The 144,179-nt window shown below is 42.6% G+C and overlaps 1 protein-coding gene across 1 annotated transcript; it reads right to left on the reverse strand.

Moving 5' to 3' along the window:
• Positions 1 to 9,645: 9,645 nt before the first annotated feature.
• Positions 9,646 to 81,581, reverse strand: LOC116357693 (contactin-associated protein-like 5). Its single transcript, XM_031805557.1, has 24 exons — positions 81,536 to 81,581; positions 72,060 to 72,170; positions 70,099 to 70,292; positions 45,293 to 45,440; positions 40,993 to 41,196; positions 40,487 to 40,671; positions 39,803 to 39,946; positions 38,511 to 38,778; positions 37,497 to 37,640; positions 37,206 to 37,374; positions 35,272 to 35,378; positions 32,642 to 32,761; positions 31,245 to 31,445; positions 28,927 to 29,083; positions 28,295 to 28,422; positions 27,986 to 28,156; positions 26,146 to 26,364; positions 23,488 to 23,727; positions 22,398 to 22,622; positions 22,182 to 22,315; positions 19,163 to 19,250; positions 16,479 to 16,679; positions 16,147 to 16,221; positions 9,646 to 11,050 (listed from the first exon to the last, which is right to left on the reverse strand). The coding sequence occupies exons 1-24, from the start codon at positions 81,579 to 81,581 to the stop codon at positions 10,809 to 10,811; spliced, it is 3,921 nt and encodes a 1,306-aa protein (XP_031661417.1). The 3' UTR covers positions 9,646 to 10,808.
• Positions 81,582 to 144,179: the final 62,598 nt, after the last annotated feature.

The following is a 144,179-nucleotide window of genomic DNA, read 5'->3' on the forward strand; positions in this document are numbered from 1 at the left end:
AGTGGATATGCCCTTCCCAGTTCACGCCCTAGACAGTCGACCATTAGGGTCCGGGTTGATTAGGGAGGTCACCGCCCCCTGGGCATGGTGACGTAAGAGAGTCATAAGGAGAGAATCAGTCTCTTCCTTATTGATTCTCCTGTGTTTCCCGTGATGCTAGGCCTACCCTGGTTAGTCTGTCATGATCCCACTGTTTTGAGGCAACGGAACGCACTTCCCAGGAGTCACGTGTATCCCCTGTCACAGGCGGAGACAGTGGCTATGGAAACATATGTCTCTGAATCCCTGCGTCAGGGGTACATTCAGTCATCCACTTCACCCGCCTCCTCGAGTTTCTTTTTTGTGAAGAAAGAGGGAGGTCTGCGCCCATGTATTGACTATACAGGTACAGTTACCCGCTACCGCTCATCGCCACGGTGATTGAGTCAATGCATGGGGCGTGTTTCTTCACGAAACTAGATCTCAGGAGCACGTACATCCTGGTGGAAGACGGCGTTCAGTACCAACTCAGTGCATTATGAGTACCTCGTCATGCCGTATGGGTTGATGAATGCTCCATCAGTTTTCCAAGCCTTTGTAGATGAGATTTTCAGGGACCTGCACGGGCAGGGTGTAGTGGTATATATTGATGACATTCTGATATACTCCACTACACGCGCCGAGCATGTTCCCTGGTGCGCAGGGTGCTTGGACGATTGTTGGAGCATGACCTGTACGTCAAGGCTGAGAAATGCTTTTTCTTCCAGCAGGTCGTCTCTTTCCTAGGGTACCGCATTTCCACATCAGGGTTGGAGTTGGAGATGGAGAGTGACTGCATTTCAGCCATGCGTAATTGGCCGACTCCCACCACGGTAAAGGAGGGGCAGCGTTTTTTAGGGTTTGCCAATTACTACCGGAGGTTTATCTGGGATTTTGGCCAGGTGGCAGCTTCCAATACCTCACTGCTGAAGGGGGGTCATGTACGTTTGCAGTGGTCAGCTGAGGCGGACAGGGCTTTTGGTCACCTAAGGGCTCTGTTGACCTCGGCTCCCGTGCTGAACCATCTGGATCCTTCTTTGGCGTTCATAGTGGAGGTGGACGCGTCCGAGGCTGGGATAGGAGCCGTGCTCTCTCAGCGCTCGGGCACGCCACCGAAGCTCCGCCCCTGTGCTTTCTTCTCAAAGAAGCTCATCCCGGCGGAGCAGAACTTTAATGTGGGGGACCGGGAGTTGTTGGCTGTTGTGAAAGCCTTGAAGGCGTGGAGACATTGGCTTGAGGGGGCTAAACACCCTTTTCTCATCTGGACTGACCACCACAACCTGGAGTACATCCGGGCAGTGAGGAGACTGAAACCTCGTCAGGCAAGGTGGGCCATGTTTTTTGAAACCCATTTTGTGTTTACCCTGTCCTACAGACCAAGTTCCCAAACTGTGAAGGCAGACACACTGTCCCGGCTGTATGACACAGAGGAGTGGCTCATGCGTCATACTCCCATACTCCCGGCCTCCTGCCTGGTAGCGCCGGTCGTAAGGGAGCTGGACATTGAGCAGGCATTACGTACAGAGCCCACTCCCTCCAGTGTCCAGCTGGGCGTCTGTACGTTCCGTCTGCTGTCCGCGACCGGCTGATCTATTGGGCCCACACATCACCCTCCTCTGGTCATCCTGGTATCGGTTGGACTGTGCGCTGTCTTAGTGGGAAGTACTGGTGGCCCACTTTGGCTAAGGACGTGAGGGTTTATGTTTCCTCCTGCTCGGTGTGCGCCCAGTGCAAAGCTCCAGGGCACCTGCCCAGAGGTAAGTTACAACCCTTACCCGTTCCACAACGGCCGTGGTCGCACCTGTCAGTAGATTTCCTGACCGATCTTCCTCCCTCATAGGGTAACACCATGATCCTGGTCGTTGTGGATCGTTTTTCTAAGTCCTGTTGTCACCTCCCTTTGCCCGGTCTCCCTACGGCCTTACAGACTGCGAAGGCCTTGTTTACACACGTCTTTAGGCACTACGGAGTGCCTGAGGATATAGTGTCTGATCGGGGTCCCCAGTTCACGTTGAGCGTCTGGAGGGCATTCATGGAATGTCTGGGGGTCTTGGTCAGCCTTACCTCGGGTTTTCACCCGGAGAGTAACGGGCAGGTGAAGAGAGTGAACCAGGATGTGGGTAGGTTTCTGAGGTTCTATTGCCAGGACCGACCGGGGGAGTGGGCAGCGTTCGTGCCTTGGAGAGAGATGGCTCAGAACTCGCTCCGCCACTCCTCCACTAACCTCTCCCCCTTCTAGTGTATATTGGGGTATCAGACGGTTCTGGCTCCTTCCATTTGTGTTGTCTTGTTTTCCCTTGTCTTGTTTTGTCTTGTTTTGATACACCTGTACTGACCTCGCCTTCTGGATGGAAGCGGGGTGAACAGGCAGTGGTTCGGGTGGTTGTTGTCGTTGATTATCTTTTTGGCCTTCCTGTGACATCGGGTGCTGTAGGTGTCCTGGAGGGCTGGTAGTTTCCCCCTGGTGATGCATTATGCAGACCTCACCACCCTCTGGAGAGCCTTGGGGTTTATGGCAGTGTAGTTGCCGTACCAGGCGGTGATACAGCCAGACAGGATGCTCTAAATTGTGCGTATGTAAAAGCTTGTCAAGTTTTTAGGTGACAAACCACATTTCTTTAGCCTCCTGAGATTGAAGAGGCTCTGTTGTGCCTTCGTCACCACACTGTCTGCGTGGTTGGACCATTTCAGTTTATCTGTGATGTGTACACCGAGGAACTTAAAACATCACACCTTCTCCACTACTGTCCATTGAATATGGATAGGGGGGTGTTACCTCTGCTGTTTCCTGAAGTCCACAATCATCTCCTTTGTTTTGTTGACGTTGAGCGAAAGGTTGTTTTCCTGACACCATGCGCCGGGTGCCCTCACCTCCTTCCTGTAGGCTGTCTCATCGTTGTTGGTAATCAAGCTGACTACTGTTGTGTCGTCTGCAAACTTGATGATTGAGTTGGAGGCATGCATGGCCATGCAGTCATGGGTGAACAGGGAGTACAGGAGGGGGCTGAGCACACAATGTGATGTTGTTTCCTACCTTCACCACCTTGGGGCGGCCCGTCAGAAAGTCCAGGACCCAATTGCACAGGGTGGGGTTGAGACCCAGGGCCTCCAGCTTATAGATGAGCTTGTATGATACTATGGTGTTGAATGCTGAGCTGTAGTCAATGAACAGCATTCCTACATAGGTATTCCTCTTGTCCAGATGGGATAGGACAGTGTGCAGTGTGATGGAGATTGCATCGTCTGTGGACCTGTTGGGGCGGTATGCAAACTGAAGTGGATCTAGGGTGACAGGTAAGGTGGAGGTGATATGATCCTTGACTAGTCTCTCAAAGCACTTCATGATGACAGAAGTGAGTGCTACGAGGCGATAGTCATTTAGTTCAGTTACCTTTGCCTTCTTGGGTACAGGAACAATGGTGGCCATCTTGAATCATGTGGGGACAGCAGACTGGGAAAGGAGTGACTGAATATGTCGGTAAACATACCAGCCAGCTGGTCTGAGCATGCGCTGAGGACGCCGCTAGGGATCCCGTCTGGGCCAGCAGCCTTGCAAGGGTTAACATGTTTAAATGTCTTACTCACGTTGGCCACGGAGAAGGAGGGGGTACAGTCCTTGTTAGCGGCACTGTATTATCCTCAAAGCGGGCAAAAATGTGTTTAGTTTGTCTGGAAGCAATACGTTGTGTCCGTGACGTTACTGGTTTTCTTTTTGTAGTCCGTAATTGCCTGCAGACCCTGCCACATACGTCTTGTGTCTGAGCCGTTGAATTGCGACTCCACTAACTTTTCGCTTGTTTGATTGCCTTGCGGAAGGAATAATTACACTGTTTAAATTCTGCAAAATTCCCAGTCCTCTTTCCATGGTTAAATGCGATGGTTCACAATTTCAATTTCTGTTTTTCAGTGTGAATAACGCCATCCATCCATGGTTTGTGGGTAGAGTATGTTTTAATAGTCACAGTGAGTACAACTCACTCACCAAGTCAGCATATAGATCAACGCTATTCTCTGAGGCTGCCCGGAACATTTCCCAAACTGCTTGATCAAAACAATCTTGAAGCATGGATTCCAATTGGTCAGACCAGTGTTGAATGGTTTTAGTCACAGGTACATCCTGTTTGAGTTTCTGCCTGTAGGACGGTAGGAGCAAGATGGAGTCGTGGTCCATTTTGCAGAAAGAAGGTTGAGGAAGGGCCTTGTATTCATTGCGGAAGTTAGAGTAGCAGTGGTCCTGTGTATTGCACGCGTGAGTGCTGCAATCAATATGCTTATAGAATTTAAGTATACTTGTTCTCAAATTTGCTTTGTTACAATCCCCAGCTACAATAAATGCAACCTCAGGACATAAGGTTTCCAGTTAACATAGAGTCCAGTGAAGTTCCTTGAGGGGGTATATACACAGTTGTGTATACACAATTCACTGACGAGAATTCTCTTGGGAGATAATATGGTCGGAATTTGATTGTAAGGAATTCTAGGTCAGGTGAACAGAAGGACTTGAGTTTCCTGTATGTTGTAATCATGAAGCATACACCCCCACCCTTCTTGTTCCCAGAGAGATGTTTATTTCTGTCAGCGCGATGCATGAAGAAACCAGGTGGCTGTACCGACTTTGACAACATGTGCCGAGAGAGCCATGTTTCCGTGAAACAGAGAATGTTACAATCTCTGATGTCTCTCTGGAAGGCAACCCTTGCCCTAATTTCGTGTTATCGCCTTTGAATCCTGACCAGGAGGCCGCTCCGTCTACCTCTTCTGCGGAGACTTTGTTTTGGGTCGACCTCTGGGATTAGATCCGTTGTCCTGGGTGGAGGTCCGAACAAAAGATCCGCTTCGGAAAAGTCGTATTCCTGGTCATAATGTTGGTAAGTTGATTCTTATATCCAATAGTTCTTCCCAGATGTATGTAACAACACTTAAGATTTTTTTGGGCTAACAATGTAAGAAATAATACATAAAAAACGGAATACTGCATAGTTTCCTAAGGACTCGAAGCAAGGCGACCGTCTCTTTCGGCGCCATCTTGCCATTATCAGGAATGGCATGTGTTTTTGTTTGTTAAGATATTTTGACGAAATTGGACCGATTGTTAGTTGTTCATAAGTACACATCACTGTGCATAATGCCTGGCTATTGAGAAAGTTGTCAGGCCTATGCCCATACTCATTGAGGGCTTGATGATTAGTTGACAAGTTGAATCATGTGTGCTTGTTCAAGGTTACAATACAAATGTGTACTGTTGGGGGTGTTTCGAGGACTAGGGTAGTGAAACACTGGGCTATGCTGTACAATTCTATTTCAGACTGTCCATTGCATTTACCTTATAATATTAACTTACAGTATGTGAAACAAGATTATTGTTATATTGGGCTCGTTTTACTGTATCCATGTGGAAGAGGAGTTGACGTAAAAGGGCAGCATAGCATTGTTTTTAATGGAATGAATTTCCATTATCAGAAAACTTAACCTCATTAGACCTGATCCTCTGGTCATCTGTTCGCTGATCAAAACACAAAGCATAGGCAATCTACGCCAGTCACATGAAGATGACAAGGTGGTGCCGGCAGCTCTGCTTCTCGCTCCTAAGCAACTTTGCCATATTTTTTATTTGGTGTGTTATTTCTTACATTATTAGCCCAGGATTTGTTTTGTGTTATTACATACAGCCGTAAATAAGTTATATATTTCTTAATTCCATTATTTTACTTTTAGATTTGTGTGTATTGTTACATATTACTAGACTTTGGAGCTCGAAACACAAGCATTTCGCTACAATAACATCTGATAAACGTGTGTCTGTAACCAATAAAATTGTTACCTGTTAGGTTTTTACAGGTAATTAGAACCTGTTAGGTATTTACAGGTAATTGGTGCATCATTACTGATTGGGTATAGTGGGTATCCTCACCTGTCCGTCACTGGTTCCCGTATTTCTGAATGCTTCTACGCTGCCCTAAAATTTGACATCCATACTTTTATTAGCTCTATGTCTCTTACATGCCAATGTTAAGAAGTCATCTTTTTGGGGGGTGTATACACTCCCCCCAAGAGGAACTATACACACACCAGCACGTTATTTATACTTGGTTTGTCCATTCTGGGAGACATTAAAGTTGCTGCTTTGCGTGCAAATGTTAATTAGATCAAGCATAACCGGGGATAGCAGACAGCCGCATAGCAGATTTTTTGGGGGGGTCAGTGTCGGAGGTGTAACTGCATTGGAGCCGTTAAAAATCGTTGAGCAGCTGTTCTTGCGATCACTTGTCAAGAAACTACACCAGTTCCACTTGCGTTAGAAGTCCAGAATGAGAAAGTGTGTTATATAGAAATAATTACGCTCAAATTGAGCCGCTTGTGGACTTGACATCTCTAATTTAGTTTCACCTCCAACACTGCCAAAACAACTGCCAAAACAACTGCCAAAACGACTGCTATGTGGACGTCGGCTAAAAAGGATCTGATTGAATAAATCCCTAAAGGACCATGTTCAGCACTAACGCATCTTGAGATCTCTCTTGAACAAATCAATCATTGAATGAATGACAGATCTCTCAATTTATTATCCCAACACAGCCCAACTTTCATCTTGATTAACTTATGCGCAGTTCTCACACAATTTATGGAGTGTCGAACTGAATAGAAATTAAGAGCGGGCTGACATGGTTGAGAGCTTTGGCTTGACATAAAGGGGGAATTCAGAAAGAGTGGGACATCTTATAAACTGGAACAGCGTAATCCTGACGCATTTATTTCTTGGTCTGACCTTGGTCTGACGAGAGAAAATCTAAACTATTGTTACTAATCCCTTGCAGAGAAACCACGTGATCAAAATCACAACACTTCATTAGCATAATGTCATAGGGGAGCTTTTTTTCATTTTGATGTTAAATAATGCACTGTGCCAAATTGTGATGTAAATGTGCATACTATGTACTGGTCCCAGTTTATCTAACCTGCTGTCCCAGTCTAACAAATGTGAACTGAAAGTATGGTTTTGCCTATGAGTACACAAATGGGTGTCATGCCTACTACAAGTTATTCTTCAGATTCATGCAGAGCGGGACGGCAGGGTAGCCTAGTGGTTTGAGCGTTGGGCTAATAACCGGAAGGTTGCAAGTTCAAATCCCCGAGCTGACAAGGTACAAATCTGTCGTTCTGCCCCTGAACAGGCAGTTAACCCACTGTTCCTAGGCCATCATTGAAAATAAGAATTTGTTCTTAACTGACTTGCCTGGTTAAATAAAGGTAAAATAAAAGAATAAAAAAATAAAATAAAGAGCATCCTCTGACCTCTTGTGTTAAAGAAATGTTAATGAAACCACAATGTTAAAGAAACCACAATGTTAAAGAAACCTTAACGTTAAAAAACCCCACAACATTAAAGAAACCTCAATATCAAAGAAACCACAATGTTTATTTCACAAAAAAGACAAAAGACGATTCAAGCACCTGTGCAGTGCTAAAGTTAATGTTTGAAACAGTGACTATTATTGGTTTAATGTGTCTTGGTTAAACGTAACATGTCTTCTGATTTCAGAACTCCCTTTTACTAAGGAATCACAAAAAGTCTAACTAAAGCCTTTCTGCAATATCTGAAATAATTGGATAGCCTATTCTGTGATGAATACTGGGTAGCCCATGCAAACCTCACCGGAAAGCATTGCGTTCTTTAAAAAAACAAACCCACACTGCTCGCATGTGAATGAGTATCTGTGTAGCTAGGAGCTAAAATATAACTGGGTTCTGTTTGAGCCGTTCTGCAAGTCCTCTATTGGATATCAGGAAGATACAGACCCACGTGGATACTTGAAAGACCAAGAAGGTGAGAATAATTAAAGATAACTAACTAGGTTTCCCTTTTTATCTGTGAATTAATCGTTGGAGTAGAGAAACATATATACCTGGAACCAGATACAAAGAGGACCATACTGTACGCGTGTCAGGTAAAATGACTACCCATCTCCCAGGACAAACTAACTAGCAATAGCTAGCGAGCTAAATGTCCATGAATGTTTCATGCCTGTTTCGACCTGCTCCCGAATTAATATAGTTTGTTCACAGTTGGTTTTGATATTAAAACCTGAGTGTCATAATTCCATCTGGTGAGGATGGACAAAAATCAGGTGGACGCAAGCGCGTGGCTGGTGTAGTCAGCATTTGGAAACTGTGTTTCAGATATCTCCTTAAAGTAGTAGAGCTGCTCCTCTCCTCACAGAAGTCCTCCACCTGCAAATCCAAGGCCCAAATTGTGCTTCTGTTGCAGGTGTGGTTGTGAATCAACCTTTATTTGCATGCAATTAACATATACTGAACAAACATATAAACGCAACAATTTCAAATATCTTCCTGAGTTACAGTTCAAATAAGGAAATCAGTCAATTGAAATCAACTCATTAGGCCCTAATCTATGAACTTCACATGACTGGGAATACAGATATGCATCTGTTGGTCACAATTACCTTTAAAAACACTTCTAGCACTGAGATGCAGTCCCTTAGACAGCTGTGCCACTGAATTTGCCTAGTTAAATAAAGGTACAATAAAAAAAAATAAAAAAAATGCTTACACCTGCCCAAACCATAACTCCACCACGACCATGGGTCACTCTATTCACAACGTTGATATCAACAAGCCACTCACCCACACGACGCCATACACGTGGGACTGCGGTTGTGAGGCCGGTTGGGCGTACTGCCAAATTCTCTAAAACGACATTGGAGGCAGATTATGGTAGAGAAATTAACATTAAATTCTCTGATAACAGCTCTGGTGGACATTTTTGCAATCAGCATGTCAAATAAATACTCCCTGAAAACTTGAGACATCTGTGGCACAGTACAACTGTGGTGCAACTGTGGCACAAGGTGCAACTGTGTAATGTTCAAGCTGTTTAATCATCTTCTTGATATGCCACACCTGTCAGGTGGATGGATGATATTGGCAAAGGAGCAATGCTTGCAATCAGGGATGTAAACAAATTTGTGGACAAAAGTTGAGAAATAAGCTTATTGTGCGTCCCACGTTCATGAAATTTGGGACCAACACTGTACAGGTTGCTTTTATATTCAGCATTACAATTTCTCCCTAAAGTGGAATAACTGCTCTGGTTCTCTGCATGAAACAGAGGCGTGCTTCCCCCGTGCTGAAAGAGTGGCAGACGCTGCCGAACTAGTAGTCAGAAGTCAGATGATTATTCTATGGTTTCAGACGGCACTCTATCCCCGCTCTTCGAAAGAGAAAGTGATGTATTTTTAAGGTTGGTGCATCAATAGAGTGGTGTTTGAACTAGGGGATTCTTTTACATCCACAGTGACATTTAAGATGACTCATTGTATTGTTCTATTTCCAACTGACTGTATCATACCTCTATTGAGCATGTCAATTTGCCTGATGGATCACGAGAGTTTAGATGAGGACACAGGGCATTTTAAATCATGCATTGGACATTGATTTTTTACAATCGACACATTTTAAATGTAAGTTACTATATTTCGGGAAGATCAGATTGACTTGCAAAGCTCAGAATTTTAATTGACATCACAGTCAACTGAACTATTACAAGGAATGGGAATAAGCCACGTTACAACATATAATTAATAAAGTCTTCCATTTATTAATAAATATACATCTATACAATATATATGTACAACTGCAACTATACACAACATAAATAAGTTAAAGGTAAATAAATGTCAAATATTGTTATAATCAGAAAAACCTGATTAGAGATCCTCTCTTCATACATACACACCTTTGTGACTTGAACTTTATCACAACCATACATTGATTAAAATGGCAGATGTGTTAAGGTAAATTCCAGTCACAGGCATTTCTCTAAAGGATAGGATCTGGTCCTATCAGGCTGTTATGTTTAGTCTTGTTGTTGTTGTTGTGTGAAACATATACATCAGTGACTTTACCTGGCGGAACAAACTCATCTTTCTACTTTACAGGAAAATGTTTCACCTTTGAGCATTATCCATCTTTGAAACATTACTTAGATAAATTACAGCATTGTGTAATACACCAAATTACACCATCCATTTGTTATAGACTTGAACAGATGATGATTACAGTACAGGTGGTTCATGTTCAGATCTATGATTCCCTTAGCACATAAAGGAAACCCAAATGAACACTACTTAATTTAAACAAAGATCTAAAGGGTTTAGAAAAAAGGAGGTTAAAACAACATGAAGAGGCACTCTAACAGAAGGCAGTAAAGTCCTTCATTCTTCCATTCTCTCATTTCAATGTTTGGTCATTGCCACACGGCAGAGTTCACGGTTCACTTACATGCTTGACCTACATCTTTCAGATGTCATTTAGGACGTTCCACAGAACGATGTGGAAAATCTTGAAGAATATTGGGGGTCACAAGAAGAATGATGTCCTCAGGAGTTTGTACGACACATTCAGACGGTGTGACAGGTGACATTCAATGTTCTCATGGTTCCTTTCCTTCTTTGTCTCGGTCCTTTCCTCTGCTGGTTGAGAGATTGTTCCGAAAACACACCTGCATATTCGCTCCATATAGTCTGACAGTTTTACTGACCACATGATACACCTACAGCCCTAAACACCTGCTAAACGTGTAGTCCACTACATACATGTTTTGTAATAATCAGACAGTGGGCAAATTCCCAAGCAGAATCCCTGGAGAAGGGTTCTGGGCTCGGACTCCTGGCCATTTTCTTGTCCGGAATTCTGCAGTGACATCTCCACCTCCCAATCCACTTTCAGAGGAGAGGCCTTCCCTGATGACCAGGGGACTGGGACACAGGTGTTCAGATGTAGTACTCCCTGTTGTCATTGAGGGTGGAGCTATGACTGTCATGGAGGTGGAACTCTGTCCGGTAGGCTGGTTCTGCCTGGTAGGCTGCTTCTCTCCGGTAGGCTGTTTCCAGGTTAGTCCGGTGCTCCTTCTCCTTGATGCTGGCGTCTCTCTGGGCCTGCCGGTGCTGGTACAGGAAACGGGTCATCACCACCACTACACACAGAGTGATGAAGACTACTGCTGACACCACACCTGCGGGGGAGCAAGGGCAGCCATCTTTATTGGACTACAGAGGAAGTTCTTTAGTGAACTACAGAGGAAGTTCTTTAGTGGACTACAGAATAAGTTCTTTAGTGGACTACAGAATAAGTTCTTTAGTGGACTATATAAGTTCTTTAGTGGACTATATAATACGTTCTTTAGTGGACTACAGAGGAAGTTCTTTAGTGGACTACAGAGGAAGTTCTTTCAGTTGTGAGGATTTGACAGATTTCTATATTATATATTAAGTATTTATTAATTTAGCTGTTTAGACTCAGAAAAAGTACATTTCATATTAATTTAACTGGCACTGAGATAATTGTGAGCTAAAACTTAAAATCCCTTGCCAAATATGATTCTTACACTTCAAGAATTTACGGTAACACTTTATTTGGCACCTAGTGTCAGAACACGTTGACACGGTCATAACCATGTCATAATATTTCATAAGAGCTGACAATCTGTCATAACGCTGTCATGATATGGTCATGACACACATTTAGACATGTTGTGACATATTGCAATATTTTATGGCTGCTTATGACACCTACATAAGAGTGTCAAAGCCCACAAATCCTACCACACGAGGAAAACCATTCCATTCTACTTATAAATAATATGTTATGTAACATTTCTCAAAACGGGCCATTTTATTGTGCACACACTGATGTCAAACATGTGCCTAGCCCAGTGCTGTGTTGACGGGGATGAATATCGGAGCAGGACAAAACAAAACATTTTTTTACCTTGATAATAAAGCAATGTATGCATCATCGCATTTGCAGACTTATGTAAGATAGTCTACTATTCGTAATGTGATGAGTAGATTGCATAGTCATAATTTAGGCTAATAATCTAAATCAATCACTGTTCGCAAAAAAAGCATGGAGGAGGCATTGTAGCGTAGAGTAGGCCTAGGCTATGTATCAGATTGTCACGCCCTGACCATAGAGAGCTTTTATTCTCTATGTTGGTTAGGTTGAGGTGTGACGAGGGTGGGTCATCTAGGTCATTATATTTCTATGTTGGCCTGGTATGGTTCCCAATCAGAGGCAGCTTTAGGCAGCCATTTCCCCATTGTGGGATCTTGACATTGTATAGTTGCCTGTGAGCACTATAGCAGCTTCACGTTTCGTTTTGTTATTTATTGTTTTGTTTTGCTGTAAGTTTCACCTAGTAATAAAAAGATGTGGAACCCAGATCACGCTGAGCTTTGGTCCAGTTATTCTAACGATCGTGACACAGATATGTTTCTTCTTTATTTGCATTTCATGGAGTACCACAACATTTATATGACTGGAGACATTAGCAGAATCGTTTTTAATATGACACATTACAGGGAAGCCTACTCTGCTGACACTGACAAGCAGATCAATAAAAAGAGCCCTGTCCATATAATAGGCCTACGAGAAGGGGAGACACAAATATAATATGACGTCCATCTAAACTGGAGGAGGAAATTATTGTCAAACAACAAACTTTTAAGTAGCACTGACCCAATAATGATAAGTAGTGAATATGCACAGTGGCACACTCAGCGGAGATATTGCCAATGCTCTCTGCTGGTGCAAATAAGATTTTGATAACAGAAAGATTAGGTTTTCATTTTCCTCTCTTTACAGCAATAACCATTTGATTTCCAAACTAGGTTTCCCTGAGATTGTATTTTGAAATATTTCAATATGCCTGGCTTGTCTTTTCACAGACAGTCGCAACACAGTAATCTCCCCAGATTGCGTGCACCGTCTTTCCTTCTGACTGTAGGCAATACGATTTAATAAAACAAAGAAGAATCTAATGATCCTCCGTGGCCAAATCATGCTTTAGTAGCCAATTTTTTAACAATTGTATTTATTTCTGTATAGACAGGAGAAAGCTAATTAGGCTATATAATTTTGGCAATTTAACTGAATTTACATTAGCAAAAGTTCAGCTTCCCCTAGCATTATGGACACACTGCCTATGCTTACATATTAAAGAGGTAACCACACGTAACATCCCTATTCGATTGCAGGCTACGGATTATGTTTTTTTGTGGGCCATTATAAATACAAATGAATCTTGATGGGTGGGAATATTATCAAGTGCATGTCAAATTGTTTATGTTGACGTTAATTAATTGTCAATTACCACAGTTATTTGCACGACCACCACAGCCCTAGGTGAGCATACATTTACGCGCTGATGGAGCCTTTATCTGATGGTCAGTCTCAGTGGAGGAAGAAGCCAGCAGGGTCCGCCTCTCAACACCCTTTGCTCTCCCTTTCCTCAATGACCAAATAGGGACACCATCTTCCAGCTGTTAACAAAACTAGAGTTGTACTGTATTATTACTGTACTATTACTGTACTATTACTGTACTATTACTGTACTATTACTGTACTATTACTGTACTATTACTGTATTATTACTGTATTATTACTGTACTATTACTGTACTATTACTGTACTATTACTGTACTATTACTGTATTATTACTGTATTATTACTGTATTATTACTGTATTATTACTGTACTATTACTGTATTATTACTGTATTATTACTGTACTATTACTGTACTATTACTGTACTATTACTGTACTATTACTGTATTATTACTGTATTATTACTGTATTATTACTGTATTATTACTGTACTATTACTGTACTATTACTGTACTATTACTGTATTATTACTGTATTATTACTGTATTATTACTGTACTATTACTGTACTATTACTGTATTATTACTGTATTATTACTGTATTATTACTGTACTATTACTGTATTATTACTGTATTATTACTGTATTATTACTGTACTATTACTGTATTATTACTGTATTATTACTGTATTATTTCTGCTTCATGCACAAATTCATGTTGTTTCTCCTATGATCAGAGAAAATGAAATATTCCTCAATTAAAAAAAAAATACCAAAGCTGCTAAAAATAACACAAGCTCATCGATACACTTTCCAACTAATTCATTGCAGCTGCAATGCTTGTTGTAGTGCAAGTGGAAGTAGTGTGAAGGTAGATTTGTATGGAGTATAAAAGTGTTGAATAGAAAGTGTTGACAGTGCTGAATAAAAACGTAAACATGAACTCACTCATAAAAACAGCAGCTCTTTGTTGTAATTGTTGACAGTCTCTCTCTAATCTCACAATCTCTGTAGCTTTCTTTTTAAGCCTGCTACGTTACTGCAGACACAATAATCTGAGCCATCCAATTGGCCAGTGGAAGGCCTATAGTCCACTTGAATTGCTCCCCAACGGGAAGGCTGAGTTTGTGCCTTGAGACATATGAGATGGTTCAAAACGGGAACACGTTTTATACCCGGCACGACACAAATTAAAGAAATAGGAACGCACGGCTTATCTTTGGGTTTTCACAGAAATGTTTGGCAATCGACAAGGAATTGCCTTGGAGCTCAACCAGTCAATCGTGATCAACCCATTGGTGACCACTTAACTAGATGGTAGCTAACTGCTAGCTAGCTAGCTACATGAATAGTTGACAGCTAGCTTTAGCTATGTTATGAAAACATTGAGGAAACTGGATTGTAATGTATTTGATAATGTGTGAAAGTGTTTGCTATTGCCATAATATATTTGGTATAACGTTTTAGTTTGCAGCTTTCTTTAGTGGTGTCACTGCATTGTAGCATACTCTATTCTGATTTCTGTCTTTACTTATATTTTTCAGAGAAAGTATTGCATCTACTGCATCCAGGAGTGGAGGTGAAGACCTTGAGGGAGGCTGCAGAAACAAACTTTCAAATGAAAGGAAACTTCTTCACAGGAAACAAAACAGATTTGAATAAAAAATACAATTTAGGAGTTAAATCCTTGATGTTGTAATTCATTCTTTACAGTCATGTTTTTTTTCATTGTATTTTGAAAAACTTGTAGAAAACACACTTTATGACACTATCATGAAGCACTATGACCATCATAATCATATAAGCCAGATGGACCCATCATGTACACACTCTAATGTCAGTCATCAGTCACAAAGAGGGTGTCTTGTCCTGCTCCTGAAATCTGCTCCTGCATTCATCCCAGTCATCAGCAACAGAGCATTGGGGTATGTGCATGTCTGACATCAATGTGTGCGCAATTACAATGATAACTTAATATGGTCAATAACAGAAAAAGTTCTATAAGATAAACATACTGTTTACATGTAGACGATGGTGTAATGGATTGTTTTGCCTTGTGTGGTAGGTTTTGACACTCTTATGTAGGTGGCATAACCAGCCATAAAATAATGCAGTATATGTCACAACAGGTCTAAATATGTGTCATGACCATATTACGACAGGTTATGACATATTATGACACTAGGTGTCAAATAAAGCGTTCCCAAATTTAATTAGGAATTGTATTAGGTCTTCATTTTCCCCTTTTTTTTATCCATTAGCTTCATTATCTACAAACATATCTGACTTAAAGTAAATTCATAAGACCTTTTAAATCAAATCAAATTGTATTTGTCACATGCGCCGAATACAACAGGTGTAGTAGACTTTACCCGTGAAAAGATTACTTACAAGCCCATAACCAACAATGCAGTTCAAGAAAGAGTTAAGAAAATATTTACAAAATAAACTAAAGTAAAAAATTAATAAATAAAGTAAGATATATACATACCAATAACGAGGATATATAAAGGGGGTACCGGTACTGAGTTAATGTGCAGGGGTACAGGGTAGTCAAGGTCATTTGTAAAGTGACTATGCATAGATAAGGAACAGAGAGTAGCAGCAGTGTAAAAACAAAGGGGTGTCAATGTAAATAGTCTGAGTAGCCATTTGATTAACTGTTCAGCAGTCTTATGGCTTGGGGGTAGACGCTGTTAATGACCCTTTTGGACCTAGACTTACTTTACAGTGCAAATAACAGCCCTTCTGGGTAATTACTTTGGAAGTCTCTCCAGTGCTGGAAATGTCTAAATTGTGGCATGTTATCCTGTCTTGACAGACACACATTATTCCAAGAAAACGTCTGAGGATAGAGCAAGAGGCAGAGATAGCCGGGGCTCATTTCACAGGACACTGACTTTGGCAATTGAGCACTTTAACAACTCTGAATTGGAAATCTCACCTCCAATTACCGCATAGTTGCTTTGTGAAGCGTTCCTTAATGGCCCCCTGCCTCTGCCGACTGTCTCTGAATGATCTACCGGGAGAGGGAAGAGAGTGCGGTGACATCATGAGGAATGTATTACATCATTGATCTGTCATTTGTTTGAGGACAGGGGACCGACATAAAACAATGAGCAACGTTCCCTTGGGAACCGTCATGGTGACAATGGAAGAATCTGTAGACTGAAAACTCTATCCCGGCTTCGGTGTTGACAGTGTACAATATTAAAATGTTAGACGACATCGTCCACAGAAATACAGTATAATCTGAATACATTCTACATTCCTCACCTGATTGAGAGTGAAATATTGTTGAGTCAGCCAGCGCACCACAGTTAGACTCCACCAAGTGACCCCGTACCCTGACCAATGAGCTGGCACGTTTCAGTAGCGCTGCCTTCAGTGGAGCCATGTGATTGAACTGGACTGAGGACAGGCAGCCAATGAAGCCCTTAGATCCTGCCTGCATCACTTCCTCATCCATAGTGTCAACTATGTAAACAACAAGGGAAGGTACTAATCAAACTCACAGATTTACCTGATTAATCAGAATGGTAATAAAGCAATCCAACGTCCACCGACAACCACAACGACATCAGTATCTCACCTTGACTAATGCACATGTTGGATAGCATCCCTCAAAGCAATCTCTCTCTTTGTCAATGTGAGATAGCATGAACCACTGAACAGCCCCTCTTGAGACTGTATGTCAATTGTCCCTGCTTGTTGTGTTCAATGAGACAGTCTGTAAATACATATGAACTCTCTACAAATCCAATTAGAGCTCCACTAAAATCAAATCCAAAGTTTATTTGTTCACATGTGCTGAATACAACATGTATTCCAACAGTACAGTTTTAATAAAAATAAGTTAAGAAAATATTTACTAAATAAACTAAAGTAAAAAAAACAATAACGAGTCAATGTGCTGGGGGTACCGAGTCAATGTGCTGGGGGTACCGAGTCAATGTGCTGGGGGTACCGAGTCAATGTGCTGGGGGTACCGAGTCAATGTGCTGGGGGTACCGAGTCAATGTGCTGGGGGTACCGAGTCAATGTGCTGGGGGTACCGAGTCAGGTACCGAGTCAATGTGCTGGGGGTACCGAGTCAATGTGCTGGGGGTACCGAGTCAATGTGCTGGGGGTACCGAGTCAATGGGCAGGGGGTACCGAGTCAATGTGCTGGGGGTACCGAGTCAATGTGCTGGGGGTACCGAGTCAATGTGCTGGGGGTACCGAGTCAATGTGCAGGGGGTACCGAGTCAATGTGCAGGGGGTACCGAGTCAATGTACAGGGGGTACCGAGTCAATGTGCTGGGGGTACCGAGTCAATGTGCTGGGGGTACCGAGTCAATGTGCTGGGGGTACCGAGTCAATGTGCTGGGGGTACCGAGTCAATGTGCTGGGGGTACCGAGTCAATGTGCTGGGGGTACCGAGTCAATGTGCTGGGGGTACCGAGTCAATGTGCTGGGGGTACCGAGTCAATGTGCTGGGGGTACCGAGTCAATGTGCTGGGGGTACAGGTTAGTCGAGGACAATAAATTAATTTAAAGATTTCTCAGCATTTGCAGTAAATTAATCATAACAACTGCCAAATATGTAGATAGGATGCTGGCTGCTTAGAGCACTTGAATATCATTAAATCAGAGATATGAGCTCTGAAAGCAATTTGCTATTTTGATTTGTGTTAAGGACAAGAGTAGATGGGCATAAGATACAAGAGAGATCAGTGTGTGCTTGTAATTTGTCTAAAGATATTAGATATTTAAATATAATGGAGCCAATCAGACCACGAGGGTCAACATTCAACAGCTTCTTCCCTTTAAAGTAATATTGTATCTAATTGGTTTGAAATCTATAATTACCATACTTCCCATAGGGGGCAATTTACTGTACAGGAAGTAGTGTAATTGACCCCAAAAAAGTTTAACGATGATCATCGCCACCATGTTCATCATTGGTCTTTGTTTGTGGTGCTGCAGCATTCCTTTTGACTTAATAGATCCCTAGGAGACATAACCCAGCCAAGAATGTGTTTCCTTTCATCCTGCAGAAAACACGTTGTAAGTAGTGGATGCTGTTGTGCTGTGCTGGAGTCATATGAATACAGTATGTGTGAAAGATAGAACAGGCATACTCTAGAGGGAATGGATGTTTTGTCCTGTATACAATAACCCAGATTTACATAATGTGGTTTAGATTGTATGTGTTTAACTTTACTTTCATGACTTCATGAGTTTGATGAAAAATTGGAAATAATTTAAAATGATTGATGCTTAGGCCTGCCTATGTTTAGTATTTTTGATTCAATCCTTCTAAATATCTAATACATCGTCAACGATCAATGTCTTAAAACAGTGTTCTTCTCAAAATAATGTACAGGTATAGACAGCATCTATTCGTACATATATGCATCCTCATCCCATAGGAGATCCCCAGTATCTTAATGATAAAATGAATACATTTGTTTTGAAATGCAAATGATGTTGTCAATTAGCATAGATTTACTCGTTCCCTAAACTATTGTGAATCTCTGTGTTAGACAAATTACGCTTGGTTTACTTAACAGTTCCATTTATCTCCTGACTAATGTTTGAAGTGATAAGCTTGAGTACAATACTCCCAAGATTTGTGATGCGTGCAATATGTGAAACAGATTATTAGACAGATACAATGTCCTGGTGGGGTGGCTGACAACCCCCCGAATCAACCTGTCAAATCTATATCAGATGCGAGAAGTGATTATTTGACCAAATCTAGTGCTTAGATTGTCTATATCAAGTTATATCACAGACATGACTCGTCTAGCTCTTCCAGCTTACAAGCTTTGCCTTAATTGCAAAGACTGATTCTTCTAAGCCCTGCACTGTGGTAGGCTGTTCATTTACAGTAAAAACCATGACTGTAGCCTCCAGTCATTTAATTATTTCAAACTACCTCAACAAACACGTCCTAATTTCTCTGGTGGGCTCACCTGTGACCTTCCCCAAGGTCAGTGATTTGATGGAGATGAACTCTGTGTCTGATGACAGGCTGTACTTTAGGTTCATGTCCTTGTCAATCTAGTGGATAGGGAAAAAAGGACATGGAGGTGTGAAGAACACACACAACCCTCCTGCTCCTCAACCTCCTGCTCCTCAACCTCCTGCTCCTCAACCCTCCTGCTCCTCACCCTCTTCACCCCCTGCTCCTCACCCTCCTGCTCCTCACCCTTTTCACCGCCCTGCTCCTCACCCTCTTCACTGCCCTACTCCTCACCCTCTTCACCCCCTACTCCTCACCCTCTTCACCCCCTACTCCTCACCCTCTTCACCCCCTGCTCCTCACCCTCCTGCTCCTCACCCTTTTCACTGCCCTGCTCCTCACCCTCTTCACTGCCCTGCTGCTCACCCTCTTCACCCCCTACTCCTCACCCTCTTCAATCCCTACTCCTCACCATCCTGCTCCTCACCCTCCTGCTCCTCACCCTTTTCACCGCCCTGCTCCTCACCCTCTTCACCCCCTACTCCTCACCCTCTTCACCCCCTACTCCTCACCCTCCTGGTCCTCACCCTCTTCACCCCCCACTCCTCACCCACTTCACCCCCCCCTCCTCACCCTCTTCACCGCCCTACTCCTCACCCTCTTCACCCCCTACTCCTCACCCTCTTCACCCCCTAATCCTCACCCTCCTCACCCCCTACTCCGCACCCTCCTGCTCTTCACCCTCTTCACCGCCCTACTCCTCACCCTCTTCTCTCTCCCCTGCTCCTCACCCTCCTCAATCTCTACTGTTCCTCACCCTATTCTCTCTCCCCTGCTCCTCACTCTCTGCTCCTCACCCTATTCTCTCTCCCCTGCTCCTCACAATCTTCACTCTCCCCTGCTTCTCACCCTATTCTCTCTCCCCTGCTCCACCCTATTCTCTCTCCCCTGCTCCTCACCCTATTCTGTCTCCCCTGCTCCTCACCCTATTCTCTCTCCCCTGCTCCTCACCCTATTCTCTCTCCCCTGCTCCTCACCCTATTCTGTCTCCCCTGCTCCTCACCCTCTTCTCTCTCCCCTGCTCCTCACCCTATTCACTCTCCCCTGCTCCTCACCCTATTCTCTCTCCCCTGCTCCTCACCCTCTTCTCTCTCCCCTGCTCCTCACCCTATTCTGTCTCCCCTGCTCCTCACCCTCTTCTCTCTCCCCTGCTCCTCACCCTATTCTGTCTCCCCTGCTCCTCACCCTATTCTCTCTCCCCTGCTCCTCACTCTCTGCTCCTCACCCTATTCTCTCTCCCCTGCTCCTCACAATCTTCACTCTCCCCTGCTTCTCACCCTATTCTCTCTCCCCTGCTCCACCCTATTCTCTCTCCCCTGCTCCTCACCCTATTCTGTCTCCCCTGCTCCTCACCCTATTCTCTCTCACCTGCTCCTCACCCTATTCTCTCTCCCCTGCTCCTCACCCTATTCTGTCTCCCCTGCTCCTCACCCTCTTCTCTCTCCCCTGCTCCTCACCCTATTCTGTCTCCCCTGCTCCTCACCCTCTTCTGTCTCCCCTACTCCTCACCCTCTTCACCCCCTACTCCTCACCCTCTTCACCCCCTACTCCTCACCCTCTTCACCCCCTGCTCCTCACCCTCCTGCTCCTCACCCTTTTCACTGCCCTGCTCCTCACCCTCTTCACTGCCCTGCTGCTCACCCTCTTCACCCCCTACTCCTCACCCTCTTCAATCCCTACTCCTCACCATCCTGCTCCTCACCCTCCTGCTCCTCACCCTTTTCACCGCCCTGCTCCTCACCCTCTTCACCCCCTACTCCTCACCCTCTTCACCCCCTACTCCTCACCCTCCTGGTCCTCACCCTCTTCACCCCCCACTCCTCACCCACTTCACCCCCCCCTCCTCACCCTCTTCACCGCCCTACTCCTCACCCTCTTCACCCCCTACTCCTCACCCTCTTCACCCCCTAATCCTCACCCTCCTCACCCCCTACTCCGCACCCTCCTGCTCTTCACCCTCTTCACCGCCCTACTCCTCACCCTCTTCTCTCTCCCCTGCTCCTCACCCTCCTCAATCTCTACTGTTCCTCACCCTATTCTCTCTCCCCTGCTCCTCACTCTCTGCTCCTCACCCTATTCTCTCTCCCCTGCTCCTCACAATCTTCACTCTCCCCTGCTTCTCACCCTATTCTCTCTCCCCTGCTCCACCCTATTCTCTCTCCCCTGCTCCTCACCCTATTCTGTCTCCCCTGCTCCTCACCCTATTCTCTCTCCCCTGCTCCTCACCCTATTCTGTCTCCCCTGCTCCTCACCCTCTTCTCTCTCCCCTGCTCCTCACCCTATTCACTCTCCCCTGCTCCTCACCCTATTCTCTCTCCCCTGCTCCTCACCCTCTTCTCTCTCCCCTGCTCCTCACCCTATTCTGTCTCCCCTGCTCCTCACCCTATTCTGTCTCCCCTGCTCCTCACCCTATTCTCTCTCCCCTGCTCCTCACCCTCTTCTCTCTCCCCTGCTCCTCACTCTATTCTGTCTCCCCTGCTCCTCACCCTATTCTCTCTCCCCTGCTCCTCACCCTCTTCTCTCTCCCCTGCTCCTCACCCTATTCTGTCTCCCCTGCTCCTCACCCTCTTCTCTCTCCCCTGCTCCTCACCCTATTCACTCTCCCCTGCTCCTCACCCTATTCTCTCTCCCCTGCTCCTCACCCTCTTCTCTCTCCCCTGCTCCTCACCCTATTCTGTCTCCCCTGCTCCTCACCCTATTCTGTCTCCCCTGCTCCTCACCCTATTCTCTCTCCCCTGCTCCTCACCCTCTTCTCTCTCCCCTGCTCCTCACTCTATTCTGTCTCCCCTGCTCCTCACCCTATTCTCTCTCCCCTGCTCCTCACCCTCTTCTCTCTCCCCTGCTCCTCACCCTATTCTCTCTCCCCTGCTCCTGCTCCTCACCCCTCTCCTGTTCCTACATTTCTATTTCATACATCAAATGTAGGAATCCCATTTGTTGTAAAAATCCCATATTTATCCATTGTTCACCTGTAGGTAGACGTCTTTTCCCTCACGGTGGATTCTGATACGGTGGAGGTGTCCGTCTGCCAGGCTGGAGGGTCTGGGAGTGAACACATCTGGCCTCCTGTCCACATGGAGATGGTACCAGATCTGGATACTCCCTGTAGACCACAACACAAGCTGGGTTAAACCGTGAATTCAAAGGGTTGAAGCCTACCTTGATAATCCTAGACGTGTCCCTACCGTTGCGTGCCAGGATGACTGCTATGTACTGCTGGCTGAAGGTGCTGACAGTGAGCAGCATGGCAGGGCTCTGTGTGGTCATGAAGATGAAAGCCATGTTCTCTCTGGCCCTGCTGTTCCCTCTGTAGACACTGGAGGCCTGGAAGCTCCTATTCTGTATCACAGAGAAAGGCTCCTGGAAGGTGTAGGTCACCGACGACTCTCTGTTAAACGACACAGACACCTCTGTAGGGACAGGCAGAGAGAGCATGGGTTAGGTAATGTATTTTATCATGGGTGACAGTCCAGCACAATATGGTCCTCTCTTACTTGTTGCTAGCCATCATGCTATAGTAACTACCCCAGAGGCAGCAACTTAAATAGCATCTGCCATTCTGCTAATATGTTTATGGCCATCTAAAAGTAAAAAGAAAAACCTTTTAAAAAATAACAATATTGTGTAAGTTCTGTGTTCCAGATGCTACGGTAGTGGGATTGGATCAAAGTGAGACTATTGTATTTCAGACCAGTGGAATATTTCAGGCTTGTCTGCTCCATGATAATGGAGGCCTAGATTAGTGTGAATGTGAGAGCAGAGACAGACCAAAGACAGCGGAGGAGGAAGGATCTGTCATCTCATCTCATCCCTCTTTGATCTCTTCTTCAGATGGACTCCAATCTGCACTCTGCCACTGATCTCAACACCTCTACTTCAATACTTCAAGAGCAAGTGAACATTAGGACTGAGGATAAGATCTTGATAAGATCTTTGGCCTAAGATTTTTGCTGGCATCGAATATTTCACTTGAAAACACTAAATATTCAAGGTTTTCATCACCTCTGAGCGATGTTAGATTTCTGTAAAAGGGCTGTCGTGACACAGCTCTATGTTAATCAACTTCTCCTGACTGCAGCAGATTGCACTTGGCGAGGGAACTTTTCACCCAGCTGTTAGAAATGATACTATACAAACTGCAAGTGCATGTTTTGTATGTAGACTTGAAGTTAAAGGTTAGAATCATAGATTCAGCATCAGAATGAATAGATGAAACAACATTACAGCTAAATCAACCCCTTAACCTCTGTGATGGAGTTACTATGCGTTTCACACCTTCCTTGCAGGAGGGCCCCCCATAGGCAGACTGAGAGCAGTCACAGACGTAGCCGCTGTTCTTCTCAATGCACCTCCCGCTGTTGTGGCAGAGACTGCTGGAGCCACTGCAGTGGCCGGGGCAGCCAGCGCTCACCCCCGGGGTCATCTTAGCCCGCTCCTCCAGGTTAAAGGTCACACCGTTTATAGTCAGAGTTCTGATGCAACCCAAGAAGCCCCTCTGCCTAGCCGCCGTTCCCCCTGGAGGAGGGACGACAGGTTATAAGTAGTTCATATGTTTATTAAAGTGTTATAACACAATTAGTATATAACGCATCACATTCTACTGAGTACTAGCTGCTGTTCCCCCAGGAGGAGGGACGACAGGTTATAACTAGTTCATAATGCTTGTTAAAATGTTACAACCAGATCTGGGTTCTGGAGACTGTGAGGCCAGCCCTACCAACACACAGCTGGCTACTGAGACTATGAGGCCAGCCCTACCAACACACAGCTGGCTGTTTAGACTGAGACTGTGAGGCCAGCCCTACCAACACACAGCTAGCTGATGAGACTGAGACTGTGAGGCCAGCCCTACCAACACACAGCTGGCTACTGAGACTGTGAGGCCAGCCCTACCAACACACAGCTGGCTGTTGAGGCTGTGAGGCCAGCCCTACCAACACACAGCTGGCTGTTGAGACTGAGATTATGAGGCCAGCCCTACCAACACACAGCTGGCTACTGAGACTGTGAGGCCAGCGCTACCAACACACAGGTGGCTACTGAGACTATAGGGCCAGCCCTACCAACACACAGCTGGCTGTTGAGACTGAGACTGTGAGGCCAGCCCTACCAACACACAGCTAGCTGATGAGACTGAGACTGTGAGGCCAGCCGTACCAACACACAGCTGGCTACTGAGACTGTGAGGCCAGCCATACCAACACACAGCTGGCTGTTGAGACTATGAGGCCAGCCCTACCAACACACAGCTGGCTACTGAGACTGAGACTATGAGGCCAGCCCTACTAACACACAGCTGGCTGATGGGACTGAGACTATGTGGCCAGCCCTACCAACACACAGCTGGCTGATGAGACTGAGGCTATGAGGCCAGCCCTACCAACACACAGCTGGCTGTTGAGCCTGAGACTGTGGCGCCAGCCCTACCAACACACAGCTGGCTACTGAGAATGTGAGGCCAGCCCTACCAACACACAGCTGGCTACTGAGACTGTGAGGCCGGCCCTACCAACACACAGCTGGCTACTGAGAGTGTGAGGCCAGCCCTACCAACACACAGCTGGCTGTTGAGACTGAGACTGTGAGACCAGCCCTACCAACACACAGCTGGCTACTGAGACTGTGAGGCCAGCCCTACCAACACACAGCTGGCTACTGAGACTATGAGGCTAGCCCTACCAACACACAGCTGGCTGTTGAGACTGAGACTGTGAGGCCAGCCCTACCAACACAATGCTAGCTGATGAGACTGAGACTGTGAGGCCAGCCGTACCAACACACAGCTGGCTACTGAGACTGTGAGGCCAGCCCTACCAACACACAGCTGGCTTCTGAGACTGTGAGGCTAGCCCTACCAACACACAGCTGGCTACTGAGACTATAGGGCCAGCCCTACCAACACACAGCTGGCTGTTGAGACTGTGAGGCCAGCCCTACCAACACACAGCTGGCTGTTGAGACTGAGACTATGAGGCCAGCCCTACCAACACACAGCTGGCTACTGAGACTGAGACTATGAGGCCAGCCCTACCAACACACAGCTGGCTGATGAGACTGAGACTATGAGGCCAGCCCTACCAACACACAGCTGGCTGATGAGACTGAGACTATGAGGCCAGCCCTACCAACACACAGCTTGCTGTTGAGACTGAGACTGTGAGGCCAGCCCTACCAACACACAGCTAGCTGATGAGACTGGGACTGTGAGGCCAGCCCTACCAACACACAGCTGGCTGTTGAGACTGAGACTGTGAGACCAGCCCTACCAACACACAGCTGGCTGATGAGACTGAGACTATGAGGCCAGCCCTACCAACACACAGCTGGCTGTTGAGACAGACTATGAGGACAGCCCTGCCAACACACAGCTGGCTGATGAGACTGAGACTATGAGGCCAGACCTACCAACACACAGCTGGCTGATGAGACTGAGACTATGAGGCCAGCCCTACCAACACACAGCTGGCTGATGAGACTGAGACTATGTGGCCAGCCCTACCAACACACAGCTAGCTGATGAGACTGAGACTATGAGGCCAGCCCTACTAACACACAGCTGGTTGATGAGACTGAGACTATGAGGCCAGCCCTACCAACACACAGCTGGCTGTTGAGACTGAAACTAAGGCTATGAGGCCAGGCTAGCCCTACCCACAAACAGCTGGCTGTTGAGACGGTGACTATGAGGACAGCCCTACCAACACACAGCTGGCTGATGAGACTGAGGCTATGAGGCCAGCTCTACCAACACACAGCTGGCTGTTTGAGCTGAGACTATGAGGCTAGCCCTACCAACACACAGCTGGCTGTTGAGACTGAGACTATGAGGCTAGTCCTACCCACAAACAGCTGGCTGTTGAGACTGAGACTATGAGGCCAGCCCTACCAACACACAGCTGGCTGTTGAGACTGAGACTATGAGGCTGGTCCTACCCACAAACAGCTGGCTGTTGAGCCGGAGGCGGAGGTGTCCCTCAGATGGAGCTTCCAGGAAGCGCAGGGGTAGCTGGTCCACCTGCAGGGAGGCCTCCTTTACGCTGCGCTCCGCCCTCACATAGTGCCACTGCCTGTCATTCAGGGGTACGTGGGACTTAATGGCCAGGACCACCGGCCCGTTTCCCACATCAAAGGAGAACGTCACTGCGACCGGAGCTGGGGGAACAGAACGGGGACACAAGCTGACAGTCATTCAGGTCAGTAGTGAATCTGAGACTCCTCTTTTCTATGGAACACCATTTCGTTCTATGTCGATGAGATACAAATGTGATGCATTGATCTTCAAAGGCTTTATTTGTGACCAAATCTTTACACAATTTGTTATTTTCTTGTTGGGGGAAGGCGGGGGCTATAGGTGCAATACACAAATTAATATAATTGAAAAGATAGCATCCACCTGTATGTAAATAACATTTTAAAAAATGAGTGAGCCTCCACCCCCAACCTCATCCTACGTCTCCATCCATCCAACCACCCACAGTACCTTACAGTCATATTATATATGCATATATATATATATATATATATATATATATATATATATATGCACTTATTTCAGAGCTCCAAATGGAATATTACGAAAGACTTCAAGAGAAGCTTTTACAGACTCATTTTGAACTCAAGACGGTGCTAGCCAGTACATTCACAATGTAGTTTGATCATTATTTTCTTCAACAGCCGCTGTTTACATGGCTGCCAAGGAAAATGTTATTAGAGGCTTGACAGCTTGATAACAGAGCACTGCGTGTGTCATTAGTATTACATTATGCAGCGCAGGTCAGGAGTGACATATTGATAACAGAGCACTGTGTGTGTCATTAGTATTACATTATGCAGCGCAGGTCAGGAGTGACATATTGATAACAGAGCACTGCGTGTGTCATTAGTATTACATTATGCAGCGCAGGTCAGGAGTGACATATTGATAACAGAGCACTGCGTGTGTCATTAGTATTACATTATGCAGCGCAGGTCAGGAGTGACATATTGATAACAGAGCACTGTGTGTGTCATTAGTATTACATTATGCAGCGCAGGTCAGGAGTGACATATTGATAACAGAGCACTGCGTGTGTCATTAGTATTACATTATGCAGCGCAGGTCAGGAGTGACATATTGATAACAGAGCACTGCGTGTGTCATTAGTATTACATTATGCAGCGCAGGTCAGGAGTGACATATTGATAACAGAGCACTGCGTGTGTCATTAGTATTACATTATGCAGCGCAGGTCAGGAGTGACATATTGATAACAGAGCACTGCGTGTGTCATTAGTATTACATTATGCAGCGCAGGTCAGGAGTGACATATTGATAACAGAGCACTGCGTGTGTCATTAGTATTACATTATGCAGCGCAGGTCAGGAGGTCTTTCTAACTGCATGTCAAATGTAGGCTACTGTAGCTGGGAAGTGTAGGCTACTGTAGCTGGGAAGTGTAGGCTACTGTAGCTGGGAAATGTAGGCTACTGTAGCTGGGAAATATAGGCTACTGTAGCTGGGAAATGTAGGCTACTGTAGCTGGGTGGTGTAGGCTACTGTAGCTGGGAAGTGTAGGCTACTGTAGCTGGGAAGTGTAGGCTACTGTAGCTGGGAAGTGTAGGCTACTGTAGCTGGGAAGTGCTTTCATCAGAAAACAGAAGATTTAGGATTTCAAACCACTGGCCTCCTCCAAATGGATCCTGGTGTGTGTGTGTGTGTGTGTGTGTGTGTGTGTGTGCGTGTGTGTGTGTGTGTGCGTGCGTGTGTGCGTGAGAGTATGGCTAACAAACTCACAGCTGAGCTCCACTCTGATGAAGTCCTTGAGGCCCACGTTCTCCAGGAAGACTCCTGAGGGAGCGCTGGTCTTGAAGTAGAAGGAGATGTCAGCGCTGAGCTCTGCCCGGAGGGTGGGGAAGTGCAGGTAGGATGACTCCTGGTAGAAGGACGCTGCATTCCACACAGACTCTAGAAAACAGGAAATACACGTATTTTTTAAGTTTGAACACAGTCAATAGTTACTCAGCATTTTGCCTGGAAAAACAAGGATGTTCAAAGGGACCATCTGTAAGATGAAAATGTTACAAAATAAAACAGTTCACCTACTGTCGCCATAACAACGCAGCGGGCCGATTCTGTAGAGCGCCTCAGAGCCAGTTCTGTTGGTGTCTCCAATCACGATCTCACTCACTGGTAAGTGCTCTTTGTAAGAAAGTACTCCTGTGTCATTAGCCCTGCAATAGACAGACAGGAGAGAAGCCTCTTAATTTCACTACAGATAAACTAATCCAATCCTCAGTCAGCATTGAAACTTCAGAGTAAACACTATAAAGATGTAGTGATCGATCAAGATCTGGACTGTATCTCAGGAGATATGCAAATTAGGTTCCCCAAATGCAAAATTACATGGGGGCACACAGGGTGAGAATAAATGTTTAAAAAAATTATGTACACAACAGAATTCTAGTTTAAAACAAATTATGTAATTAAGAATATTATCATAAGAACTGCAGTTGTATATGTTTTATAGTGATTTATACCTTCGTATAGTAAATGTTTTCCAGCAGTTGAGTTGTGATGAAGATTTCCCTGTATTTAAAGTTCTATGTGGAAAGTACGTAATGCGCCAAAAACATTTTCATTATGATCAAAAAGACAAACGCAAAGGTCTGTCCAGCCTTGATATTGATCAATGAACAGCCCAGCAGATACACAGAGAGACAAATTTGCCTAGCTACCATGAGTCGGTGTCGGCATCACAGTTGCAGAAGTAGTTCATGTCCATGCAGTTCTCCTCCAGGCTGCAGGAGCACTGCTGAACACCTGGCAGGAAGCCTCCCCAGTAGGTCCGTCTCTCTCCACCCTGGTCCACCCACCAGGACAGAGGGCTGCCATCTGGACCAGTCACAGGATTACAATTAGGTCCACATGTAGAGAAACAGAATCTGCACAGTGAATGTGATTAGAGCCCTGGGCATCTTTTGGTATCCCATGGCATTGTGTCAATGAGTCCTCAGTGATGTCAGTTAGACTTGCAGGGCTCATTTCCTGGAGCATCTGTAAGTGGCCCTGCTACAGTCTTCTGTCCCACAACATGACTCTGCCTGAGAGACACTACAGGCCGGCAGGAAGTATCCTCTCAGTTCTCTGCATAGATATAGGCTTCTATCAACACAACATGACTCTGCCTGAGAGACACTACAGGTCTGCAGGAAGTATCCTCTCAGTTCTCTGCATAGATATAGGCTTCTATCAACACAACTACATTCTGTTACATTTCAAACCCGCACACATTACAGATGCCCTCTCATGGAACTTACTTTGAGGTCTTGAAATAAACAGAGGTACAATATTGACAATTAAACAGTCTTCTTTGGCTCCAGTGTTGCTTGCCTATTTAAATCAGAGTACGTTCCAGTGTTGGGCAAACATTTGAAAGCTTAATACTAGACAAATTAGTTGTTGTTTATCGTTCTGTTTTTGTAGTCATGACAAATAATGTGCCAATGTGCATCCTCATTATTGAAACGGTACATTGATACAGCGCATTCGGAAAGTATTTAGACCCCTTGACTAGTCAGGATCCAGGCAAAGATGAACGGAACAAAGTACTGAGAGATCCTTGATGAAAACCTCCTCCAGAGCGCTCAGGCTGAGGCGAAGATTCACCTTCCAACAGGACAACGACCCTAAGCACACAGCTAAGACAACGCAGGAGTCGCTTCAGGACAAGTCTCTGAATGTCCTTGAGTGGCCCAGGCAGAGCCCGGACTTGAACCCGATCGAACATCTCTGAGAGACCTGAAAATAGCTGTGCAGCAACGCTCCCCATCCAACCTGACAGAGCTTGAGAGGATCTGCAGAGAAGAATGGGAGAAACTCCCCAAATACAGGTGTGCCAAGCTTGTAGCGTCATACCCAAGAAGACTCGAGGCTGTAATCACTGCCAAAGGTGATTCAACAAAGTACTGTGTAAAGGGCATGAATATTTATGTAAATGTAATATTTCAGTTTTTTATTTTTAAAACATTTGCTAATTTCTGGAAACATGTTTTGCATTTATCATTAAGGAGTATTGTGTGTAGATTTATGAGGAAAAATATGAATTGAATCCATTTTAGAATAAGGCTGTAACGTAACAAAATGTGGATAAAATCAAGGGGTCTGAATACTTTCCGAATGCCCTGTAGATTAAACGGTATAATGAATCGAGAAGATGAGTCAAAATTACAGTGTCATTGTGGATGCTAATTGGCCTTTTCTTGTCATATTACAAGCTGCAGCTGTTGCCTGTGGGCCGACACTACAGACACATAATTAAACAGATGAAAATGACAAACAAATGAATAACAATCAAACCTATTAAACGAATGTGAACCGTATTCCATTAATGCATGCAGGTTACACATTCATTACAGTGTGATGTATGAGTTCACAAAAATACACTTTTTAAATCATGCAAATTTACATAAATCCATTTGCCAAATTGGTCTAATAATTAACAATTATTGATTGCTATATTTATTCAACAGCTAAGTAACATGCTGTGTATGACAGAGGGGCTGAACATCATTGATCTCCTATAGAGAGAATATGTGTTGAAGCACAACAGCCAGCAGAAAACAACCTACAGTATTCATGTTCCATCTGACACGGTTCATATATAGCCCATGAAATGACTTGTTTCCTGTCTCTTATTGATCCACTGTGAAAATTAACTTGTTTGTTTTGCGCACACATGACAGCCAGGGAATCAGGGAATTCAGAACTTCATGAATGTTTCATGATTTAGGAGCAAATGTGGGATGCCTGGGAGACCGTTTGCTCTCAAAGCAATTGAAGATTGATGCTCAGAAACATGCTGGGCGGTAGCCTTTCAAGTTATTGCAAGATAATGGGATCAATGTTTAGAGGATTGAGCGTATATTCACACACTTAGGTCAGAGTCAGGTTCATTCTTAGAATACTAACCAGTCATATTATGGAACAGGTCCATCTGGGAACATGTCTAAGTTTGACTTTATAAGATGAACAGGATGCTATCAACCCAACTCACCTCTGGTGTTGAAGAGGCGGGACTTCCTACAGCTGTACATAACTTCCTGTTGACATTGCTCTGACCCGGACACGAGGGCCATCAGTTGTTCAGGTGAGGCGCTGTAGTTAAACTTCATAATGTAGGGCTTCTGTAGTGTAGAACCCTGGACCCTGACTGGATCTGTGCTGTTGTGGGTCACTACTGTCCACACCTTGTTCTCTACAACACAACATAGAACAAAACACAAACCTGAAGACATTTTGACCTGTAACATGCTGTACATGATGTGCAGAGCCGGTTGGTTGTGTCATTGTGAACCTTTTGATCATAAAACCTTGGATACATTCACAAGCTTTGACTTAATACAAGCCAATATCCAAATAAACATGTTGAATTAATGATTAGGTTGATTAAAAAGGGGCTTCCTGCATGTACAGTAATCCACAGTCAAACATACGACTTTCTGTAGGCTCTCTAACCAAGGGTGAATAGTTTGCATGATTCAATGAGGTGAGAACCTCTATTCATTACCATCCCCCCATTTGATGTACTATGGGGGAATTGGTGTTTACCTTGCCTGAGAGAAAATCCTCTTCCACTTTGTGATTATTCACATCCCAGGTTGTCAAGCTGAGAGTTATTTACATCTCTAATAGATTCTTTAATTGAGGTCAACCTGAGGCGACTCAATGCAAAATTATTAGGATTTGTGGGGGGCAAAAAAAAGAGGCAAACATTGTGATCTTGAGCCAGACTATCAACAGGCAGCCAGCCACACAGCCAGCCAGCCAACCACCCACCCAGCCAGCCAGCTAGCCAGCCAACCAACCACCCAGCCAGCCAGCCAGCCAGCCAGCCAGCCAACCAACCACCCAGCCACACAGCCAGCCAGCCAACCAACCACCCACCCAGCCAGCCAGCCAACCAACCAACAACCCAGCCAGCCAGCCAACCACCTCCGTAATTACTTAAATGTTGCATTTACCTCCGTAAAGGTCAGAGCTGTAAGCTCTTGACAGCAAGTAATGGATATTGTCTTGAGTGCCAGCGTTGAGGCATCAAGCTCTCATTCCTTTACTCTGTCTGTCAAAAGTCTAAAGCCCTGAAGACATGAGACACAGACTTGAATCAGAGCCTTGATCATTTTGTGTGTTCACTTTTTCTTCCACTTTTTTTGTTTTTGAGTAACTTTGCACACTTTTACACAAATACGTTCTTATTTACAGCAGATATTTACCCAAATATTTATTTGAAGCTCTCATTGTAACCAAAGGGCGGGTCCATATTGAGTAACCCTAATGATTTTCCACATGATAGCTTGGCTGTCAGTTGTGCTGTGGGTCAAAGCAATGTGATCTGTCAGTGACTGAATAGGATATTTCTTACCAAAACTGGGGGCCCCGGTGGCAGCTCACCTGTCATGTTGCAGTAGACCTGTGTGGGCCCCAGTGGACCACTGCCATCTGGATCAATGGAGAAGTAGCCTGAGGAGCTGCCAGTCAGACGGTAGGCCTCACATGATGCCTCATAGATGGCTACAGAGGAACACAGGGAAACATCATGCCTCATAGATGGCTACAGAGGAACACAGGGAAACATCATGCCTCATTGATGGCTACAGAGGAACACAGGGAAACATCATGACTCATAGATGGCTACAGAGGAACACAGGGAAACATCATGACTCATAGATGGCTACAGAGGAACACAGGGAAACATCATGACTCATAGATGGCTACAGAGGAACACAGGGAAGCATGACGTCTCATAGATGACTACACAGGGATCAATCATGCTCTCAAATGTCTGACAGAAATTTGATGAGAAAGTTTAAAAATTATTGTATTGGCTAGCATGTAACATAATTACAAAGTGGCTGGCAAATTTGCCATAGTTCTGAGTGGATATTAGTTGAGAAACTCTAAAACACAGACATCTACCTTTGAAAATAGGAATATAATATATGGTACATAAATATATATGCTTTATACATGCTTTATATGAAACTACACATCCAAGTATAACTGACCAAATTATGAAAAACAAGCATAGTCATTTTGAATTCCGTAAAGTGAGTGTGGAAGAGGTGAAAAAAAGTACTGTTGTCTATCAACAATGACAAGCCACCGGGGTCTGACAATCTGGATGGAAAATTATTGAGGATGATAGTGGACGATATTGAGGATGATAGTGGACTATATTGCCACTCCTATTTGCCATCTCTTCAATCTTAGCCTACAGGAAATAGTGTTCCCTCAGGCCTGGAGGGAAGGAAAAGTCATTCCGCTACCCAAGATTAGCAACGCACCCTTTACTGGCTCAAACAGCCGACCAATCAGCCTGTTACCAACACGAAGTAAATGGCCTTTTTTTTGCCTTCACCTCCCTTATCTTACCTCATTTGCTCACATTGTATATAGACTTATTTTTCTACTGTATTATTGACTGTATGTTTGTTTTACTCCATGTGTAACTCTGTGTTGTTGTATGTGTCGAACTGCTTTGCTTTATCTTGGCCAGGTCGCAATTGTAAATGAGAACTTGTTCTCAACTTGCCTACCTGGATAAATAAAGGTGAAATAAAATAAAAATGTAGAGAGTTACCTGTCTAACAGAACACAGAGAGTTCTTTAATGGAAGAACCAACATAATCCAGGTAGAGTCAGGCATTCCCCAGGGCGGCTGTCTAGGCCTCTTACTTTTTTTCAATCTTTACTAATGACCTGCTACTGGCTCTGAGTAAAGCCTGTGTGTCTATGTATGGTGATGACTCTATACATGTCAGCTACCACAGCAAGTGAAATTACTTAAATGGCTGCAGTCAGTATCAGAATTGGTGGCAAGAAATAAGTTAGTGCTAAATATTTCAAAACCTAAAAGCATTGTATTTGGGACAAGCCATTCACTAAATCCTAAACCTCAACTACATATTGTAATGAATAATGTGAAAATTGAATGAATAATGTGGAAATTGAGCAAGTTGAGGAGACTAAACTGCTTGGCGTAACACTGGATGGTAAACTGTTATGGTCAAAACATGTTGATGCAACAGTAGCTAAGAACTGTCCATAATAATGCACTACTCTGTCTTCTTAACAATGATATTAACAATGATATCAACAGGGCAGGTCCTAGGCCCTAGTTTTGTCACAACTGGAACACTGTCCAGTCATGTGGTCAGGTGCAACAAAGAATAGGGCAGAACAGGGAAGAACAAGAACAGAGATTTACACACACATACACATGGATTTTGTGTTGTAGATATGTGGTAGTAGAGTAGTGGCCTGAGGGCACACACTTAACGTGTTGTGAAATCTGTTGTGAATGTATTGTAATGTTTTGAAAATTGTATAACTGCCTTGATTTTTTTGGGACCCCAGGAAGAATAGCTACTGCCTACGTAGGAACTAATGGGGATTGATAATACATAGAAATACAATTGGACCTTGTCATACTAATGTTGTCATCTTCCCATATTGCATATGTCATATTGCACACATGTAACTAAGAAAAGTTAGCAAGCCAGACACTATTATACATTAAAAAGAGTATGTTCGAAGTAAGTGGGGGCATTTTCAATCATGTGGTGCACATTCATATCAAGGTACACTGCATCCACTGGTTGAATAAACAAGAAATCAGTATTCAGGAGCAGAGGGTTCTGAGAGCGCTCAGTGGTGAATATCGAAAAGGGTATCTGTCTGGAGACGACAGATGAGACGAGAAACTTCCATGTGTCAGACTGAGGATCTTGATGTACAACTAACAGGGATTACCTGAGACCCAGATAGTTAAGCCAGGGGACTGATCACTACAGGTTCACTCTGGCTTTAAACCATCTCATGTTGTTACCCCTTTGAGTTACACTTTATAAGGCACATGGATAACAGCTCTATGTGATTGTGAGATACATTTAGATATAGTGCATATCCCGTCATGGGGTGTATTGCGCAGTATTGTCAAGAACACATTTGAGAAAGGAGTGGTGAGTATTACTGTAAGGTACTGTATATAGTGTAGCTAAGAAGAGCAGGCGGGGACTCACAGTTGTGGCAGGTGGCTCCAGTGTATCCTGTCCCAGAGCAGTCGCAGTAGAAGCAGCTCCAAGACTGGGAACACTGCCCTCCATGTTCACAGAAGTTGGGCAGACATCTGGAGATAGGCAACAGCAGAAATATACATGACCTTGTCATGTATAAAGATATCTATACTATGCATGAGCAAATGCCAGTGTGTTCATAATAAAACATTTAAAAACATTCCAAAGGTAGAAAATCAACTGCAAATCTGTTTTTACAATGTCAGAGATTGATGATATACTGTACGTATACTTGTTATTTGTTTGAAAGATTCTAAACTTGTTTTCCCAGTAATAAACACAAACAATCACACAACGAAAAGTCTTAGAAGGATAAAGTGTTGGCAAACAAAGAAATGCAATCAAAGCCCAAACACATATCTGTAAGATCTCACAATCCTTTCTGTAAAGACGGGTCAACATGTGATTTGTCTTTGTGTCCAGGCCTACTATCCTGAACCTTGCATTATCTGCTAAGGAGACTCCCTCCCAATATATTTTTCATTGCCTTGTCATTATCAAGGCACGGTCTGACACCCGAGTACTCAAGAGGTGAGACGACACAGTTTGTGCATTTTTCTTTTGCCGTTGATTTACAAAACCGCTCGGTAAATCCCAAATTAATTGGTACCCCTCAAACTCAGACTGTTTGGGCAACTGGTAAACAAACACAGTACTGTGTTATTATGTTTGAAAAAAATAAACGGCAGCATAATCACATCAAACCCAGAACATGTGTTTATGGCTTTTTGAACACCCAGCGCTTCACAGAAATTCTTCTGCTAACCTCAATTTCCTGATTAATAGTATTCTCCTCAAGCCTCCTTCAGTTTTGCGTAATTGCCCGGCTTTCAAGCACGCAGCTATACAAAGCAGGCATCTACAATTTCATACACTGTCGTCTTTCTCCCATGAATTGCTATGGACCGGAGTGACCGCGGCGTGGATAAGGTAACAAGCCGTGGTTTCATTACTGTAGTACTGTTTCTAGTGTTGTGTTCAGGGCTGCCCTCACAGGTCATGAAATTAGAAGCCGCGGCACAGAAGTGAACACTTGCAAAAAACTGTCGTCATGAAATTTGATTGGACACAGAGAAAAGAAGATTAGCACTCGTAAAGGTTAATCTTCCAATCCTTTTAATTAAGCATAGTTCTGGTAGTTACATCAAGACACGCCACTCTGATGGACGATGACACATTTCCAACCATCTGCTTGCACTAGCCTCCCTAAATAATATTGCATGGCAGTGAAATCTACAACACATTCAGCGTACTCTTTGAGGAAGGCTCCATGAGAGGCAGCCAATACACACAGACAGCTGTTTTGTTGTCACCAAGCATCTCATTTCCTCTTTTTACAAATTCTATTGCTTTAACTAACATCAACTAACATTTAAACTGTAATTGTTCCACACACTCCAACAGAATCTCAATCTGCCGGTTCGCATTCCGAACAGAACAATCAGTTATAGCAGTGATCTGACATCAGAGGTAGGATTCCCCACAGGGTGAATACAAGGAGAAATGCCTGCTCTCTTGTTTGTCTCCTCCCTGTAAGTGTTTCCGTGTTTCCACAACCTTGCCATGACATCCATTCAGCGTGTACTAATTCCACCCATTGGTCCCACAACAGAGTGGGGCAATAAGGGAATGAGAGGACGCCATGCGCCACACAGGAAGCAGCTTGTTAGCAGGGCCCTCAACCAGGATGATGAGGCTACAGTACCATGCTCCATTGCATGGTCTAATTGGCCGAGCCTATCTGTAAGGCTATCTCTATTGGCTGTGGTGGAGAGAATAAATGCCGTTTTGTTTTAGTTTCTCATCCAAACACACCAACATTTGGGGATTGGAGCACCACCTTACTTGGTATAACGTCTGCAGAAACCCTAAAATCCAACCTGTCATGGATGCTACATGTGTCAAACTGCAGCTCCTTGTAGTCTCCTAGTCGTCCTTGGTGCACCAGGTTCAGGTCCATGGGCTGGCTGTTGATGGAGAAGAGACGCATGCACCCCTGGAACGCCAATGTGGGGTTCTCACAGCCTGAGACGTTCAGAGACGGACAACCTGTGACACAGATTGAAAAACTGTATACATCTTTAGATAATGTCTTCAGAAGCTGCACCAAAACCTGACCACCAAGACCTGGTCTCATGAGACAGTTATGCAGACAACAAGTGTGGCCTTACCTCCGAAGTAGAGGCTGTCTCCTGCCTCCATGTGGTCTCCCAGCTCCATAGTTGAGGACGGCTCATTGTCCAGAGTCATGGTGACCTGGAGACCTCGGGAGCTGAGACTCGCAGAGTGCCACAGTCCATCATTCACTCTGTAACCTGTGGACACAGCGAGGTGTTGTTTCTGTGCACGTTTCAATGAGACACCACCAATCTCTATTACAGGCTTATCTGACATCACTCGCAGGTTCTTTCAGGGACTGTTGGGATTGTGATCTCCAACATGGGTAATATTTCAGATTACGTTGTTCGTGCTAGGCCTACATATTACAAATCAGAGCCTGTCATTGGCTGTGTAATCTATGGTCACGTGCTACGACATACTACACTGTACTATGAAGAGAAGAGGACATGGAAATACAAATGAATGACTATGTGGTTGGTCAGATTGAAGCTAAATCATTGCCAGAGGACAGAACGTAATGCTGTGACTGTACTGGTGGTTATTGTTGGATGAAACATTGATTTGGCAGTCGGTGCCAACTCAAAATAGACCTACAGTAACAGTGGATTGTGGGATATTAATTTTGATTGTCCTTTATAGTGAAGGGCTTCCAAGCTGTGGCGGTCTTTCTGTGGGTCTATAATTCCCTCTGTGCCTGCCATCTGCTGAAAGTCTGGGCTCTGCAATCCAATGTAATTCTACATGTTATTTCTGTCTGACTGCAATCCTGCAGAACTGGCATCCAAAATACAAGATATAAAGGATGGGATTTTAACTCAAACCATTCAAAGAAGATGAAGCGTCCTCTGAGTTTATAGGGGGCAAAAGATAATAGAAATGATGTATATGAAATGTGCAAAACCAAACACAGATGGTCTCCGCCTGGATGATGGATGAGTTTTTCACTGTCTGCCTGTTTCACTGGAATGATGAGCCTTTTATACTCTGAGTCCCCATAGACAGAACCACTGATTCCAGCATAGAGTGGGTCTGGGTCAGCTAGACTAGAGGCTGTTGGCCCTCACCGGTGGAGACCTCTTCTTTCTGCTGAGCTGACATGTGGTGGGTCAGACGCAGCCGACAATTGCTGATCTGCAGCTCCAGTCGCTGGGGCTCCAGGGCCAGGCGGGTGGAGAGCAGTAGCCCATCTGGGTTCCATGTTCTGAACTGGAAACGCACAGCGAAGCCCCCCGAAGCAGACAGAGTGGCCGGGAGCGACAGGAAGCTGCTGCTGGAGCTCAGGAAAGTAGTGGACACCAGCTGGGGCTCAGAGCACGAGAAGGTCACGTTGCCCTGGTGACACACACAGAGCACACATATGACGGAATGATTTACTCACACCATCATCAACATGATGAATACATAATGAATCTCATGTTGGGTTTACTGTACGTTCATCTGAGCAGAATGACAAACAGTGGGCTGGTAAAGGAAGGTATCAACTGAATATGGTGCTTAGATAACTAAATTGCCTGTAAGAACCAAAACAATATTGAGAATGCCATATATAGCCAAATGACTATCTGAAATTTAAAAGGTGCATTACAAGACCACCACAAATGCAGAAATGTAATATAATATCAAACTATGACATTTCTGAGTTTCTCCGCTCCAATCTAGGTCAGCCATCAGGTGGGCAAAGAAAGAACACACTAATGCCAAGTGGTCCAGAGGCCTTGTGTGGTACATGGAGCTAAAGAGCAGCCATGTCAATTGAGGTCAGCGGCCCATCAATCCCAGAGCCTTAGAGGCAGGGAAGAGCAATCGGCAGCACTTGACTCTCAATGTGATCCCTCGCCACCAGACCACCACCTCAGGTGCTATTCCACATTGAAATTCCATTACGGATTCCATCATGGCAGTCAGTGAGCAAAATTGCTCACTTTCTCAATTGTAAGTAAAGGCCTTTTAACATAGCAATCAGAATTTCAAGGGAAAAAAAGGTGCCTGTGATACAATTATGTGGCACTTAGGCTTCTGTCTGATTTGATGGGGGGGGGGGGGTCTATTCATGTGTTTAGAATTAATGACATAGTAGTGAGGGTCAGATATAACTTAAACGGTAGAGAGAATATAGATTGGTTTTCTCACTCAATGTTTTCCTCTACGGACAGAAAGCTATGTGACTAACTCAAATACAAATGTGATTAAACATAGTCGAATCACATTGTAGGCAAACGTGAAATCTCACTGCAACAGTGCAATTAAAACAGTCTGAGTTCACAGAGGCTTTGGTTGATTAACTACTTTGTCCCCATACTATTTTAAGGATGTACTAATAATCTATGGTATGGTTGGTTGACAATGGTTGTCATACCACGCTGTAGATCTGAGGCTTGCGTCGCTTGGCTAGGTCGATGATGTTGATCCCATTGTAGTAGAGGTTCTCCATGCAGCCATGGAAGTTCTTCCTCAGGAAGGTACCAGGCTTACCTGGCAGTGGGATGCCCCCGAAGCTGAGCTTTGATGAGGAAAAAGGGTGAAACGTTGACATCACTATTAAACGTATACAGGATAAGATAACTTGGTTGAACTATTTACTTGGTTTGAAGTGTCTGACTATTCTACAGTAAGGTGTTTGGATAGGCACACCTCATAGTCCACCTCCAGGGAGTCTCCTTCCCCCTTGGTTTGAAGTGTCTGACTATTCTACAGTAAGGTGTTTGGATAGGCACACCTCATAGTCCACCTCCAGGGAGTCTCCTTCCCCCTTGGTTTGAAGTGTCTGACTATTCTACAGTAAGGTGTTTGGATAGGCACACCTCATAGTCCACCTCCAGGGAGTCTCCTTCCCCCTTGGTTTGAAGTGTCTGACTATTCTACAGTAAGGTGTTTGGATAGACACACCTCATATCTACTTCCCCCTTGGTTTGAAGTGTCTGACTATTCTACAGTAAGGTGTTTGGATAGACACACCTCATAGTCCACCTCCAGGGAGTCTCCTTCCCCCTTGGTTTGAAGTGTCTGACTATTCTACAGTAAGGTGTTTGGATAGACACACCTCATAGTCCACCTCCAGGGAGTCTCCTTCCCCCTTGGTCCTGAAGTGCTGTGTGTGGGTGTCCACGGTGAGGTTGACCTGCTTCTGGAAGCGCTCGATGAGGACAGAGTGCCAGTGCTGGTCGTCCAGAAGACTGCTGAGAGTGACCGCAACACGCCCACTGCTGAACCGCAGCCTTGTGTCATCTGAAGACAGAGAACAGACAGAGAGCAAGATAATATGGTTACTTTGATATAGATCATAAAACAGCCCAGTATATTGAGGAAAGAAGAGGTCTCCTTCTGTCCTGTTACACATGACCTTTGACTCCTTGACCTCTGCGAGATGACGTTTACCAGGTTGAGGTAGAGGGCCAGCCTGCCCCGGTGTGACTAACTCACCCAGGTTGAGGGCCAGCTTGCCCCGGTGTGACTAACTCACCCAGGTTGAGGTAGAGGGCCAGCCTGCCCCGGTGTGACTAACTCACCCAGGTTGAGGGCCAGCTTGCCCCGGTGTGACTAACTCACCCAGGTTGAGGTAGAGGGCCAGCCTGGCCCGGTGCAGCTCCAGTGTGATGTAGTTGCCCCTCTGACCCTCTCCATGGAGCAGCACCCCCTCAGCCTGGCGGCTCTTGAAGCGCAATGAGATCACATCCTTCACCGTGCTCATGGACTTCTGGTTAAACCGGTAGAGTAGGGAACTTCTGCCATCAAAGTCTGCCACGTCTGATTCTGAAGGCAATCAACAGACAGTTAAACGGTTTGGCATTGGATTACTTGCTTCCTGTCACAAAGAACCTATTATGAACAGACTGCTATAGCGCTCTGCACTTCATACCTATGAAGGAAATGCAAGTGTCTACATCAATGGTAGTATTTAAATGTACACTGAACTAAAATATAAAAGCAACATGTAAAGTGTTAGTCCCATGTTTCATGAGCTGAAATAAAAGATCTCCGAAATGTTCCATAAGCACAAAAATCTTATTTCTCTCAAATCTTGTGCACAGAATTGTTTACACCTGACAGGTGTGGCATATCAAGAAGCTGATTAAACAGCAAGATCATTACACAAGTGCGCCTTGTGCGGGGGAACAGAAAAGGACACTCTAAAATGTGCAGTTTCATCACACAACACAATGCCTCATAAGTCTCAAGTTTTGAGGGAGTGTGCAATGTGTCGTGTGGGGGAGCGGTTTGCTGGTGACAACGTTGTGAACAGAATGCCCCATGGTGGTGGTGGGGTTATGGTATTTGCAGGAATAAGCTACGGACAACAAAAACAATAGTTTTTTATCTATGGCAATTTGAATGCACAGCGATACCATGATGAGATCCTGAGGCCTTTGTTGTACCATTCATCCGCCGCCATCACCTCATGTTTCAGCATGATAATGCATGGCCCCATGTCGCACTTCCTGGAAGCGGCTTGCATACTCTCCAGACATGTCACGCATTGAGCATTTTTGGGACGCTCTGGATTGACGTGTACAACAGCGTGTTCCAGTTCCTGCCAATATACACCAACTTTGCACAGCCATTTAAGAGGAGTGGGACAACATTCCACAGGCCCCAATCAACAGCCAACTCTATGAGAAGTGTTCCGCTGCATGAGGCAAATAGTGGTCACAGCAGATACTGACTGGTTTTCTGATCCATGCCCCTACCCTTTGTTTTAAGGTACACTATACAGTATATACAAAATTATTGAGACACGCCTTCAAATTAGTATATTTGGCTATTTCAGCCACACCCGTTGTTGTATAAAATCGAGCACACAGCCATGCAATCTCCATAGACAAATGTTGGCAGTAGAATGGTCTTACTGAAGAGCTCATTGACTTTCAACATGGTACTGTCATAGAATGCCACCTTTCCAACAAGCCAGTTTGTCAAATTTCTGCCCAGCTAGAGCTGCCCCGGTCAACTGTAAGTGATGTTATTGTGAATTGGAAATGTCTAGGAGCAACAACGGTTCAACCACAAAGTGATAGGCCACACAAGCTCACAGATGTAATCGCAGAGTGCTGAAGCGCGTAGCGTGTAAAAATCATCTGTCCTCATTTGCAACACACATTTGCAACACACTTATGTCAGCATAATAACTGTTTGTCGGGAGCTTCATGAAGTGGGTTTCCATGGCCGAGCAGCCTCACACAAGCCTAAGATCACCATGAGCAATGCCAAGTGTCAGCTGGAATTGTGTAAAGCTTGCCCCCATTGGACTCTGGAGCAGTGTGAATGTGTTCTCTGGAGTGATGAATCACACTTCACCATCTGGCAATCGAAAGGAGGAATCTGGATTTGGTGGATGCCATGAGAATGCTACCTGCCCGAATGTACAGTACCATCTGTAAAGTTTGGTAGAGGAGGAATAATGGTTTGGGGCTGTTTTTCATCCCTTAGTTCCAGTGAAGGGAAATCTTAAAGCTACAGCATTCGATGACATTCTTGACGATTCTATGCTTCCAACTTTGTGGCAACAGTTTGAGGAAGGCCCTTTCCTGTTTCAGATGCCCCCGTGCACAAAGCGAGGTCCATACAGAAATGTTGTTGAGATCGATGTGGAAGAACTTGACTGGCCAGCACAGAGCCCTGACATTAAGTACATCGAACACCTTTGGGATGAATTGGAAAGCCGACTGCGAGCCAGCCAACCTCACTAAAGCTTGTGGCTGAATGGAAGCAAGTCCCCGCAGCAATGTCCCAACATCTAGTGGAAAGCCTTCCCAGAAGAGTGGAAGCTATTATAGCAACAAAGGGTGGACCAACTCCATATTAATGCCCATGATTTTGCAATGATATGTTCGACGAGCAGGTGAGCAGCACATACTTTTGGTCATGTAGTGTACTTGGTTTTTTACCTGCATTAAGTACTAATTTCAGTTCAACAAAGGCTTTCTGCAGGGCAATAAAGGCAGATTGAAACTCTGACAGAGCTTTATCAGCTGTGGGAGCAATAGCATACACCACAGTGTCATCTGTATACACTATAAAGTTACAATTTTGTACAGATAAATGAATATCGTACATTTAAATATTGAAAAGAACCGGACCAAGAATCGATCCCTGTGGGACACCTTTTGTTATGTCCATAAAACATGATTTAACACCATCAGTAAATACTCCTTCACATACATGTTTGTTTGAACTCATCCAAGATTGATTTAGACTGTATTTGTCTTACAGGCCACATACACTACAACAACAAAAGTATCTGTGACCAACAGATGCATATCTGTATTCCCAGTCATGTGAAATCCATAGATTAGGGCCAAATTAATGTTTAAATTGACTGATTTCCTTATATGAACGGTAACTCTTGTAAAATCTTTGAAATTGTGGCATTGTTGCGTTTATATATTTTTTCAGGATATATTATGCTGGAAGCCATTTCCATGTGTAACTGGATAGAGAAAATCTCTGACATAGACTTGTTATTTTTCTTAGATAATTACAGTATCTAGCTCTTGTGCTCGCTCACCCCTTTCTGTCATACACAATTGATTCCTGTAAGTGCTCAAAAAGGCAAGTTATTAGTTTGCCATAGGGAGAATTGTCAGCCTTACCCATTGAATTTATTCACTGAGAGACCTGGAGTACATTCATCTCTATTTGCATATCCATTAATGTAATGACATGAACATTGCAGAACAAAAAAATAAAACTATTTTTCATCTCTCTCCCTCACTCGCTCTTTTCTCTCTGTGTCATGAATTGATCGACCTATTTTACAGTTCAAAATGAAGATGTGTATTGCCCCTCCTTTTATTTACTGTACTTTGAGCTGCATTTATTAGCAGAGCATCCAACATGAATACAGGGATCATGCTGTGGAACCATTCGGCATGATGAAAGTGCTCACTCAGGGATAATTCTAACTGTCCAGTAATACACTAATGATATATATATATTAGTATGATGGTAATTCACTTGTTGATCAGAGTATTTTAATTTATTGTTGGAGCTAGTAACTTCAGCATTTTGCTGCACCTGTTGTAACACCTGCAAAATCTGTGTACACGGCCAATAAACATTAATTTGATTAGATTGATTAATTTAACATTACCCTGGATCTCAACTGGCATGCCTGCCTGGCTGTTACTGTCTGTCTCTATTGGTCGGCATTTTACTTTAATAATTTGTGATAAAAGAGAGAATTGCATCAATATCAAAATCCTATCTACTATATTTCTGCAGTTGTCCTCAAACATCCTGCTTTCATTCAAGTTATACACAGAAGTAGGGTGTTCTGGATGTAATGGGTGGAGGGGCAACTTACTGTAGGCATTATGATATTAGCTGAACGTGTTTGGTCTGAATGTAAGGGCTGGTGGTCACTTTAATGTAAGCACTGTCTATATGGTCTGAATGTAAGGGATGGTGGTCTGATCACACACTGTAGGCACAGCCTATATGGTCTGAATGTAAGGGATGGTGGTCTGATCACTCACTGTAGGCACAGCCTATATGGTCTGAATGTAAGGGATGGTGGTCTGATCACTCACCTTAGGCACTGTCTATATGGTCTGAATGTAAGGGATGGTGGTCTGATCACTCACTGTAGGCACAGCCTATATGGTCTGAATGTAAGGGATGGTGGTCTGATCACTCACTGTAGGCACAGCCTATATGGTCTGAATGTAAGGGATGGTGGTCTGATCACGCACTGTAGGCACTGCCTATATGGTCTGAATGTAAGGGATGGTGGTCTGATCACTCACTGTAGGCACAGCCTATATGGTCTGAATGTAAGGGCTGGTGGACACTTTAATGTAAGCACCGCCTATATGGTCTGAATGTAAGGGATGATGGTCTGATCACTCACTGTAGGCACAGCCGTAGACCTCCACTCTGAGTCCCACCCAGCCACTGGGGTTCCAGTCCAGGGGGACGAAGCGCAGGAAGCGGCTTCTGATAGAGTGGGACAACTTGTGGTGGACGACACCGTCAGCGTTCACGTTCCCCACAAACCTCTGCAGACAGATAGAGAGAGGAGGAAGAGAGTAGGGAGAGAGAGGAGTAAGAGGAGAGGGAGAGGAGAACAGGCAGCAGGGAAACGCCAACATAAATATATAAATACGTATTTAATATATACACTACGGTCAAAAGTTTAAGAACACCTACTCATTCAAGGGTTTTCATTTTCCTTAATTTTACTATTTTCTGCATTGTATAATAATACTGAATACGTCAAAACTATTAAATAACACATATGGAATCATGTTGTAACCAAAAAAGTGTTAAACAAATCAAAATATATATTATATGTGAGATTCTTCAAATAGCCACCCTTTGCCTCGATGACAGCTTTGCACACTCATGGCATTCTCTCCACCAGCTTCATGAGGTAGTCACCTGGAATGCATTTCAATTAAGACATGTGCCATCTTAAAAGTTAATTTGTGGAATTTCTTTCCTTTCAAAAATTACCCGCCTTCACTGAACCCCTATAATAAAGCAGCTTCATTTAATTTTAAAACCCAAATCTATTTTGCATGAAGAAACAACCTGTCATTCATCACAAACGTTGTCCCTCTTCACAATGCTGAAAGACTGCATTTAAATCAGTGGAAACCACTCATTTTTATTACAACACACCTGTCATGATTGTTTTCTTTACTAAAGTAGAGGTTTATTATTATTATTGCTAAGTTACTGCATAGGTGTAAACATACATTTTTTAGCAAGAGATAGCACTTGTAAAGCCTAAGAAAGTAGCCGAAATGTGCAGAAAGTAGTTTCGAATGCATTTTATTGAAGAGAAACAATAACAGTCTTGAACTTTATTTGGCAACATAGTGATATATTCTTATATACTGTACAATGAGGAATTCAACTACAAAATACTAGTCTTCTACCATTTTGTTGAGCCAATGCTCACAACCACAAGGTGTAAAAACAACAACAATAAATAAGAATAAAATAATAGAGATACAAAACAAAAACGTGAAGAACATGAATCAATCAACTCTAATTAGCACATGTAGGACAATATGCAAGTGTGTGTGCATGGACTTTGCAGATATATTTCTCACATGTGCAGCACATATTTGTTTTCCAGTCCTTCTTTGGGGGGCATAATTGGCATCTCCTCCTCTTGCCTGCCCCAGCTGCAGCCTCAGGTGGATCAGGACAAGATTCAGCCCCCTGAACAGCTTTCACAAGCACTGCAGAGGCTGATGTGCGGGGGAGGCGCTCCCTTCTTTGAATGTGTGAGGTTACAAGTGCCTTTCCCAGCTGCTCCAGGAACACCCTACCTCTTTTTCCACTTATCAGGCATCCAGGTAGGGTTGAACTTGTTCCATACTACAAAGTTATTGTATGAGGACACATCAATGATGTTATGGAAGATGACCAGGGGCCAGTCATCCTCCTGCAGCTGTAAATTCCAATGACCTTGTCCAGGTTGTCCAAGCCTCCTTTGTTGTGGTTGTAGTCCAGCATGATGGCGGGCTTCCTGTCGTCGCGATCACTGATCTCAGCCGTTTTGTGCAGTGTGCTCAGGAGGACCACATTCATGTTCCTCTTTGGGAGGTAAGAAACTAGAGTGATAGTGAAGGAAAACTTTGAAGAGAAGGCCTCTCTCCCCCTTGTTGTGAGGAGTGCAGGGGGGAGCTCAGACTTGTTCTTTCTAACTGTGCCAACCATGGTGATCCTTCTCTTCAGGAGCTGCTGGCTGAGTTCAATCAGTAGCACACAATCTCAATTTCTCATTGTGTGTGTGTGTGTGTGTGTGTGTGTGTGTGTGTGTGTGTGTGTGTGTGTGTGTGTGTGTGTGTGTGTGTGTGTGTGTGTGTGTGTGTGTGTGTGTGTGGTTTTTGTGGTGTGTAAATGATTTGATAACTGCTGGGTCAAAAATGACCCTAAGACAATCTTTGTACCCTGGTGGTGTACAGCTTTCATGGAAATATGAACTAAGGCGATGTTTCACTTTTTCTAATGTTGTGGGTCACCGTAGGAAAAAATATAATTTACGGGATTTTCTCTGCTGTTAAACATAGTGGCGGGTCATTTTTTACCCCTAAAACAGCACAAGGGTAATGTGTTTGAGCCAATCAGTTATGTTGTGAAAAGGTAGGAGTGTGTCATGACGTTGGCCTGGGGGATAGGTTTATGAGTCATAAATACCTCTTCCCCCCTTTTTCCCCTCTCTCTCTCTACCCTACTGATGTTATATTTGCAAAACCCTTGATTAACATAGAGAGTCTGGGAACATCAGAAGTGGGGGGAAATGAACAATATTCTGGTAATCCGACCAATTGAACATATGATGGTACTTATGAATATGATGTCAGTTTGGTTGTCATCTAAGACATTCTCAATGATAAGATGACAAATTCTAAAGTGGAAAGTCTACACATTAGAGTTATCGGATTCACATGGAATTGTTGTTCAATTTAAATGTTTGAATATGAAATTATTCGTGATGGGATGAAATGTGATTTTAGCTTCTAAAGTGTGAGATTTGGGTTTTCATAAGGTAGGGCTCTGCTCAATCAGTGGCCCGCCCATGTGAAGGGACATGGGCTAAAAAACTTGTCAAACACGCCCTCCTCTCCCTTCCTATATAAAGCCTTGACGACAATATAACCTCCTGTTCCGAGGATGTGGGGACGACGGTCCAATGTCAGAATGGTTCAGATAATAACTACAGAACGAAGCCAACATCAGCGTGAGCTTTGGTTGCGAATGGTATGAACTTTGAACTCTTATTCACTACAGAAGTGATACCTCCTATCCGTTGAGTTAGCAACAGCCACTGCAAACGAGGGTTAGGAAGGAACAGAAAGAGTATCCCGTCTATCACACAACGACGTTACTACAACGTATCCAATTGACAACCAGAGACATTCTTCAAAGGACTCGGCTGGACAACACGGCCTTCCACCTATCACCAACCTACCGAAGTGCAGCTCAGAGTAAATATTTATTGCATTTTCCTTTTCCAAATGGGCGGTAATTTAGAATGCATAAGATACTGTATTTACGATTGCACAGCTTCGCCCTTTGTTCCTCAGTCTTCCCGCTCTTTCACTCAAACCCAGCCCTGTTTTCATTGTGTAACAAGCTGTCATATCTGTTCCGCCCACTAGGGACGTTTTCCTTTATGACGTCATTTGTAATCAAGTTATGATTTAATTATGTGTATGTGTAATTCTGTGTGATTAGTTAGGTATTTAGTAAATAAATAATTTAACCCAATTTTTTATTGCTGATTTAACTTGTTAGCCAGGGTTCGTGAAGATAACCAAGAATTTACAACTTTCAGATGAGACTGAATTAAGATGACGATTAATATTGACTGTTATTGATGTAAAATATTACTAGTGTCACGTTCGTCGTAGTGAGGAGACCAAAGCGCAGCGTGGTGTGATTACATTATTTTAATGTTAGACGAATGAACACGAAGAACACTAAACAAACAAACAAAATATTAAGACGAACGTGACCGCTATCAATACTGTGTGCAAACATGCAACATCACATAGACAATAACCCACGAACCACATTACAAAACAGGCTATCTACATATGGTTCCCAATCAGAGACAACGACAAACACCTGCCACTGATTGAGAACCATATCAGGCCAAAACACATAGAAACAGACTAACTCTAGACATGCAACATAGAATGCCCACTCATATCACACCCTGACCAAACAAAACATAGAAACAAACAACACAAATAATGGTCAGAGTGTGACAACTAGGTCTTTAAGATTTTATTCGGAAGATAACAGCACTATAAATATTATTTTGTGGTGCCCAGACTCTCTAGTTAATTACATTTACATGATTAGCTCAATCAGGTAATATTAATTAATTACGGAGAAATTATTTTATAGAATAGCATGTCATATCACTTAATCCGGCATAGCCAAAGACACGACAGATGGTATACAGAAGACAGCTCTATTTGGTAAAAGACCATATTATAGCATGAACAGCTCAAATAAGTAAAGATAAATGACAGTCCATCATTAGTTTAAGACATGAAGGTCAGTCAATACGGAAAATGTCAAGAACTTTGAAAGTTTATTCAAATGCAGTCGCAAAAACCATCAAGCGCTATGATCAAACTGGCTCTCATGAGGACTGCCACAATAATGGAAGACCCAGAATTACCTCTGAATTACCTCTCAATTGCAGTCCAAATAAATGCTTCACGGAGTTCAAGAAACAGACACATCTCAACATCAACTGTTCAGAGGAGACTGTGTGAATCAGCCTTCATGATCGAATTGCTGTAAAGAACCCACTACCTAAGGACACCAATAAGAAGAAGAGACGTGCTTGGGCCAAGAAACACGAGCAATGGACATTAGACCAGTGGAAATATGTCCTTTGGTCTGGAGTCCAAATGGATGATTTTTGGTTCCAACCGCCATGTCTTTGTGAGAAGCAGTGTGGGTGAATGGATGGTCTCCGCATGTGTATTTCCCATAATAAAGCATGGAGGAGGTGTAATGGTGTGGGGGTGCTTTGCTGGTGACACTGTCTGTGATTTCTTTAGAATTTAGAATATCCCTCAAGATTTGCCCTGCATTTAACGTCATCCATCATTCCTTCAATTCTGGCCAGTTTCACAGTCCCTGTTGATGAAAAACCCGTGTTCCCGGGGTGATGGGAGGTGTTTTGGAGGTGTTTTGTTTGTGCCAGACATAGCATTTTCCTTGATGGCCAAAAAGCTCAATTTTGGTCTTCTCTGACCAGAGGACCTTCGTACATATGTTTGGGGAGTCTCCCAGATACCTTTGGGCAAACACCAAATGTGTTGTTTTATTTATTTATTTTAGCAATGTTTTTTTCTGGCCACTCTTCAGTAAAAACCAGCTCTGTGGAGTGTACGGCTTAAAGTGGTCCTATGGACAGGTACTCCAAGCTCCGTTGTGGAGCTTTGCAGCTCCTTCAGGGTTATCTTTGGTCTCTTTGTTGCCTCTCTGATTAATGCCCTCTTTGCCTGGTCCTTGAGTTTGTGGGCAGCCCTCTCTTGGCAGGTTTGTTGTGGTGCCATAGTCTTTACATTTTTAAGAATGGATTTAAATGGTGCTCCGTGGAATGTTCAGAGTTTATGATATTTTTTTATAACCCAACCCTGATCTGTACTTTCCACAACTTTGTCCCTGACCATTTTGGAGAGCTCCTTGGTCTTCATGGTGCTGCTTGCTTGGTGGTGTTCATTGCTTGGTGGTGTTGCACACACTGGGGCCTTTCAGGACAGGTGTATATATACACTGAGATCATGTGACAGATCATGTGACACTTAGACTGCACACAGGTGGACTTTATTTAACTAATTATGTGACTTCTGAAGGTAATTGGTTGCACCAGATCTTATTTAGGAGATTCGTAGTAAAAGGGGTGAATTTTTTTTTGAAACAAGTAATTTTTTTCATTTTCATTTCACTTCAATTTGGACTATTTTGTGTATGTCCATTACATGACAACCAAATAAAAATATATTTAAATACGCCAAGGGAGATGAATACTTTTGCAAGGCACTGTAAATGGAAGAAGTTTGTAACCACCAAGACTCTTCCTAGAGCTGGCAGCCCGGCCAAAATGAGCAATCGGGTGAGAAGGGCCTTGGTCGGGGAGGTGACCAAGAAACCAATGGTCACTCTGACAGAGCTCCAGAGTTCCTCTGTGGCCATGGGAGAACCTTCCAGAAGGACAACCATCTCTACAACACTCCACCAATCAGGCCTTAATGGTAGTGGAAGCCATTCCTCAGTAAAAGGCACATGACAGCCTGCTTGGACTTTGCCAAAGGCACATAAAGGACTCAGACCATGAGAAACAAGATTCATTGGTCTGATGAAACCAAGATTGAACTCTTTGGCCTGAATGCCAAATATCACGTCTGGAGGAAACCTGACACCGACCCTATGGTGAAGCATGGTGGTGGCAGCATCATGCTGTGGGGATGTTTTTCAGCAGCAGCAACTGGGAGGCTAGTCAAAATCAAGGGAAAGAGGAACGAAGCAAATTACAGAGAGATCCTTGATGATATCCTGCTCCCGAGTGCTCAGGACCTCAGACTGGGGCGTAGGTTTACCTTCCAACAGTACAATGACCCTGTGCACACAGCCAAGACAATGCAGGAGTTGCTTCGGGACACATCTCTGAATGTCCTTGAGTGGCCCAGCCAGAGCCCGGACTTGAACTCGATCAAACATCTCTGGAGAGACCTGAAAGTAGCAGTGCAGCAACACTCCTCATCCAACCTGACAGAGCTTGAATGGATCTGAAGAAAAGAATGGGAGAAACTCCCCAAATACAGGTGTGCCATGTTTGTAGCACCGTACCCAAGAAGACTCAAGGCTGTAATCGATGCCAAAGGTGCTTCGACAAAGTACTGAGTAAAGGGTCTGAATATTAATGTGATATTTCCATGTTTTATTTGTTCTCATGATCAATTAGCCTTTTAAAATTATAAACTTGGATTAGCTAACACAACGTGCCATTGGAACACCAGAGTGATGGTTGCTGATAATGGGCCTCTGTACGCCGATGTAGATTTTCCATTAAAAATCAGCCGTTTCCAACTACAATAGTTATTTACAACATTAACAATGTCTACACTGTATTGCTGATAATTTGATGTTATTTTAATGGACACATTTCTTTTGCTTTTCTTTAAAAAACAAGGATATTTTTAAGTGACTCCAAACTTTTGAACGGTAATGTATACTATACAGGAAAAACGAAAATCTTGAGGGAACTGTGTTCTTTAAACACAACCGGAGAGCAATTACAGCTCTGTTATCAAAGGAGTCGATGTTAACCACGTATGTCTGAAATGACCTTGTATCTTGTCTAGAAAAATGCCTTTCAGCAAAGAATTGAAAAGGGTTTTGTGTCTTCTAGGACAAATGTTTGGATCATAAATATAAATGGATGTAGTTCCCACGAAATGTGAAAGGTATGAAACATTACTATGTTGCGACGAAGCAAAACTCTCCAAATGACTCTGCTTTAAGATGAAAAAGATCACATGTGTTGCGTGGGTCGCGTTGCATGGGTCATGTTGCGTGGGTTGGAATGGTGAGAATTTCCACCAGTGCACGACCACACTACTCAGAGGGGAGGGGAGGGGAGGGGGGGGAGCAGTACTGTGTAAAAAAAAAAATGGTACCACATATCGTCTGCTCCCAGGGAGATAAAAATGACCTTTCTCTGAGAATGTGAGATGTCATTATTCTTCTTCATTTCCATCCCCCTATCCCTGTAACCTCCACTGCATCAACAATCTGTATTGGGAGGCTGAGGGTGATGAACGGAGTGAAAGAGAACGAGAGAGTAGAGAAAAAAAATAAAAGAAACTGGGATGACAGATCACAAGCGACCGTCATAACGGATTCAAGGCAGGTGACGAACTAAATGGATAATGATGTGTATCACAGAGTAAAGGAAAGAGGGATTGTTGACACCGGGGCTCCAGACTTTGTGAATAGTCCAACAGGGTCATTAATTCACTTCTCCCTGCAGTTGAAAACACAAAAGCACATGGGGAGGTAGTATAAGAGGCACAAATTACACACACATGGAATGCATGCAGTAGAATGGAGGTGAAGTGTCACCTTTCTGAAGGAGAGTACATAACGACTGGTCTCTTGGTAGACAAAGAGACAGTCCTGCAAGTCAACTATTTAGGCTGTTATTGTGATTTATGCACATGCTTTTCTGAGTCCATTTAAGTGGAGCCTGGTGACAGTATTTTAGAAGAGGTGCAAGCTAAGCACTTGCAAATGCATTGTAACTCATGTCTATGCAAGATAAGCATTTGGAAACTCGCTAGGGTTTACTCATCCATTCAGACCATGCAGGCTACTACAATGCATATCCTCCACAATGTAAAGTAACTTATTTAGCAAATTCAATTAGAAAATTGTTTGCTTCACCAAAATATGGCATATCTATATTCATTACTGAGAAAAATATATTTCTCAATATCCATGAGATGATTACAGCAATTTACCACAATAACCTCCAAACACAGGCCTACTATTATTAGAGAGAAAAATCAGCTAAACAAACCCTTATATCCTTCAGGCAGGCAGTAGAGTACAGTAGCTACTACAGTAGCTAAAACTATAATAGTTGAGGTTTTCTGCACAGAATATCAACCAGGATAAAGCCAGAGTTTAGAAGAAATAGTGAAATGGTATTTGATGACAAATAAATGTCTCCTCTTTATTGCAATTCCAGATAATTGCTTTCCAGGGAGCAACAGTGTGTAGACCTTTTGTTTTTCAGTATTTATATAATACCTGTGAGGAAGCAACAAACGGATGGACCCTGAAATAACAGCTGAAACTGAGCTCATCCAGTCAAAACAATTCAATCTCTTATTTCCCAAAGGTAGTTTGGGAAATACATTTTGACTGGACATTAAATGATTCCCTTGATTGCAATCAATAGTTGAGGTGTACTTCATAAGGTGTCAATATATCCATTTCCTATGTAGATGGACACAGCACTCCAACATGACATGTTCTTTTCCAGGTTAGAGGTTCTGTCCAATTATCTGGAACTCTTGAGAGGACAAAAGACCTCCCATTGGACCAGAGCTTCATGTTAGTCACTGTCCACATAAACAGCTCCTAACCCCACAGTGACTTCATTATTTCTATCCTGTATCCACCCTGAACCGATGGCCTCCCTCCCCGTTCATTACGACTCTACTCTTCCTATCTCATGACAAGGTCCCTAACGTCACGTACGTCAGCTAAGAGTACATACACTCCAATGTGAAACATCCCTATTGAAGGCTTGGATTCCAGGAAATCAACATTCATTGGGGATCAAGTACATGTACAGTATCAGTCAAAAGTTTGGACACACCTACTCATTCGAAACACAATATGTCCTTTTCTTTATTTTTACTATGTTCTACATTGTAGATATAACAGTGAAGACAATGAAATAACACATATGGAATCATGTAGTAATCAAAAAAAGTGTTAAATCAAAATATATTTTATATTCTTCAAAGTAGCCACCCTTTGCCTTGATGACAGCTTTGCACACTCTTGGCATTCTCTCAACCAGTTTCACCTGGAATGCTTTTCCAACAGTATTGAAGGAGTTACTACAAATGCTGAGAACTTGTTGGATGCTTTTCCTTGATTATGTGGTCCAACTCATCCTAAACCATCTCAATTGGGTTAAGGTTGGGTGATTGTGGAGGCCAGGTCATCTGATGCACCACTCCATCACTCTCCTTCTTGGACAAATAACCCTTACACAAACAGTGTGTTGGGTCATTGTCCTGTTGAAAAACAAACGATAGTCCCACTAAGCGCAAACCAAATGGGATGGCGTATTGCTGCAGAATCCTGTGGTAGCCATGCTGGTTAAATGTGCCTTGAATTTGAAATAAATCACAGACAGCATCACCAGCAAAGCACCCCCACACCATCACACCTCCTCCATGCTTCAGATACGGACATCATCCGTTCACCTACTCCTCGTCTCACGAAGACACGGCGGTTGGAACCAAAACTATAACATTTGGACTCATCAGACCAAAGGACAGATTTCCACCGGTGTAATGTCCATTGCTCGTGTTTCTAGGCCCAAGCAAGTATCTTCTTCTTAATGGTGTCCTTTAGTAGTGATTTATTTCCAGCAATTGGAACATGAAGGCCTGATTCACATAGTCTCCTCTGAACAGTTGATGTTGAGATGTGTATGTTGCTTGAACTCTTAGAAACATTTATTTGGGCTCAAATCTGAGGTTCAGTTAACTTTAACAAACTGTATCCTCTGCAGCAGAGGAATCTCTGGGTCTTTCTTTCCTGTGGCGTTCATCATGAGAGCCAGTTTCATCATAGCGCTTAACGGTTTTTACGACTGCTCTTGAAGAAACTTTCAAAGTTCTTGAAATTTTCCAAATTGACTGACCTTCATGTCTTAAAGTAATGACGGACTGTTGTTTCTCTTAGCTTATTTGACCTCTTGCCATAATATGGACTTGGTCTTTTACCAAATAGAGCCATCTATACCACCCCTACCTTGTCAGAACTGATTGGCTCAAACACATTGAGGAAAGAAATTCCACAAATTAACTTTCATCAAGGCACACCTGTTCATTTAAATGCATTCCAGGTGACTACCTCATGAAGTTGGTTGAGAGAATGCCAAGATTGTGCAAAGCTGTCATCAAGGAAAAGGGTAGCTACTTTAAAGAATCTCAAATATATTTTGATTTGCTTAAAACCTTTTCGGTTATGACATGATACCATATGTGTTATTTCATAGTGTTGATGTCTTCACTAGTATTCTACAATGTAGAAAATAGTAAAAATAAAGAAAAACCCTTGAATGAGTAGGTGTCCAAACTTTTGACTGGTACTGTATATATCACCCTGATAATCTTCCTAATGTCATGGGTTCTTGTATTATCGAATCAGCCTACATTTTAAAATCACACATTGCACGGAGTTACACCGATCAAATAACTACACAGTAGCTAATCAAGCATCTTGCAATTTACTCAACATTCTGTAGGATACACAGAAGACGTATCCCATTCTGTTCACCAAAGTATTTAGAGTATAGAGAAGATATGGCACAAGGGCAATTTACTCTAATGACCCAAATCTTACAGAATCCCTCTGCCGAGGGCGCTGTTCGGTTCATTTCCAGTGTGTGTTGTTGTTTATAGCAGGCTGTGTGTCAGTGGGTCACAAACCAGTAAAATACATAGAGCCGGGTGGCTCTTTTTCACCAAATTTTGACTTAATATTCATAGCTAACAGGCATGTCAATCAATGATTAAAAATATACTGAAACACAAAACATTAAGAACAGCTGCTCTTTCTATGACGTACTGTACGCTGACCAGGTGAATCCAGGTGAAAGCTGGATCTCTTATTGATCTCTTATTGATGTCACTTGTTAAATCCACTTCAATCGGTGTAGATTAAGAAGGATTTTCAAGCCGTGGGACAATTGAGACATGGATTGTGTATGTGTGCCATTCAGAGGGTGAATGGGCAAAACAAAATATTTAAGTGCCTTTGAACGAGATATGGTAGTAGGTGATGGGCGTACCGGTTTGTGTCAAGAATTGCAACTCTGCTGGGTTTTTCACGCTTAACAGTTACCCGTGTGCATCAAGAATAGTCCAACACCTAATGGACATCCAACCAACTTGACACAACCGTGGGAAGCATTGGAGTCAACATTGGCCAGTATCCCTGTGGAACACTTTCAACATCTTGTAGAGTCCATGCCCGACAAATTGAGGTCTGTTCTGAGGGCAAAAGGAAGGGGTGCAACTCAATATTAGGAAGGTGTTGTTAATGTTTTGTACACCGAGTGTATATACGGCAACAAGTAAAGAAGGAGACAAAAACAACAGCACCTCAACAGCCTCTTCCCCAAGGATCATAGAGATGATATCTGAATAAGGTTTATATCCCCTCATTACTGTAGAGCAGCTGTAACAGTGTGTTTTCAACAGCACAACACACCAAGCTCATTAGATTGTGTTCTACACACTGTTTCACTGCAGGGGTAGAACAATTGGCAAATTGATGGAACAATTCTACTTTCTTAACAAGCTCAGAGGGGTTTACGTGAACATACATTAACATTGGAACTGCACACAGAGCTTTATGATGTTATGCACATTTGGAGCAGATCGCATACATTTTCTCTGAAAACCAAAGACTGTACTGAGCTTACATTCTCAAATGAACTGATTGGAAACACAAAAACCAAAAGTGAACTAATTTCCAACACACCACAGGTACAAATAATATCATTAGACTTCATAGCACAAAATAATACAAGATTTCATCAGCTAATAGCTAGCTGGCCACTCACTCACTCACTCACTCACAATCAGTCATTTTCTTTTCTCCCTGACTTTTTCTAATTGGATCAATAGCAGCTGGTTCATGAGTGCCATCCTGTTGTTCCTAACTTTAAGAACTATATTCCGTGTTGTGCCACTGCAGTTCTGGCCTGGCTGTGTGACTCTAAAAGACAACGACAGCTGAGAGTTGCAAGAATAGATAATCATGTTGCCCTTGTGACCTGGTCTGGCACAGGGCAGAGATAAAAGGACTGAACCTCTGTCTCTGTCTTGTGGCTCTGGGTGTTGATGTGGTTGTGTGCGTGCATATGTGCGTATCTGCAGTGCATGCACGTTATTATGTGTGTGTCACAGAGAGCGAGAGAAAGGAGAGATTGAGAGTGTTGAGAAAGTGCCTATGTCAATGTGTGTATATCTTTAGTGCAACAAAACTGCTATTCATACGCAGCACATAATACCATGTAAAATTACAGGTGCAGAGTTGCTGCAACCTGGCAGACGCAGGCAGCTGGTGTTCTCATTAGCCCTCTCAGCCGGCACCGCCATCAGCAGGCTATTACCTTCCAACTTCCCTTCCCAGACAGATGTCAATTCTCTGTGTGGCGTACAGTGTCAAACTGTGGTCGCCCACCTCTGGTCCGCTTTATTAGGGTTGTCTCACTAATTAGCTGCCACTTCTGTTTCTGTAGGCAGGTTTCAAAACCAAATGACACCTTTTGTCTTCTTACATTAACAAAGAAGTGAATGGCATGACTATTCAGCAAATGTTGTCTCCTCTGTGTCTTGTTGATTGACACCAAGCAACTGGCATGTTCTTTGGTTTCAATGAACTAACTGAAAAATCATTAACTATTTGACTGATTTCAAAGCAGCACATTGCAATTACAACAAGAGTAGAGAGGTAGGGGTAGGTTTGATGGCAAAAAAGCTATAGCTTTCATAAAAGAAATGGAACAGTTATCATTATTTTGCTAGCACAGACTGGAATATGTTCCTTGATTCATCCAATGGTATTGAGGAGTATACCAGCTCAGTCACCAGCTTCATCAACAAGTGCATTGACGACGTCGTCCCCACAGTGACCGTACGTACATATCCCAACCAGAAGCCATTGATTACAGGCAACATCCTCACCGAGCTAAAGGCTAGAGCTGCCACTTTCAAGGACCCGGACACTTATCTGGACGCTTATAAGAAATCCCGCTATAGCCTCAGACAAACTATGAAACAGGCAAAGCGTCAATACAGGACTAATATTGAATCCTACTACACAGGCTCTGATGCTCGACAACTATGAAACAGCCTATAGGGAGGAGGTCAGAGAGCTGGCAGTGTAGTTCCAGGACAACAACCTCTCCTTCAATGTGAGCAAGAAAAAGGAGCTGATCGTGGACTACAGGAAAAGGAGGGCCAAACAGGCCCCCATTAACGTAGACGGGGCTGTAGTGGAGCTGGTTGAGAGTTTCAAGTTCCTTGGTGTCCAACATCACCAACAAACTATCATGGTCCAAACACACCAAGACAGTCGTGAAGAGGGCATGACAACACCTTTTCCCCCTCAGGAGACTGAAAAGATTTGGCATGGGTCCGCAGATCCTCAAAAAGTTCTACAGCTGCACCATCGAGAGCATCCTGATCGGTTGCATCACCGCCTGGTATGGCAACTGCTCAGCATCCGACCGACCGTAAGGTGCTACAGTGGGTGGTGCGTACGGTCCAGTACATCACTGGGGCCAAGCTTCCTGCCATCCAAGACCTATATACTAGGCGGTGTTAGAGGAAGGCCCCAAAAAAGGGTCAGAGACTCCAGTCACCCAAGTCATAGATTGTTCTCTCTGCTACCACACGGCAAGAGGTACCAGAGTGCCAAGGCAGATCCAAAAGGCTCCTTAACAGCTTCTACCCCCAAGCAATAAAAGACTGCTGAACAATTAATCAAATGGCCACCCGGACTATTTACATCCACTTCACCCCCCTTTGTTTTTACACTGCTGCTACTTACTGTTAATTATCTGTGCATAGTTACTTTACCCCTACCTACATGTACAAATTACCTCGACTACTCTGTACTCCCGCACATTGACTAGGTACCGGTAACCCCTGTATATAGCCTTGTTATTGTTATTTTATTATGTTACTTTTTATTACATTTTTTACTTTAGTCAATTTTGTTAATCTTTTCTTGACTCTATTTCTTGACCTGCAGTGTTGGTTAAGTGCTTGTAAAGTAAGCATTTCACGGTAAGGTCTACACCTGTTGTATTCCGCGCATTGATCATCATTTCTTATTTATGTAAACGTTTATTTAACTAGGCAAGTCAGTTAAGAACACATTCTTATTTACAATGACGGCCTACACCGGCCAAACCCGGACAACGCTGGGACAATTGTGCACTCCCAATCACGGTCGGTTGGGATACAGCCTGGAATCAGACCTGTCTGTAGTAACGCCTCTAGCACTGAGATGGATTGCCTTAGACCGCTGCGCCACTCAGGAGCCCCAGCATGTGACGGAACTCTCGTTCTAATTCTATTGGCTCCATATCCACTTCATGTAACTCCCTAGACAGTTACTTACTGTAACTCCCTCTACAGCCACTTACTGTAACTCCCTCTACAGCCACTTACTGTAACTCCCTCGACAGCCACTTACTGTAACTCCCTCGACAGCCACTTACTGTAACTCCCTCGACAGCCACTTACTGTAACTCCCTCGACAGCCACTTACTGTAACTCCCTCGACAGCCACTTACTGTAACTCCCTCGACAGCCACTTACTGTAACTCCCTCGACAGCCACTTACTGTAACTCCCTCGACAGCCACTTAATGTAACTCCCGACAGCCACTTAATGTAACTCCCTCGACAGCCACTTACTGTAAATCCCTCTACAGCCACTTACTGTAACTCCCTCGACAGTCACTTACTGTAACTCCCGACAGCCACTTACTGTAACTCCCTCGACAGCCACTTACTGTAACTCCCGACAGCCACTTACTGTAACTCCCTCGACAGCCACTTACTGTAACTCACTCTACAGTTACTTACTGTAACTCCCGACAGCCACTTACTGTAACTCCCTCGACAGCCACTTACTGTAACTCCCTCAACAGTTACTTACTGTAACTCCCTCGACAGCCACTTACTGTAACTCCCGACAGCCACTTACTGTAACTCCCTCTACAGCCACTTACTGTAACTCCCTCTACAGCCACTTACTGTAACTCCCTCTACAGCCACTTACTGTAACTCCCTCTACAGCCACTTACTGTAACTCCCTCGACAGCAACTTACTGTAACTTCCTCTACAGCCACTTACTGTAACTCCCTCTACAGCCACTTACTGTAACTCCCTCGACAGCCACTTACTGTAACGTACTGAAGAATCATTCCAATTAACACCACACACCCTTTGTAGCCCATTATGCTGGTAACGCCAGGGTAGTGGGAGCATGGTGCTGGTAACGCCAGGGTAGTGGGAGCATGGTGCTGTTCATGCCAGGGTAGTGGGAGCATGGTGCTGGTAACGCCAGGGTAGTGGGAGCATGGTGCTGGTAACGCCAGGGTAGTGGGAGCATGGTGCTGGTAACGCCAGGGTAGTGGGTAAAAATGTATGCACGAATGATTAAGTCGTTTTGGAGAAAAGCATCTGGTAAATGGCATATACAATGCATTCGGAAAGTATTCAGACCCCTTGACTTTTTCCAAAAGTGGTTGAAATTCACTGCTTGTCTGAGGGACCTTACATACAATTAATTATATGTGTGGGGTACAGAGATGAGGTAGTCATCACCATGCAAATTATTATGTGATTTGTTAAGCTAATTTTTATTTGTGAATGTATTTAGGCTTGCCATAACAAAGGGGTTGAATACTTATTGACTGGACACATTTCAGCTATCCATTTTTTATTAATGTGTAAACATTTCGAAAAACATAATTCCACTTTGACATTATGGGGTATTGTGTGTAGTCCAGTGACACACAATCTCATATAAAATGTGGAAAAAGTCAAGGGGTGTGAATACTTTCAGAATGCACTGTATAGCATATAAACTCTTCAAATGCACTCTGTCTGAATACAGACAAATTATGGGACTATTCCAAGGCCCAACCTAACAGTATGTTAGAGTACAACATTGAAATACCATTACTTAACACAAAAGACAGAGATGAAAAAACACAATGCACTTCACTACTGTATCCCAATTCAGTCACAATCAATCATTGAGAACAATTTCAAGGCATGTCAAGGATGGTTCATACACTACACCATTACGTCTACATTATCCCACATTTGAGTGTAAATAATGTATTTTTAAAGACATAGAAGATGATAAATAATTCAATAGATATTGCCATAGTGGACTGGACATGCTGTCTGCACTTGTAACTTCAACTACTGTAAATTATACACCATGTGATAGAAACTCTTGAGAATTGCTAATGTGCAAACACATTTGTCCCCGAGACATCTTTTAAGAAACATTCTGAATGGCAGAAAATGCAAGAATGTTGAGTTGTATTTGACATAAATGGAGTGAACACAACAGGTTTTAAATAATGTATGTCCACTAAAACATCATGAACAGTTTATTTTTTGTTGTTAACTCAATTATGTACACGTGCTAACCAAGCACTAGCGATACAATCATATTAGAGGGTGAATAGGATGAATGTGCAGTGAGTCAGTGAGTATAGTACAGCCACACTTCATCCCACACTACCGTCAAACCTAACAAAATGTCTCCTTCACAAGGATTTTAAGCAATGAGATAAAAAGCAAGTTACAGTCTGAATCCTCCTAATGGTTTTCCCCAAAAAGCGTGGCATCTCTGATGAGAGCAGAACAAAGACAGAGAGGTTTAACCTTCTGCTTGCTCTCAAACACCCCAGAGGCTAAGGACAAAAAGGGTGTTTTCATACCTCTTTCTGAGAGTTCAAATCAGAACTTGATTATCTGCCTTTTATTCATTTTGTCCTTTTGGTTTCACATTGCCAAATGTCAAGCGAACTAAAATGCCTGAACAAAACCATGTGGTCATGTGACTAATTTATTTTTTGGAGAAATATGAAGCCATCTATGATTATCAAAAAGCATGACTTGTCCCAAACATCATATTACTTTTGCTTTGGTCTTCAAATAAAATCAAAGTTTATTTGTCACGTGCGCCGAATACAACAGTGAAATGCTTACTTACAGGCTCTAACCAATAGTGCAAAAAAGGTGTCAGGTGAACAATAGGTAAGTAAAGAAATAAAACAACAGTAAAAAGACAGGCTATATACAGTAGTGAGGCTATATACAGTAGAGAGGCTATAAAAGTAGCGAGGCTACATACAGACACCAGTTAGTCAGGCTGATTGAGGTAGTATGTTCATGTAGATATGGTTAAAGTGACTATGCATATATGATAAACAGAGAGAAGCAACAGCGTAAAAATAGGGTTTTGGGGGGTGGGGGGGGCACACAATGCAAATAGTCCGGGTATCCATTTGATATCCTGTTCAGGAGTTATGGCTTGGGTGTAAAAAGTGTTGAGAAGCCTTTTTGTCCTAGACTTGGCACTCCGGTACCGCTTGCCATGCGGTAGTAGAGAGAACAGTCTATGACTGGGGTGGCTGGGGTCTTTGACAATTTTTAGGGCCTTCCTCTGACACCACCTGGTGTAGAGGTCCTGGATGGCAGGCAGCTTAGCTCCAGTGTTGTACTGGGCCGTACGCACTACCCTCTGTAGTGCCTTGCGGCCAGAGGCCGAGCAATTGCCGTACCAGGCAGTAATGCAACCATGCTCTCGATGTTGCAGCTGTAGAACCTTTTGAGGATCTCAGGACCCATGCCAAATCTTTTTAGTTTCCTGAGGGGGAATAGGCTTCGTCGTCTTCACGACTGTGTTGGTGTGTTTGGACCATTCTAGTTTGTTGTTGATGTGGTCACCGAGGAACTTCAAGCTCTCAACCTGCTCCACTACAGCCCCATCGAGTAGAATGGGGGCATGCTCAGTCCTCCTTTTCCTGTAGTCCGCAATCATCTCCTTAGTCTTGGCTACGTTGAGGGATAGGTTCTTATTCTGGCACCACACGGCCAGGTCTCTGACCTCCTCCCTATAGGCTGTCTCGTCGTTGTCTGTGATCAGGCCTACCAGTGTTGTGTCGTCTGCAAACTTAATGATGGTGTTGGAGTCGTGCCTGGCCATGCAGTAGTGAGTGAACAGGGAGTAAAATCAAATCAAATCAAATTTTATTTGTCACATACACATGGTTAGCAGATGTTAATGCGAGTGTAGCGAAATGCTTGTGCTTCTAGTTCCGACAATGCAGTAATAACGAACAAGTAATCTAACTAACAATTCCCCAAAAAACTACTGTCTTATACACAGTGTAAGGGGATAAAGAATATGTACATAAGGATATATGAATGAGTGATGGTACAGAGCAGCATAGGCAAGATACAGTAGATGATATCGAGTACAGTATATACATATGAGATGAGTATGTAAACCAAGTGGCATAGTTAAAGTGGCTAGTGATACATGTATTACATAAGGATGCAGTCGATGATATAGAGTACAGTATCTACGTATGCATATGAGATGAATAATGTAGGGTAAGTAACATTATATAAGGTAGCATTGTTTAAAGTGGCTAGTGATATATTTACATCATTTCCCATCAATTCCCATTATTAAAGTGGCTGGAGTAGAGTCAGTGTCATTGACAGTGTGTTGGCAGTAGCCACTCAATGTTAGTGGTGGCTGTTTAACAGTCTGATGGCCTTGAGATAGAAGCTGTTTTTCAGTCTCTCGGTCCCAGCTTTGATGCACCTGTACTGACCTCGCCTTCTGGATGACAGCGGGGTGAACAGGCAGTGGCTCGGGTGGTTGATGTCCTTGATGATCTTTATGGCCTTCCTGTAGCATCGGGTGGTGTAGGTGTCCTGGAGGGCAAGTAGTTTGCCCCCGGTGATGCGTTGTGCAGACCTCACTACCCTCAGCCTTACGGTTGAGGGCGGTGCAGTTGCCATACCAGGCGGTGATACAGCCCGCCAGGATGCTCTCGATTGTGCATCTGTAGAAGTTTGTGAGTGCTTTTGGTGACAAGCCGAATTTCTTCAGCCTCCTGAGGTTGCTGCTGCTGCGCCTTCCTCACGATGCTGTCTGTGTGAGTGGACCAATTCAGTTTGTCTGTGATGTGTATGCCGAGGAACTTAAAACTTGCTACCCTTTCCACTACTGTTCCATCGATGTGGATGGGGGGGTGTTCCCTCTGCTGTTTCCTGAAGTCCACAATCATCTCCTTAGTTTTGTTGACGTTGAGTGTGAGGTTATTTTCCTGACACCACACTCCGAGGGCCCTCACCTCCTCCCTGTAGGCCGTCTCGTCGTTGTTGGTAATCAAGCCTACCACTGTTGTGTCGTCCGCAAACTTGATGATTGAGTTGGAGGCGTGCGTGGCCACGCAGTCGTGGGTGAACAGGGAGTACAGGAGAGGGCTTAGAACGCACCCTTGTGGGGCCCCAGTGTTGAGGATCAGCGGGGAGGAGATGTTGTTGCCTACCCTCACCACCTGGGGGCGGCCCGTCAGGAAGTCCAGTACCCAGTTGCACAGGGCGGGGTCGAGACCCAGGGTCTCGAGCTTGATGACGAGCTTGGAGGGTACTATGGTGTTGAATGCCGAGCTGTAGTCGATGAACAGCATTCTCACATAGGTATTCCTCTTGTCCAGATGGGTTAGGGTAGTGTGCAGTGTGGTTGAGATTGCATCGTCTGTGGACCTATTTGGGCGGTAAGCAAATTGGAGTGGGTCTAGGGTGTCAGGTAGGGTGGAGGTGATATGGTCCTTGACTAATCTCTCAAAGCACTTCATGATGACGGATGTGAGTGCAGGAGGGGACTGAGCACGCACCCCTGTGGAGGTCCAGTGTTGAGGATCAGCATGGCAGATGTGTTGCTACCTACCCTCACCACCTGAGGACGGCCCATCAGGAAGTCCAGGATCCAGTTGCAGAGGGAGGTGTTTAGTCCCAGGATCCTTAGCTTAGTGATGAGCTTTGAGGGTACGAGGGTGTTGAACGCTGAGCTGTAATCAAAGAATAGCATTCTCACGTAAGTGTTCCTTTTGTCCAGGTGGGAAAGGGCAGTGTGGAGTGCAATAGAGATTGCATCATCTGTGGATCTGTTTGGGCGGTATGCAAGTTGGAGTCGGTCTAGGTTTTCTGGGATAATGGTGTCGATGTGAGCCATTAACAATCTTTCAAAGCACTTCATGGCTACGGACGTGAGTGCTATGCGTCTGTTGTCATTTAGGCAGGTTGCCTCAGTGTTCTTGGGCACAGGGACTATGGTGGTCTGCTTGAAAAGTACTCAATCAGGGACTCAATCAGGGACATGTGGAAAATGTCAGTGAAGACACCTGCCAGATGGTCAGCACACATCCGGAGCACACGTCCTGGTAATCCGTCTGGCCCCGCAGCCTTGTGTATGTTGACCTGTTTAAAGTCTTACTCACGTCGGCTATGGAGAGAGTGATCACACAGTCATCCAGAACAGCTGATGCTCTCATCCATGCCTCAGTGTTGCTTGCGGGTTAGAGTCCCGCACCTTGAAAGTAGCAGCTCTACCCTTTAGCTCAGTGCGAATGTTGCCTGTAATCCATGGCTTCTGGTTGGGGTATGTACGTACAGTCACTGTGGAGACGACGACCTCGATGCACTTATTGATGAAGTCAATGACTGATGTGGTGGACTCCTCAATACCATTGGAAGAATCCCGGAACATGTTCCAGTCTGTGATAGCAAAACAGTCCTGTAGTTTAGCATCTGCTTCATCTGACCACTTTTTTTTATAGACAGAGTCACTGGTGCTTCCTGATTTAATTTCTGCTTGTAAGTAGGAATCAGGAGGATAGAATTGTGGTCGGATTTACCAAATGGAGGGCGAGGGAGAGCTTTGTACGCGTCTCAGTGTGTGGAGTACAGGTGATCTCGAATTTTTTCCCTCTGGTTGCACATTTAACATGTTGATAGAATTGGTAGAACTGATTTAAGTATCCCTGCATTAAAGTCTCCTGCCACTAGGAGCGCCGCCTCTGGGTGAGTGGTTTCCTGTTTGCTCATTTCCTTATACAGCTGACTGAGTGCGTTCTTAATGCCAGCATCTGTCTGTGGTGGTAAATAAACAGCCACGAAAAGTATAGCTGAAAACTCTCTAGGCAAGTCATGTGGCCTGCAATTTATCACAATGTACTCTACTTCAGGCAAGCAAAATCTAGAGACTTCCTTCCAACAACATGCAGGAGGAAACAGGCCAATAGCCCCTCTAACTGCCATGTGAATAGCCTATATTCAGGAGCAGATGGGAGAATCTCAATTGCAGACTCCTTACATCCTCCTCAAAACCCATCCAACCAATGGGGAAAACACACCAGAGATAAGAAAAAACACTCCAAAACAAAGCCCCCAAATTCATGTCTAATTTCCTTGCAGCTTTGACCTACTCTGAGTTACAGCTCAATACGCAGCTACTCTCTCATCCCAGCCAAGTGAAAAGAAAAGTCTGAACGTAGATGATTTATTTTAATTTTTAAATGTTTTATTTAGTTATTTAACCTTTATTTAACAACGCAATTCAGTTAAGAAAAAAAATCTTACTTACAATGACGGCCTACCCTGGCCAAACCATAACCGGGGCGACGCTGGGCCAATGTGCACCGCCCTACGGGACTCCCAATCACGGCCGGTTGGGATATGGCCTGAAATTGAACCAGGGTCTGTAGTGTCTCCTCTAGCACTGAGATGCGGTGCCCTTGACCGCTGTGCCACTGATTAATTTAAAGTTAATGTGACCGACTGGGTTGAAACCCGGCTATCCTGTGCGCTTGTATTACCCATTGAGCTATAGCCAAGGCATTACCTCAGGAAATAGCACAGCAGTGAAAACAAGTGTACAGTGGATGGTGTTCAGTGATAGATAGGAGGGGTTGAATGGAGCTGAAGGATGGGACTAAAAACAAACAAAAGATAACTATTGTAAAATATACTCTCTTTGTAAAATACATATAATATGTATTAGCTGGAAGTAGAAGCCTAAGAGTTGTTGTCCATTAGTTTACTCCAATTAGGGGAGGGATGGTAGGGTTAGGGGAAAATAATAAAATAAAATATATTTAAAAAATTAAAATATATAAACTCAGCAAAAAAAATAGAAACGTCCCTTATTCAGGGCCCTATCTTTCAACGATAATTCGTAAAAATCCAAATAACTTCACAGATCTTCATTGTAAAGGGTTTAAACACTGTTTGCCATGCTTTTTGCCATGAGTTAACACACTGCTCCCACATTTGTCTAATTTTGGACTGAAAGTTGGTGCTTTTGTTTATGTCCTTATTGCCAAATGAAATCAGAAGGAGAAAGCCTACTCAGAAATACATTTTTATGAACCATAAACAATTAATGAACATGCACCTGTGGAACGGTCGTTAAGACACTAACAGCTTACAGATGGAAGGCAATTAAAGTCACAGTTGTGAAAACTTAGGACACTAAAGAGGCCTTTTTACTGACTCTGAAAAACGCCAAAAGAAATATGCCCAGGGTCCCTGCTCATTTGCATGACCGTGCCTTAGGCACGCTGCAAGGAGGCATGAGGGCTGCAGATGTGCCAGGGCAATGAATTGCAATGTCCGTACTGTGAGACACCTAAGACAGCGCTACAGGGAGAAAGGACGGACAGCTGATCGTGCTCGCAGTGGCAGACTACGTGTAACACCTGCACAGGATCGGTACATCCGAACATCACACCTGAGGAACAGGTACAGGATGGCAACAACAACTGCCCGAGTTACACCAGGAATGCACAATCCCTCCATCAGTGCTCAGTTGGTCCGCAATAGGCTGAGAGAAGCTGGACTGAGGGCTTGTAGGCCTGTTGTAAGGCAGGTCCTCACCAGACATCACCGGCAACATCGTCGCCTATGGGCACAAACCCACCGTCGCTGGACCAGACAGGACTGGCAAAAAGTGCTCTTCACTGAATTGTCGCGGTTTTGTCTCACCAAGGGTGGTCGGATTCCCGTTTATTGTTGAAGGAATGAGTGTTACACCGAGGCCTATACTCTGGAGCGGGATCGATGTGGAGGTGGAGGGTCCATCATGGTCTGGGGCGGTGTGTCACAGCATCATTGGACTGAGCTTGTTGTCATTGCAGGCAATCTCAAAGACATCCTCCTCCCCCATATGGTACCCTTCCTGCAGGCTCATCCTGACATGACCCTCCAGCATGACAATGCCACCAGCCATACTGCTCGTTCTGTGTGTGATTTCCTGCAAGACAGGAATGTCAGTGTTCTGCCATGGCCAGCGAAGAGTCCGGATCTCAATCCCATTGAGCACGTCTGGGACCTGTTGGATCGGAGGGTGATTGCTAGGGCCATTCCCCCCAGAAATGTCCGGGAACTTGCAGGTGCCTTGGTGGAAAAGTAGGGTAACATCTCACAGCAAGAACTGGCAAATCTGGTGCAGTCCATGAGGAGGAGATGCACTGCAGTACTTAATGCAGTTGGTGGCCACACCAAATACTGACGGTTACTTTTGATTTTGACCCCACCTTTGTTCAGGGACACATTATTACATTTGTTAGTCACATGTCTGTGGAACTTGTTCAGTTTATGTCTCAACTGTTGAATCTAGTTATGTTCCTACAAATATTTACACATGTTAAGGTTGCTGAAAATAAACTCAGTTGACAGAGAGAGGACGTTTCTTTCTTTGCTGAGTTATATATACGTATATGGGATGGCAGCGTATCCTAGTGGTTAGAGCATTGGACTGGTAACCGAAAGGTTGCAAAATCAAATCCCCAAACTGACAAGGTAAAAATCTGTTGTTATGCCCCTTAACAAGGCAGTTAACCCACTGTTCCTAGGCCGTCATTGAAAATAAGAATTTGTTCTTAACTGACTTGCCTGGTTAAATAAAGGTAAAATAAATAAAAATATACAGTTGAAGTCAGAAGTTTACATACACCTTAGCCAAATACAATTAAACTGTTTTTCACAATTCCTGACATTTAATCCTAGTACACATTCCCTGTCTTAGGTCAGTTAGGATTACCACTTTATTTTAATAATGTGAAATGTCAGAATAATAGTAGAGAGAATGATTTATTTCAGCTTTTATTTCTTTCATCACATTCCCAGTGGGTCAGAAGTTTACATACACTCAATTAGTATTTGGTAGCATTGCCTTTAAAATGGTTTCACTTGGGTCAAACGTTTCGGGTAGCCTTCCACAAGCTTCCCTCAATAAGTGTGTGAATTTTGGCCCATTCCTCCTCACAGAGTTGGTGTAACTGAGTCAGGTTTGTAGGCCACCTTGCTCACACATGTTTTTTCAGTTCTGCCCACAAATTTTCTATGGGATTGAGGTCAGGGCTTTGTGATGGCCACTCCAATACCTTGACTTTATTGTCCTTAAGCCATTTTGCCACAACTTTGGAAGTATGCTTTGGGTCATTGTACATTTACTTGTGTCATGCACAAAGTAGATGTCCTAACCGACTTGCCAAAACTATGGTTTGATAACAAGAAATGTGTGGTGTGGTTGAAAAACGAGTTATAATGACTCCAACATAAGTGTATGTAAACTTCAACTGTAATATCTCTCTCTCTCTCGCTCTCTTTACAAAAAATCTGGGAAATGATGGAGACAATTACATTGATTGAAGCCACAATCAATATGCCATATTAATGCTGATCGACCCCCTCGCAAGTAACAGTAAATCTACAGTATGATGCAACTCACCCCCACCCCGTCCTCCTGTCGGTACTGCTTCCAGGCTCGGCCTGTGTCACTGAACAGGAGCAGGTAGCCGCTGACCCAGTCTGAGCCTCCGTAGCGCCCCTGTGTGGCGACGGCCGTCACCTCTATCCTGTCTCTGAGGTCCAGCTGCAGCCAAGGATGTCTATCTGTCACCTGGGGAGACCAGCCTCCCGCTCCTCGGGAGACCAGAGAGAGAAACATTCCTTTTAGAATTCAGTCAATGCACAGTTTGGATCGAATTGTTCTGTCTTGAGTCAAGATAACCTTTACCCTGTGGGCCTCGCCTACCTGCAATGTAATTACTGCTAAATTATTGCATTGCTGTCTGCATGGAGAGTATCATGTGTACGCTAGGATCCTCTGTATAGCGTGTGAAAGGATTGTTGTGCAATATGAACTAACCCCTTCCATCATGCTGTATGAACTAACCCTCTCCATCATGCTGTGTGAACTAACCCCCTCCATCATGCTATGCGAACTAACCCCCTCCATCATGCTGTATGAACTAACCCCCTCCATCATGCTGTGAACTAACCCCCTCCATCATGCTGTGTGAACTAACCCCTCCATCATGTTGTATGAACTAACCCCCTCCATCATGCTATGTGAACTAACCCCTCCATCATGCTGTGTGAACTAACCCCCTCCATCATGCTGTATGAACTAACCCCCTCTATCTGGAGAGATATGGAGTGTGAAAACACACCATTTTGCTTAAATAACATTTCAGATGCATCAGTGCACTTCATACACTGGTGAATAAAAAAACATAAGCTACTTCCAAACACTAATGTGAAAGTGTGATATGGCAGTGCTGTGTACAATTAGTAGAGTCAGACCCTACAAGCCACCCAGCTATCAAGCCGAAGAAACAGGTCAGCTCAGGCAGGAAGGTTCATTACTCAGCTGCTTTGGGCTGGGACACACCGCCATGGGAGCAGATGAGTGCAGCATATCAAACCTGGGTCTGAGCCACTGAGGAAGCATCGTTTACGGAGCAGGATCATTCTGGTTGTTATAGACACACGTACTGTAGCCAAGGTCCAAATAACCTGGAGTCGGTCACACTCCAAGTCATTGAAAATCCTTATCTAGTTACAGAAAGTAGAATTATATGTAGATTAATTTACTGACCTGTGACCCTTGTTGTTAGGGCTAAGAGCAACATTTTTTAAATTGTCTAAACGGTGCTGACGTGCAAACAGGACCGCATCACGGATTTATCTGAAAACCTCTCTTTTTAAGATGCCCATGAGGTGGAGATAGTTTATCTCCATCTTAATTCAATAATAACATTATAGTTAACTAATCCTGGATGAAGATCTTTTGAATATGATCTCCTAGTATTACAGCCAACAAAACTACCCGGCGGCTCTGAAATCAGTAACACTTTTTATTTTATTTACCTTTTTGTAACACAAATAAATGGTTTTAATTCGCCAAAATAAGCATTTTTTGTTTTTTACATATTACATATTCATAGTTACATATATAATTACATATTCATAGTTACATTTGATGTTTAAAAATAGTGCCATCTGACTTTTAGCTCTAACTATGGAGCGATATGGGCTATCAACTCAGTTCCAACTGCATCTGAAAGAGGAGACTCTCGACCTGGTATAGATATATTGACTGAAAGGTTCATATATATATATATTTGTTTTTAAATGTTGTAGTTATCTTGGCTGCCACGCCTCCCAGGGGGCAAATCTGGGGTGGCTCCATATTTTTTTTTTCAGGGTACATGTGCATTATTGATTCAATATTTTTAGGTTTGTATACAAGAGAGAGCATTTCTATTCCTCAATATTAACACAGAAGTATTTTTTTTGTCGGTAACTAGTTACTGAACAAAGTCCTAATATGTTTGAAGGATAGAGCATTCAGGGTTAAGACTATTACATGAAATTTAAAAAATGTAACTTTCCATTGTAACTTACCATCTCTTCTGTTGATCTTGGAGAAGTGTGGAGCATAACTGACAGAGGACTGAGAGGAGCTCACAAAAGAGCCCCGGGGCAGCATGGATACCAACGGGCCATTGCAGATATCTGTAAGAGTAAAATAGAGAGTACATTAGTTCATGATTGGTTATAATATATAGACCTTTAGGACCAGCATCATCTGATAGAGCAGGGGTGTCAAACTTAAAAAATCATATACAGTGGGGCAAAAAAGTATTTAGTCAGCCACCAATTGTGCAAGTTCTCCCACTTAAAAAGATGAGAGGCCTGTAATTTTCATCATAGGTACACTGCAACTATGACAGACAAACTGTGATTTTTTTTCTCCAGAAAATCACATTGTAGGATAATTAATGAATTTATTTGCAAATTATGGTGGAAAATAAGTATTTGGTCAATAACAAAAGTTTCTCAATACTTTGTTATATACCCTTTGTTGGCAATGACAGAGGTCAAACGTTTTCTGTAAGTCTTCACAAGGTTTTCACACACTGTTACTGATATTTTGGCCCATTCCTCCATGCAGATCTCCTCTAGAGCAGTGTATTTTTGGGGCTGTTGCTGGGAAACACTGACTTTCAACTCCCTCCAAAGATTTTCTATGGGGTTGAGATCTGGAGACTGGCTAGGCCACTCCAGAACCTTGAAATGCTTCTTACGAAGCCACTCCTTCATTGCCCGGGCGGTGTGTTTGGGATCATTGTCATGCTGAAAGACCCAGCCACGTTTCATCTTCAATGCTGATGGAAGGAGGTTTTCACTCAAAATCTCACGATACATGGCCCCATTCATTCTTTCCTTCACAAGGATCAGTCGTCATGGTCCCTTTGCAGAAAAACAGCCTCAAAGCATGATGTTTCCACCCCCATGCTTTATAGTAGGTATGGTGTTCTTTGGATGCAACTCAGTATTCTTTGTCCTCCAAACACGACGAGTTGAGTTTTTACCAAAAAGTTTTATTTTGGTTTCATCTGACCATATGACATTCTCCCAATCTTCTTCTGGATCATCCAAATGCTCTTTAGCAAAGTTCAGACGGGCCTGGACATGTACTGGCTTAAGCAAGGGGACACGTCTTGCACTGCAGGATTTGAGTCCCTGGCGGCGTAGTGTGTTACTGATGGTAGGCTTTCATTGTGAGGAATTGATTGTGAATTCCTCACAATCAAATGTAGACCGCATTATCTACCAAGAGAATTCTCGTTGATTATAATCACAGCCGTATATATCCCCCCCCAAGCAGACACATCGATGGCTCTGAACGAACTTTATTTAACTCTCTGCAAACTGGAAACGATTTATCCGGAGGCTGCATTCATTGTAGCTGGGGATTTTAACAAGGCTAATCTGAAAACAAGACTCCCTAAATTTTATCAGCATATCGATTGCGCAACCAGGGGTGGAAAGACCTTGGATCATTGTTACTCTAACTTCCGCGACGCATATAAGGCCCTGCCCCGCCCCCCTTTCGGAAAAGCTGACCACAACTCCATTTTGTTGATCCCTGCCTACAGACAGAAACTTAAACAAGAGGCTCCCACGCTGAGGTCTGTCCAACGCTGGTCCGACCAAGCTGACTCCACACTCCAAGACTGCTTCCATCACGTGGACTGGGAGATGTTTCGTATTGCGTCAGATAACAACATTGACGAATATGCTGATTCGGTGTGCGAGTTCATTAGAACGTGCGTTGAAGATGTCGTTCCCATAGCAACGATTAAAACATTCCCTAACCAGAAACCGTGGATTGATGGCAGCATTCGTGTGAAACTGAAAGCGCGAACCACTGCTTTTAATCAGGGCAAGGTGTCTGGTAACATGACCGAATACAAACAGTGCAGCTATTCCCTCCGCAAGGCTATCAAACAAGCTAAGCGCCAGTACAGAGACAAAGTAGAATCTCAATTCAACGGCTCAGACACAAGAGGTATGTGGCAGGGTCTACAGTCAATCACGGACTACAGGAAGAAATCCAGCCCAGTCACGGACCAGGATGTCTTGCTCCCAGGCAGACTAAATAACTTTTTTGCCCGCTTTGAGGACAATACAGTGCCACTGACACGGCCTGCAACGAAAACATGCGGTCTCTCCTTCACTGCAGCCGAGGTGAGTAAGACATTTAAACGTGTTAACCCTCGCAAGGCTGCAGGCCCAGACGGCATCCCCAGCCGCGCCCTCAGAGCATGCGCAGACCAGCTGGCCGGTGTGTTTACGGACATATTCAATCAATCCCTATACCAGTCTGCTGTTCCCACATGCTTCAAGAGGGCCACCATTGTTCCTGTTCCCAAGAAAGCTAAGGTAACTGAGCTAAACGACTACCGCCCCGTAGCACTCACATCCGTCATCATGAAGTGCTTTGAGAGACTAGTCAAGGACAATATCACCTCCACCCTACCTGACACCCTAGACCCACTCCAATTTGCTTACCGCCCAAATAGGTCCACAGACGAGCCCCCACTGGGGCTAAATATTTTTTTGCCCCACTGTGTGTGTGTATGTATATACAGTGCCTTGCAAAAGTATTCACCCCCTTGGCATTTTTCCTATTTTGTTCCATTACGGAAAAGTGGTGTGTGCACATGTATTCACCCCCTTTGCTATGAAGCCCCTAAAAAAGATCTGGTGCAACCAATTACCTTCAGAAGTCACATAATTTGTTAAATAAAGTCCACCTGTGTGCAATCTAAGTGTCACATGATCGGTCACATGATCTCAGTATATGTACACCTTTTCTGAAAGGCCCCAGAGTCTGCAACACCACCAAGCAAGGGCCACCACCAAGCAAGGGGCACCATGAAGACCAAGGAGCTCTCCAAACAGGTCAGGGACGAAGTTGCGGAGAAGTACAGATCAGGTTTGGGTTATAAAAATATATCAGAAACTTTGAATATCCCACGGAGCCCCATTAAATATGGTGAATATGCCACCCCAACAAACCTGCTAAGAGAGGGCCGCCCACCAAAACTCACAGACCAGGCAAGGTTGGCATTAATCAGAGAGGCAACAAAGAGACCAAAGAACCCAGAAGGAGCTGAAAAGCTCCAATGCGGACATTGGATTATCTGTCCATAGGAACCACTTTAAGCCGTGCACTCCAAAGAGCTGGGCTTTACGGAAGAGGGGCCAGAAACAAAATCATTGCTAAAAGAAAAAAATGAGCAAACACATTTGGTGTTTGTGGGAGACTCCTCAAACATATGGAAGAAGGCATTTTGGTCAGATGAGACTAAAATTGATATTTTTGGCCATCAAGGAAAACGCTATGTCTGGCGCAAACCCAATACCCTGAGAACACCATCCAGCCATGTTTTTCATCGGCAGGCACGGGGAAACTGGTCAGAATTGAAAGAATGATGGATGGTGCTAAATACAGGGAAATTCTTGAGGGAAACCTGTTTCAGTCTTCCAGAGATTTGAGACTAGGACAGAGGTTCACCTTCCAGCAGGACAATGACCCTAAGCGTACAGCTAAAGCAACACACGAGTGATATAAGGGGAAACATTTAAATGTCTTGGAATGGCCTAGTCAAAATCCAGACATCAATCCAATTGAGAATCTGTGGTATGACTTAAAGATTGATGTACACCAGCGGAACCCATCCAACTTGAAGGAGCTGGAGCAGGTTTGCTTTGAAGAATGGGCAAAAATCCCAGTAGCTATATGTGCCAAGTTAATAGAGACATACATCAAGAAACTTGCAGCTGTAATTGCTGCAAAAGGTGCCTCTACAAAGTATTGACTTTGGGGGGGATGAATAGTTATGCATGCTCAAGTTTTCAATTTTTTTGTCTTCTTTCACAATGAAAAATATTTTGCATCTTCAAAGTGGTAGACATGTTTAATTCCAGGTTGTAAGGCAACAAAATACTAAAAATGCCAAGGGGGTGAATACTTTCGCAAGCCACTGTATATATTATATCATTGTTTTTTAAGGTAAAAATGCAAACAATCTAAAATGACTAAAACCAAATCGAAATGGTGTATTAATAATAATGAACCTACAGTACCAGTTAAAAGTTGACACACATTCTACATTGTAGAATAATAGTGAATTGAAATGCATTTCCCGGTGACTACCTCGTGAAGCTGGTTGAGAGAATGCCAAGAGTGTGCAAATCTGTCATCAAGGCAAAGGGTGGCTACATTGAAGGATCTCAAATATAAAATATATTTGGATTTGTTTAACACTTTTATGGTTACAACATGTTTCCATATGTGTTATTTATTAGTTTTGATATCTTCACTATTATTCTACAATGTAGAAATTTGTAAAAAATAAAGAAACATCAGTGAATAAGTAGGTGTGTCCAAACTCTTGACTGTTACTGTAAATGTATACAGTCTTAAAATAATTGACTCTGTCCAGCGAACTAAAAATCACCGAAATGACAGTCAGAGAGCATCAAAATTAAAAACAATATGGATAGAGGAATATTTTTTTGTAAATGTTGATGGCTAGAAAATATTAACAATTATTACAGACAGGACCTTGATTAAGACTGAATACAGCCCATGGGGCAAAATGAGGTTGACACCCTCGTACTAGAATATTATTTGGCTGCAAAACTGCACCGCTCTGCTGATCTACTACCATGCTTGTTAGACAGAGCATGAAAAAATAAGAAGTATAAAAGAAGAAAAATGCTACTTTAAGAATAGTAACTGAAACGGAATTATCATCTTGACTTCTATTCACCATTTTGTGGAAAATAATGTTTGACTGCAAGTACAGCACACTATGGGGTCTAAAGCCATGTATTGCTAAAATAGGGGGGTTGCCTCACTTATCCACTCCATAAATCTCTCCCCAGCAGTCCATTAACTCAAGCAGTGACCCTTCCAAAGAGGACAGTAGAATTCACAACACAATCGGCAGCCCTGTGTGTGTATGTGTATGTGGCTGTATGTCAATCGTGTTCCCCTAATCCATCAGTGTGAGATTAGAGTACTTCCAACAGGCAGAAGGAGATTAAGAGGCCAGTGATCTGAACATGTCAGCCTCATCTTCCACTTATACAGCCCTGCCCGCCAGGCCCCAAAAAGAGCAGTGAGCGAGGCTGAGCTTGCCCTGCCCGCCAGGCCCCAATCATCCCCCTCTTCAAATGGGGAAACACTCTAGACCCAAACTGTTACAAACCTACATCCATCCTACCCTGCCTTTCTAAAGTCTTCGAAGGCCAAGTGAACAAACAGATCACTGACCATTTCGAATCCCACCGTACCTTCTCCGCTATGCAATCTGGTTTCCCAGCTGGTCATGGGCTCACTTCAGCCATGCTCAAGGTCCTAAACGATATCATAACCACCATCGATAAAAGACAGTACTGTGCAGTCATCTTCATCGACCTGGCCAAGGCTTTTGACTCTGTCAATCACCGTATTCGTATTGGCAGACTCAACGGCCTTGGTTTCTCTAATGACTGCTTCGTCTGGTTCACTAACTACTTCTCAGATAGAGTTTAGTGTGTCAAATCGGAGGGCCTGTTGTCCGGAACTCTGGCAGTCTCTATGGGGGTGCCACGGGGTTCAATTCTCGGGCCGTCTCTTTTCTCTGTATATACAGTGGGGCAAAAAAGTATTTAGTCATCCACCAATTGTGCAAGTTCTCCTACTTAAAAAGATGAGAGAGGCCTGTAATTTTCATCATAGGTACACTTCAACTATGACAGACAAAATTAGAGAAAAAAATCCAGAAAATCACATTGTAGGATTTTTTATGAATTTATTTGCAAATTATGGTGGAAAATAAGTATTTGGTCAATAACAAAAATTATCTCAATACTTTGTTATATACCCTTTGTTGGCAATGACAGAGGTCAGTTCATCGATCGCTGCGGCTGTACACAGCCCATCTGTAAATAGCCCATCCAACCAACTACCTACCTCATCCCCATCTTTTTTTCTTTTTTTTTCTGCTCTTTTGTACACCAGTATTTCTACTTGCATATCCTCATCTGCACATATATACCTCCAGTGTAAATTGCTAAATTGTAATTACTTCGCCATTATTGGCATATTTATTGCCTTACCTCCTTACTTCATTTGCACACACTGTATATAGACTTTTTCTATTGTGTTATTGACTGTATGCTTTTTTATCCCATGTGTAACTCTGTGTTGTTGTTTTTGTCGCACTGCTTTGCTTTATCTTGACCAGGTCGCAGTTGTAAATGAGAACTTGTTCTCAACTGGCCTACCTGGTTAAATAAAGGTTAAATATATTTAAAGAGCAGTGAGCAGGGTGGAACTAGCCCTCCCTGCCAGGCCCCAATAAGAGCAGTGAGCAGGGTGGAACTAGCCCTCACTACCAGGCCCCAATAAGAGCAGTGAGCAGGGTGGAGGTAGCCCTGCCTACCAGGCCCCAATAAGAGCAGTGAGCAGGGTGGAACTAGCCCTGCCTGCCAGGCCCCAATAAGAGCAGTGAGCAGGGTGGAACTAGCCCTGCCTGCCAGGCCCCAATAAGAGCAGTGAGCAGGGTGGAACTAGCCCTGCCTGCCAGGCCCCAATAAGAGCAGTGAGCAGGGTGGAACTAGCCCTGCCTGCCAGGCCCCAATAAGAGCAGTGAGCAGGGTGGAACTAGCCCTGCCTGCCAGGCCCCAATAAGAGCAGTGAGCAGGGTGGAACTAGCCCTGCCTGCCAGGCCCCAATAAGAGCAGTGAGCAGGGTGGAACTAGCCCTCACTGCCAGGCCCCAATAAGAGCAGTGAGCAGGGTGGAACTAGCCCTGCCTGCCAGGCCCCAATAAGAGCAGTGAGCAGGGTGGAACTAGCCCTGCCTACCAGGCCCCAATAAGAGCAGTGAGCAGGGTGGAACTAGCCCTGCCTGCCAGGCCCCAATAAGAGCATTGAGCAGGGTAGAGGTCCTTCACTGCACCACAACTCTTCTTTGTTTTTCCACAGAGCAGTGATTGCTCCTGGATCATCACCGTGTAGCTGCTGAAGAGGATCCCAGGCCATAATAAGAACTGGCAACATCTTGATTACAATAATCACTGTCGTCTGTCCATCATTTTATTATCCATCACCCATCAGTGGTGGAAAAAGTACTAAATTGTCATACTTGAGTAAAAGTAAAAATACATGAATAGAAAATGACTCAAGTAAAAGCAAGTCACCCAGTAAAATACTACTTGAGTAAAAGTCTAAAAGTATTTGGTTTAAAAAAATACTTAAAGTATCAAAAGTACATGGAATTGCTAAAATGTACTTAAGTATCAAAAGTAAAATTATACATAATTTCAAATATCTTATATTAAGCAAACCAGTTGGCACATTTTTTTTATTTTTATTGACGGATAGCCAGGGGCACACTCCAACACTCAGACATAACTTACAAATGAAGCATTTGTGTTTAGTGAGTCTGCCAGATCAGATGCAATAGGGATGACCAGGGATTTCCTCTTGATAAGTGAGTGAATTGGACAATTTTCCTGTCATAAATTAATGAGCACTTTTGGGTGTCAGGAAAAATGTATGGAGAAAAAAGTACATTATTTTATTTAGGAATGTAGTGAAGTAAAAGTAAAATAGTAAAGTAAAATACAGATACCCCCCTAAAATAGTTAAGTAGTACTTTAAAGTACTTTACGCAACTGATACACATCAAACGGCTTTCTAGTTGTGATGAAGGAGAGTCGGACCAAACTGCAGCGTGTCGATTGCGATCCATGTTTATTTAAACAAACGTAAACACGACTAAACACGAAAACTACAAAACGAAAACAGCCTATACTTGTGCAAACTAACAGAGAGGACAGATAGGACAATCACCCATGACAAACTCAAAGAATATGGCTGCCTAAATATGGTTCCCAATCAGAGACAACGATAAGCACCTGCCTCTAATTGAGAACCCACTAGCTACAATCCCAAAAACCTACACACCAAAACCCCAAGACAAAACACACCACAATACAAAAACTCCATGCCACACCCTGGCCTGACCCAATACATGAAGAAAAACACAAAATACTTAGACCAGGGCGTGACAACATGATTTTGTTTTGGATGACGTCCATGTTGGAGCTATCCTCCTAGAAACATTTCCACTGAATAATGACCATTCATTTGGTAGAAAACAACGGCATGTTGAAAATGACATCGGAAGGCTGTTTGATACTGTGGAAGTGTCTTTGAGGACAGCCCACTGCATTTCATCTGACCTAAATTTGCAGCACTTAGATCACTTGCGAGCAAATGTCCCTGAACGTTGATTTACAGATCGACTGAAATGGATCGAGCTGTTTTTTTTTTTAAAAGACCCAGATATAAACATGCAGCGCTATAGCCACAGATGCACAACATCAGAGACAATTCCCAACATGACTTCACAACTATACATTAAAGTAGTAATCTCAATGTTATTAAACATTTTGTGACAAATCTGTTTAAATGTTATCCATTTCGAGTTTCATCCTTACTTTAATCCATGCTCACTACTCACTCTATGCATGACTCTCTCTCTCTCTCTCTCTATTTATTTATATCTATCTCTCTATTTATAGCTCTATATATCTCTCTATTTATCTTTCTCTATCTATTACATCTCTATCTATTTATATATATATATCTCTCTATCTATTTATTTATATCTCTATCTATATCAATGTACAGTATATATCTATCTATCTCTATCTATTTATATAGATATCTATATCTATCTCTTATCTCTATATCTATTAGTATCTCCATCTATTTATATCTATATATCTATCTATTTGTATCTCTATCTATCTATATATATCTATCCATCCATGTCTTTCTATATAATTTCACACAATCCATCAGGCTCTGGGATCATGGGGCCCCTTCCACACAAAGCCACCACCTTTGATCCTGATGTCCTTCTCACAAACCAGGGGCTTGGCAACATCCTCATAAATGTCAGGTTAGTCTTTCACCTCCTGCTCCATTACACCAAAATATAAAAACACATGCAGTATGAGACCTTGGTACAGTGGAAACGGTAAAGCAATACAACTGTTATGCCACAGCAGCAAACGTAAAGCAATCGGTAAGGACATAACTCATACAGGTACCTGAATACAAAGACAATATCGGTAGTTCACTGATAATACTACTTGTTTTATGAACAGTGTTTTTGTTTATAGGCTCCATCCAGTTTTTGCCACTGAGATAAAACGCTGGCCTGTCAATCAGGAAGAATTATGGTCAAAGGATGGTTTGCCTGTAGAGCTGCACTGCTCTGCTCAGTGCCTCCTTGCCCTTGGATAATTTAAAATCTCTCCAAGCTATGAATGTGATCGTGCCACGGCAAATTCGCTATGCAAAGTGGATGAGGTTTAGATCTTAAACCACACACACTCATAAGCGTGTTTTGTGCACACACACACACACACAATTTGAGAGAAAGGACATAAACGCACACAAAGAAAGCCAAACCAACAGGCCCTTGTATAAACTCAGAGCTCAGATCCTGTTAGGGCATACTGTAGCAGCACTGTGTGATGTGAGAACCCACAACAGTCAGAGACATCTTGATACCTCCAGGCTAGTAGAACATAGCTGGGGTTATCAGTGATTGTGTTTGGGATAAAAAGAAAAGAAGCATCACTCCCCCCCCCCCCCCCCCCCCCCCCCCCCCTCCTATGTTCCCCAAGGTGTGCCATCATGCAGTTATGCATGGTAAGATGGATGGCTGTGAACACATTTAGATGCACACTGTGAGCTCTCTCCTTCCTATTTGGCCTATACGCTGTACACCAATTAATAACAAGGACCATAAAGGACATATTTTGTCATGTAAAACAATGACCTGTATCTCATTTAGTCAGTGACTAGGCAACAGGATAGATAATAAACAGTAGCAGCAGTATACTGTAGGTAGGGGTAAAGTGACTAGGCAACAGGATAGATAATAAACAGTAGCAGCAGTATACTGTAGGTAGGGGTAAAGTGACTAGGCAACAGGATAGATAATAAACAGTAGCAGCAGTATACTGTAGGTAGGGGTAAAGTGACTAGACAACAGGATAGATAATAAACAGTAGTAGCAGTGTGTGTGATGAGTCAAAATACACAGATAGTTAAATAGTTAACCAATAGCTACCCAGACTAACTATTTAGGTGTATTCTGGCTTGGGAGTAGAAGCTGTTCAGAGTCCTGTTGGTTCCAGACTTGGTGCATCGGTACCGCTTGCCGTGCGGTAGCAGAGAGAACAGTCTATGCCAATCTATCCACTAAACACTGCCCTTACTTCTACTTTTCACACTATATTTTGTCACTTTTTCGGTGGATCTCTATGGAGGATGATGAATTTGAAAACTAACTTGCTCTCTTGAAAATATGCAAATACTTTTTACAACACAGATGCCCCTGAATTGACTTCCATCCCTAACGCTGCTCATTAGCCCGTATTCCCTCCAAACTCTTTGTTCTAAACAAACTGTGCTCCACAAAGAAATCAACAAACTGCAATTTGTAGCGTATGCGACTGCAATATTTTTTGCTCCATTTCAGGCCTCTGTACACCTGACAATGTCTAAGCAGCATGGTGGGAGTGGAGGATGGAGAGCTGTTTAAATACTGACACTAAACTGAAGGAACACCACTATACTGTCTGTTAAGGGGAAAGTGTCTCTGTCTCAGTATTATATCTACGGAAGTATAAAGAAAGACTGTCTCCCTGAGACCTAGACGCTCAAAGGAGCTTCCTGGGTGTTAGGCACAGCAGGTGCTGTCTACCTCCTGTCTACACCTTCTGTCCACCCCCGTCTCCACCCGTCCATCCCCAGTCTACCCCCCTGTCCATCCCCAGTCTACCCCCCTGTCCATCCCCAGTCTACCCCCCTGTCCACCCCCAGTCTACCCCCCAGTCTAACCCCTGTCCACCCCCAGTCTACCCCCCAGTCTACCCCCTGTCCACCCCCAGTCCACCCCCCTGTCCACCCCCAGTCTACCCCCCAGTCTACCCCCTGTCCACCCCCCTGTCCACCCCCAGTCTAACCCCTGTCCACCCCCAGTCTACCCCCCAGTCTACCCACCTGTCCACCCCCCAGTCTACCCCCTGTCCACCCCCAGTCTACCTGCCTGTCCACCCCCAGTCTACCCCCCAGTCTACCCCAATGTCTGCGCGCTCCTCTACGCACCCACCTACCTCCTCGTCTACCCCCCCCACCACCCATCTACACCTGTTTACCCCCTCCTCCAGCCCCCCACCCCCCCCCACCACCCATCTACACCTGTCTACCCCCTCCTCGTCTACCCCCCCATCCCGTCTACCACCCATCTACACCTATCTACCCCCTCCTCGTCTACCCCCCATCCCGTCTACCACCCATCTACACCCGTCTACCCCCTCCTCATCTACCCCCCCACACCGTCTACCACCCATCTACACCTGTCTACCCCCTCCTCGTCTACCCCCCCACCCTGTCTACCCCCGTGTCTAGCCCCCTGTCTTCCCATAATGCCTCAGTTCCACCAGGATCCAGAGGAACAACGGTATAATCCAGTACAGAATGTGTCTATGCCTCCAGTTGGTATAGATAGACTAGCATCTGATACCTCACATGGATTAATAGACTGGTCCATCTCATCTCTGTTCTGGCAGAGCCACGGCTGAGGTATCAGTTGACAATTAGGCTACAGACACAGGCTGAATTCGAGAAAGTGTAGGTCGATACATGTGATTGAGAAACACAGCGCTGTACTGTATCACTTTATATCCAATAATGTGTTCGATAGAGTGAGCAGCAAAACAGTTCAGAGAGAGAGAGAGAAAGTAGCGATAACTGATCTGAGGGCTGACATGTGTAGGATTACTTATAGACCGACAGATCACATGACTATCACACACTTCATTAATTCAAGTCATTTTTCACAGGTGGTGAGAATTCTCAAATCAATGCTCAAAGGAGAAGTAACACAGAGGGTTCTATTTTCAGCTGGCGGTAAAGAAGGAGCAAAAAACGCATGTCAATATGGCAATTTACCTGTCAAACATCAGCTCGTATACGCTGAGGTGGGAGAGGTGGAAATATTGTCCTTAAAAACTTGTACAAATATACCAATTTCAGTCAGAGCAAGTAGGGATATTTAAGACCAACCAAAATCTGATCTTAGAGGTAACGCAATTGGTTATGACATTGATTTAGCCAGTGCTGGCCCAGACAGTATGTATATCACCAATATTTTATTAAATATCACGAGAATCAAAACAGTCTGCAGAAATTACATTTTTTATTAATATTGGACATTATTGTTGTCCAGCTTCTGTGAAAAGTTTGGACTCATTATCAGCGACGCCCATTGTATGAAGGGGTTTCTGTCACGTTTAATCCTTCTCCGGCGCTCTAGGTCACCAGGCTGCTCATAATGGCGCAAACCTGTCACCATCACCAGCGCATCATCATACTCACCTGTACACCATCACCTCCCTGATCACCTTCCCTATATACAGTTGAAGACGGAAGTTTACATACTCTTCGGTTGGAGTCATTAAAGCTCGTTTTTCAACCACTCCACAAATTTCTTGTTAACAAACTATAGTTTTGGCAAGTCAGTTAGGACATCTACTTTGTGCATGACACAATTAATTTTTCTAACAATTGTTAACAGACAGATTATTTATTTATTTCACTGACCCAATTTCAGTGGGTCAGAACATACACTAAGTTGACTGTGCCTTTAAACAGCTTGGAAAATTACAGAAAATTATATCACGGCTTTAGAAGCTTCTGATAGGCTAATTGACATCCTTTGAGTCAATTGGAGGTGTACCTGTGAAAGTATTTCAAGGCCTACCTTCAAACTCAGTGCCTCTTTGCTTGACATCATGGGATTTTCTTTTTAAAAGACCTCAGAAAAGCGCAATTTCCAAATGCCTGAAGGTACCACGTTCATCTGTACAAACAATAGTACGCAACACTAAACATCATGGGACCACACAGCCATCATACCACTCAGAAAGGACACGCGTTCTGACTTCTAGAGATGAACGTACTTTTATGTGAAAAGTGCAAATAAATCCCAGAACAACTTCAAAGGACCTTGTGAAGATGCTGGAGGAAACAGGTACAAAAGTATCTATATCCACAGTAAAAAGAGTCCCATGTCGAAATAACCTGAAAGGTCACTCAGCAAGAAAGAAGTCACTGCTGCAAAAGCGCCCCAAAAAAGCCAGACTACAGTTTGCAATTGCACATGGGGACAACGATCATACTTTATGGAAAAATGTCCTCTGGTCTGATGAAACAAAAATAGAACTGTTTGGACCTAATGACCATCATTTTATTTGAAGGAAAAAGGGGGAGGCCGAAGAAGCCGAAGAACACCATCCAAACTGTGAAGCACGGGGTGGCAGCATCATGTTGTGGGGGTGCCTTGTTGCAGGAGGGACTGGTATGCTTCACAAAATAGATGGCATCATGAGGAAGAAAAATGAAGTGGATGTATTGAAGCAAAATCTCAAGACATCAGTCAGGAATTATAGCTTGGTTGCAAATGAGTCTTCCAAATGGACAATGATCCCAAGCATACTTCCAAAGTTGTGGCAAAATGGCTTAAGGACAATAAAGTCAAGGTATTGGAGTGGCCATCACAATGCCCTGACCTCAAGCCTATAGAAAATTAGTGGGCAGAACTGAAAAAGCGTGTGCGAGCAAGGAGGCCTACAAACCTGACTCAGTTACACCAGCTCTGTCAGGAGGAATGGGCCACAATTCATCCAACTTATTGTGGGAAGCTTGTGGAAAGCTTCCCGAAACAATTGACCCAAGTGTAACAATTTAAAGGCAATGCTACCAAATTCAAATTAGGTGTATGTAAACTTCTGACCCACTGGGAATATGATGAAAGAAATAAAAGCTGAAATAAATGATTCTCTTTACTATTATTCTGACATTTCACATTCTTAAAATTAAGTGGTGATCCTAACTGACCTAAGAGAGTGTCACGTTCGTCATAAGGATCGGACCAAGACGCAGCGTACATTCTCTTTTTAATGAATGAACAACAAACAACCAAACACAACATGAAGCTATACAAACTAGTGCTGACAGGCAACTAATCATAGACAAGATCACACAACTAACAATGGGGAAAAAGGATACCTAAGTATGATCTCCAATCAGAGACAACGATAAACAGCTGTCTCTGATTGGGAACCATATCAGGCCAACATACACATACAAAACCCATAGATATATGTCTTACCTATTTTACTAGGCAAGTCAGTTAAGAACAAATTCTTATTTTCAATGACAGCCTAGGAACAGTGGGTTAACTGCCTGTTCAAGGGCAGAACGACAGATTTTGTACCTTGTCAGCTCGGGGATTTGAACTTGCAACCTTTCGGTTACACTTGCAACCTTTCGGTTACACTGCCGCCCCATATGTGTGTGTGTACACACATGCTACCGTTCAAAAGTTTGAGGTCATTGAGAACACACACACACACACACACATACATACACACACACATACACACACACACATACACATACACACACACATACACACATACATACATACATACATACAAACCCTTTTGCAATTATGTTAGCATAGCTGAAAACTGAGCATCAGCATTTGTGGGTTCGATTACAGGCTCAAAATGGCCAGAAACAAATAACTTTCTTCTGAAACGCGTCAGTCTATTCTTGTTCTGAGAAATGAAGGCTATTCCATGTGAGAAATTGCAAGAAACTGAAGATCTCGTACAAAGCTGTGTACGACTCCTTTCGCAGAACAGCGTAAACTGTCTCTAACCAGAATAGAAAGAGGAGTGGGAGGCCCTGGTGCACAACTGAACAACAGGACAAGTACATTAGAGTGTCTAGTTTGAGAAACAGATGCCTCACAAGTCCTCAACTGGCAGCATCATTAAATAGTATGTGCAAAACACCCGTCTCAACATTAACAACTCCGGGATGCTGTCCTTCTAGGCAGAGTTCCTCTGTCCAGTGTCTGTGTTCTTTGCCCATCTTAATCTTTTATTTTTATTGGCCAGTCTGAGATATGGCTTTTTCTTTGCAACTTTGCCTTGTAGGCCAGCATCCCGGAGTCGCCTCTTCACTGCGCTCTGGTACACTCAGACAAGAGTGATCTGAAATCGGAGTAGATAGCCAGAACGACTTTACGAAAGCACCTGAATGTCCATTGAGAACGCACAATCACTATACCATTCAGCTAAGCTAAGAATGATGGGAATAATCACGTCAATAAACGTTGCGTAGTCAGATAGCCTATAGTTAATATACTGTCAAGTTTCAAGTATAACTACTAACGTTAGGTAGATAGCTAACATACCGGTACATACTGCTGTAATGATATGCTGTGGTTCATAAGTACAGCATAGCTAACAAATTGTCATCCAACATAATGTGTAAGGTAACTTATTTGAAAAGTCATTACGTTATTACATTGAGTAGCAAGCTACCACGAGGATGTGCTCTATCGACTCTGAGGTTTGAGCATGCTTTTGGTGCACAGTTGATTGCGAGCTGGACTCCGGGCAAGAAGGTTGAGGGTTCGAAACTTGCTCCCTGCTTGTTTGATTTGAATTCGTGCACAATTATTTGTTTATTATTTGGTGGATGGAGTCGGCAGCAATGGATGTCCTTAAAGGTAAATATTAATAATAATGATAATAGTAATAATACGGTAGAATGAAAAAATAATGGCTTGCATTATGCATATTGTAACAAATTACTTTCTGTATACAAACCCTTGACATCTCCTCATCAAACCTCCTAAGGCTGTTTTCTGTGCTGTATTGGCATATCCCGTTTTACAATGAACGGTCATACCTCAGTTATTGTTTGCATATCTACAAAAAAATTAGGCTATTTTCTTTACTTTCAGAGTGCGAGCTGATCATGGGGTCGAAAACGTAGATATTGCCAGATGTATGGTCACTGTCCAAGGAACAGACCATGGAAGCTTTATTGCTGGCAAAAGTGTCCATAACCAGAGGTAATTAAACTGTTCTGTGTTGTTTTTCTCTCTTCCTCTCTGCCTGTCTTGTTCTACATGGAACCTGTCTCACATGCATTAATTTAAAACAAAAATGAACATGTCAGCTGCTAATTTTAAGATTTACACCACATAAACACTCAGCCATTTTCACTGGACTATCAAGCCCCTGTTGCTGCCAAGTCATGAATTCCCTGGGGGTTAGCCTTGCAATAACCAAGTGGTGAGACACATAGCCCTCTATATTTAAATGTTTCAGGTACACTCAGATTGTATGTGACGCAGGCACCTGTCAGTAACCACTCACAGAGGCACACACAACTTGCATTTCTATAACCACGGTGTTCACGACTCATGGAGGAGATTAGGTTCCCCCCCCCCACAAAACCTTTTCTTTCTCTCTGTTAGAGTGGAACGCTTATGGAGAGATGTTTGGAGTGCTGTGACATGTCCGTACTACAACTTGCTGCACAGTTTGGAAGAAGAAGGCTACCTTGACCTGTCAAATTCTATCCACCTCTTCTGTGTGGGATATGTGTTCCTACCTCTTCTGTGTGCGATATGTGTTCCTACCTCTTCTGTGTGGGATACGTGTTCCTACCTCTTCTGTGTGGGATATGTGTTCCTACCTCTTCTGTGTGGGATATGTGTTTCCTACCTCTTCTGTGTGGGATATGTGTTTCCTACCTCTTCTGTGTGGGATATGTGTTTCCTACCTCTTCTGTGTGGGATATGTGTTCCTACCTCTTCTGTGTGGGATATGTGTTCCTACCTCTTCTGTGTGGGATATGTGTTTCCTACCTCTTCTGTGTGGGATATGTGTTTCCTACCTCATCTGTGTGGGATATGTGTTCCTACCTCATCTGTGTGGGATATGTGTTCCTACCTCATCTGTGTGGGATATGTGTTCCTACCTCATCTGTGTGGGATATGTGTTCCTACCTCATCTGTGTGGGATATGTGTTCCTACCTCATCTGCGGGCAGATCTGCAACATTTCACAGAGAGTTGGAATAATCACTCTTTAAGAACAGAGGCAAACCTGACACCTCACCAGCTGTGGCATATCGGAATGCTCCAAACACCTCTGTCTGAGCCACACTATGCAGAGGTATGTGTCTGTGTGATATCAAATCAAAGTTTATTTGTCACGTGCGCCAAATACAACAGCTTACAGTGAAATGCTTACTTAGAGGCTCTATTAGGAGAACAATAGGTAAGTAAAGAAATAAAACAACAGTAAAAAGACAGTGAAAAATAACAGTAGTGAGGCTATAAAAGTAGCGAGGTTACATACAGACACATTAGTCAGGCTGATCGAGGTAGTATGTACATGTATATATGGTTATAGTGACTATGCATATATGATGAAAAGAGAGTAGCAGTAGCGTAAAAGAGGGGTTGGCGGGTGGTGGGACACAATGCAGATAGACAATTTTTATTTATTTCACCTTTATTTAACCAGGTAGGCCAGTTGAGAACAAGTTCTCATTTGCAACTGCGACCTGGCCAAGATAAAGCAAAGCAGTTCAACACATACAACAACACAGAGATACACATGGAGTAAACAAACATACAATCAATAATACAGTCGGAAAATCTATACAGAATGTGCAAATGAGGTAGGATAAGAGAGGTAAGGAAATAAATAGGCCATGGTGACAAAGTAATTACAATATAGCAATTAAACACTGGAATGGTAGAATGTGCAGAGGATGAATGTGCAAGTAGAGATACTGGGGTGCAAAGGAGCAAGATAAATTAATAAATACAGTATGGGGATGAGGTAGATTGGATGGGCTATTTACAGATGAGCTATGTACAGGCGCAGTGATCTGTGAGCTGCTCTGACAGCTGGTGCTTAAAGCTAGTAAGGGAGGTAAGAGTCTCCAGCTTCAGAGATTTTTGCAGTTCGTTCCAGTCATTGGCAGCAGAGAACAGGAAGGAGAGGCGGCCAAAGGAAGAATTGGCTTTGGGGGTGATCAGTGAAATATACCTGCTGGAGCGCGTGCTACGGGTGGGTGCTGCTATGGTGACCATTGAGCTGAGATAAGGTGGGGCTTTACCTAGCAAACACTTGTAGATGACCTGGAGCCAGTGGGTTTGGCAACGAGTATGAAGCGAGGGCCAGCCAACGAGAGCATACAGGTCTCAGTGGTGGGTAGTATATGGGGCTCAGGTGACAAAACGGATGGCACTGTGATAGACTGTATCCAATTTGCTGAGTAGAGTGTTGGAGGCTATTTGATAAATGACATCGAAGAAGTCGAGCATCGGTAGGACGGTCAGTTTTACGAGGGTATGTTTGGCAGCATGCGTGAACGATGCTTTGTGGCGAAATAGGAAGCCGATTCTAGATTTAATTTTGGATTGGAGATGTGCGCACTGGTACTGGTTGGTCAGCCCAATTGAGGTAGTATGTACATGAATGTGTATGAATGTACATACTACCTCAATTGGGCTGACCAATAAACAGATACTAGCAGCAGCGTAAAAGAGGGGGTTGGGGGGCACACAATGCAAATCGTTCAGGTAGCCATTCTATTACCTGCCGAGCCGTAGTAATTGCCGTGATGAGCAGGCAGTGATGCTCTCGATGTTGCAGCTGTAGAACCTTTTAAGGATCTCAGGACCCATTTCAAATGTTTTTAGTTTCCTGAGGGGGAATAGGCTTTGTCGTGCCCTCTTCACGACTGTGTTGGTGGGTTTGGACCATTCTAGTTTGTTGTTGATGTGGACACCAAGGAACTTGAAGCTCTCAACCTGCTCCACTACAGCCCTGTCGATGAGAATGGGGGCGTGCTCGGTCCTCCTTTTCCTGTAGTCCACAATCATCTTGTGTCTTGTGACTTGGCTTGACAGACCATCCTTTATATGTATCATCACTAATACAGATTTGTTCATTTTGAACATTCCAGATTCAGCAGGTGAAGGACCTGCTTTATCAGGAGGATAATGTGGAATCTTGAAACACTGACAATGGGGTCAATGTTGCTGTGCTGCAACGTCAAGTGAAACCTAACACTGACTTCTCATCTTTTGGTCAGGACATATTCATGGGTTAGTTAAGCTCTTCGGGTTAGTTATGAGTCTCCAGCCTTTTTAGGTGCAGTCATTCCACATTACGCAGGATATGGTTTTAGCCCCAGTGCAACTCTTGATAATGGCAAATATTTGTATTTTTTGGAGGAGGGTGAAAGGAGAGCAGGCCCAGCTGTGAATGTGGCAATGTAGACTATTCTGGATAGAGCAGGTACTTTTGTGTAGTCTATTTCGTGTGAGGATTTCTGTCCTCAGATACAGAGAGCTGTGAAAGCCTGCATGCAGATTAAGAGGTCCCAATGAAGAGCAGCGGTTCTCAGTCCTGGTCCTGGGGATTCAAAGGGGTGCACATTTCTGTTTTTGCCTTAATACTACACAGCTGATTCAAATGATCAAGTCATCATCAAGCTTCAAGTGGTATTTATGTATTAATTTGTGACACTATCCTTGATATGATCCTGCTATTGTCATATGCTACACATTCACATGTATCTATCTATCTATCTAATGTTATCATGATTTGTTATAAGGGATATTATACTTATATTATACAGAGAGTATTATTAAAACCTGTTTGGAATAGGGGGCAGCATTTTCACGTTTGGATGAAAAGCATTCCCAGAGTAAACTGCCTGCTACTCAGTCCCAGTTGCTAATATATGCAAATTATTATTTGGATAGAAAACACACTGAAGTTTCTAAAATTGTTTGAATAATGTCTGTGAGTATAACAGAACTCATATGGCAGGCGAAAACAGTGGGAAATCTGAGGTTTGTAGTTTTTCAACTCTTGGCCTATCGAATACATAGTGTCTATGGGGTCAAATTGCACTTCCTAACGCTTCTACTAGATGTCAACAGTCTTTAGAACCTTGTTTGATGCTTCTACTGTGAAGGAGGGGGGAATGAGGGCTCTTTGAGTTAGTGGTCTGGCAGAGTGCCATGAGCTTCTGATGCGCGTTCACGTGAGAGTTAGCTTGAGTTCCATTGCATTTCTGAAGACAAAGGAATTCTCCGGTTGGAACATAATTGAAGATGTATGTTAAGAACATCCTAACGGTTGATTCTATAATTCGTTTGACATTTTTCTTCGGACTGTAATGGATTTTTAAAACTTTTCGTCTGCCCGCGCATCATGAATTTGGATTACTGGGCTGAACGCGCTTACATAAAGGAGGTATTTGGACATAAAGATGAACTTTATCGAACAAATCAAACATTTATTGTAGAACTGGGATTCCTGGGAGTGCATTCTGATGAAGGTCATCAAGGGTAAGTGAATATTTATAATGCTATTTCTGACTTCTGTTGACTCCAACATGGCGGATATCTGTTTGGCTTGATTTGTTGTCTGAGCGCAGTACTATTGCAAGGTTTGTTTTTTCTGTTAAAAAAAATAGTTGCGGTTGCGTTATGGAGAAGTATATCTTTAATTCTGTGAAAAACACTTGTGTCTTTTATCAATGTTTATTATGAGTATTTCTGTAAATTGATGTGGCTCTCTGCAAAACCACCAGATGTTTTGGAAGCAAAACCTTACTGAACGTAACGCGCCAATGTAAACTGAGATTTTTGGATATAAATATGCACTTTATCGAACAAAACATACATGTATTGTGTAACATGATGTCCTATGAGTGTCATCTGATGAAGATCATCAAAGGTTAGTGATTAATTCTATCTATATTTCTGCCGCTAGCGGAACCCCTAGCCATAAGAAGTTAAAGAGATGCTTTACATTGAAATACAGATAGAGATGTAGTAGTCCCAGAGTTAATGATCCAAGGTCAGTTTTCCATTTCACCTCCTGATGATTATGATGATTGACAGTGTTAGAATAAAAAAAACAAGGCTTAATCGTGTTCTCTCTCCATCCATCTGTCTCTCTTCTGCAGGTATGTTTTGATGTGAGAGAGGAAGCCAGTCCCGGTCCTCATCCGCTCTTAAGATAACCTTCAGGCTGTCTGGGAGCCCAAGGCTGGTTAGGAGACACCGCTAGAGACACTATGTAATTGTGATGAACTGAGAGAATATTAGGGTAGCACTGTAATTCATTAATCATATGCTGTCTTCCCTGCTCCTCTGTTTTACCTCTTTCCTTTTCTATACTGTATACCTCTCTCACCACCTCCTCTTTCTTTCCCTTTATTATAATGCACACCATATGTGCATTGAAGTACAGATTGAACTTGTATTTATAATATACTTTTACAATTATAATATTTATAATGCATGAATTATGTATTTATAAACACCTGGATAATGAACTTTCAATAAAGCGTTTCACATTCTCCACTGGTTGAAATGACGTATCTCATTGAAATACTACACCTATCCTGTGTCCTCAGATGAATGCAGATGAAGGGAAGTGTAGTGTACTGTTTTATTTCTCTATGTAGGAATTACAAATCAGCCTTTACTTAAATCATGTTTCTAGTCTATTGCATAGTTACACTGTGTAATCATTGATGTCCCAGGAGCAGGAGTGGTAAACACTGTTGACGTGTATAATTGTAATACATACATGCAGACACAGCATCATTCAAAGAACAGAGTTTGACTCACCTGGTATTGGATATGACTGAAAGAGAATGTCTCACAGAGATTCCTACCTGTTGTAGCCTCGTTACTGTATATAGCCTGTCTTTTTACTGTTGTTTTATTTCTTTACTTACCTATTGTTCACCTGACACCTTTTTTGCACTATTGGTTAGAGCCTGTAAGTAAGCATTTCACAGTAACCACCTGTTGTATTCGGCACACGTAACAAATAAACTTTGATTTGATAACCAACTAATACTCAGGGGCAATCAGGCCTTAGAGAAAACAACACATAACAATAACACTTACAGTAGTAACAAAGTCAACATATAGGAAAGACAGTTGGCTGACTCAGCTAATTCAGACGTGATGACAGACACTGATATGGTTTTCGATCACAGAGCAGTTTCTCAGGGGAAATGTATCTCTGCTTAAATATTTCCCAAGCACTACAGTCTGGTTTCTGCAACACCTACAATACATTGTTGTTCGTTATTAGGCACCTGTGGCTTGTTTTGGACTTTTTCCCCAGAAATCCCATGGTTAGCCTGCATACTATCAGAACATTGCTTTGTCTGTATGATACATTTTACAGACATGATGAGTATTGTCTTCTGTCTAATGTACAAACGTCATTTATATACATATGGCCTACCCACCGTTCTATATTAACCAATCAAGTGGCAGTCTTGTGTGACAATCAAAAGAGGAACTCTCTAGGACCTCCTCCTAAATCTGTGTGTTTATACTACTCCGTCATTATCATCCCAGTGTGTATTTTCCTGCATACATCGAGTTACTAAAGAAGTTCAAGTGAAGTTCTTTTTTCAGTTTGGATATGCGTACAACCCTCCTTAGGGCTTTAATTAAGCAATAAGGCCAATACACCATGGCTAATGGCTATTCTTATGTACAACACAACGCAGAGTTCCTGGACACAGCCCTTAGCTGTGGTATATTGGCTATATTTCACAAACCCCTGAGATGCCTTATCGCTATTATAAACTGGTTACCAATGTAATTAGAGCACTAAAAATAAATGTTTTGTGGTATACGGTCTGATTTACCACAGCTGCCAGCCAATCAGCATTCAGGGCTCGAACCAACCAGTTTATAATCTTGCTTATCGACAACGTTTGGAATGTGCATGGCTCAGACAAATGTATTTTACAGTAAGCCTATATCAGTGTGAACGCTATGTTAAGAATATTATTTCCATACTGAAGCCATGCTACTATTGTTCAAAAACATATTTAACATATTTAGCAAATATGGGATAGGCCTACATTTTGTTATTTTGTTTCAGGTTGGCATACATGGTACTGTCGCCACTCTTTTGATTCAAATCTCTAGTGATTAGTCTTTCTGGTTGCATCACCTCTGTGTGACAGGCTACTCCACACGGAACTCATCATTAGCCAACACTGTGTGTCATTATGCAAAGAAACCAGAGGTTACTGGCTGATTAGCCCCTGGTGAATACCAGACTGGAGCCAAAAGGGCTCCCATTGGACGAGAATGACAGCTTGGCTTCCATATCCCAGCAGCCCCAGATGGTGGGTCTGATACGGTTGCCCTCTCTCCTGCCTGTGGAAATGTCACCAGACCACTCACATTAAATACAGGTGTATTGAAGGCTCAACTCCATTAGAACTGGGAAATAACTCTTACAATACTGTCTGGAGAAACAGTTCAAAGAACGGCAGTCTGTCATACAAAAAAGACAACAGGTTTCCCAATCCCAGATGTACTCATTTGGTAATTTGGTTACAGAAGCTATGCTGTTATAGCTACCAGTCTGGCTCAATCATGGGTCCTGCTCAAAATGTGTACAGGATCCACCCTAATCCCTGTATCATCAATTGAATCTGCAGAGTAATAACTGCTTACAGAAAATGCTTGGCGGTCTTCCCAAGTTTAAAACCTTGCTTCCTGTCTGCTCGGTCTACATTGGAGATGAAAAGTAAAGAAATATACCTTGTTATTCTTGTGACTCAGACAAAGCTCCTGCATCATAGCTCTCTTAATGGCATTGTCAATATTACGTGGGCATTTGTAATCCTTTGCCAGTAACACCAGAAATAAATAGAAGATGGAACTTAGAATATGGAACTTACGGACTTTACTGCTATTTGTAGCATATTCATTGCACTCTATAAATAGGGAATTCTGTTGCACCAGTGTGTGAGCGATATGATTGGAAATGCAAATGCCTCCACTGGCACCACATTCATCAAATAGATTTTTCTTCTCCCAGGGTGCTCCCAGGTTGCGCAGCAGTCTAAGACACTGCATTTCAGTGCAAGAGGCATCACTACAGTCCCTGGTTCAATTCCAGGCTGTCACATCTGGCTGTGATTGGGAGTTCCATAGTGCGGCGCACAATTGGCCCAGCATCGTCCGGGTTTGGCCGGGGTAGGCTGTCATTGTAAATAAGAATTTGTTCTTAACTGACTTGCCTAGTTAAATAAAGTTCACATAAAAGAAATATACAATTATTTCTCCAAAAAGCATTGTATATCTCGAAAGTTGTTGCTTTGTTTGTTTGGTTTTAGCATAGACCAATACCAGTTAGCTGTCCTCTCCAGACCGAATTAAATATCTCATGATAAAACAACCAAGGATAATACAACTTTGACACAATTTGCAGAGAAACATTGAAGATGAATTTACATTGATAAATTAGGGTTCATTATGCCTCCAGTATTCAGAATATACAGCTTACACTATGGGTGGTTGTGAGGAGACAACATAAACAAGCACAGGTGTATGGTAGTAGAACAAAAAAACAACCTTTTACAAAGATAAGAGGTATACTGTCACAACGGGGAGTACCACAGACATACCTAGGAGGGTACGCCAACATACATAATTGGTTTAATACTGCAATACCCCTTTCCTCATCCATTAGCTTAAGATGTATAGGGTTTCTCTTTAATGACACCCTTAGCAAGGCATGCCTCTCATTTCTAGTATCTCTGAATATGTTAGGCTACATTCAAGGGTGAGTCATTTGTTGACTCCTGCACTAAACGGAACCCGCGTCTATAACACAAGCTGGAGGTTGCCAAGAACAGCTTTATAAAAATGTGAAGAACCAAAGCCTTTTTCCCTCACATTTCAAATTAGCAACATGCTCCCTGAAGTCACACACCAGAGGAAGTGCAAAACAGACTCCATCCATCCATCCATCCACATATCCATCCATCCATCCACATCCATCCATGCATCCATCCACATCCATCCATGCATCCATCCACATCCATCCATCCATGCATCCATCCACATCCATCCACATCCATCCATGCATCCATCCACATCCATCCATCCATATCCATCGATGCATCCATCCACATCCATCCACACTCTAAATATAACAAACAACAGAGAAACCCGTTTCATTTCATTAACGCAGTAGTAATTGAATTCTTCAAGGAAACATTTGGAATCTGTATGAATAAGGCGTACTGAAAAGAAAATCAATTGTAATCAACCTGATTCGTTGACTTTTTGTTGCCATTGTGATGTCTTGACTGTATGTGCCTTCAGAAGGTATCCAAACCTCTTTTCCCACATTTTGTTGCATGCGGAATTGAAATGGATTAAATTGAGATGTTTTGTCACTGGCCTACACACAATACTCCATAATGTCAAAGTGGAATTATGCTTTTCAAAAATATTACAAATTAATAAAAAATGAAAAGCTGAAATGTCAATACGTTTTTAACCCCTTTGTTACGGTAAGCCTAAATAAATTCAGTCACATAATAAGTTGCATGGACTAACTCTGTGTGCAATAATAGTGTTTAACATGATTTTAAAATGACTACATCATCTCTGTACCCCCAAATTATCTGTAATGCAGTGAATTTCAAACACAGATTCAACCACAATGACCAGGGAGGTTTTCCAATGCCTCGCAAAGGGCAGATGGGTAAAAATAAAAGAAGCATACTTTGAATATTCCTTTGAGCATGGTGAATTATTAATTACACTTTGAATGGTGTATCAATACACCCAGTCACTACAAAGCTATAGAGATCCTTTCGGAGAGGAAGGAAACCGCTCAGGGATTTCACCATTAGACCAATGGTGACCATCTTGCCTATGCCGTTCTGTACCATCACTCATTCATATATCTTTATGTACATATTCTTCATCCCTTTACACTTGTGTGTATAAGGTAGTTGTTGTGAAATTGTTAGGTTAGATTACTAGTATTACTGTATTGTCGGAAATAGAAGCACAAGCATTTCGCTACACTCGCATTAATATGTGCTAACCATGTGTATGTGACAAATAATATTTGATTTGATTTGACTTGACTTTAAAAGTTAGTTACAGAGTTTAATGGCTGTGATAGCAGAAAACTGAGGATGGATCAACAACACTGAAGTTACTCCACAATACTAACCTAAATGACAGAGTGAAAAAGAAGTAAGCTTGTACCGAATAAAAATATTCCAAAACTTGCATCCTGTAAGCAACAAGGCACTAAAGTACTAGTGCAAGAAATTTGGCAAAACAATTCACTTTATGTTCTGAAGAGAAAGTGTTGTTTTGGGGCAAATCCAATACAACACATTACTGAGTACCACTCTCCATATTTCCAGGCATAGTGGGGGCTGCATCATGTTATGGGTATGCTTGTAATCGTTAATGACTGGGGAGTTTCAGGAAAAAATAAATAAATGGAATGGAGCTAAGCACAGGAAAAATCCTAGAGGAAAACCTGGTTCAGTCTGCTTTCCACCAGACACTGGGAGATGATTTCACCTTTCAACAGGACAATAAGATAAAACATCACATATACACAAGTTGATCACAAAGAAGACAGTGAATGTTCCTGACTGGCCGAGTTACAGTCTTGACTTAAATCTACTTGACAATCTATGGCAAGACCTGAAAATTGTTGTCTAGCAATGATCAACAACAAATTTGACAGAGCTTGAACATTTTTGAAAATAATAAAATGGGAAAATGTTACACAATCCAGGTGTGGAAAGCTCTTAGAGACTTACCCAGAAGGACTCACAGCTTCTAAAGTTGATTCACTTTGTCATTATAGGTTATTGTGTGTAGTTGGGTGACAGAAAAATATATTTAATCAATTTTGAATTCAGGCTGTAGCACAATAAAATGTGGAATAAGTCAAGGGGTATGAATACTTTCTGAAGGCACTGCGTGTCCACACAGTGAACAATGCATCATATGGATTGCCTTGAGGACTTTACCAGTCCTGCCAAGCCATGCCAACTCAAACATTCAATAACCCCATCACCAGAGTACCTCATACAAGGCAGGCTTGATCAGTGGGTGCCCTTTTATTTGGGTATTTGGTTGAATGTCAATGTGTTTTGCTGTATGTCATCCATATTGATCTGCCTTTCTACATCTGCCAGTGTGCTGTCCATCTCTGATCCATCCAGATAAATCACCAACAACAGTAATGCCTGCACTATACACTGTACAAAATGATCAGAATTGATTGATCCATTACGTCAGATATATGAAGGAAATTAATTGGATCGTTATAATTCAGAGAAGGCTGGTGGGAGGAGCTATATTTTATTTTTAACCTTTATTTAACTAGGCAAGTCAGTTAAGAACAAATTCTTATTTTCAATGACGGCCTAGGAACAGTGGGTTAACTGCCTGTTCAGGGGCAGAATGACAGATTTTGTACCTTGTCAGCTCGGGGATTTGAACTTGCAGCCTTCCCGGTTACTAGTCCAACGCTCTAACCACTAGGCTACCCTGCCGCCCCTATATGAGGATGGGCTCATTGTAATGGCTGGAATTGGATAAATGGAACGGAATCAAACATATGAAAACCACGTTTGAATCCATTCCATTAATTCCATTCCAGCCATTACAATGAGCCCATCCTCCTATAGCTCCTCCCACCTACCTCCTCTGAGTGAATTACATACTTCTACTCCCTCCCATTGCCTTTCCATGTTATTATACATGCACTTTTCATCGACCCGTTCATGTGAGGTGCTTTGAACATTCATTGCCTATGGCGGTCTGTATATACCAGGTTCTAGCTAGCTGAGATTTTCCTCCATACTGGAGACTGGAGTCTAAACAGTGGAGGAAGTAGCCTTGTACTGCTGTGTTCTGCCTCATGTATCTCTTGATAAATTCATCAACCTTTTATGAATCTCAACAACAGTAGGAATTCCTTACATTCTAGAGACTGAGTGAGAGCCTGCATTGCATGAATCATCCAGTAGAATATGTTGAGGATTCAGGACTGTTTTCACACCTGCATGCGTCGACAATACGATGCTGTCATCTCAGCTGCATTGTGGGTGGTGCAGTATGAAATGTACTGCAGTAAGTGCCTCAGTCAAGGGATGTCATTTATTCTGAAAGGTCTGTTCAAAGAGTTAATACAAACTGAAACCGAATGGAAAATCAAAGCAAATAAATCATAATATGGTGTTGTCTGTGTGACAGTTTATATAGTAGCTGTGATAGAATCGCTGGACAACTGAAGCACTATTCCAGCCACAGAGCACGTTTTCCTTGTGTTTGATACCATTCTATTCACTTCATTCAAGTCATTATTATGAGCCGTAATCCCCTCACCAGCCTCCTGTGCCACAGAGGCATGGTGAAGTGTGTCATATCAAGAGATAGCCCTGGTAATGAAAGCCCCGCTGTTTCCAGCTTGGTAAAGAAAGTCCTGCTGTTTTACAGCCTGGTAATGAAAGTCCTGCTGTTTTACAGCCTGGTAAAGAAAGTCTCACTGTTTTCCAGCCTGGTAATGAAAGTCTCACTGTTTCTAGCCTGGTAATGAAAGTCTCGCTGTTTTCCAGCCTGGTAAAAAAGTCCCGCTGTTTTCCAGCCTGGTAATGAAAGTCCTGCTGTTTTCCAGCCTGGTAAAGAAAGTCTCGCTGTTTTCCAGCCTGTTTATGAAAGTCCCGCTGTTTCCAGCGTAAGTCAACCTTCAAAATCACACTTTCACTCCCGGCAGGAAACTTTCCTTTTCAAGCACAATTCAATAAGTACAAACAAATGATAAAACAAGTCCAAACGCCTGCTGAGCTTCAATGTGTACCATGTGAAGAGGAGGGCCCAGCAGCGAACGCTGGTAATCATTGGATGAATTAGGTTATATAGATGCAGGACAGTGTGGATATTCAGTATAAATTCTGAGGATTTGCTCATGGAGCCAGATCCGGTAGCCTTCATAGGGCACCAGACCTAAGAGTGCCCCCTTGTTATCTCTCTGTGATAGAGGAGTGCATGAGGACATGCTCCTCTGAGAGAATGTGGCTGCCATTATCTCTGTCACCTGACACAGGGGCCACACAAACCTCCCATGATAGATCTATGGCTTCTAATTTTGTTTCTCAAAGGTAAATATGAGAACAGTCATTTGCTTGTCCTCTAGAAGAATCTAGCCATTTCATCTCTGAGCAGCATGTCAATCCTGATCACTGGATACATTTGAGAACCACAAGAAAGTCATAAATGAATAATGCAGCTGTCAGTTTAGCTCAGTTCACTGGGTTACATGACTAGAATAAACAGCCCATCTTACTGGCGCCAGGTCTCAGAGTAAGCAGCCACCCACCAATTCTAAGTTTTAGAAAACAATCATAGACTACCAGTATTTTGGTCATGCCTGGTTCTGAAGTTGGATAACACAGAATAAACCGACCATCAGCCATTAGGATAAATAACCTATAGGGCCATAGCTGTGGGAGTGAGGGTTGCTGCAGCATCCCTGGTGGTGAGATGGTCAAACTGCAATAATTAGTGTTGAAAAATATTAAACTATGAAAACTATAAAACTATTTTCCCGTTGCATTACTGATAATGGGATTTGGGTAGGGGAAAGACAAAAACATGGGATATTTATAAATGAACCCCATTGTGCATTGAGAGCTCTCAGCTCTGTTTCGTAAACGATGTGCTTATTATATGCTATTATTTGTATTTGTATTTATTACGGATCCCAATTAGCCAAGGCAGCAGCTACTCTTCCTGGGGTTTATTATGGATCCCAATTAGCCAAGGCAGCAGCTACTCTTCCTGGGGTCCAGCAAAATTAAGGCAGTTATACATTTAAAAAAACATGATGGTACATTTGTACATCAGGCCCCACATTAAACAACATATTATGTTTGTGCCCTCAGGCCCCTACTCTACTACCACATATCTACAACATGTGTGTGTATAAGTTGGCTATTTGAGCCAGAAAAGGGGGCTTTACTATCCTTAGGTAGGGGAATAACTTTTGCTTCCCTCCAAGCCTGAGGGCACACACTTTTTAGTAGGCTTATATTGAAGATATGGCAAATAGGATATGGCAATATAGTCTGCTATTATTATTTTCCATCCAAGTTGTCAGACCCCGGTGGCTTGTCATTGTTGATAGACAACAATATTTTTTTCACCTCTTCCACACTTACTTTACGGAATTCAAAATTACAATGCTTGTCCTTCATAATTTGATCCGATATACTTGGATGTGTAGTGTCAGCGTTTGTTGCTGACATGTCATGCCTAAGTTTGCTATTCTTACCAATGAAACAATTATTAAAGTAGATGTCATTGGGTTTTGTGATGAATGAGGCATCTGATTCAATGAATGATGGAGCGGAGTTTGCCGTTTTGCCCAAAATTTCATTTAAGGTACTCCGAAGCATTTTACTATCATTCTTTATGTCATCCATCTTTGTTTCATAGTGTAGTTTCTTCTTCTTTTTATTGAGTTTAGTCACATGATTTCTCAATTTGCAGTACAATTGCCAATCGGTTGTACAACCAGACCTATCTCCCATTTATTTTGCCTCATCTCTCTCAACCATAGAATTTTTCAATTCCTCATCAATCCACAGATTGTAACAGTTTTTACCATCATTTTCATAATAAGTGCATGCTTATTAGTAAATGGGATAAGAACAAGACACACAATAAATATTATTTACATAAACAACATAGGGATCACTACAACACTTATTGTATGACCTCTTACACACTATATTAGGCCCAGCCTTAGAAACGTTGGTTTTCCTAGATATGGCTACAAAATTGTGATAAATACATTGGATGGATTTGGATTCTGCTTTCAAACTCATTTCTGAGGCATTAGTAAAGATGTGATCAATACATGTTGATGATTTCATTCCTGTGCTGTTTGTAACTACCCTGCTAAGTTGATTGATAACCTGAACCAGGTTGCAGGCCCTAGTTACAGTTTGAAGCTCTCTCTGGAGTGGGCAGCCTGATGAAAGACAGTCAACATTTAAATCACCCAGAAAATATATCTCTCTCTAACGCATGTTATCCAGATACTGAATGTGTCACGACTCCCGCCGAAGTTGGCTCCCCTGCCTGTTCGGGCGGTGCTCGGCGGTCGTCGTCACCGGCCTACTAGCCGCCACCAATCCCTTTTCTGTAAGTTTAGTCTTATTAGTTGTACCTGTTCCTATTCGTATTTTCTTGATTTTCTAGCCTATTTAAGCTTGTTAGGCCCGCTCTATTTTGTGCAGGATTATTTTGTGTTCACGTTTAGTGTTGGCTGTGGTTTTGTGCTCCGGAACGTTTTACCCTGTGTTTTGGGTTGGTCAGTGTTTTCCGCCCTGTGTTTCGGTATGACCGTTTGTGCTGGAATAAATTGCCTATTTTTCTTGAACCCTCTGCACCGGACTCCTACCTTCCACTCCTATTCACCCGTGACAGAATGATAGCACATGGTGGTCAATAGCAGCTTCCCACCAGAATGGGCTTCAGGTGAGACAGATGAACCTGTAGCCATATTATTTCAACAGTATTTAACATGAGATCCTCTTTAAGCTTTACAGGAATCTGGTTCTGAATATAAAAACAGCCACACCTCCACCTTTGGCATTTCTGTATTTTCTTTAGATCTCATAACCATGTATTGCTACCACTGTATCATCAACGGTATTATCTAAGTGAGTTTCAGAGATTGTCAGAATATGAATGTAATCTATTACTAGCAAATTATTGATTACAGGAACCTTGTTTCTTTAGTTACATATGTTAAGGTGGGCTATTTTTAACACCTTTCTGTGATGCTTAAATGTTTTTCTTGCTTTACTGGGAAACTTAGCAGAGCTAGACATGCTCAAGTTTTTTGTGTTAGTGCAGGGTGAGCTGCACACAGTGGACTTCCTGCTTGGGTGATGTAGAGGTTAATCCAGGACCTGCACTGCCTAGCTCCACTCCTACTCCCCAGGTGCTCTCATTTGTTGACTTCTGTAACCGTAAAAGCCTTGGTGTCATGCATGTTAACATTAGAAGCCTACTCCCTAAGTGTGCTTTATTCACTGCTTTAGCACATTCTGCCAACCCGGATTTACAATGGTGCCATGAGGACAACACTTACATCAAGACAGCTATAAATACATAATATCAATAATATATATAACAATATAATATAACAATACATAATATCAAGACAGCTATAAATACATGACATCAAGACAAGGGAGTAATGAAGTGATCTACGTGACTTTAGTGAGGTCCGGCCGACTGTCTGAAACAGGATGCAGTGATGAGTATTAAAACAGTCACCTGTAATAAAGCGAAGAGCGCTATGGTAAATAAAGGTCAAATTAAAATGGTAGACGGCATTAAATGGTTTAAGAGTAGTGGCTGCTGCATTCTGGGAAATGGTGTCACCATAATCAAGAGCTAGCAGGAAAGTTAACTGTACAATCTTCTTCCTGCTGTTCATGGAGAGGCAAGATCTATTTTAAAAAAAGCCTACTTTAAATCTTAGCTAATCAGTATGTTTGTTTTAAACGTGAGGTCTTTATCAATCCAAACGCCGAGATATTTAGAGGAGCGAACCAGCTCGATGAGAGAACCACCCAATGAGTGAATATGTGGCCATCTGAGATTTTTTTCTGTGAATTAGAGAAAATATACAGTATTTAGTTTTGCCCACATTAAGTACAAGTTTTAAATCAACAAGGGCTTTCTGTATTATAACAAAATCAGATTTCAGCTCTAACATAGCTTGGTCAACAGCATACAAATTAATATTACAGAATTTAATACATAGACCAATATTTTGTATCTAAATAGTAACGAGAACAGGTCCCAAAGTCGAGCCCTGCTGTACACCTTTTGTAATATCGAAGAAACTAAACTTGACACCATCTGAAAGCACACATTGTGTCCTGTCTGTCAAATAGTTCTATAAATGGAAATGTCTATGAATAAGGCAGAACATATGATCTAGGCAATTTAACAAATATAATACAAGCATAGTGGCTGAAACAGTGCTGTACAGATCGGTGCATATTTAGAATAGAGTGAGAACTTAAAACATTTCTTAGTCAGGAGTTGTCAGGGATTCTAATTCATTGGCTAGGAATGACCATTTTGAAATTATATTTCAAAATAGTAGTTATATGATCTCTTTTATCATTAGTCTTTTGTACGGCGCATGTTTATCTGCAACAGAGTTAAACAATTAAGGGCCTAATCACATTGATAGTTGACATAACCCACCACTCACTCAACCCCAGCCAGAGTATGTGAGCGGAGTTGAGTGGTTGGAAATCGTGCTCATGGAGCGGTGTTTGGGCTCCAGTGCGTCACATCCTTTCCAACCTCTCTGCTAAAAAACGCTCTTACAGGAAAAACAAACGTCGCTCCATTAAAATCACAATTTAACCAACACCCATCTACACTACATACCAAAAGTATGTGGACACCTGCTCGTCGAACATCTCATTCCAAAATCATGGGCATTAATATGGCGTTGGTCCCCCCTTTGCTGCTATAACAGCCTCCGCTCTTCTGGGAAGGCTTTCCACTAGATGTTGGAACATTGCTGCAGTGACTTGCTTCCTTTCAGCAACAAGAGCATTAGTGAGGTTGGGCACAGATTTTGGGCAGATTAGGCCTGGCTCGCAGTCACTGTTCCTATTCATCCCAAATGTTTTCGATAGGGTTGAGGTCAGGGCTCTATGCAGGCCAATCAAGTTCTTCTACACTGATCACGACAAACCATTTCTGTATGGACCTTGCTTTGTGCACAGGGGCATTGTCATGCTGAAACAGGAAAGGGCCTTCCCCAAACTGTTGCCACAAAGTTGGAAGCACAGAATATCATTGTATGCTGAAAAGTTAAGATTTCCCTCCACTGGAACTAAGGGGCCTAGCCTGAACCATGAAAAACAGTCCCAGACTATTATTCCTCCTTCACCAAACTTCACAAACGGTAGCATTCTCCTGGCATCCTGGCAATTTTACAAACTGGCTTGTTGGAAAGTGGGCATCCAATGACGGTGCCACGTTGAAAGTCACTGAGCTCTTCAGTAAGACCATTCTACTGCCAATGTTTGTCTATGGAGAGTGCATGGCTGTGTGCTCGATTTTACACACCTGTCAGCAGCGAGTGTGGCTGAAATAGCCAAATAAAGTCATTTAAAAAGGGGTGCCCACATACTTTTGTATATATAGTTTATTTTTGTGACTACCTGGACCTACCATTTGGTTTTGAAGTATTGAAACCAAATAAAATGATTTGAATGAAAAGTATTTTGAGAAACAAAAAGGAAACTACAAACGCTCATAATTTCAAATAGGCTACATGTGTAAAGGCTCTCGTTTGTAGAAGGAGACCAAGGTGCAGCGTGGTAGGCGTTCCACGTATTATTATTGATGACACCAAACAAAATAACAAAGACAAAAAAACAAAAGCGCACAGTTCTGTCAGGCTCAGCTACTAAACAGAAAACAAGATCCCACAAAACACTTATCTCCCTCACTAGCTTTAAGCACCAACTGTCAGAGCAGCTCACAGATTACTGCACCTGTACATAGCCCACCTATAATGTAGCCCAAACAACTACCTCTTTCCCAACTGTATTTAATTTTTATTTATTTATTTATTTTGCTCCTTTGCACCCCATTATTTTTATTTCTACTTTGCACATTCTTCCATTGCAAAACTACCATTCCAGTGTTTTACTTGCTATATTGGATTTACTTTGCCATCATGGCCTTTTTTGCCTTTACCTCCCTTCTCACCTCATTTGCTCACATTGTATATAGACTTGTTTATACTGTATTATTGACTGTATGTTTGTTTTACTCCATGTGTAACTCTGTGTCGTTGTATCTGTCGAACTGCTTTGCTTTATCTTGGCCAGGTCGCAATTGTAAATGAGAACTTGTTCTCAACTTGCCTACCTGGTTAAATAAAGGTAAAATAAAATAAATAAAAAAATAAAAAAACCAAAAGGAAAATGACAACTTATATATGATCCCCAATCAGAGACAACGATAGACAGCTGCCTCTGATTGAGAACCACACTCGGCCAAAAACAAAGAAAGAGAAAACATAGACTTTCCCACCCGAGTCACACCCTGACCTAACCAAACATAGAGAATAATAAGGATCTCTAAGGTCAGGGCGTGACAACATGTTGTATTAATCAGCATATAAACACTCTCAATAGGACCCAGACAGGTAGCCTAAGAAGGAACGAAAATTCATTATTTAGTCTATATTATTTAAATTATTTCAAGACCTACAAAGAAATGCATTGTGAATCATTTGTGAGTGCGACACACTAGGCTGATAGAGACATAAAGCACTCAGTATTTAAACAACATTTTGTTATATTAAATCATTATAGTCTATAAATTGCACATATAGGCTGTGAATTATAATTGCACTGAACAAAAAATATAGTTGCAACATGCAACAATTTCTAAGATTTTACTGAGTTACAGTTCATACTGTATACCTTAGGGGTGTGGATCAGAAAACCAGTCAGCAGGAGACTGCCTGTTACGCAAATACAGTAAGCCAAGGTAAGTTGCTAGCTAGCATTAAACTTATCTTATAAAAAACAATCAATTATAATCACTAGTTAACTACACATGGTTGATGATATTACTAGATATTATCTAGCGTGTCCTGCGTTGCATATAATCTGACTGAGCATACAAGTATCTAAGTATCTGACTGAGCGGTGGTAGGCAGAAGCAGCCGAATAAACATTCATTCAAACAGCACTTTCGTGTGTTTTGCCATCAGCTCTTCGTTGTGCGTCAAGCATTGCACTGTTTATGACTTCAAGCCTATCAACTCCCGAGATGAGGCTGGTGTAACCGAAGTGAAATGGCTAGCTAGTTAGCGCGTGCTAATAGCGTTTCAAACATCACTCGCTCTGAGCCTTCTAATAGTTGTTCTCCTTGCTCTGCATGGGTAACGCTGCTTCGAAGGTGGCTGTTGTCATTGTGTTGCTGGTTCCAGCCCAGGGAGGAGCGAGGAGAGGGACGGAAGCTATACTGTTACACTAGCAATACTAAAGTGCCTATAAGAACATCCAATAGTCAAAGGTTAATGAAATACAAATGGTATAGAGGGAAATAGTCCTATAATTCCTATAATCACTACAACCTAAAACTTCTTACCTGGGAATATTGAAGACTCATGTTAAAAGGAACCACCAGATTTCATATGTTCTCATGTTCTGAGCAAGGAACTGAAACGTTAGCTTTCTTACATAGCACATATTGCACTTTTACTTTCTTCTCCAACACTTTGTTTTTGCATTATTTAAACCAAATTGAACATGTTTCATTATTTATTTGAGGCTAAATTGATTTTATTGATGTATTATATGAAGGTAAAAGAAAAGTGCTCATTCAGTATTGTTGTAATTGCCATTATAACAAATTAATGATTAATCGGTATCTGCTTTTTTTGGTCCTCCAATAATCGGTATCTGTTTTTTTTTGGTCCTCCAATAATCGGTATCGGTATTGGCGTTGAAAAATCATAATCGGTCGACCTCAAGTATAGATAGAATGAAAATGAACAAAACTTTTAAGAGATAAGATGATGTATTTATAAATACTTTGTTACAATGACACACTTAGCTAGCTCCCCACCTTGTTCCTTTCTGTTAGTATGTGCACGTAGTAAGTACACCATCATACTTTTGGGATACCCATCTTTTCAGATTACACCATGATTATTTAGTTACTACATCACCACACACCCTCTCTTGGTTCTCCCATATTTTTCTAAGTCACCTTGATATTTCACCTGCGTGTTTTATCAGTTTCTTTATGAAAATATTTAGCATACTAGATGGCAGTAGCTAAAGCAAGGGGCTATTGTAGCACACGATTACAAATGCATGCTGGAGCCTGAGGCCCTGAGCTTGTGAAGTGAACGCTACTGGATCGAAATTGGAGCGGGCGAGAAGGCTGATGCTCCAGCCTTTGGGAAACTCGCTCCATGCACCAGTCAAATTGGGCACACTTCACCCCTCTCTCCAACCCCAGCTCAGACCAAAAATGTTGCTCATTAAAATTCCTATAATGTCTCGTTGTAATAATGTCTAAGCGAGATTTAGGTAGCTTAACATCTCTTATGCAGGCAATGGGACAATGGTCACTGAACTCATTATCAAATATCCCATTGGCTGTAAACTTACAAGGGACATTTGTTACAATAATTTCTAACAGTGTAGATTTTTCAAGGTGTTTAAAGGCTAGTTGGTTTAGTTATCAGCTGAATTAGATTTAGCTCAGTACAAATACCTGTCAGCCTATCAGATACTGGCATCCACCAATTCAGATTAAGATCATTCTCTATTAATAATTCTGAGTTAGCATAGTTAGACAGCAGAGGAAGGGCGATAACCTCAGATTGGCATTAATAGGTCAGGTGCAGAGGTGGTAATGGATACAGAAACAACTACTTTATTATTAAGATGATATTTATCAACAACCCCCCCCCCCCCCCCCCCCGGGCAATTGATAGCTAAAACATTCAAAGTAGTAGTAGTAGTTTAATTGGTCTTTTTCTTTTATAACTGTGGTGCACATTAGAAACGTATCATTACATTTCGTTATCATGAGAATTCAGTCAATTTATCATGAAATTGATTTTATTCAATATTTCCCAGCTCTACCTGGTTCCTATTTAGCAGTTAGGCAACACACACACACATTATATACATACATACATACATACATACATACATACATACATACATACATACATACATACATACATACATACATACATACAATATTTGTAATTGGTTAGACAATACACCATTTATCCTCCAACTAAAAACTCAGGTGAGGAATGATGACCTCTAGCGACGAAAATATCAAAACAATTGGACTAATACACTTCATTATAAGGGATTCTCGCACAGCAAAGCAAAAACAATTGAATGTCGATGTAATATAAGGCATACCAGAGAGAGAAACAGATACCAACGATGGCGTGAATGACAACAGAATTGAATATAACAATATGATGTTACTGCTAATTGTGCTGCTATGACAATTGTGTTGCGGACTGATATTTCAATAGCCAAGTGATTGAATCATCCGAAGATAAGCCATCTAGAACAATGTATATCACAGACAGTGGGCGAAGAAAGCACATTTCTCACTTTATAGCTTCAACAAATGGCCCTACACCTATAGCCTACATAAAAATACCCTTAGAAACAACGTTATTAGCTAGGCTATTGCTTCATCAGGCACATCTGTTTTTTTTTTCATTCATTCGAGTCATACGACTACTGCAAAATGCATGTCACAAAACGCGCGCGGTTTCAGTTCCAACTTCTGATACTCACGGTGATTGGCAGCGGATGCAGAGCTGGAGGTGTTCAAAACACAGACAATGAAGAAATATAACCGTGACAACTTTCTCAATTCCATCATCCCTACTGTGATATATCCTTGTTGTAAGAAGAGATTAAATCTCATGAAAGCGATGCCTCCAAATGTCTCAAGCGCGGACGGAATCATGCGCTGTGCTTGAAGCGAAGTGAAAAAGTAAACCACTCCCCCGTTAACAGTCCTTCCCAGATGCACAGGGAATATCGAAGAATATCTCCCTCTCTCTGTCTATCAATTTATCTCTTTCAATTTCTCTTTAGGGTGGGTGGGGGTACTGTAGTGTGTGTGTGTGTGTGTTTACGGTGCCTTCAGAAAGTATTCACACCCCTTGACTGTTTCCGCATTTTGTGGGTACAGCCTGAATTTAAAATAGATTAAATTGGATTTCGTGTAACTGGCCTACACAAAACACCCCAATAATGTGGAATTATATTTTAAGAAATGTGTACAAATTAATTAAAAATGAAAATCGGAAATGGCTTGAGTCAATAACTATGTAACCCCTTTGTTATGGCAAGTTTAAATGTAAATTCAGGAGTAAAAATCTGCTTAAAAGTCAAATATTGCCTCCCGATTGGCCAGCTGTCTAAGGCAGTTCATCTAAGTGCTAGAGGCGTCACATCAGACCCTGGGTCAATTCCAGGCTGTATCACACCCGGCCGTGATTGGGAGTCCCATAGGGTGGCGCACAATTGGCCCAGCATCATCCGGGTTTGGCCGGGGTAGGCCTTCATTGTAATTAAGAATTTGTTCTTAACTGACTTGCCTAGTAAAATAAGGGTTAAATTAAAAAGTCAAGGGGTATGAATATTTTCTGAAGGCACTGTAACTAGTTTTAACACTCCTCTAGCTATGCACTAGACAATTTCAGAACCACATTAGTGGACAGCTCCTCACTGTCAAGTGTTTTTTAAATTTTACCTTTATTTAACTATTCAAATCAGTTAAGAACAAATTCTTACTTTCAATGACAGCTTAGAAACAGTTGATTAACTGCCTTGTTCAGGAGCAGAACAACAGATTTTTACTTTGTCACCTCGGGGATTCGATCTTGCAACCTTTCGGTTACAAGTCCGACGTTCTAACCTCTAGGCTACCTGCCACCCCAGAGTATGCCAATATTACACTCTAATGGATTCTTTTTGATTAAATCAGTTCAAAATATGTCTGTGTATGATCAAAAAAGATTAGGAAATTATATTCTGGAATTTAGTAGGAAGTTAAGTTTTATGAATAATTATCTCTTCTCCAGGCAGCTATTAGACTAAGGCATCCCTGCTGACACTGTGCCACCGGCTGTATGTTAAACATCCTATAGGCTCTGATTACTGATACAGACCATGGTTTATAAAATAAATATAGCCTGGTCCACTTTTTTTATTTTATTCCCAAGTATCAGCTCAAGTCTTTCATCACTGCCAGTGGACGGTCACCAGACACTTAGAGACATGGATATATGCTCTCTAAGGTACCACCTGTACACCGTGGAGAGAATATTGAACTAATGTAACCAACTGGGATTGAACCCAGGTTGCCTGAGCAGCACAAGCCTGTTCAGCCCATTGAGCTTATAAAGGAATTGTATTTTACATTTTTATTTAATGAGGCAAGTCAATTAATAACAGTTTCATATTTACAATGACAGCCTACCAAGAGGCAAAAGGCCTCCTGCGGGGATGGGACTGGGATTAAAAATAAAAGTGTAGGAAAAAACATAATGACAAGAGAGACACCACAAAACTACGTAAAGAGAGACCTAAAGACAACAACACAGCATGGTAGCAACACAACATGACAATGACACGGTAGCAACACAGCATGGCAGCAATACAACGTGGTAGCAGCACAAATCATGGTACAAACATTATTGGGAACAGACAACAGCACAAAGAGAAAGAAGGTAGAGACAACAATAGATCACGCGAAGCTGCCACAAGTGTCAGTAAGAGTGTCCATGATTGAGTCTTTGAATGTAGAGATGGAGATAAAACTATCCAGTTTGAGTGTTTTTTGCAGCTCGTTCCAGTCGCTAGCTTCAGCAAACTGAAAAGAGGAGTCACCCAGGGATGTGTGTGCTTTGGGGACCTTTAACAGAATGTGACTGGCAGAACGGGTGTTGTATGTAGAGGATGAGGGATGCAGTAGGTATCTCAGATAGGGTGGAGTGAAGCCTAAGAGGTTTTTATAAGTAAGCATCAACAAGTGGGTCTTGCATCATGTATACAATTTACAGAGGAGTATAGAGTGCAGTGATGTGTCCTATAAGGAGCATTGGTGGCAAATCTGATGGCCGAATGGTAAAGAACATCTAGCCGTTCGAGAGCACACTTAACTCTATAAAATACGTCTCTGTAATCTAGCTTGGGTAGGATGGTCACCTGAATCATGGTTAGTTTATCAGTTGGGGCGAAAAGGGAGTGATTATCATAGAGGAAACCAAGTCATTGGACATTCTTCTTACCAAAACACATTACCTTTGTTTTGGAGGTGTTCAGAACAAGGTTAAGAGCAAAGTAAGCTTGTTGGACACTAAGAAAGTTTTGTAGAGCATTTTTACACAAAATCCGGGGAGAGGCCATGTGAGTATAAGACTATCATCTGCAGATAAATGGATGAGAGAGCTTCCTACTGCCTGAGCTACAGTATGTTGCTGATGTAAATTGAGAAGAGCGTGGTGCCTAGGTTCGAGCCCTGGGGTACTCCCTTGGTGACAGGGAGCGGCTGAGACAGAAGATGTTCTGACTTTACACACTGCATTCTTTGAAAGAGGTAGTTAACAAACCAGTCCAAAGATCCCTCAGAGACACCAATACTCCTTAGCCGAACCACAAGAATGGAATCGTCTACTGTATAAAAAGCTTTGGCCAAGTAAAAAAATAGCAGCATAACATTGAATCAAGGGCAATGGTGACATCATTGAGGACCTTTAAGGTTGCAGTGATACATCCATAATCTGAGTGGAAACCAGATTGCATTCCAGAGAGGATATGATAGACATCAAGAAATTCAGGCTGTACCATATCCGGCCATGATTGGGAGTCCCATAGTGCGGCGCATAATTGGCCCAGTGTCGTTGGAGTTTTGGTGGGGTAGGCCGTAATTGTAAATAAGAATTTGTTCTTAATTGACTTGCCTAGTTAAATAAAGGTTACAAAGCTAGTCAGTTGATTATTGACAAGTTTTTACAGCACTTTGGATAAACAGGGCAAGATAGAAATTGACCTATAAAAGTTAAGATCAGTTTGTTCTCCCTCTTTAAATAAAGGACTGCTTGGCTGCTTTCCAAGCACTGGGAACCTCAACAGAGAGGAGAGACAGGTTAAAAAGGTGAGAGATAGGCTCGGCGATGATAGGGGCTGCAACCTTATAGAAGAAAGGATCTAAACCATCTGACCCAGAAGTTTTTTATGGTCAAGTTTAAGAGGCTCCTTTACCACATCAGACTCAATGACTGCCTTCAGGGAGAAACTGTGTAGCGGGGCAGGGGAAAAAGAGGGAGGAGCACCAGGGATAGTTGCGTTGGAAGGGCTGGGAGACGAGGAAGTGAAAATATTACTCCAAAACTATCTTTTGGTATTTGTTTCATTAGTCTATTGTTGGCAAAGTCGCAAATTGTTTTACTTGTCAGCAATCAAGTTTTTAAGATATGTAACTTTCAAAATACAGAAATCATCCCTGTGTGCATTAGCTCAGGGAGTCATCTGTTTTCAATCATGGGTAGAATTGTTACATCGTCGAAGTGTTTATGTACTTTTAGAAAAAAAAAGTATCAGGAGCGCTTCAGGTACTTATTTATTGTTATTTAACTATGCAAGTCAGTTAAGAACAAATTCTTATTTGCAATGACGACCTACCAAAAGGCAAAAGACCTCCTGCAGGGACAGGGGCTGGGATTATTTTTATTGTTATTTATTGTTTAATTAAAAACAAGGTGCTCTTAGAGGGAATTTATTTGAGTCACAAAAGGCAAAAAATATATCCACAAATAGTTGCTAAGTGGCATACAAACCCAAGTCCAGGCACTCGTGTGGGTTTGAAAGTTAAAACACCTTCAATGTATGGGTTAAGGCACAAGTTATCTACTGTAGTCAAAAGCATCACTTTGAAATTCTGTGAGAGACATGTGACATGATTGCTGTAGAAGCCCTTTGGACTTTACTTATGGTTATGGGTCACTGGTCACATGACCAGAAAGTAGGGAAGCCCAGGTATGGATGGAGAGCAGGCCATGCAGCACTTACCATTCTCACAGTTAACACATTGACTACTGTAATTATATCAGCCTTTAGGGAAGTCTTGCTATGTTTTTACCTTTTGCTGTTAATAAATGGGTGAAAGACCTTAAAGATCCACTTTTGGAAAGCAGTTATGTTTATGAACATTTGCAATCCCACTGGCTATCTATTGACCAGGTTAGCAACTACAAAAGTAAGAATTTACCTCTCAAGGGAGATTGGATTAGTTCATGGACATTAGATGAAATCCTTTTTTCTGTAACGGATTACAACCCCCACTGAATATTTAGGTTACCGACCAACAGGAGGAAAGAAAACTAATGTCCCGCACCAAAACGCATGAATGATGGCGACTGATCAAATGACTATATAAGCCAGAAGAGGAATTTGAGCGTCAGTGTGCAGTGTTCTTCCTCTGGGTTTTATTGAAGGATTACAACCAACAAATAAAGGTGTTTTGCCACCAGCTGCTGTGCAGGATGAAAAAAATAAGACACAAAAAAATAAATATCCATACTAAATACCAGAAAAACCACTGAACAAAATGCACCCTAGCCAAATATGTTCCCTACACAGGCTGAGAAGCCTGGGAAGGTAGCACATCTTCCATTGCCGATACCCGTTGCAGATCTTCTGCTGTGAACTCTTGAAGTTGCAGATACCTTTCTATCGCAGCCACAATGATGTCCAATTTCTTCAACCTCTTTGACACTTGAGCCGTACAGTTTGTCAATCAAGAAATCTGGATATGCTCTGTGTAAGAAAGGTGGATTTTGTGGCATTCATTGCAACTGTTATAAACATTCACAGGCTGTGGTGTATCCACTGCAAGGCAATGTCTTAGACCGCTGTACCACTCGGGAGGCCATGACTACATCTGGAACACTATTGTCACTTTCCTTCTTAACTCTTTAGATTGCCTCCGCATACAAGATCCAATAGACCGCCCTGACTTTTGCCACCTCAACTTCCTTCAACCTTACAGGGCCATCCAAGACCTCTGAATCATGAACCTTATCACAGTTACAATTCTTGACGTTCTTCACTCTGATCTTCAGTATACTCAGTTCATCTGCGCACATTTGCAACATGGCCAACTCATTTACAGTTTTGACAATTTATGGAATGGAATGTACAAAGACAGACAGATAGACAACTGTAGACCACTATACACGGCAACAGCCTCATAAGTAGGCCCTGACCAAAATAGCTCCTTTATCCGTGATGATGTTACACTGTGTTGCATCTCTGTGTGTAAAATGGTTTTATCTCTCATTAAGTATAGATCGTACTCTTTAGGTTCTTCCAATTGAACGTGCTTTACAAAAGCTTGGCTAACGGAAATGCTATTTACGCTCCCTCTCATTGTTACAGTCATGCTGTACTTCAACAGAGGGAGAGGACCAGAGCTAATATGAAAAGGCTAATGCAGCCACAATTAGATGAGAAATCTGCCCCCTCTCTGGGTAATACCTCTCTGGGTAATACAATAGTTGAGCACTCATGTTGCTTCAAGATCCCGGCAAATATATCAGACAAAGAGAAAACAAGGATTTATTTACAGGCGACATGAAATCTGATGGATTCACTGTAAATGGACCAATCTTGGGACTCATCTGCTGTAGAGTTCCTATTCAATGTTAATTTATATTTATCCGGTTGCCACAGAGGGTAATTGTAGTTTCTGAAAGATACACAATTTCTACCAAGTAAATTATAGCATTTTTCAGTCAAAAGGCAGTTGTTAGCTCATTGAAAACAACAAACAGAGTCCAATCAGTATAGCTGGATGTTGAAGACAGACAGCAGTGTCTCTGCTTGGTGGATTAGGCTGAGGTTTAATTACATAAAATATTTTGTAATCAAGAAAGAGTACAGTAATGTAAGCTGTTTGTATAATTACCCTTTCACACTAACAAATGGTAATCCTCAACAATAGCACCATGCCAGAAAATCATAGAAGAATTCCATTCGTCTATAGAAACTTTTAAAATGGTACCCTCATCCAGAGACATGAAAGTATGTTTTCGGGTTACTTGTGATTGTGTGAGAGAACAATATTTCAAGGGCGTCGTCATCAGAATCACTCAGCCCTAAATGTGAGAGTTCTTTGCATCTTAGATCTCAGCCTCATCCATCAACCATATGAGTGGAACTTTAGGGTGTCTCTGTTTCCCAAATTAAATTCTCCACCGTGCCTCCATCTGAGGGTGTTCACAGAAGAGTGATGTGATGGAGAGGAGAACCTGAGAATGCAACAATCAGAGAGGTGTCAAATCTCTAGGTGATCTTTGAGTCATGAACCCAGAGGCCATCTTGCCTACTGTTCTCCTCAGGTAGCGGCAACATTTCACACATTACAACGTCACACACACCTCACACAAACCCAAGATTCCTATGTCGGGCATGATTTCAAACAAAATACGTGAGACATGCAGCATCTGTACTTTTTTCCAATAAAAGTTTTAAATCTAGCACTACTGTAGGTTTCTGTGCCACAATGCAAGCACAGCACTATCCCTATGGTGATTGTAATTGTCTATACATCTCTTCCACTTGCCGTACTGGGACGACTTCGCATGGTGTTTCTGGACAATGCCACACAGCAGACACACAGAGATCAAAGGGACCAGTTGCTAAAGGATTCTTACAAGACCAGTGCTGCAGTAGCACAACGGAAACAGCTAACTGTCATTGTCAGCCATTTTATTTTAATTGGATGGATTATGGAGCTCGTTTCCAAAGATAATGTTTCTTGCTTCATTGCCTTCCACCCTGCTTTATTGCTTTCCAATGAAAAGCTTATTCATTTCCTCCTTGTATTCATCAGATTCACACAGCTCCTTTCATTTGCTCCAAGGCCAATGCACAAATGTGAGATCTGGAAGTGCTTATCATCACTTGAGTAGAATACGGGAAAACTGGGAGAAATCAATGACAAGTGATTTGTTTTAAAAGTAGGTGCATATAGAGCACTGAGGATATAATTTACTGGATTGTTATTCACAATGTTATACCAGAGTTTGCCACACAGCATAACTGAGAGGAGGTCAAAGAGATGTGGGGTGGCAGGTAGCCTAGTGGTTAAAGTGGGCCAGTAACCGAAAGTATTGCTGGATCGAATCCCTGAGCTGACAAGGTAAAAATCTGTTGTTCTGCCCCTGAACAAGGCAGTTAACCCGCTGGTAGGCCATCATTGTAAATAAGAATTTGTTCTTAAACTGACTTGCCAAGTTAAATAAAAAAAGAAAACAAATGTCTACAGTATGTGTTATGGAAAATCTCAAGTTCACTCAGTGATCGAGGAGAAAATTGTAATTAAAGGGTTCACAGACTATACCGTAGGGGTGTCATTCCAAGAGCCATTGAGCTAAAAGTCAAGTCTTTTTCACAGCTTGTTGAAAAGACAGCATGGAATATGTAGTAGCTCCAAGCATCCTTGTGAGTTTTTGTGTTGCAACCACACATTTGAGGTCTTACCAGGCTTTGAATCAACATGGAATTCATATGAATATAATATAAAATAGCTTTTATTTTAACTGCTCTAATTAACTTGGTAGCCAGTTTATAATAGCAATAAGGCACCTCAGGGGTTTGTGGTATATGGCCAATATACCATGACTAAGGGCTGCATCCAGGCACTCTGCGTTGGGTCGTGCTTAAGAACAGCACTTAGTCGTGGTATAGTGGCCATACCACACCCCTCGAGCCTTATCGCTTAATTATATAATGAGAACACATCATCATAGCAAGTTATAGTAGACATTGTGTACACTTAAAACTTTATTTTACACAATTACTTTTATGAACCGTTTCTTAATGGAATTATTCATTTTTTGTTATAGACTCATGCTCAAATGTCCTCTCACTGTCAACTGTGTTATTTTCAGCAAACTTAACATGTGTAAATATTTGTATGAATATTACAAGATTCAACAACTGAGACATAAACTGAACAAGTTCCACAGACAGGTGACTAACAGAAATGGAACAATGTGTCCCTGAACAAAGGGTGGGTCAAAATCAAAAGTAACAGTCAGTATCTGGTGTGGCCACCAGCTGCATTAAGTACTGCAGTGCATCTCCTCCTCATGGACTGCACCAGATTGCAGGAAATCACAAACAGAACGAGCAGTATGGCTGGTGTCATTGTCATGCTGGTGTCATTGACAAGCTCAGTCCGATGATGCTGTGACACACCACCCCAGACCATGACGGACCCTCCACCTACAAATTGATCCCACTCCAGAGTACAAACTTCGGTGTAACGCTCATTCCTTCGACGGTAAACGCAAATCCGACCAACACCCCTGGTGAGACAAAACCGCGACTCGTCAGTGAAGAGCACTTTTAGCCAGTCCTGTCTGGTCCAGCGACGGTGGGTTTGTGCCCATACTCGTCATTGTTGCCAGTGATGTCTGGTGAGGACCTGCCTTACCATAGGCCTACAAGCCCTCAGTTCAGCCTCTCTCAGCCTATTGTGGATAGTCTGAGCACTGATGGAGGGATTGTGCGTTCCTGGTGTACCTCGGGCAGTTGTTGTTGCCAACCTGTACCTGTCCCGCAGGTGTGAAGTTCGGATGTACCGATCCTGTGCAGGTGTTGTTACACGTGGTCTGCCACTGCGAGGATGATCAGCTGTCCGTCCTGTCTCCTTGTAGTGCTGTCTTAGGCTTCTCACAGTACGGACATTGCAATTTTTTGACCTGACCACATCTTCAGTCCTCATGCCTCCTTGCAGCATGCCTAATGCACATTCACTCAGATGAGCAGGGACCCTGGGCATCTTTCTTTTGGCGTTTTTCAGAGTCAGTAAAAAGGCCTCTTTAGTGTCCTAGGTTTTCATAACTGTGACCTTAATTCCCTTCTGTCTATAAGCTGTTAGTGTCTTAATGACCGTTCCACAGGTGAATGTTCATTAATTGTTTATGGTTCATTGAACAAGCATGGGAAACAGTGTTTAATTAAACCCTTTACAACGAAGATCTGTGAAGTTATTTGAATTTTTACTAATTATCTTTGAAAGACAGGTTCCTGAAAAGGGACATTTCTTTTTGTGCTGAGTTTATTCTTAGATCACTGAAAAAAAAGGATATGAATGAATAAGAAGTTTCTTTCATTCAAGGGCAGCACTTCCAGAATAATAAGTCAAATGCTCTCTGTTCAATTGCTGAGGCATTGTCTTGAATGAATAGAATCAGACAGACAGTATTACAAATTTTCATCATATTCCAACCTTGGTAAAACTTAAAAGGATTTTATATTGTACTGAGCTATTGTTGTATGATAAGCCATCAGAAAGCACATGAAGGAAAGGTTTAGGGCTGTAATTACACAGTCTGCTCCGTCTTTTTCATCCCTAAGGATTTCTTGTTATTTCCTGTATATCCCAGCAGTCAGCTACTATATTGCAGTGGGTGCTAGGCTAAAGATAAATATTTGTTTATCAGGTTGTATTTTAGGTGACTAAGGGGTTTTATTATCTCGCTGTATGGTGTCTGCTTCGCAGGTCACGGTTTCTTCTTTTCCTTATTAACCTGGGACCTGGCCTAAACACAGTGACGACCAACTGTGTTGACTCACTTACTCACTCTATAATAACAGTAACACTTCTTTGTTCGGCTTTAATCGACAAACACCATTTTCTCAGTGTGTTGCTGAACCAGGGGTCAATTGTAGCCGACTACCAAAAACACACCTCTAGATGTGGCTTCAGTAGTTCGTATAGAAAGCTAACTGACAGGTTGACGGCTGTAATGAGGTATCACATTCATTATTCCAGCTCATTATATCTGTTTTCACTGTAGAGCACATAGCCACTCCACACCTTTAATAAGTCCCCAAGGAACCGATGGCACACTCACAACTTTCACCCATCAGTGTAGCATTAAAGCTATCTAAAGGTATGTTGGACACGGTAGTCTGCTTTCCCTGTAAATAAACCATACAAGGATTGACAGACAAAAATCTCACATAATGTTCTCAGTTTAAGGAAGCTTTTTTTATTTTATTGATTTATTTCACCTTTATTTAACCAGGAAGGCAAGTTGAGAACAAGTTCTCATTTACAATTGCGACCTGAACAAGAAAGCAAAGCAAAGCAGTTCGACACATACAACAACACAGAGTTACACATGGAGTAAAACAAACATACAGTCAATAATACAGTATAAACAAGTCTATATACAATGTGAGCAAATGATATGAGTTAAGGGAGGTAAAGGCAAAAAAAGGCCATGGTGGCGAAGTAAATACAATATAGCAAGTTAAACACTGGAATGGTTGATTTGCAGTGGAAGAATGTGCAAAGTAGAGATAGAAATAATGGGGTGCAAAGGAGAAAAATAAATAAATAAATAAAAACAGTAGGGGGAGAGGTAGTTGTTTGAGCTAAATTATAGATGGGCTATGTACAGGTGCAGTAATCTGTGAGCTGCTCTGACAGCTGGTGCTTAAAGCTAGTGAGGGAGTTAAGTGTTTCCAGTTTCAGAGATTTTTGTAGTTCGTTCCAGTCATTGGCAGCAGAGAACTGGAAGGAGAGGCGGCCAAAGGAAGAATTGGTTTTGGGTTGACCAGAGAGACATACCTGCTGGAACGCGTGCTACAGGTGGGTGCTGCTATGGTGACCAGCAAGCTGAGATAGGGGGGGACTTTACCTAGCAGGGTCTTGTAGATGACCTGGAGCCAGTGGGTTTGGCGGTGAGTATGAAGCGAGGGCCAGCCAACAAAAGTGTACAGGTCGCAGTGATGGGTAGTATATGGGGCTTTGGTGACAAAACGGATGGCACTGTGATAGACTGCAACCAATTTATTGAGTAGGGTATTGGAGGCTATTTTGTAAATGACATCGCCGAAGTCGAGGATCGGTAGGATAGTCAGTTTTACAAGGGTAAGTTTGGCAGCATGAGTGAAGGATGCTTTGTTACGAAACAGGACGCCAATTCTAGATTTAATTTTGGATTGGAGATGTTTGATGTGAGTCTGGAAGGAGAGTTTACAGTGTAACCAGACACCTAGGTATTTGTAGTTGTCCACATATTCTAAGTCAGAACCGCAGGCAGCGATCGGTTGAAGAGGATACATTTAGTTTTACTTGTATTTAAGAGCAATTGGAGGCCACGGAAGGAGAGTTGTATGACATTGAAGCTCGTCTGGAGGGTTGTTAACACAGTGTCCAAAGAATGGCCAGAAGTATACATAATGGTGTCGTCTGCGTAGAGGTGGATCAGAGACTCACCAGCAGCAAGAGCGACATCATTGATGTATACAAAGAAGAGAGTCGGTCCAAGAATTGAACCCTGAGGCACCCCCATAGAGACTGCCAGAGGCCTGGACAACAGGCCCTCCGATTTGACACACTGAACTCTATCAGAGAAGTAGTTGGTGAACCAGGCGAGGCAATCATTTGAGAAACCAAGGCTATCAAGTCTGCCGATGAGGATGTGGTGATTGACAGAGTCGAAAGCCTTGGCCAATGAATATGGCTGCACAGTATTGTTTCTTATCGATGGCGGTTAAGATATCGTTTAGGACCTTGAGAGTGGCTGAGGTGCAACCATGACCAGCTCTGAAACCAAATTGCATAGCGGAGAAGGTATGGTGGGATTCGAAATGGTCGTAATCTGTTTGTTTACTTGGCTTTCGAAGACCTTCGAAAGGCAGGGTAGGATAGATATAGGTCTGTAGCAGTTTGGGTCAAGAGTGTCCCCCCCTTTGAAGAGGGTGGATGACTTCAGCTGCTTTCCAATCTTTGGGAATCTCCGATGACACGAAAGAGAGGTTGAACAGGCCAGTAATAGGGGTTGCAACAATTTCTGCAGATCATTTTTAGAAAGAAAGGGTCCAGATTGTCTAGCCCGGCTGATTTGTAGGGGTCCAGATTTTGCAGCTCTTTCAGAACATCAGTTGACTCGATTTGGGAGAAGGAGAAATGGGGAAATGGGGAAGTCTTGGGCGAGTTGCTGTGGGGGGTGCAGTGCTGTTGCCCGGGGTAGGGGTAGCTTGATGAAGACAATTTAGAATTGTGAATGCAATGCTACTTTTGTTGAAATTGATTATTTGTCCAAATACATGCATTTTCCTCTATCTGGGTACCCAGACTTTAGATATACCATGAAGCTTTCACAGACTTCAAAATCAATCTCTACACAAGGTTTTCAGCTTATGAAAGGCTTATGAAAGCCTTATGAAAGACATATGAAAGCCTTTTGAAAGCCTGATGAAGACAATTTACAATGAAAATATGTCTACTATGATACTGTGATTTCATAACCACATCCTTTTCAAAATAACAAAGCAACTGGAAATAAATGATAATGAAAACAGTGATCAAATGGTTGGCAGGACTGAGGATACTGCAGGGTCATTGTGAGATCCAAAATCGTCCAATTCATGTGTGGCATCAATGTTAGTTCTTGACTTTTGAATGTGTCCTCTATTCAGTACAGTGTAATACTTAAATCAAATTATGTCCCTGCCCCTTAGTTATTCAATTTGTCCTATTACCCAAAACATTCAGTCCCCTTTCTTCAAACAGGTTACACCAGGGAGAATGTAAAGTGGGGCAAAAAACGATTTAGTCAGCCACCAATTGTGCATGTTCTCCCACTTAAAAAGATGAGAGAGGCCTGTAATTTTCATCATAGGTACACTTCAACTATGACAGACGAAATGAGAAAAGAAAATCCAGAAAATCACATTGTAGAATTTGTTAGGAATTTATTTGCAAATTATGGTGGAAAATAAGTAAGTAAACAGGTTACAGCAGGGAGAATGTACATACCAATGCTGTACTGTACAACCATAGAATAGAACAGAGCTGAGAGGCAGCGGAGAGACTCCATTATATGTCTGGGATAACATCAGTCATTTTTGCAGTGTAAAACCTGAATTAAACGCTATCACCCAGGACTGAATGCCTGCTTTATACCCATCACGCTGATGATGTGTTGCTTTAGTTAAATTGCCCGGAAAACCAGCCCAATGATCCAGGAAACAGGAGAAAATCTCAGAGCTTCCAATGACAGGAGGCAAATGACATGGAGATGACACTTTTCTGAATGTCTACCTCAACATGGGGATTGTTGCATTTCAATATTGGATTTCAGAGTTCTTCAGTCCAAATGTATCTGATGGGGAAATAGCAGCATTATGACAATAAGAAGTTATTCAAATCTTAGATGTAAAAATTGAAGTTTTGTAAGTATAAGTTTATCCATCTAAAGTCAAATCAAAGTGTTTCCAAAGTTAGAGGCATAAGGACACACAAATGTGTATCATCCACAAGAGGTTGGTGGCACCTTAATTGGGGAGGACAGGCTCATGGTAATGACAGGAGCGGAGTTGGTGGAATGGTATCAAATACATCAAACACATGGTTTGATGCCATTCCATTCACTCCGTTCCAGCTATTATTATGAGCCGTTCTACTGTAGCTAGTCTGACCAATGGCCATTACTAGCTACTGTAATACTTACATATAGTGTATACTTAATTAAGCAATAAGGACTAAGAAGGTGTGGTATATGGTCACTATACCGTGGCTAAGGGCTGTTATATGCAACGAAAATTGGAGTGCCTGGACACAGCCCTTAGTTGTGGTATATTGGCCATACATCACAAACCCCCAAGGTTCCTTATTGCTATTACAAACTGGTTATCAACATAATGATGATACTCTGATGAAGACAGCTTGTCTGTCGAAACGTTGGACATAAATATTTTTGCATCTGAGCTCCTAGAGTGTGTGGCTCTCCTTTATTTGTTTTGAAGTGTTCTACTCCGCTAGACAGCACCTCGCCTAAATAGGTGTGCTTTTCTTTCACCTCTAGATTATCAACATAATTAGAGTTGTAAAAATAAACATACCCGTGGTATACAGTCTGATATACCATGGCTTTCAGACAATCAGAATTCAGGGCTCCAACCACCCAGATTATAAAAGTAATAACCATTAGGCTATATGAGAGGGTATAAAATCAATATTTAAAAAAATCTTGAGTCCTTTCGCTTGAGAGACTACCCCTGCATACATGGCTGGACTGCAGGTCTTTCTCTATGGTCACGGAATTAACACAACCTGACAGCCCATTTGCAATTTGCAAGTGTTTGCTGAAAAGTGAATTAGAAAATCTAAATAGCTGGCAGCATGTAGAGTGATAGAAAGGATAATTAGACATTATGAATGTGCTGCATGCATCTGCGTGTGCGCGCACACACACACACACACACACACACTGACATAGACTGTCTACGGTGTTCAGTTTAGGCACAGCTCAGTCTGTGCTCTACAAATGAAGGGAATTGCAGAACAGATAACCAGAGGCTGATTGGCTTGTTAATGAAAATGGTTAGAGGCAGAATAATGGAGTAAAGTGTTTCCTGAAAAAAACTCAAGGGGGATATAACATTTGTTTAAATGAGTGAATTGCCATGTCAAGATTATAATTTTTAACCCTCATACTACCAACATACATGTACAGTGCAATCAGAAGTATTCCGACCTCTTGACTTTTAAAAAACATTTTGTTATGTTACAGCCTTATTCTAAAATGTATTAAAGTAATGATATGATGCTACAAGCTTGGCACACCTGTATTTGAGGAGTTTCCCCCATTCTTCTCTGCAGATCCTCTCAGGCTCTGTCAGGTTGGATGGGGAGCGTCACTGCACAGCTATTTTCAGAAACATCTCTAGGATGATCAATGGAAACAGGATGCACCTGAGCTCAATTTAAAGTCCCATAACAAAGAGTCAGAATACTTATGTAAATTAGGTATTTCTGTTTTAGATTTGTATTAATTTGCAAAAACTTCTAAAAACCTGCTTTTGCTTTGTCATTATTGGGGATTTTGTGTAGATTGATGAGGGAAAAAATATTGTATCAATTTTAGAATAAGGCTGTAACATAACAAAATGTGGAAAAAGTCAAGGGGTCTGAATACAACTTAATGTTGTGTCTCGAGAGGAACCTTGATTAAAAAATATATTTTTATTTTATTTTCCCTAAAATAACTACTTTTAGAGAATACAAAACAATTAGTTGTTTTTGGATGAGGTCAAAATAGCCCTGAAAGATTTGGATGTTTTAAATTTCCCTTATTGATACAAAAACACTAAACAATGATTTCAATTTATTAAGAAAAAGTTCATTGACAAAGTCATAACAATTTGAAGAATGGAATAGACAACCTTTCGGCTATGATAATCATTTATACCTCTTGGGTATAGCACAGGACCTGCAGCAAGAATATGCATGTTATTGATACTATTTGAAAGGAAACACTTTGGAGTTTGTGGAGATGTGAAATTTATGTAGGAGAATATAACACAATAGACCTGGTAAAATGAATTTTCAATTTTTTCAACATCTTTGAAATGCAAAAGAAAGGTCATAATGTAGATGTCCACAACAGGACAACAGTGTGTTTGCAAAGTTTCAGACTGATACATTCAAGAATATTTAGTATGAAGTCTCACAGGTGTGCCTCACAAGGCCGAATTGGTAAATGAATACATTTTCTATATAATACATTTGATACAACATTTAAGTTTACATATAAAGATGCAGATCCTGGCTGCCTTTTAAGTTGAAATGTTGGTGGAAGTGGCTCAACATCATCCTCTAGCACAGTGTGCCAACGGTCCTCTCCCTCGGTGGCAATTGTCGCTGGTGCACTGGCCCTCCTCCACTTCTGGGCTGGACTCATAACACCTCTAGATGGCCTGGTGGGGGTGGGTGTGGAGCCAGAGACAGCAGCAGGGGTCAGACTGGAGGAACCAGTTCCTACGTTTGAATGAGTAGGGGATGGAGGACTTGAATGTGGTCACTTTGGAGTTGGCTCCCAGAGGTCATCTCTACCACTATTGAAGATGTGGGATATACATTGTCCTATCATGATGGAACGGTGCCAACCCCACAGTATATACTAGACCTGAGCGACTCACCCACTATGGAGAAGTCCTCATCTGTTTTATAGGTCTAATGCAATTAGACTAGACAGCCATGACAGAAAGGTGAATGCTGTCGGAGACCCACTAAAGCAACATCGCCCCCCTCAAGAGTCTGAACCTGTCTGGCAGGGTTGGTCCAAAAACCAAAGCCCCCGGATGGGTCAGAATAATATACAAGGGTTTTCTCAAAGCTGCTAATGAGAACCTTGACGACCTCGTACCTAGCCAGTAGGAATTTCACTGGAGTATCCCACTCAGGTAGTGGCAGTGCTGGCAACACTGGTTGCAGTAACCCATGGAAGGGAGTCACACACTGACAATCAGAGAGGGGGCATATTATTGTGGCCCCGGCGACACAGAATAATCAAACGGTCTGACTGCCCAGAGGTGCTTGGGAAGATGGGTCACAATGGGGGACCAGCGTGTGCAAGTGTTGGGGGGCAATGGGGTATCCAAGCTCCATTAGCTAGGTCTAGGTATTGGTTAATCAAATCTTCACATTCCTGCTCAATTGAATTTGGCATGCTTTCGTAACCACCAAACAGTATACACATTCACGCATCAAGTTGTTATGGTTTGCTAGGTGTGAAGGAGAGTCGGAAAAAATGCAGCGTGTAGATTGCGATCCATGTTTAATGAATAACGTAAACACGAAGTAACACAAACACTACAAAACAAAGAATGTAAATAACGAAACGAAAACCGAAACAGCCTATACTTGTGAAAACTAACAAAGATAGGAACAAGGACACTAAGGACAATCACCCACGACAAACTCAAAGAATATGGCTGCCTAAATATGGTTCCCAATCAGAGACAACGATAAACACCTGCCTCTGATTGAGAACCACTCCAGACAGCCATAGACTTTGCTAGATCACCCCACTAGCTACAATCCCAATACATACACACCAAAACCCCAAGACAAAACACACCACAATACAAAAACGCCATTCCACACCCTGGCCTGACCCAATACATGAAGGTAAACACAAAATACTTAGACCAGGGCGTGACAGAACCCCCCCCCCCCCCCCCCCCCTAAGGTGCGGACTCCCGAACGCACCTAAAACAATAGGGAGGGTCCGGGTGGGCGTCTGTCCATGGTGGCGGCTCCGGCGCGGGACGTGGACCCCACTCAGTCAATCAATGTCTTAGTGCCCTCTCCTCGCGTCCCTGGATAGTCCACCCTCGCCGCCGACCATGGCCTAGTAGTCCTCACCCAGAACCCCACTGGACTGAGGAGCAGATCGGGACTGAAGGACAGCTCGGGACTGAGGCAGCTCGGGACTGAGGGGAAGCTCGGGAGTGAGAGAAAGCTCGGGAGTGAGAGAAAGCTCTGGAGTGAGAGAAAGCTCGGGAGTGAGAGAAAGCTCCCCCAAGACATTTTTGGGGCTGACTCTCGGGCTTCCGTCCGCGCCGCCGAGCTTGCTTCGCCAACTCCATTCTCCGATAACCTTCCGCGCACTGCTCCATCGAATCCCAGGCGGGCTCCGGCACTCTCCCTGGGTCGACCGCCCACCTGTCTATCTCCTCCCAAGAAGTATAGTCCATACTGTCCTCCTCTTTGGGCTGCTCCTGTTGCCTCTTCTCCTGCTGCACCTTTGGGCGGCAACACTCCCCTGGTTTAGCCCAGGGTCCTCTCCCGTCGAGGATTTCCTCCCATGTCCAGAAATCCTTATTCCGCATCTCCTCTTTGGGCTGCTCCTGCCTGTTGACACGCTGCTTGGTCCGTTTGTGGTGGGTGATTCTGTAACGGTTTTCTAGGTGTGAAGGAGAGTCGGACCAAAATGCAGCATGTAGATTGTGACCCATGTTTAATGAATAACGTAAACACGAAGTAACACAAACACTACAAAACAAAGAATGTAAATAACTAAACGAAAACCGAAACAGCCTATACTTGTGAAAACTAACAAAGATAGGAACAAGGACACTAAGGACAATCACCCACGACAAACTCAAAGAATATGGCTGCCTAAATATGGTTCCCAATCAGAGACAACGATAAACACCTGCCTCTGATTGAGAACCACTGCAGACAGCCATAGACTTTGCTAGATCACCCCACTAACTACAATCCCAATACATACACACCAAAACCCCAAGACAAAACACACCACAATACAAAAACCCCATGCCACACCCTGGCCTGACCCAATACATGAAGATAAACACAAAATACTTAGACCAGGGCGTGACACAAGTCTTCTCTTGAGTTGGGCTCGGGATGGAACAACTGTTGAACATTTGACTTTGTGCTTGTGTGTGGTTGTGTGTGGTTGTGTGTGTGTGTGCATGTGTTTGTGTGTGTGTGTGTGTGAGGGGTGTAGATCAATCTATGGGTGGAAGGGGGAGAGGGGCAGAGGTGTTTGTTTGGGTGGGGTGTGTGAATGTATGCATCTGCTGACAAAAATGTAGAATTCCTACTACCTGACGTTGTTATAGGTAACAATCTTTCATATATATATATATATATATATATATATATATATATATACATCTTTCATATCACTGAAACGACAACATCTTCGAATCGGGGGAATATTGGAGGACAATTATTGGTTTACTTAGTCGCAGATACTGTCACGACTTCCGCCGAAGTTGGCTCCCCCGCCTGTTTGGGCGGTGCTCGCCGGTCGTCGTCACCGGCCTACTAGCCGCCACCGATCCCTTTCCCCTTTTCTGTTAGTTTTGTCTTATGAGTTGCACCGGTTTCCGATTTGTGTTTCTTGATTTGTTTCCCTATTTAAGATTGTGGAACCCGCCCTTTGTTGTGCGGGATTATTTTTGTATTCACGTTTGTGTCATCGGTGTCGTTGTGCTCCGGACCGTGTTTACCCTGTGTTTGGGTTGGTCAGCGTTTGCCTCCTGTGTTTTGGGCATTACCATTTCGGTGCCGAATAAAGTGCATTTTTCCCCTGGAACTCTCTGCTCTCTGCACCTGATTCCTACCTACATACATAGTCAGACATGACAGATACAGTATGCTTAACAGTGCAAATAGCATGGTACCACCATATGGACACTCAATTATCATGGTACTTCTCAATGGTAAGTTTACAAATATGTACAGTGGTGGAAAAAGTACCAAATTGTCATACTTGAGTAAAAGTAAAGATACCTTAATAGAAAATGACTCAAGCAAAAGTGAAAGTCACCCAGTAAAATACTACTTGAGTAAAAGTATTTGGTTTTACATATACTTAAGTATCAAAAATACATGTCATTGCTAAAATATACTTAAGTATCAAAAGTAAAAGAAAAAGTACAAATCATTTCAAATTCCTTATTTTAAGCAAGCCAGAGGCACACTCCAACACGCTGACATAAATTACAAACAAAGCATTTATGTTTAGTGAGTCCACCAGATCAGAGTGAGTAGTGATGATAAGGGATGTTCTCTTGATAAGTGTGTGAATTGGACCATTTTCCTGTCCTGCTAAGCATTCATGGTGTAACTGGTACTTTTGGATGACAGGGAAAATGTATGGAGTAAAAAGTACATTATTTTCCTTAGGAATGTAGTGAAGTAAAAGTAAAAGTTGCCCAAAATATAAATAGTAAAGTGAAGTACAGATAACCAAAAAGTAGTACTTTAAAGTATTTTTTACTTAAGTACTTTACACCACTGAACACATACTTTGATAAATATAATTGAAACGTGTATCTCATTATGTTAAGTGTTGAAAGATGTATAGGTAGTTAGAATTGTAATGGCTTAGCAGATAATAAGAAAAGACGATAAGTATTTACGTGGCTAAAAGAAGAAGTTCATCAAAGGACTCAAAATGATTCATGGTACTAATATTAATTAACAACAATGTTGATCTGAATGTGCACTGTTCAAACAGATCCGTGAGTAAAGTGGATCCTTTAAAATATGCTGTTACACCATAACACATTTGGTCCTTAATCTAATTGGTCCAAATAATGAGGATCCACGCATCTTAGAAAATATATAGAATAATTTATCGAGCTTACAGGCAATACATTACTCAATAAATGACTAAATTATTATGCTGGGAGATTATTATACACTTTTAAGTACCTCAATGGACCGTACAGGAAATCCCACTATGAAACTATCACCCTCATGCACCTAAGGAAATTACGAATATTATAGATATAAAGGAACTAGTGCATATATGGAGGCTTAAAAACCCCTGAGGTATACATGGCGGAGGCTCAATGAAGCTAGTCGTCTTGACTACTTTCTTATGTCATTTTTCGCTGGCACCAACAGTTAAAAGAGTTTTGATAGGGGACAGAATGCTGTCAGACAATCAAATAATTGGTGTACTCATTTCTCTTCCTATCACGCCTACTCCCGCTCCCCCTCCCCAGGGATCGACGTCGCCAGTCTACTAACCACCGGTCCTGGCAGTGTCATTGCACACACCTCCCTATCATTATGCACACCTGGAGCTCATCATTAATGATTAATATCCCTTTATTTAGCCCTCAGTAGCCTCTGTCAACAGGCAGTGTCGGTTATGTCTCGTTCTCCTGTTCTTTTTATCTGCCTTTTATAATTATTAAACTCACCTTCTGCACCTGCTTCCTGACTCCAGGCGAATACATTACATTTACAGTATTTCCGCAAGGGCGAGGATATTAGAAATGTAATAAAAGCCTACTGGATGACATATTGTTTTTAATCAAGACAGAAAAATAAATAACTGACTTTTTCCTACATAACATAGGTACAGTAGATCCAATTATTGTATAGGACACTGTTAAATGTGCCTTTAGAGGCCATGCAATTCAGTTCTTATCTTTAAAACAAAAACAATTTTTAGGTCAAAAGAGTTCATCTTAAAAAAAGAAATAGAGGAACTAACAGAACAGAAAGATAACAATAAAAATAAACAGAGGCACAGAATAAGTTGGAGGAAAAATGTATGCAAGAAAGATCAAGTGTCATACATTATAAAAAATATAGAATAGAATAGAATAATGGGGAAAAATGCACCAAATATTTTTTTTAAATCTTCAACATAGAAATGCTACAAAAAAAATAATTTACAAAAACGTATTACAAATGACGGAGTCATCCCTGATTCACCAAACAATAATTTGAAAGAGGAAGCAAAGACCTTTTCATTTCAGTCTCCTCCAAGTTAATTTTAAGGATTGTTTTTCTATTGATAGTGTAAAATGAACAGCTATACAGAAATGTGAAGGCCTAATTACAGAGGAGGGAATTCCAGATGCAAATAAAGCCTTCAAGTCCGGGAAAACTCCAGGGCTGGATGCATACCAGTTGAGGTACACTATATATACAAACGTATGTGGACATCCCTTCAAATTAGTGGATTTGGCTGCTTTAGCTAGACATGTTGCTGACAGGTGTACAGTGCCTTGCAAAAGTATTCATCCGCCTTGGTGTTTTTCCTATTTTGTTGCATTACAACCTGTAATTTAAATGTATTTCTATTTGGATTTCATGTAATGGACATACACAAAATTGTCCAAATTACTGAAGTCAAATTTAAAAAATAACTTGTTTTAAAAAATTCTAAGATAATAAAAAAAATGGAAAAGTGGTGCATGCATAGGTATTCACCCCCTTTGCTATGAAGCCCCTAAATAAGATTGGGTGCAATCAATTACCTTCAGAAATCACATAATTAGTTAAATAAAGTCCACCTGTGTGCAATCTAAGTCTCACATGATCTGTCACATTATCTCAGTATATATACACCTGTTCTGAAAAGCCCCAGAGTCTGCAACACCACTAAGCAAGGGCCACCACCAAGCAAGCGGCACCATGAAGACCAAGGAGCTCTCCAAACAGGTCAGGGACAAAGTTGTGGAGAAGTACAGATCAGGATTGGGTTATAAAAAAATATCTGAAACTTTGAATATCCCACAGAACACCTGTTAAGGAGGCTGCGAATTTAACGTCCTGCTACTCATGCCAGGAATATAGTATATGCATATGATTAGTATGTGTGGATAGAAACACTCTGAAGTCTCTAAAACTGGTTAAATGTCTTTGACTATAACAGAACATGTGTAGGAGAAAAAATCCCAAGGAAAACTGTTCACAAAAAACAAAACAAAAATATCCCTCCGCCAGTCTCTGTACTGTCTAAAGCAAGGGAAAATAGATAGCGTCCAGTTTACAATGCCTACAGCTTCCACATGATGTCGCCAGTACTGGTAATTGGCCTGAAGTTTATCCTTGGTTAGATGAGGCATAGGCACTTCCTGTCTTCGGGTACACCAGGAAGTTTGAAGTGTTTTGTCAAAGTTTATAGGCAACTTTTTAAATTTAAATAAATTACATCGTCAAAGGTAATGAATGTTTTATATTTTATTTCTGCGTTTTGTGTAGCGCCGGCTATGCTAATTATTCTGTTTATGTCCCCTTTGGGTATTTCGGGGGTTGCATGCTATCAGATAATAGCTTCTCATGCTTTCGCCGAAAAGCATTTAAAAAATCTGACATGTTGGCTAGATTCACAATGAGTGTAGCTTTAATTGAGTACCCTGCATGTGTGTTTTAATGAATGTTTGAGCTGTATCGAGTACTATTAGTTGTCACTCTGAAATTTCCACTGATTTCCGCTGATGTTGATCCCTGTACAGGGCTGCAGCCCTAAGAGGTTTAAATCCATTACAAAAAAAATGAGAGTATATTGCACCACAACAAACTTGGCAAGAGAGGGCCACACACCAAAACTCACAGACCAGGCAAGGAGGGCATTAATCAGAGAGGCAACAAAGAGACCAAGATAACCCTGAAGGAGCTGCAAAGCTCCACAGCGGAGATTGGAATATCTGTCAATAGGACCACCTTAAGCCGTACACTCCACAGAGCTGGGCTTTTTACGGAAGAGTGGCCAGAAAAAAGCCATTGCAGAAAGAAAAAAATAAGAAAACACGTTTGGTGTTTGACAACAGGCATGTGGGAGACTCCCAAACATATGGAAGAAGGTGCTCTGGTCAGATGAGACTAAAGTTGAGCTTTTTGGCCATCAAGGAAAATGCTATGTCTGGGGCAAAACCAACACCCCGAGAACACCTTCGTTGATCCGCAGTCCGGAGCCTCCAGCGACGGTCGGAAAAACATCCCCACAGCATGATGCTGCCACCAACATGCTTGACTGTGGGGATGTTTTTCCGACCGTCGCTGGAGGCTCCGGACTGCGGATCAACGCTGGAGGCTTCGTGCCAAGGCTCCTCACTGCAGGCTCTGTGGCATGGATCATCACTGGAGGCTCTGTGCCATGGATCATCACTGGAGGCTTTGGGCCGTGGATCGTCACTGTAGGCTTCCTACGTGGAGCCGGACCAGGTCTGAGGAGACGTACTGGCAGCCTAGTGAGTGGAAAATAGATAGCGTCCAGTTTACAATGCCTACAGCTTCCACATGATGTCGCCAGTACTGGCAATTGGCCTGAAGTTTATCCTTGGTTAGATGAGGAATAGGCACTTCCTGTCTTCGGGTACACCAGAGTAAGTTATGAAAGGGAGAATATGGACCATGATTTCAAGACTTGCTGCTATCGAATACAGATCGCCCCGTGATCAATTTGATCGATTATTAACGTTTACTAATACCTAAAGTTGGATTACAAAAGTAGTTTGAAGTGTTTTGTCAAAGTTTATAGGCAACTTTTTTAATAAAAAAAAATGACGTTACGTTTTTGAAAGCAGCTTTTTCCTGATCAGACTGGCTTCATAAATGGACATTTTGGGTATACATGGGCGGATTTAATCGAAAAAAATACCCAATTGTGATGTTTATGGGACATATAGGAGTGCCAACAAAGAAGCTCGTCAAAGGAGATGAATGTTTTATATTTTATTTCTGCGTTTTGTGTAGCGCTGGCTACGCTAATTATTCTGGAGGTATAGTGCGTAAAGCCAGCGCAGGACACACTGGACCGTGGAGGCGCACCGGAGGTCTGGAGCGCAGAGCTGGCATAACTTGTCCTGGCTGGATACCCCCCTCAGCCCGGCAAGTGCGGGGAGCTGGAACAGGCTGCACTGGGCTTTGCTGGCGAACCGGGGACACCGTGCGTAGAGCTGGCGCAGGATAACTTGGGGCCGAAGAGACGCACCGGAGACCAGGAACGCTGATCCGGCACAATCCGTCCTGGCTGAATGCCCACTCTCGCACGGCCACTGCGGGGAGTTGCACAGAGCGCACCGGGCTGTGGATGCGCACTGAAGGCATGGTGCACAGAACCGGATAACATGGTGCTTGACCGGTCACTCACTCCCCACAGTAAGCACGAGGAGTCTGAACGCTCCCCATGTGTCCCCCCCCCCCCCCCCCCCCCAATTTTGTGGGCTGCCTCTCGTGCTTGCCTCTTTGCCGTGACTCCTGGTATCGCCGCCGTTCCTCCCTTGCTGTTTCCATGGCAGGGTCTTGTCCCCTGCCATAACCTCCTCCCATGTCCATGAGGTCCTCCACTCACTCTTCCCCCGGGCCCAGGATCCCTGATCCTCCTGGCCACGCTGCTTGGTCCTTTGGTGGTGGGTAGTTCTGTGACGTCTCTCGTCAGAATGAGGATCGGACCAAAGCGCAGCGTGGAAAGTGTTCATGATTTTTATTTATCAAAACACTCGAACAAAATAACAAAGTGAAAAAACGAACAGTTCTGTAAGGCAAATAAACTATCCAGGTAACAACTACCCACAAAACACAGGTGGGAAAAAGGCAGTGGTGGGCAGTCAGGGCCAGCAAGGCCTTCTCTGCTGGCCTAAACATCATCAGAATATCATTTTTTAAAATATATACTTTCCCACAAATATGTATTAAATTATTCCCCAGAGTAAGAGTTATACTCTTCATTTCATAGCTTTCCTCTTGGTTGCACTGCTTCCAGCCCCAGGTTGAGATTTGGAGGGCTGGTATTTATGTTAGAGCTTTTATCCAATCATATTCAGCCATCATGTGTTGACAGGAGTCTAAAATCTGCCATCAGGCCTTCAGAATCAACAGTGCGGGCGCTTGTAGCTTAAAGTGAATGGAAATGAAAATTTAGTGTCAACCAATCAGCTTTAGAGTTGGCTATTGTACACCTGCTGGCTGGCTCCAGTGTTTACACAGGAGCCAGCTAGCAGGCGTAGTGCGTGCACGTCTTTTGATTGGATTACCAATATTGAGAGGCAGGTCCTACATAGGCAGGTATATGCAAACCTCAGAAATAGGAAACTGAATTTGAGAAACTAATTAATTTGCGTACTACTAAGCTGTTTTTTTAACCCACAATGGCGGAAGGAGGAGAAGATATCGATTTCGAGGATATAATTATAACGCCATTCTCAAGACAAACTTTTCAAGAAAAGTTAGATATTGTCAGGAGAGGTCGCCCGACGCTACAAATCCTGTCACAGGCGGGAAAGGGGTTCGTTCACCACTTTCAAAGTTTCAACTATGAGCGCTATCAATGGTTCACAGGCTCCGAGAAGCACTGCAAACTGTACTGCTGGGAATGCCTATTATTTGCAAGTGATAGATTTGGTGTTTGGAGCCACACTGGCTTTGCAAACTTGAGTTGTCTAACCAAGGCAGCAATGAGACACGGCTGGGCACTTACAAGCAATGTTGCTTTTGAAAACTTTTGGGGACACCCGAGTGGATCTACAGCTCAACGAACAAGCGCGCAGGGCAATGGGAGCTGCACAATGAAAAGGTATTGTACTCTTCCCCTGCAATTCTATGAATAAAAATGTCAATTTCAAGGTGACGCAACGCCTGGTTTTATACTGCGTTTCTGTCTAAATGTATGGTGTCTCCATGGCATCATAATGATGGTAATAAGAGGTGGATTAATTCGGGTAGGACTGTGTAGGACCTCACTGAAGGCCCAGGCCCACCACTGGAAAAAGGCTGCCTAAGTATGATTCCCAATCAGAGACAACGATAGACAGCTGCCTCTGATTGGGAACCACACTCGGCCAAAAACAAAGAAATAGAAAACATAGAAATAAAGAAACAAGAATGCCCACCCTAGTCACACCCTGGCCTAACCAAAATAGAGAATGAAAGCCTCTGTATGGCCAGGGCGTGACAGTTAGGGGAAATAATAAAGAAGGAATATATATAAAATGTATATGGGGATTGGAAAACATGCAGAAAATTACATTGATAGAAGCCACAATCTATCTGCATTATTAAATCTGATCTGCCCCTTAAAAATAAAATAAAATAAAAAATATAGTAATAATAACTACATGTACTGAATAAAACTCACATTCCGTTCAATCTTTTCCCTAGATTTTAGCAGCGGTGAAATGGGATTTTGTGTTTTTCTCAGGAATTCCATATTTTCCACAGAAATGAGAAATTCATGGCAGGTGGCTGGATTCACTCAGGGTCTTGAAATGCAGTCTCATTTTGAAGGAGATTTGTCATAATACCTGAATCGGCCAAATGCATTCCCCCATTGTTAAAGCTTTTCCTGCTCAATGGCTCTACCTGTCAAATATAGAGAAATGTACTTTTTGTTATGGCCGGCTCAAAAAAATCCCACAAAAACCAAGTGGATAGAAAAGTAATTTGGCTAAAATCCATGGTTCTGAACGAGCTGCTTCGGTGGCCAGCACTGCTGTATACTGTATCTTTGGATATACACTGTAGCTGAAACATTTCAGGTATTTATGACCAATGTTCATTTTGCCCCCCTTATGAGTCATATTGTTTTAAACAATCTTACATAGATGCAGTTCTTTTACATAAACATATTGGGAAATAACTCTGTTCTCAGAAGGGTTCTGATGGCTATGAACCAGGACAGGACTATAGTTCAGTGGTATAATGCTTGTTAATTTCCCTCAAGAGATCCAATACTGCCAGACAATCAGCTAATCTTGCCTTTGTACAGCACATTAAGAAATTGTCCATCCATGCCCTCTCAGCCTGAGCAATTAATATGATGTAACTTTTTTTGAAAACGTTTCCACTAATATGTATAGTGCACCTTGGATTATCTTACAGTATATCACTAAGAAAATCACTGTCAGTAGGCATAAGGGAGCATAATTTAAGCATACTGCAAGTTTCTTTCATTTTGTGTCAGTGAAAAGTGAGATTCAATTATGAAGACGAAACCTAAGTTGTCAGTGTCAGCTGGCTTTCATTTAAAATTCCCAGTGGGGAGCTTAGCCCCCTCTAAATTATACCCACAACAATGTGATGGCACTGCACCTCGCTGTGAGTCACCCTCTTTCTGCATTGAGACTTTTTATAGCCGAACCGTCGGCAGAGTGAACTCACAACATTCTCTTTACTCTCTTCTCAAACAAAGAGGGAGAAAGTACAAACTGAAAAAGGGCTGACTAAATAAAACATTAGCTATTGTGTTTCTTCACATATTTTGTGAAAACAGAATATTACACCAAAGAAAACAGAATATTACACTAAAGAAAAAAGAATATTACACTAAAGAAAACAGAATATTACACTAAAGAAAACAGAAAGAAAACAGAAACAGAAAACGTACTTTTTCAATCCATTTCAACTCAGTTTTTCCCTGACATTTAGTCCTAGTAAACTTTCCCTGACATTTAGTCCTAGTAAACTTTCCCTGACATTTAGTCCTAGTAAACTTTCCCTGACATTTAGTCCTAGTAAACTTTCCCTGACATTTAGTCCTAGTAAACTTTCCCTGACATTTAGTCCTAGTAAACTTTCCCTGACATTTAGTCCTAGTAAACTTTCCCTGACATTTAGTCCTAGTAAACTTTCCCTGACATTTAGTCCTAGTAAACTTTCCCTGACATTTAGTCCTAGTAAACTTTCCCTGTCTCAGGTCAGTTAGGATCACCACTTTATTTTAAGAATGTGACATAATAGTAGAGAGAATTATTTATTTCAGCTTTTATTTCATTCATCACATTCCCAGTGGGTCAGAAGTTTACATACATTTACACTCAATTAGTATTTGGTAGCATTGCCTTTAAATTGTTTAACTTGGGTCAAACATTTTGGGTAGCCTTCCACAAGCTTCCCACAATAAGTTGGGTGAATTTTGGCCCATTCCTCCTGACAGAGCTTGTGAAACTGAGTCAGGTTTGTAGGCCTCCTTGCTCGCACATGCTTTTTCAGTTCTGCCCACAAATCTTCTATAGGATTGAGGTCAGGGCTTTGTGATGGCCACTCTAATACCTTGACTTTGTTGTCCTTCAGTCATTTTGCCACAACTTTGGAAGTATGCTTGGGGTCATTGTCCATTTGGAAGACTCATTTGTGACCAAGCTTTAACTTCCTGACTGATGTCTTGAGATGTTGCCTCAATGTATCCACATAATTTCCCCCCTCATGATGCCATCTATTTTGTGAAGTGCACCAGTCCCTCCTGCAGTAAAGCACACCCATAACATGATGCTGCCACCCTTTTGCTGCACTGTTCAGATGGTGTTCTTCGACTTGCAATCCTCCCCCTTTTCCTCCAAACATAATGATGGTCATTATGGGCAAATAGCTCTATTTTTGTTTCATCAGACCAGAGAACATTTCTCCAAAAAGTATGATCTTTGTCCACATGTGCAGTTGCAAACAATATAATGTTTTTTTTATGGCAGTATTGGAGCAGTGGCTTCTTACTTGCTGAGCGGCCTTTCAGGTTATGTTGATATAGGACTCGTTTTACTGTGGATATAGATACTTCTGTGCCTGTTTCCTGCAGCATCTTCACAAGGTCCCTTGCTGTTGTTGCACTTTTTCGCACCAAAGTACATTCATCTCTAGGAGACAGAAGGCGTCTCCTTCCTGAGCAGTATGACGGCTGCGTGGTCCCATGGTGTTTATACTTGCTTATTATTGTTTGTACAGATGAACGTGGTACCTTCAGGCGTTTGGAAATTGCTCCCAAAGATGAACCAGACTTGTGGCGGTCCACAATTTTCTTTCTGATTTCTTTAGATTTTCCCATGATGTCAAGCAAAGAGGCACTGAGTTTGAAGGTTGGCCTTGAAATACATCCACAGGCACACCTCCAATTGACTAAAATGATGTCAATTAGCCTATCAGAAGCTTCTAAAGCCATGACATAATTTTCTGTAATTTTCCAACCTGTTTAAAGGCAGAGTCAACTTAGTGTATGTAAACTTCTGACCCACTGGAATTGTGATACAGTGAATTATAAGTTAAATAATCTGTCTGGAAATAATTGTTGGAAAAATTACTTGTGTCATGCACAAAGTAGATGCCCTAACTGACTTGCCAAAACTATAGTTTGTTAACAAGACATTTGTGGAGTGGTTGAAAAACAAGTTTTAATGACTCCAACCAAAGTGTATGTAAACTTCCGACTTCAACTGTAAGCCAACTGGCCCTTTACATCATGGACAGTATGATACTTGGGTCAAATGTCAAATATACTGTAAATGGCCCCTTACCAAGTAAGTGATGCTATTATTATCAATTTCACTTCCTGTCCAGGAGACCAGGTGGTTGAGACATGTTTTAATGAGGACAGAAGGTCTCTTTTCTGGCAAGCTGTTACTTGAACCCCTGGTCGAGCATTTCTCAGACATAGCTCAGACTATTAGCTATGGTCTGATACCAGAATATTTTCTGAAACGTGAACATGAACTATAACCTGTGTACAGTATGTTCAATTGCAATTGGTGAAAGGCAAGAAAATTGCAATTACTATCTTCTTGAAAATACAATTTTAAAGGGCGAAGATGTTTTGGTACTGTAAGACAGTGTCAAGCAGCACAATTCATCCAATGATCAAAATAAGTGGAAGCTCAAGCTCGGCTAACAAGACTGGTTATAACAAAGCCTAATGAACCACAAAAATGGAAACAATTATCAAGATTCATGTCTTATAATTAGGCTAAATGGAACTGTAATGAAGTGTGACAAAAAAGACAACCAGAAGTATGAGTGGCCTTTTGATACTGTAACTACACATGCCTGGCATTTCTAATGAGAAATTGATTAATTAATTTGTTCCTTCTGGCATTATCGTTCCTCATACAGTCATTTCTCAGCAAATGTGGACATAGACAGATAACCTTCATGTGCAGGTCAGTGGAAGCATCACAACAAGGAAACCTGACCCTACATATAATATTCAACTTCAAGAAACAAAACAGAAGAAACAGATGTTAACATCAGTCATTGAAGACAAATTTCATATATTTAATGTGTCTTAGGTTATGTAAATTATTTGCCGGTTGTGGGAACCCTGAATTTATTCTTTAATAAGTTCATATAATTTTATGAAGGTTCCTTCATAAAAAAAGGTGTTATCTAGAACATAAAAGGGTCCTTCGGCTGTCCCAATAGGAGAACCCTTTGAAGAACCCATTTGGTTCCAGGTAGAACCATTTTGGTTCCAGATAGAACCTTTTGGGGTTCAATGTAGAACCCTTTCCACAGATGGTTCTGCATGGAACCCAAAAGTGTTTTACCTGGAACCAAAAAGGGTTCTCCTATGGGGACAGCCGAAGAACCCTTTTGGATACTTTTTTTCTAAGAGTGTAGGTGGGCTGGACTCTTCGCTGGTCACTCCCTAGCCACACTTCCTGGTGTGAGGTCACTTCCTAGTTTGAGTAAAATAGAAACGAAGAGGGAAGCCATCTAGACTGTGGTTTGTGATCAGAAATGTTTGGTAACTGGGAAACTGTTTATATATTTAAAGCCCAGTTGTTTCACTCCATACAAGTGAACATTTTCTCAAAGACTTGAAAGGAATATTGTATTGATCATCAACAGAACGATCATAAGGTATATGGTTGCTCACAGTGCTAACTGATCGATATAAGTTTGCTCACATCCCAGGCTCACTGCAGTCTTTTTTTCCATATATGAATTCAGGGAACAATATAAATATATCCAGTATACCTTGAGGATACAGTCTACCATCTGGCTTATCTGACACTGGATCTGCTGAGACTGTAAATTCTGATGTGTGAGAGAGTGATGACTAGAATGCTCACATGAGCCACACCAGTTCAGAACAGTCGCTGCATGATCAGACATACACCACATTGAAATGAAAATAGAGCGACATTATGCGTTAGTGTCTGGACAATACCAGTATGGAGATACTTGTTACTATCATGGCAAGGAAACAAAAAACAAAGCAGATTTAACTTCTTTAGGAGAAGAATGTTGGAAAGAAACATCATTATGTTATCATCGAGAGTTACAATTTTTTTTCCCATGCTATAGAACACACATACTTTATATACAGCAGGTTTGTAAAGGACCAAAGAGTTTGGTCTGCTTTGTGTTTACATTTTTGCAATGGATTTATTTTTTGCAATACTGGTATAGGGCTATGGTGATACTGGTATCACCATAGCCCTATTACTCATGTACATTCATTTCCATTAGCAATACCAATGTGTGGGAGTACAGGTTAGTCGAGGTAATTTGTACATGTAGGTAGGGGTAAAGTAACAATGCACAGATAATAAACAGTAAGTAGTAGCAGTGTAAACACAAAGGGGGGTGATGTGAATGTGAATGTAAATAGTCCGGGTTACCATTTGATTAGCTGTTAAGAAGCTGTTAAGAAGCCTTTTGGACCTGGACTTGGCGCTCCAGTACCACATGCCGTGTGGTAGCAGAGAGAACAGGTTATGACTTGGGGGACTGGAGTCTTGACAATTTTTTATATACCACATAGTATATTGGTCCTGAATGGCAGGAAGCTTGGCCTTTGATGTACTGATCCGTACACACTACCCTCTGTAGCGCCTTACGGTTGGATGCAGAGCAGTTGCCATAACAGGCGGTGATGCAACAGATCAGGATGCTCTTGATGGTGCAGATGTAGAAGGTTTGAGGATCTGGGGACCCATGCCACATTTTTTCAGTCTCTTGAGGGCCAAAAGGTGCTGTCGTGCCCTCTTCACGACTGTCTCGGTGTGTTTGGACCATGATAGTTTGTTGGTGATGTCGACTCTAAGGAACTTGAAACTCTCGACCGTGCTCCACTTCAGCCTCGTCGATGTGAATGGTGGCGTGTTCGCCCCTCCTTTTCCTGTAGTCCAAGATCATCTCCTTTGTCTTGCTCACGTTAAGGCAGAGGTTGTTGTCCTGGCACCACACTGCCAGGTCTCTGACCTCCTCCCTATACGCTGTCTCATCATTGTCAGTCATCAAGCCTACCATTGTTGTGTTGTCAGCAAACTGCTGGTGTAGGAGTCATGCTTAGCCACTAACACGAATGGGCATGAATATTGAGTTGGTCCCCTCTTCACTGCTATAACAGCCTCCACTTATCTGGGAAGACTTTCCAGTAGATGTTGGAACAATGCTGCAGGGACTTGCAGCAACAAGAGTGTTAATGAGGTTGGGTACTGATGTTGGGCGATTAGATCTGGCTCGCAGTCAGGGTTCCAATATATTCCAAAGATGTTTAATGGGGTTGAGATCAGGGCTTTGTGCAAGCCATTCAAGTTCTTCCACAACGATCTCAACAAATCATTTCTGTATGGACCTTGCTTTGTGCACAGGGGCATTGTCATGCTGAAATAGGTAAGGGCCTTCCCCAAACTGTTGCAACAAAGTTGGAAGCTCAGGATCATCTAGAATGTCATTGTTTGCTGTAGCGTTAAGATTTTTTTTCACTGGAAATAAGGGGCCTAGCCAGAACCATGAAATATAGCCCAGACCATTATTGATGACCAAACTTTACTGTTGGCGCTATGCATTGCGGCAGGTAGAGTTCTATTGGCATCTGCCAAACCCAGATTCATCTGTCTGACGTCAGCTGGTGAAGCATGATTCATCACTCCAGTGAACACGTTTTCACTGCTCCAGTCGACGCTTGGCATTGCTCATGGTGATCTTAGGCTTGTGTGTGGCTGCTCGGCCATGGAAACCCATTTCATGAAGCTCCTGACGAACAGTTCTTGTGCTGACGTAGCTTCTAGAGGCAGTTTGGAACTCGGTAGTGAGTTTTACAATCGAGGAAAGATGATTTTTACATGCTACGTGCTTCAGAACTCGGCTGTCCCAATCTGTGAGCTTACCACTTCGCCGGCTGAGCCGTTGTTTCCCCTAGGAATTTTCACTTCACAATAACAACACACAGTTCACTGGGGCAGCTCTAGCAGGACCAAAATTTGACCAAATTACTTGCTGGAAAGGTGGCATCCTATGCCGAATTGAAAGTCACTGAACTCTTCAGTAAGGCCATTCTACCTCCAATATTTGTCTATGGAGATTGCATGGCTGTGTGCTCGATTTTATACACCTGTCAGCATTGGATGTGGTTGAAATAGCCGAATACACTAATTTGAAAGGGTGTCCACATACTTTTGTATATATAGTGTATGTCATATTCTGCCCTTAACCAAATTCCCTAATAATTCCACCAGGTTTACGTGTGAGGAAACCATGAATGAGGTTGAATAATACCTGCTAGTTTCAAGTGGAAAAAGCATCCTCTTTCTTTTCTCTGATATAATCTCCATGAACTGTAATTTATAAATCGATAACAGCTATTGATAAGAGCTAGGTAAATGAGTAAATGCGTAAAGGGATTGTAAATACACATAGCAATTGTTTTAGATGATTTTTATTTTTGATCCCTGGCGAGAAATGTGAAACCAGTCATATGAAAGCAAGCTGAAAATCATATCAACATGACATGTATTGCAGACCCTTTTCCCCAGTTAAACCTTGTGTGGTGTTTGGGTCTGTGGGACCCATATTCAATGTTTACTAATTGAAAAATGCCACAATGAATTCTTTTTCAACCTGAGACTCATTGGCCTTGGCTCCTTTT

This window comes from Oncorhynchus kisutch, linkage group LG26 (assembly GCF_002021735.2).
Source record: "Oncorhynchus kisutch isolate 150728-3 linkage group LG26, Okis_V2, whole genome shotgun sequence".
NCBI classification, from domain to species: domain Eukaryota; kingdom Metazoa; phylum Chordata; class Actinopteri; order Salmoniformes; family Salmonidae; genus Oncorhynchus; species Oncorhynchus kisutch.

What these genes read in the sequence shown, in the direction of transcription:
- LOC116357693 (XM_031805557.1), bottom strand. Translation starts at nt 81,581, where the DNA reads ATGTCTCTGACTGTTGTGGGTTCTCACATCACACAGTGCTGCTACA. An exon ending in GGTCTACGGCTGTGCCTACA is followed by an intron (nt 41,197 to 45,292) that starts GTGAGTGATCAG and finishes GATTGCCTTCAG; the next exon opens with AATCAGACGTGGCAGACTTT. An exon ending in AGTCATCCTGGCACGCAACG is followed by an intron (nt 22,316 to 22,397) that starts GTAGGGACACGT and finishes TGTGGTCTACAG; the next exon opens with GGAGTATCCAGATCTGGTAC.